The sequence below is a fragment of the Pelecanus crispus genome, chromosome 13 (assembly GCF_030463565.1).
Source record: "Pelecanus crispus isolate bPelCri1 chromosome 13, bPelCri1.pri, whole genome shotgun sequence".
In the NCBI taxonomy this organism is placed as follows: domain Eukaryota; kingdom Metazoa; phylum Chordata; class Aves; order Pelecaniformes; family Pelecanidae; genus Pelecanus; species Pelecanus crispus.
Window position 1 is genome coordinate 137846 of NC_134655.1, and position 134949 is coordinate 272794.

At 61.9% G+C, this 134949-nt stretch overlaps 8 protein-coding genes across 9 annotated transcripts; 3 read left to right on the forward strand and 5 right to left on the reverse strand.

Moving 5' to 3' along the window:
- Window positions 1–5499: 5499 nt before the first annotated feature.
- Window positions 5500–7120, reverse strand: BMP15 (bone morphogenetic protein 15). Its single transcript, XM_075720841.1, has 2 exons — window positions 6811–7120; window positions 5500–6275 (listed from the first exon to the last, which is right to left on the reverse strand). Exons 1-2 carry the CDS (start codon window positions 7118–7120, stop codon window positions 5500–5502), a joined length of 1086 nt encoding a protein of 361 aa, XP_075576956.1.
- Window positions 7121–11356: 4236 nt separating this feature from the next.
- On the forward strand, window positions 11357–22380 carry SHROOM4 (shroom family member 4). Its single transcript, XM_075720692.1, is given in 12 exon segments — window positions 11357–11482; window positions 14858–15009; window positions 15342–15402; window positions 15405–15520; window positions 16209–16340; window positions 16932–18879; window positions 19095–19156; window positions 19596–20195; window positions 20454–20876; window positions 20958–21138; window positions 21760–22032; window positions 22111–22380. Coding segments are annotated over 12 exon segments (4344 nt in total).
- Window positions 22381–28863: 6483 nt separating this feature from the next.
- Window positions 28864–50138, forward strand: DGKK (diacylglycerol kinase kappa). Its single transcript, XM_075720859.1, has 29 exons — window positions 28864–29061; window positions 38830–38940; window positions 39055–39135; window positions 39369–39473; window positions 39698–39830; window positions 40040–40146; window positions 40585–40710; window positions 40854–40956; window positions 42945–43107; window positions 43203–43311; window positions 43499–43638; window positions 43779–43860; window positions 44350–44441; window positions 44699–44798; window positions 45154–45394; window positions 45705–45806; window positions 45918–46017; window positions 46425–46532; window positions 47066–47162; window positions 47241–47348; window positions 47513–47626; window positions 47741–47875; window positions 47970–48136; window positions 48266–48383; window positions 48466–48552; window positions 48665–48781; window positions 48858–48969; window positions 49504–49634; window positions 50040–50138. Exons 1-29 carry the CDS (start codon window positions 28864–28866, stop codon window positions 50112–50114), a joined length of 3462 nt encoding a protein of 1153 aa, XP_075576974.1. The 3' UTR covers window positions 50115–50138.
- A 588-nt stretch (window positions 50139–50726) lies between these two features.
- CCNB3 (cyclin B3) lies at window positions 50727–61193 on the reverse strand. 2 transcript variants are annotated; one of them, XM_075720474.1, is made up of 12 exons: window positions 61077–61193; window positions 54750–54868; window positions 54585–54668; window positions 54273–54391; window positions 53660–53741; window positions 53210–53308; window positions 52939–53031; window positions 52548–52685; window positions 51819–51974; window positions 51386–51535; window positions 51064–51194; window positions 50727–50905 (listed from the first exon to the last, which is right to left on the reverse strand). In XM_075720474.1, exons 2-12 carry the CDS (start codon window positions 54840–54842, stop codon window positions 50833–50835), a joined length of 1218 nt encoding a protein of 405 aa, XP_075576589.1. In that variant the 5' UTR covers window positions 54843–54868; window positions 61077–61193; the 3' UTR covers window positions 50727–50832. The 2 variants fall into 2 exon arrangements, with proteins under 2 accessions (XP_075576589.1, XP_075576588.1); XM_075720473.1 differs by lacking the exon at window positions 61077–61193 and adding an exon at window positions 55520–55541.
- LOC104023764 (protein eva-1 homolog C) lies at window positions 61161–69638 on the reverse strand. The gene is made up of 8 exons (XM_075720472.1): window positions 69557–69638; window positions 66432–66631; window positions 63696–63819; window positions 63327–63479; window positions 63017–63160; window positions 62785–62856; window positions 62346–62435; window positions 61161–61645 (listed from the first exon to the last, which is right to left on the reverse strand). Exons 1-8 carry the CDS (start codon window positions 69636–69638, stop codon window positions 61260–61262), a joined length of 1251 nt encoding a protein of 416 aa, XP_075576587.1. The 3' UTR covers window positions 61161–61259.
- A 2308-nt stretch (window positions 69639–71946) lies between these two features.
- On the forward strand, window positions 71947–81385 carry LOC104029500 (chloride intracellular channel protein 2). The gene is made up of 6 exons (XM_075720860.1): window positions 71947–72166; window positions 77113–77222; window positions 77679–77804; window positions 78847–78953; window positions 79371–79552; window positions 79727–81385. Exons 1-6 carry the CDS (start codon window positions 72110–72112, stop codon window positions 79886–79888), a joined length of 744 nt encoding a protein of 247 aa, XP_075576975.1. The 5' UTR covers window positions 71947–72109; the 3' UTR covers window positions 79889–81385.
- Window positions 81386–91757: 10372 nt separating this feature from the next.
- LOC142594841 (uncharacterized) lies at window positions 91758–97961 on the reverse strand. The gene is made up of 8 exons (XM_075720770.1): window positions 97907–97961; window positions 97331–97451; window positions 96323–96498; window positions 95133–95311; window positions 94494–94647; window positions 94080–94204; window positions 92271–93060; window positions 91758–91774 (listed from the first exon to the last, which is right to left on the reverse strand). The coding sequence occupies exons 1-8, from the start codon at window positions 97959–97961 to the stop codon at window positions 91758–91760; spliced, it is 1617 nt and encodes a 538-aa protein (XP_075576885.1).
- A 3580-nt stretch (window positions 97962–101541) lies between these two features.
- Window positions 101542–108885, reverse strand: FAAH2 (fatty acid amide hydrolase 2). Its single transcript, XM_075720591.1, has 11 exons — window positions 108709–108885; window positions 108446–108528; window positions 107966–108099; window positions 107414–107623; window positions 106870–106989; window positions 106163–106298; window positions 105218–105335; window positions 104437–104556; window positions 103393–103504; window positions 102529–102723; window positions 101542–101861 (listed from the first exon to the last, which is right to left on the reverse strand). Exons 1-11 carry the CDS (start codon window positions 108883–108885, stop codon window positions 101686–101688), a joined length of 1581 nt encoding a protein of 526 aa, XP_075576706.1. The 3' UTR covers window positions 101542–101685.
- Window positions 108886–134949: the final 26064 nt, after the last annotated feature.

The following is a 134949-nucleotide window of genomic DNA, read 5'->3' on the forward strand; positions in this document are numbered from 1 at the left end:
GTGTGCAGGACTGGATGGACACATGGACACATACCGGTGTGCACATCTGGATTGACACACGTACCGGTGTGCAGGACTGGATGGACACATGGACACACGTACCAGTGAGCACCTCTGGACAGACACATGGACACATGTACCGGTGTGCAGGTCTGGACAGACACACAGACACACATACTGGTGTGCACGTCTGGACGGACACACGTACTGGTGTGCACCTCTGGACGGACACATGGACACATGTACCGGTGTGCAGGTCTGGACGGACACACAGACACACGTACTGGTGTGCACCTCTGGATGGACACAGTTACTGGTGTGCACGTCTGGATGGACACACGGAGACACGGACACACGTACTGGTGTGCACCTCTGGACAGACACATGTACCAGTGTGCAGGACTGGATGGACACATGGACACACGTACTGGTGTGCACCTCTGGACAGACACATGGACACATGGACACATATCGGTGTGCAGGTCTGGACGGACACACAGACACACGTACTGGTGTACATGTCTGGACGGACACACGGACACACGTACCGGTGTGCACCTCTGGACGGACACACGGACACATGGACACATGTACTGGTGTGCAGGTCTGGACGGACACACAGACACACGTACCGGTGTGCAAGTCTGGATGGATACACTTACCAGTGTGCATGTCTGGCTAGACACATGGACACACGTACCAGTGCAGGATTGTACAGACAGGCATGCCAGTGTGTGCATACAGATGGACATATCAGCACGTGTGCTTGTGTGGGTGCATGGACAGACACACAGACATGCACATGGACAGAAATGTGGACATGTGCATAGGTGTGGACGTGTACACACAGGCACACATACAGGTACACGTGCACGCACCTACCTGCATGGGCATGCGTGTACAGGCAGACCCCCTGTGTGCACACACACATCCACGCACACACGTGTGTACACACCTGTACATACCTACTCTTGCATTTCTGTGTGTACACAGCACACATACACACGTGGCACATACACGTACAGGCACACACACATATACGCATACAGAGACAGGAATACACATACATGCACACATATGTACATCCATATGTGTGCACACATGTACATACCCAGATATACGCACACACGCACAATTGTACATGCATAGACATACATACACACAAGCACACACACATATACTTCCCGTGCACATACATAATCATGTGTACACACACACGTAGGCACAGACATATATACAGACCTCCGTGTCTAGGCACAGGCAGACGTGTGCATATGCACACATGCTCACACACACACAGAGGTGCACTGGCAGCGTGCCAGTGCGGTGGGCTTCTGGGGACCCCAGGACCCCTCAGGTGCCTGCCCCAGGGACCCATTTGGGCAGGTGGGGGCCAAGCGGGTGCTGTGGTGGACTCAGCACGCGTTGGGTGAGAGGCAGGACCCCGCAGGTACCACCCTGGGGTGCACGCAGCCCTGGCACCCACGTACCCCGCCTTCGCGCGGGCGGGTAGGGGCAGGAAGCTGCGGGAGGCGGGCGGGTGGGCAGAGGGTTTATTGCCTGCATAGAGCACCCCGAGCGCTGAGCCGTGGCGGTGGTCCTCCCCCAGCCCAGCCCCGCAGGGCACGTGGCTGCCGAAGGGTCCTGTCCCGGCTGTGAGCGCGCGGCGCACCCCAGTCTCTGGTGGTCCCGCTGTAGGGTGGCCCTCGCGGGGCTGCTGGCGACTGTCAACACTCATATTGCGGTGGGGCACAGCGCCCAGCCCTGTGGGGCAGAGCAGCCGTGAGCGCTGTGCCAGGGTCCCTGGAGGGGGGGGGTGTCCCGGGCTGGGGGCACCTGGGGTGGGGGGCAAAGCTGGGCTCTGCTGGGGCTCGGCCGTGGGGGGTGCCTAGGCTGGGGGCACTGGGACAGGGGGACACCAGGACCGTGGTGCATGGGAGGTCTCTGGGCTGAGGGCAGCGGGGAGTGGCGTAGGGGTGGGGGCTCCCAGGGTGGGGAACTCCCAGAGTTGAGGGGGCTGGTGGGGCTGGGGTACTCGTGGGGCCCCACAGATGGGGACATCAGGGTACGTGGGGGGGTCCCAGGGCTGGAGACACTGTGGGGATGGGGATACACGTGGGGTCCCAGGGACGCAGGCGAGGCTGGGCAGGGGGTGATGCGGGGAACGGGCAGGGGTCCCCACTCACCTGCAGGCCCTGGTGACGCACTCGAGGCCATGCCGGCAGTGGGCACCCAGGGGTCTGCTGCCCACCATCCTCCAGAAGGGTGTCATGCGGGGCAGCCGGGGGGCCACGTGTCCCCCCGCCCCCCGGGGCTCCTGCAGCACCCAGAGGGGCAGACGGGGCAGGGAGGGAGGTGCCAAGCCCCCCAGCCCCCGGCGCCCCCCCGCCGTGCCCAGACCCACCTGGAGGGAGCTGGGGAGAAGCAAGAGGAGGGAGAGGAGCAGTGCCAGGCCGGTGGCGGTGCCCAGGGGGGCGGGGGGGACCCCGCTGGCCCTGCCACCTCGGCCGGTGCCCGGCATGACGGGGGCTGAGACTGCCATGGTGCCGCCGACTCCAGCCGTCAGGTGCCTCAGCTGGGCACTGCTCCTCCCCGGTCACAGCTCTGCACAAATATTTGAGTGGCCCCAGGCAGCGGGACAGCCCCTTGTCACCCCCCACCCCCACCCCGGCTGGGGGCTGCCAGTGCCTCTGCGGGGCACCCACGGGGCACCCAGTGCCTGGGCATCCCTGCCTGCCTTCCGGGGCAGGGTGCCCAGGGAGCAGCTGTGCTCCACAGCTGGGTGATCACACCTGGTGCCCCCGTGCCATGCCCAGCCCTGATTTGCCCCCATGCCGCTAGGGCATGTGGGGATGGTCATCCCCTCCCTGCCTGGTGTCACCCCAGAGGATGAAGCATGCGAGGTGGCAGTGCCCGCTTGGGATGGGCAGCAAGAGGGGCAGCAAATGGGGACCCGGCGGAGACAGAGCAGAGCCCCAGTGTGGGGTTTGGGGAAGGAGAAGGGGCTGGGAGTGGGGCAGGGGGGCAGAGACATGCTGGCTGGCCTGGGGCAGAGCGGGGGGCCAGTGCAACCCCCAGTGCAGGCAGCAGCCCCACAGGCAAGACCCTGCCAGAGCACAGGATGGGGGCATATCCCCAAAGCTGGGGCTCCTGGTGCTCCCCGCAGGGCTGGTGCAGATGGAAAGCCAGGCTGTGCCCGAGGGGTTTGCACAGCTGCGGGACCCGCAGGAAGAGCCACAGCCACCCCCAAGGGGCACCAGGGCACTGGGCTGGGGGCCCTGCACCCCCCACCTGGCTCTGCCCTGGCAGCCCCAGTGCTGACGCAGGCACAGTGCCGGGGTCAGCCGGGGACAGCATCTTTTTCCCTGAACTGCTGCTCCGCCGTCCCTTTGGCAGCACCTGCCCCACCACCAGCGCAGAGGAGATCATGCTGCTGGGGCAGCCCCTCGGTGCCTGGGGGTACCCTGCGAAGAGGTCCATCCCAAGGGGCACAAAAGCCCACTGGCATGGTATGTATGAGGACATGAGGCTGGGACAGGCAAACCCCAGTGCCCATCCATCTCTGGGTGCCCAGCAGGTCCGAGGGGTGCCTGCAGCAGCCCAGGGTGCAGGTCCCTGCCGGCAACAGCACCAGGCACTGGCATCCAGTGGTGCCCAGGGCTGGGAGCGTGCCCAGCTCCCATGCCTTTCATCATCGCTTGCCTGGATGAGTCAACACCACACGCTTAATGATTGACAAGGGAAAATCTTCCCCCTGGGGTCAGGTCTTTGAGCTTCCAAAAAAGCAGAAGATGTTCCCCTCCCCACAGCCTCCTGGCTGGAGGTGGCCAGGATGTGGCCAACTGGGGACAAGGGGCAGGAGGAGAGCCTGGGGCTCTGTGGCTTCTCACTCTGCCAGGATGGGGGAGGAACTTTGGGGCTGGTGGGCAGAGGAGGGATGAGGGCTGGCAGCACCCTGTCCCACAGCTGACACCCACAGAAGGGAAGAAGTGCTGAAACATCCCCATGGGGCTTGGAGCAGCAATTACAGATGGAGCTGGAGGCCAAGCAAGAGATGAGATCCTGGCAAGAGCCATGAGGTGAGGATGCAGAGGCAGTACCCAGCTGGCAGTGCCATGGAACACTGGGGACAAGGATTACGGCTGCCACCCATACCTCGCTGCTCAGAGAAGGGGAACTTTGCCCCAGCTTTGCAAACACAGGGCATCGCGCCCAGGAACAGGCAGGTTTGCCTCCAGACACCTTCCCAAAATAACCCTGGCAGTCAAATGCCTTGGCCACGGTGACAGACAGCCCAGGGAGACCCAGCTCATTGGCCCCCCACGGTCAGCCAGGAGATGCCCCATATAGAGGAATGTGGGGCATCTCTTGTCCCCAGCCCCACCAAGGCAGCTGCCTGCAGCCACATCTGGTCCCCCCTGCCCCAGGGCAGCCTCTGGTCCCTGCTCCTGCTCGAACCAGCTGGGATCTACCCCCTGCACACAGCAGGGAGCAGCACCCACCCCCTCCAGTGCAAGCACAGCCTATGCCAGCCTGTCCTGGGGGGCACCTGCTGCACCCCAGGGACAGAGCAAGAACAGGCCAAGATGGTCTTTAGCAAAATCCATCAATTTATTTACTTACACAGTCAGCAATAAATAGAGGAAAGCCAGGCAGCAGGGGTGCTGGGAGCAGGACCGACCCCTCCGGGAATGGGGACAGGCCAGGAGCCCAGCAGAACCCAAGCCCCGTGGGACAGCAAGGGTGCAAGAAGGCAGAGGGACACCGCAACAGGAGTCCAACCCCTGGGATAGGGCGAGACCCCAGCCCTGCTAGAGGGCAAGCCAAGGAAGTGAAGGACAGGGGTGGCAGAGGAAGCAGTGGGCAGAGCCCAACACAGGCAGCTGCCTGGCCCTAGCACTGGGAGCAGACCTGGCAGCTCAGGTCCCTCCAGTTCTCACAGCCCCCCAGAGCAGAACCACAGGGGAGGAGAGGGGCTTTCCCTCCCCCAGCCCAATTCCCAGCCCAGTGAGATGCCACCACAGCTGGGACTGGACAGGATTGGGTGCATGTGAGCTGGGAAGGAATCCCACAGGCAGGGTTGCACTGGATACTGACAGCACCAGCTTGGTGCCAAGCACGGGGACAGCTGGACCGCTCTCCCTCCCTACCCTGGCTCCGCCAGAAGACCCCCAGCAACCTCCTAAGAGCTTCATGCTCCAGTCCAGAGACCCAGCTCTTCTCCGGGAGCATTAGGCCAAGCCCTCCCGCCCCCCAAAAACAGGCAGCGGCCGTGGGGCTGCAGGAAGGACAGATGCCATGGGGCAACCGCCCCAGCATAGGCTCCTGCCTTTAAAAACCTACAATTTACATAAAAATGCCATTGTAAAACCTTCCCACAGAGCAGTGCCATGCAGGGAGGGGGGACGAACCCGCCCCAGGCAGAGCAAGACAAACCCTGAAGTCCAGATCCGGCAGGGACAGGCAGAGCCTGGGGGTGACATGCCAGGGCAGCGGGCATTACCGGCAGGTGCAGGACTCTGCGATCATGTTCTCATACTCCTTGTAGAGGATGCCGCCATCACGCTCAATCATGAGGACACTGATGGGGCTGTAGCGGTAGGGGACGCAGGAGGGCCGGGGCACGTTGGCATCCACCAGCTGATGGACAAAGCTCTGCACCACCGCATGGTTGGGCGCGTGGTAGTCATAGCGGAGCAGGCGGGGACAGGCACCCTTGCAGTAGCGTGGGTTGTAGCGGTGGGGAGCGATGATCCAGTGGTCCCAGCCCAGCTGGGCGAAGCTGACGGGGAAGGGGCGCAGGGAGCAGTCACTCTTCTCCCCTCCCTGCTCCCGCAGGTAGCTGGGCAGGTCGTGGGCCAGCGTCCCCGTGTCTCGACGGTGCCGGTGGGGCTCTGCCACCGGAGGTGCCAGCCCAGCCCGGGTATCATTGAGGTAGAGGAGGAGGAAGGGGTGGCTGGGGGCCACTGGAGCATCGTGGCCCCCCACCCGGCCGGCACGCACACAGACATGCTGCAGTGCCAGGCTTCCCGCGCTGCCGTTCCCCAGCACCAGGTAAGGGGTGACATCTGCTTCAGCCCAGCCATGGCGGGGGTGGGCAGCAGGGCTGAGCAGTGCCCCAGGTGCCTCGCCAGTGGCTGCCAGCTCCAGGGCGCAGAGGAGGCGACCACGGGCCAGTGGCAGGCTGGGCAGGTAGACCATGGTGGCTCGGAGGAGGTGCTCGGCCTCGGGCTGGCCCTCCAGGCGGTAGGTGAGGGGCTGCACATACCAGCGACCTGCGGGGAAGCAGCAGTCAGTGGCCGCCCGGTACAGCAGGCAGGGTGCCAGCGCAGCCTTCTCCCAGGGTGCTGCTGCAGCCCCGCATGGTGCAGCAGAGCCTGTGGCATCATGGCCCTCAAAGCCCGTAACAGCCAGGTGTCCCAGCACGAGGCAGGAGCCTCGGCAAACAGCAGCCATGTATTGTGGCTTGCTAGCAGCGTGAAGGGCAGAGCGCATCTGGGACAATTCCCATCCTCTGCAGCAACACCACTGGCCTGGCACAGCACTGGGCAGGATGGGAAGGGGAGAGGGGCACGTGGGGCTAGCGATGCCCTTGCCCATCTCACCCCTGGGGCTGGGAGAGCCTGGGCCCCCTGCCAAGGGGGACCCCACGACCAAGCACAGCCCCGCAGGGCACAGGATGTGCCAGCCCTGGCCAGGACACTGTAAAGAGGGGGAAGGAGGCAGGCAGAGACCCCCCCCAGTGCTCAAGCCCACCCCACCGGCTCCACTAAGCCCCCGTACCGCTCTTGGTGCCCGCCTGCTCCTCACCTGCCCAGGGCTGGCCACCGTGGGAACTGGCCCGGACCAGGCGGACGGTGTTGGTGCCCAGGCTGCGGCCGTGGCGCGGTCGCCCTTCGCGGTCAGCGGCACGCCGGTACAGGTTCAACATGTAGCGCAGGGGCTGCCCACTTACTGGCCCTGCTCGCCAGCCCCGGCCGCCTGGTGCCCGCACTTGCAGTGCCTGCAGGAGGGGCAGGGCGGGCAGGGAGCCGGGGGGCAGCGGGGACTGGTTTGCAGCCCGGGAAAGGGGCACAGCCAGGAGGAGGAGGAGGCTGGTGAAGGGGTGGAGCAAAGCCATGATAGGTGTGGGGGGGTGGATGAGTGGGGCAAGGTGGGGCTGGCCGGCTGCAGAATTAGGGGGAGCCTGCAGTCATGCTTCTCCCCCCTGGAGAGGCAGAGCTGGTCGCGGGCACCAGCAAAAGGAGACCCCAGGGTAGTGCCAGCTGCTATCAAGCCAGGACAACCATGCCAGCTGCTTCAGCTTGGCACAGGAACAGAAAGGTGGGGGGGGATCTGTACGCAAAAAAGGGGTGCAAATTCTAGACTAAAACCCAGACCCGGGGCAAAGCCAGCCGGACAGGAGCCTGGCTACAGGGGCTGTAAGGGTGCCGGGGCGGGGGAGTGGGGGTGAGGTGGGGTGGGTGGGGAGAACCAGCTCGCTCAGCCCACCTGCTCCTGGCCGGCCTCCTCCTGCGGGGTGAGAGATCCCGGCCCGCGGCGCTCATTTTAAAGGCATGGCCCTAATCAGGGTTTAAAGGGCCAGGAGCTGCCTGGATCCCAGGGGAGGGAGGCTGGAGCCCGGCGGGGTGCTCTGCTGCGGGGAGAGCCCCTCCAGCTCCTCCCCCGCCCCCAGCTTCCCGGCCGCAGGCTTGGCACCGTTGTGCCCATTGCCGCAAGCTGGTACGCACTGCCCAGCGCATGCACGGAGCCTGTGGGTCTGCTCCCAGACCGGCTCACGGCACAGCCAGGCTGCCCAGTGCCTCACTGTCCCCAGCTGAGATGAGCATCAAGCCCAGCGAGCGTGGCACTGAGGCGCACGGGTGGGCAGAGCCACGTGGAGCCAAGCGGCGCTGAGTGCAGCCGGGTCAGCCGGTGGTACCCACACCACGGGCATCACCATGCCCGCAGCTTCACCAGGCTTGGCTGTCCCAGCTCCGAGGTCTGTCTCCAGCACCTGCCCAAGGCTGAGGGGTTGCGAGGGCGATGCCCACCCTCTCGCTGGCACGGGTCATTTGAGGCATTGCCCTTACAGGGGACATTGCTCCCCAGCCCCGGTGCCACTCTGTGGCTACGTGGTGCTTGCCTGAGGCAGGCTCTGTGGGTGCACCACAGAGCGGGGCGCAGGCAGCCGTGGGCATGCCCCTGGCAGAGCACCTGTTGCAGTGCCCAGCCCCATGGGACACTGCTGCTCTGCTGGGATGGAAGGGGCCGGGGGGGATACTGTGTTTGGGAACCACCAGTGCAGGCATAGGGACATTGGGGGAGCTGGGGGGGTGTGTTGGTGCCTGCCTTGCCCTGGGTGCTGCCCACCCTTCCTGGTACCAGCTGGGCCCAGCAGTAAGGGCTGGGAGGGCCATGTGTGGGTGGTGCCGGGGTGGGGGGGGGATGCGGTGCTTAATGGCGCATGGGGCCACATGACGAGCCAGGGTGCAGAGACCTCACGCCTGGCTGGGCAGCCCTGGTTACTCATTTGGGAAAGGGCACGGGGGCAGTCGAGCCTGGCGAAGGCTGGGAAAAGTCCGGGCATGGCAGGAGCCAGCCATGGGGGGCGAGGGCACGGCAAGGGGCCAAGCAAGGCCACGGGGGAGAGGAGGGTCAGGCCAGGGGTGGACGTGTCGAGGCCATGAAAGGGGGGCTGTGCATTGCTGCTGGGTGGGGTCCAGCACCACAAACAGCCCGGGGACTACCCCATCCCTGTGCCCTGGGACACCCCGGCATGAAGACAGGGCACGTGTACCGGGCTGCCCGCAGCCAGGCTGGACAGGGCGCAGGCAGGGTTCAAGGCAGGCGCAGGTGGATGGGGGCTGCCAAGAAAAACTCAAGGGACCCTTCCTGCGCCGGGGCTGAGCAACCCTGGGGGCAGCTCGCCAGCCCGGCACAGCAAGCCCACCCTCCTGGGCCACGGCGCAGCACCCGCCCAGCCAGCAGGCAGCCGGGGGCCACGGGTGTTGCTGGCAGGGCAAAGTTTTCCGGGCCGGCTGTGTTGTCTGGGAAGGAGATGAGTAAGAGCCGGGCCCCGGGCGGGAAGGGGAGGAGCAGGACTCTGGGGCTCCCCCGGGAACCAGTGCTGATCCACTCCCACCGCCCCCAGCTGCCACCCACTGCCTCCTTCCCCTGCCTCAGTTTCCCCAAAGGGGCACAGCAGCCCCTCCTGGATCTGCTGGGGGAAAGGTGGAGGTGAAGCATGGTCGTGCTTCCACACGTGTCCCGGGGTGTCTGGCAGGACAGGGTGGGGGCCAGAACGGGCAGGCCGGATGGGAGCCGGCAGCGCGTGCTTGCCTGCAGGCAGCAGGGGTCATGGCGCCCGCGTGATTGCCGGGGCGGGGTGCCATGGGGAACCTTCTGCCCGGGGAGGGGCGGGTGGGTGCTGCATCACCCCACGGCCACCTGAGCAGGCACCCCCTCACACCCACATGAGCGCTGCCAAACTGCCGGCCACACCGCGCTGCTGCGCTGGGCTGAGCTGTGCCAAGCCGAGCCGTGCTGCGCCAGGCTGAGCTGTGCTGAGCTGGCCCTAATGATGCTGGTCCTTCACAGCACCATACTGTGCTGGGCCAAACCGGGTCACGCTGTGCTGAACCGTGCCAGGCCATACTGTGCCGGGCCAAACCAGGTCACGCTGTGCTGAACCGTGCCAGGCCAAGCCAAGCCAAGCCAGGCCAGGCCATGCTGTGCTGAGCCAAACCGTGCCAGCCCTGCTTGCCCACGTCAACCCAAGCTGAACTGCACTGAGCAAAACAGGGCCAGGCCACGTGGAGCCAAACCAGGACAGGCACCTGGCTGTACCATACTGTACCGAGCTGAACCATGCCAGCCCCATGCTGTGCCATGCTGCGCCGAGCCAAGCCAGAATGTGCCAACCCAGCTGAGCTGCACTGAACCGTGCTGGGCCAAGCCATGCTGGGTCAGCCAACCCGTGCTGGCCCCCTTGCCATCCCACGCTGAGCTGAGCCAAATTGTGCCAGGCTGAGCTGTGCTGTGCCACGCTGAACTGAACTGTGCCAGCCCTCCATGTCATGCCATTCTGGGCTGAGCTGGACTGAGTTGAACCGTGCTGGCTGGGCTGTGCCAAGCTGAGCCAAACAGCTCAGTGCAGGTCCCTGGGCCGAGCCATGCCATGCCAAGCCAAGCTGAGCTGAGCAGCACGGTGCTGTGCTGTGCCATTGTGTGCTGAGCCACGCCATGAGCTGAGCCGTGCCAAGCTGTGCCATGAGCTGTGCTGAGCCATGCCATGCCATGCTGAGCTGAGCTGAGTTGTGATGAGCCGAGCTGTGCCATGGCTGTGCTGAACTGGGCTGAGCCGAGCCGTGCCAAGCCAAGCTGTGCCATGCTGTGCTGAGCCATGCCAAGCTGAGCTGTGCTGTGCCTAGCTGAGCTGAGCCATGCCAAGCCAGCTGTGCCATGCTGTGCTATGCCATGCTGAGCCAAGCCGCGCTGTGCCTAGTTGAGCCAAGCTGAGCTGTGCCAAACTGAGCTGTGCCATGCTGTGCCTAGCTGCGCTGTGCTGTGCAGGGCCATGCAGTGCTGGGCCATGCAGTGCTGATCTGAGCCGTGCCGACCTGTGCCGTGCCATGCTGAGCCATGTCGTGCTGAGCCGTGCCGTGCCATGCCATGCTGTGCTGAGCCAAGCTGTGCTGTGCCTGAGCTGAGCCCTGCCAAGCCAAGCTGTGCCATGCTGAGCCGAACTGTGCTGTGACAAACTGAACTGTGCCATGCTGTGCCTCGCTGTGCAGTGCTGTGCAGGCCCATGCAGAGCTGTGCCATGCTGTGCCATGCTGTGCCGCGCTGTGCCGAGCCGTGCCGTGCCATGCCATGCCGCGCCATGCTGTGCCGCGCCGTGCCAAGCAGCGCCGCATCACGCCGAGCCGTGCCGAGCCGTGCCGTGCTGCACTGAGCCGAGCCGCGCCGAGCTGAGCCGTGCCGTGCCGACACGTGCCGATCGCCGCCGTCCCCCCGTGCCTCATTGGCGGCGGCGGAGCAGCCCCGGTGCCGGCCCCGCCCCGCCTCTCGGCTCCGCACCGCTCAGCCCGGGCGGGCAGGGGTGTCATTTCCTCCGCCGTCCCGGGCCGAGCCGTGCGGGGCCGGGCCGAGCCGTGCCGAGCCGAGCCGTGCCGTGCCGTGCCGTGCCGACCCGTGCCGAGCCGAGCCGTGCCGATCGCCGCCGTCCCCCCGCGCCTCACTGGCGGCGGCGGAGCAGCCCCGGTGCCGGCCCCGCCCCGCCGCTCGGCTCCGCGCCGCTCAGCCCGGGCGGGCAGGGGTGTCATTTCCTCCGCCGTGCGGGGCCGGGCCGGGCCGGGATGGGGCGGTAGCGGCCATGGAGCGGGCCGAGGGCCGGCCCGGCGCCCCCCAGTTCGTGCATGTGCAGCTGCAGGGGGGCGCGCCCTGGGGCTTCACGCTGCGCGGCGGGCTGGAGCACGGCGAGCCCCTCATCGTCTCCAAGGTAGGCGCCGCCGGACGCGGTCCCGCGTGGGCTGCGGGGCATCCCCCCGCGAGGGGCCTCCGGCCCGTGGCGGGGCGCGGGGGCGGCCGGACCCCGGTCCCGGTGCGCGGCGGCGCTGGGGGCGCGGGGAGCCCCGGCCGTGGGCTCGCGTGTCCCGGCGCGGGGCCGTGGCGGTCGCCCGCACCCGCATCCTCCCGCGACCCGACACCCCGCGCCGTGGGGGAGAGTGGGAGCGGGGACCGCGGGGGCTGAGGGGGCGGAGGGCCCGGCCCAGGCCCGGCGGCAGGAAGAAATTCCTCCGGCACATCCGTTGGGCTGGCGGCGGGGGCGGCCCCCACCTCTCCCCCCGTCCCGTCCCGTCCCACGGGGCGCAGCCCCCCCCCCCCCTTTCGTGTGCCCACCCGTGGGTGCCGCGCCCACGGGCACCCCCGGGACCCGCTCTGCGGGGACGCTGGGGGCCACGGGGGGGGGACCGCAGTCCGCCCCGTCCCGCCGCCCCGAAGCGCTTGGGCAGGGCCGTGCCCGGGCCGGGGGGGGCTGGTGCCGGGGTGCGGTGCGGCCGCCCGGGTCCCTGCTGCAGCCGGGAGCGGGGAGAGCGAGGGTGGGGCCCCACGGCCGCGCCGTCCCGGCGCGCAGGGGGTCACCGAGTCCCTCCTGGGAAACCCGCTGGGAGCCGGGCAGCAGCCGGGGGCGCCGCGTCCCCCCGTCCCCCCGCCCAGCCCCTGTCACCGGGCGGGTTCGGCCGCCTGCCCGCCCGGAGCGACCCTCCCGCCGGGCCCGGGGTGCTGGCGGGCCGGGCTGTGCCGCGGCTCCGGGGCTGCCGCCCTGCCCCGAGCCGGGCCGGCTGCCCCCCGGGGCCCTCCACGCCCCGCGCCGGGACGCGGGGAGCGCGGTCTGGCTGGGGGAGCTGGAAAAGTGGCTCCGGTCCCTGCCCTGCGCCCCGGGGTGCCGCCGCCGGCGGGCGGGAGCCGGGGCCCTGCCGGGGGCCGGGGGGGGGGGCCGCTGCCCGCCCCCCGACTCGCTGCCGGGCCGCGGGGCGGTGGGTGCCGTGGGCCCGCCGGCTGCTGGAGCAGGGGATAGTGGGGGACGTTCCCCACCGCTGCTGAGAATGGCGGGGGGGGGTCCTGGCGAGCCGGGGGGTGCCGGCCCTCGCACTCCCCCGGCCGGGCCGCCGCCGCCGCGTGTGCTCTGCAGACAAAGGGGGCTTGTTCCAGCGCTCTGTGCATTCAGGGGAGGGTCCCCCGGGGCGCCCGCTCCGAGGCCGCGGCCGGCCGAGGTGTGTGCGTGCCGGCCCGTGCGGGGAGAGGGCAGCCCCCGCCTGTGGCGCGGGGGGCCCCAGGCCCCGCGCCGGAAAGGAGAAGGGGCTCCCGGCATTCGGTGAGACAGTTTGGCCTCTGAGCCTGCTCTGGGTGGGATCCTTTCCTGCGGCAGAGTCCCACAGCAGGGCTGGCATGGGCTCCGTGGGGCTGCTGAGCACCCCCCGGCACAGGGCCCCCCCCGGGCACGTTGGAGGCAAGGAGGGAGGTCAGCTCGGGCACTGCCGTGGCTGTGACTCCTTCTCAGTCAAGTCTCTCCTGGGGCAGGCAGAGATTCCTGTGAGCCAGCTGTTGATCACCATTAGGGCCCAGAGTGAACACCAGGGGTGGCACTGGGGAGGTGCCCAGGGCTGGCCCAGCCAGGCAGGGCAGCAGGCAGCGGGTTTGGCTGCCAGCGCTGAGTTCGCTGGTGGTGAAGGCAGAACAAGGGGCTGTTTGTGCCAGATTTAGCTCCTGATGAGCGATGCCAGGACTGAGCCATGTCCGTCCTGGCACCCGTGGTGGCCCAGACGCGGGTGCAGCCCTGGCAGTGTCCTGCACTGGGCGGGGCGGGGGGGGGGGGGGGGCGTCACCACTGACTCAGCCCCGTGGCTGTGGGAGGCAGGACAGGGTGGGTTGCGTGGCTGGGCAGAGGACTGGGGTGAAGGTGCAGCCTGCCCTGCCTGCCTGCTCTGCTGGAGCTGCGTGTGGTGGGCAGCGGCATGGCAGGGGTTAAAGCCGGGTGCTCCAGTGAGCGCATGGTGGGACCGGGAGCCCTTGCAGGCAGCTGGCACCCTGTGCCAGGAAGGCAGCTGTGCTCAGCCTGAGCATGGCTTTGCAATCCCCAGGTCCCTGAAAAAATGGGAGAGCTGTGGGGCGCTGGGCACTGCTGTGCCAGGCAGAGCCGTGGGGCAGTGCCAGGCTGGGCAGGAGGCTTGGGTCCCCGAGTGCCATGCTGCCCACGGGCAGGGGGATGTCCCCTGAGCCCTGCCTGGCACCAGGGCTAGGAAGGGGTGCCTGGGGGCACGTGCGTGGTGGCTGGCCTGCTGGGAAGCTGCAGGTGCCCCCTGGCACTGGGGCCTGGCTGACGCCCAGGCTGGGCTGCAGAGACGATGCTTTAGGCACTGCGGGCAGATCTTGTTTCTCTGCCGGGCTCGGAGCGGCAGGGCAGGGTGAGGAGCCCGTGGGCAGGGTGGGCGCAGGAGCCCTGTCATGGGGCCAGGCAGCTCTGCCCGTCACCCTGCAGGCGGCTGTAGGGTCCGGCCAGGTCAGGCTCCGCAGCCATGCTGGGCATGGGGGGCACGGGGCACCCCAGGTCCTGCCCCACGCGCCTGCATGCTCCATGCCACTGCCACCACGCAGCCCAGCAGCCAGGCTCGCTTGCCAGCCCTGTGGTGTGAGGGGCTGGGCATGGTGATCCCCGGCTGTCAGGAGCGGCAGGGTGGGCAGAAATGAGTGCCAGCACTGGGTGCTCTGCCTGCCTCGGCTGGGCGCTGCCGAGGGCTGCCCGCGCTGCACCTACCTGCTGGGGCAGAGGGGACAAGCTGGGACCCCTCCGTGCCGGCAGCACCATGGCCCTGTGTCCTCCAAGCCGTGGTGGTACGGGGTGCCAGGCTCAGTTCAGCTGTGGGTGCCAGGATGGGGTAGCTGCGTGCCAGGGCCGGGCACAGCTCAGCAATTGCCCTGCTGTTGGCTCCCCTGGGTGCACATGGCGTGATGGAATCCTTCGGCCATTGAAACAACCGCGGGTGCCTGGGCAGGGCTGATGCGGGGCTGGGAGCAGCGGCGGGGGGCTGGCATCCATGCCGGACAAAGGGCCCTTGTGCTGCCCGCGCCTGCGGGGGAATCTGCTGGGACGGGACATTTTTCTTCCCCCCTCCCTGATGCCCTTTCCTTGCTCATAAATTCATGTGACCAGGGTAGGGGGGGAGCCTGGTGTCGCAGATCCCTCCGTGGTGCCTGGGGTGCAGGCACCCGCTTTCTGAAGCCTCTTTCTCCCCTAGCACCTGGCAGCAGTGGCACACTCCCCGGGGTGTTCTGGGGGGCCGTGCCCCCCCTGACGCCCCTCTTTGTCACCCAGGTGGAGGACGGGGGCAAGGCCGCGCTGTCGCGCCAGCTGCAGCCGGGTGACGAGCTGGTGAACATCAGCGGGACGCCGCTGTACGGGTCTCGCCAGGAGGCCCTGATCCTCATCAAAGGCTCCTACCGTACCCTGAAGATGATCGTCCGCAGGTTGGCATTGCTGCGGGTGGGGAGGGCAGGGGGGACAGTGGCACCAAGGCTGGGGGGCATCATCTGCCCGGGGGACTGGTGGGAGCCTGGCAGCGTCCGTGTCTCCAGCCTGGAGGTGCCCTGTGCTGGGATGGGATGGGATGGGACGGGATGGGGGGCAGCCCCACCATGGCTGCCGGCACCCCATGGTGGGTGGGGGTTCCCCAGCCCTGTGTGCTGCCAGCAGAGCCAGGGCAGTGCGGCGGGCTCGCCGCCCCCTTGCTGGGCGGTATCCTCGAGCGTGGCCGCTCCTCTCCCTTCCTGCCTGCCTGCCTGCTCTCTGCCTGGGAAAGGAAGGAGAGGCAGGGCCGGGCCCTGCAGCAGCCCCCCGCCCCCCGGCCCGCATCCACTCCCTGGCTGCATCGCGACCGGGCTCCAGCTCCGGCAGCGCTCAGGGTCTGGGGCAGCACGGGGCACTGCCCACGGGGCAGGGGGTGCCACGGGGCTGTGCCGGGGCTCAGCATCATCCATGGTGAGTTTGGGGGCTCTGGCGGGGTAGGGACTCCTGTGCTGACCCTGCAGCTCATCCCTGCCGCCCTCCCTGCCCACCTGCCAGGTGCTGGGGCAGCACCGGGCACTTGGGGGGTACAGGAGGTGGCATCTGCCCGTATGTCTGTGCGGGGGCACTGGACATCTCTGCCTGCATGCGCTGGGGGGACTGGAGACCCCCACAGCTACCTGGCACAGGGGGTGGGATGTGGCCTGGCACAGGACCCCTCCCTGGGGACGTGATGTGGCCGGCGCTTGCTGCAGATGCTGAGGGACCAAGGAACAAGGGGGGAAGGTCAGGCTTGCGGTGGGGACACAGATGTGGCCCCAGGGTCCCTTGGTGTGCCCGTGGAGCTGGTCCAGTCCCAGCAGGGACCATTGCCCTGCTGGGGCATTGCCCGTGGGCTGCACTGGGGCCACGTCCTCGGTCCCCTGTTGATGCTGGCAGCAGGGACGCCGCAGGCAGGGGAGCCCCGGCAGTGGGGGGAAACCGTGGGATCCCCCTGCCCGGCGCCGGGTGCTGGCAGGGCTGGACCCTCCTCGACGCCGTCCCCCTCGGGCGGGCGCTGGCCTGGGGGGGACAGGAAGCCCCGTAGGAAGTGACTTCAGCCCCGGTTCCTCAGCCCGGCTTCCTCCCCATTCTTGTCCTCTCCTGCTGTTGCTCTTGGCAGGAGGAGCGTGCCCGTCCTCCGGCCCCATTCCTGGCACGTGGCCAAGCTCTCCGAAAGCCGCCCCGACGCCCCCGCCATGCACTGCCCTGCTGACGCCTTCAGCCTCTCCTGGCCCTCGGGGTGTGATGTCAGGTGAGACCCCCGGCCCACCCCAAGGGGCACCCGTGCGACCGCACAAGGGGAGGGGGCGGACGAGGCACCCGCTTGGGTCGGGGCGGGGGGGGGGGTGCGGGGTGGGTGCTCGCTTGCTTGCCCCATGCCTCTGTCAGGCATCCCCCCGTGTCCTGCCGCCGCACTGCCCTTTCCCCTGCCTGTTTACTCATCGGCTCCCGGCAGGAAGGGGCGGTGGCTCCGCCGGAGCCGGCCAGGAGCTGCCGAGTCCCAGTGCCCTCCCTGCCAGAGCAGCCAGGTCCCGAGTGGCCGGAGCCACGCACGCCCTGTGTCCCTTTGCCCGCTCCCCCTGCCAGCACCGGGGCAGCCCTTGGTGCTGCCCCCAAACCCGGGGGTGAAGGGCGGGTTGGGTCTGCACCAGCCTGTGCCCCCCTATCCCGGGGAGGGGTGTGTGTGGTGGGGGGCGTTGGCCCCCTGGGATCTTGTGCCCATCGGAGGGGCTGGCAGGGAGCTGGGGGGGGGGGGGGGGGCGGCAGGCGCGCCTAACGCCGGTGTGGGGCCGGGCGGCAGCGAGCTGTCCCTGCAGTGGAACCCGCTGTCCCGGCACTGCAGCACCGACCGGAGCAGCTCCATCGGGAGCATGGAGAGCCTGGACCAGCCTGGCCAGGCCTACTATGAAGGGGACCCCTCACCTGTTGACCAGGGCATGTACCACAGCAAGCGGGACTCTGCCTACAGCTCCTTCTCCGCCAGCTCCATCGCCTCTGACTGCGCCCTCTCCTTCCGCCCCGAGGAGGCCGCCTCTGTTGACTCGGGCTCCCAAGGCCCCTGCAAGCCCCCCGACGGGCGCTACCTGACCACGGGGGCTGAGCCGTCTGCCAGCCGGCACCCCGAGGCCTGGCGGGCACCCGTGCCCCCCCAACCCCCCGTCAGGAGGGACAGCCTGCGGGCAGCCCCGTCCGGCGGAGGGGACAGGCGCCGGGTGTCTGTGTCAGCAGACATGCTGCACGCCAAGGGCCGGTGGATCTCTGACACCTTCCTCTGCCAGAGGGACGGGGAGGCAGAGGCAGCAGGCAGGAGGACGCCGGTGCCGTACCCCACGAAGGACCGTCTCTCCACCGACCAGTATTACATGCTGAGCTCCCATCCAGACCGGTGCCCGGCTGAGCCGCTCCTGGGGGAAAGCACGGAGCCTGGCGACCGGCTATACCTGGACGGCGGCATGCACCGAGTGCCCGATGACACGGCGGTGGGGGACAACCTGCTGCTGTCCCCCCTCAAGGGCCATGCACCGCACCGGCACAGTGCTCCCGAGCAGCTGCTGGCCTCACAGCTCCGCTCTATGCAGGTAGGCACCGGCAGTGAGCGAGCCTCGCCGGCCCCTGATGGGCACCACTGGACCCTTTCCCCGCTGCACCCCGAGGGCAGATGGCCGGGGGCCGCGGGGGCTGCCCAGGACCCCGCGCTCTGCCCGGAACCCTGCCGCCGCCTGCCACCCTGCCACTGCTGCCCCGAACCGCAGCGAGCCTGCGGGCAGGACGGGCGGGGGGCCAGCCCGGCGCGCAGCACTGAGGGGCCGGCGGAGGAGGAGAGCCGGGCCAGAGGCCGGCGGGCTGGGGGACCTCCACACCGCTCCGCTCAGATGCGCCGCCGCAGCGACCGCTTCGCCACCAGCCTGCGCAATGAGATCCAGCGGCGCAAGGCCCAGCTGCAGAAGAGTCGGGGTCCCGGTGCCCCGCCGCCCGGCGAGGAGCCGGTGGAGGAGGCGGACGAGCCCCCCGAGGGCAACACGCCGGCAGAAGGACCCTGCGCCCCGGCTGAGTGTCTCAGCCCCGCACAGAGCGAGGACAACAGGAACCCCAGCCACTCAGGGGACCGGGGCATCCCCACCCCTGACCCGCTGCCAGTCCCCAAAGGGCCCCCATCTCCCGAGAGGGCGGTGCCGACGGGCCGGGGCCGCTGGCGCTGGTCCCCAGAGCGCAAGCTGCAGCGGCAGCGCTCGCCCAGCCCTGGCGAGCTGGAGGGCTACGGCCAGGGGCCAGCGGCCCCCAGCTCCCCGCCACGGGGCGGTGATGAGGCTGTCCTCCTGCCCTTCGCCGACCGCCGCCGGTTCTTTGAGGAGAGCAGCCGGCCGGTGCCGCCCCGGCACGGCAAGCCCCCAGCAGGTGATCCTGCTGCCTTCCAGCCCCCCGGCCCCGAGCGACAGGATGCCCGCCGCCTCTCCGTGGACCAGCCCTATGGCTCCCCTTCACCTGGCCGCCCCAGCTCTGCGAGCCCCTACGCTGAGTGCTGCCGGGAGCAGCCCCCCTGCTACAAGCCGCTGGGGAGGCCGGTGGAGCTGGAGTACCTGCGAGGCTTCTCCTACCCCTATGGGGGTCCCCTGCGCCCCGAGCCCTGCCGCTACTGCGGGGGGGACTTGTGCCCCCCACCGCTGCCCCGCGGTCACACCTGCCGCTGCCACCCCCAGCCCTGGGCACGCTGCCCTGACTGCTGCTGCCCGGCCCCCCGCCCCGGGCGGGAGGAGAGCGACGCCTGGTCCCCCCGCAGAGCTTTCGTCCCGGTGAGTGAGTCCCCTGGGACTGTGCCGGGGAGCAGCGCGGGCACCACCCTGCACCCCCGGAGCATGACCCTGGGTTGGGGTGGGGAGTACTGTGCCCACGGGGGGCCCTGCAGGCTGCCTGCATGCCTACTGTGCCTGGACGAGGATGGGTTAGGGGGTGCTGGGGAGGAGGATGCTGACCCCGCTTTCACACTCCCTCTGCTTCCCCCATGCAGGAATTTCCTCTGGATGAGTGGGAACCACCAGCAATAACCAGGAAAGCCAGCCAGTCCATCAGGTGAGCCCACGCTGGGTGACCCATGGGCCCATGGTGGTGCCAATGGGGTGCTGGGATGTGCATGCCACTCGGCAGGGACCTCTGCCAGCGAGGCGTGGGGACTGCTGTGATTTTGGTTGGTGATGTACAAAGCATCTCCCTTAATGCCCTGGCCACAGCTGTGCTGTGCCCTGCGAAGCGGGGATGCGTGCTGCCTTGGGCAAGCAGGGCCCGGGTGTGCGAGGAGGTGCCCGTGGGGGGGTGGGTCCCTCCTTACCCATCCGTAGGGGGCTGGGGGCATCTCCAGGGGGCTGTACCCAGCGCGGGGGCACCGGGAGAGCCTGAGCTTTCTCCGCCAGCAGGACTGGGTGACTCCGGCTGGGGAAACTGAGGCAGGGGTGGGCATGAGCTGCCGGGGGGTGACTGTCTGGGTGGGATGGGTGCCTGCTTCTCTCCCCAGCGAGCTCTCCCGCTATCAACTGGGCTTCCTGAGGCTTGGCGCCTTCCGCCCCTGCTTTGAGAGCACTGAGCCGGAGTGGCCGCCCTGCTACCGGGCCACGTCCACGCACGACCTCTCATGGGATGGCGACCGCCTGGCCCGCTCCCCCGAGAGCCCCCCAGACCCTCTGCACCGCCCGCTGCGGGGCAGAGCCTTCTCCGAGAGCCACCTCAACCTGGAGCCTGCCAGCCCCCGGGGCCGCAACCAGAGGGACCTGCTTCGTGCCAAGCTGGACCCCCCCAGCATCCCCAAAAAGAAGGGGCCCCCACCTCCGCGCCCGCCTCCTCCCAACTGGGAGAAGTACAGGCAGCGCCGGATGTCCCAGCGCCTGCCAGATGGCTCTGGGCACAGCTCTGCCTTCACTGCCTCCGCGGTGCCAACCCGCAGCATCGCTGAGGCTGTGCGTGAGCGGTCACAGAGCCTCACCGGGGAGCAGGGGGGCCGGTCCCGGGGGCATGCTGCTCGGCCCCCAGCCCTGCCAGGCGCCTGGCCCCGACCTGAGCCCACCGGATCGCTCCGCAGGACACCCGAGCCTGATGCTGGCAGCGCCGAGATTTGCAGGCAAGTGCTGCTGCGGCACAGGGGTGGGAGTGGGGTTGCAGGCACAGCCTGGGCACGGGTTGGCTTTTGGGGCCATGTGGCCCTTTGAACCCTGTATTGGAGCATTTTAATCCACCCCTTGGGGTGGGCTGTGGGGTTTTCTTGGGGTGGGGGGGTGTCCCTGACCTCTTTCTCTGGGGTAGGCACGGCCTTGCGTGTCCCGTCCCCCACGGGCAAGCAGGGGAGCTGACATGGGTGGCCCTGGGTGGGTGTCGGCAGGGCGGCGGGGGCCGGGGTGGAGCGGCCGAAGGCGAAGCACCCCTGGGAGATGGAGGAGCAGTCCCAAAGGCTCGGCCGGAACCAGGAGCGGGGCTGGGCTGGCCCCCGTGGGGTGGGTGAGTGCTCCCTGCCCCTGCATGGTGGTCCCAGCCCCACCACCCCGGAGGCACCCAAGCCCAACCCTGGAGCAGCGGAGGAGGCGAGCTGCCAGGGGGGCCGGCCCCAGCCCCGCCGCGTGGACTCGGAGGAGCTGCTGTGGGAAGTGGCGGGCAGGGACCACTCCCTGGCTGGCATCCTGGCCCCCTCGGCCCCCCTCAGCACCGCCACTGAGGCGATGGGTGAGCTGCTGGTGGTGGGGGAACGGCAGGCCTGGCGGGAGCATTTCCAGCAGGACTGGCACTTGGAGGCCCTGGCGCAGGACAGGTAGGGCTGGCGCGGCAGCAGGCACCGTGCTGAGGACAGGCTGCGCTCCGCCACCCCAGTGCTGAGCCCCTGTCCCCGCAGGCAGGGCTTCGAGCCCATCTCGCCGCCCCCCGGGAGCACTGCCAGCTCCACCTCCTACCCGGCGTATTACGGTGTGGCAGCAGGCAAAGCTGAGCCGCTCGGCAAGGTGAAGGAGCTGCCGGAGGTGGTGGAGGGGAGCTCAGAGGAGGAGGAGGTGGACCACGAGCTGGTGGAGAAGAAGGTAAAGCAGGCACTGCTGGGGATTATGCCCTCGGGGTCCCCCGCTGTCATCACCAGGTGCTCCCCGGCACCTGCAGTGTTGCCGCGTGCTCACAGGAGCCGGGGCATCATCAGTTGCTCACGGGAACTAGGGGCATCGCCGGATGCTCATGGGGATGAGGGACACTGCTGGGTGCTCACAGGGACCAGGGGCATTGCTGGGTGCTCACAGGGGCTAGGACATTGCCAGATGCCTGCAAGGACCAAGGGGCATTGTCGGGTGCTTGCGGGGCCTGGGAGTGTCACCAGATGCTCCTGGGAACCGGGGGCATTGCCAGATGCTTGCGCGGACGAGGGGCATTGCTCAGTGCTTGCAGGGACCGGGACATTGACGGATGCTCACAGGGACCGGGGGCATCGGTGGTCGCTTGTGGGGACTGGGGGCATCACTGGGTTCTCACAGGAACTGGGGGCATTGCCATACGCTCACGAGGTCTGAGACATTGCCAGGTGCTTGCCGGGACTGGGGGCATTGCCAGATGCTCACGGTCTGGGGGGCCCAGTGCAGCATCTGCACTTGTGTGCAAGTCCCCCAGTCTCAAGGGGGTGGCCCCAGTCGCCCCTGACTCCTTCTCTGCGGCAGCTGCAGCTGATCGAGAGCCTGAGCCGCAAGCTGGCCGTGCTGCGGGAGGCGCAGCGGGGGCTGCAGGAGGACATCAGTGCCAATGGGGCGCTGGGTGAGGATGTGGCCGCCCGCCTGCAAGCCCTCTGCACTCCAGGGGAGTTTGACAAGTACCGCCTCTTCGTGGGTGACCTGGACAAGGTGGTCAACCTCCTGCTCTCCCTCTCGGGGCGCCTGGCCCGGGTGGAGACCGCCCTGGGCAGCCTGGGGCCGCACGCCCCCGCCGAGGACAAGGTGGGCATGGGACGGGGGGACACCCACGGGACATCGAGGCGTGGGACCCCCAGCCAATGCCGCCCGTCTCGCCTGCAGGTAGCCCTGCGGGAGAAGCAGCGGCTGCTGGCGGCGCAGCTGGAGGATGCCAAAGAGCTGAAGGAGCACATGGGGCGGCGGGAGGAGGCGGTGGGCGCCATGGTGGCGCGGTACCTGCCTGCCGAGCACCTCCAGGACTACCAGCACTTCGTCAAGATGAAGTCGGCCCTTATCGCCGAGCAGCGGGAGCTGGAGGAGAAGATCAAGCTGGGCCAGGAGCAGCTCCGCTGCCTGCGCGAGAGCCTTGGCCAGGCCCCCAAGGGCTGCTAGCCCCCTGCCCAGCCTTCCCCCAGGACCCCGGCCGTGGCCCCAGCTTGCTGCCAAAGCAGATCTGGCCCCTTGGGGCCTCTCCCTGCATCCGTCCCTCTGTCCAGCCCCTGCCTTTTATTTATTTTTCCGGTTACCGAGCAGGGGAGGGGGTGCCAGTCCAAGCACTGGCAGAGGGGCGTCATGCCACAGAGCTGCCTGGGCTCTACAGCCACCCAGCACCCTGTGGCCCAGCAGGACCAGATGGACAGATCCTGCCACCCCCCCCGGGTCTTCTGTGCCCGCAGGGGTCCCTCCACCTTGTCCTGGACACCGGTGTCTGTTCCACAGCTGGTGCTGCACCATGTGCCTTAAACACCCCTTGGCTGCCCCGGGGCATCCTCACACAGTGACTGGAAGGGTTAAACCATCCTCACCCTCCGTCGTGTCTGTTTGTCAAGCTCCTCCATCGTCCATCTGTCCGGTGGGAGCTGGAGGAATTTCGGCCCCCGGCATCCTCTTCCTCTCCATTGTGTCCGAAACAATGGCCCTGGCCAGCGGGTCCTTAACCCCTTCGCCGCCGCCCCGGGGCACCGCGGGGGGCCGAGGCGGGTGCTGGTAGGTGCTGTGCACCCCTCTCCCGGGGGACACTTGGGTGGGTGCCCCCGGGATGGTGCCCTGCCAGAGGATGCGGTGCTGGGAGCAGGAGACCGAGGGCTGCCGGTACCCGCTGCCACCAGTGCTGGGGGCGTGGGGACCACCCAGCCTCATCCAGCCCTCGCTCCGACCTCTGCCCCGGCACCGGGAGCCGTTAATAGAGGAAAACCCACGCTAAGGACGAAACGGGGCACCTGTATCCCTCCTCCGCGCCGCAGCAGCCCCAAATAGCACTTGGACCTCAGCCTGGGTCACCCGACCGCCCCGCCGTTGTCGGTCTGTCCCCACGGGACGGGCAGGCGCCTGGATGCTGATTTTGCACAGGGGTTTCGTGCAACCGGCAGCAGCTTGGGGTGGGGGGGGTGGGGGGATGCGTTTTGGGGAGGCAGGGCGGGCCCAGCCCCAGGGTGCAGGCAGCGCCCATGCCTACCTGCTCGGCACCGCAGGAGCCCCCCCCCTGCGTGGCTGATCCCCCCCGTGGGACACCCCCCCTCCCCAACCTGTTGAACACTACACCCCACACCTACGTGTCCCTCCCTACCTTGGGACGGTGCCTGGCAGGATTGGGGTCCCCTGCACGCCCCCCGTCTCAGCTGCCCCCCGTGCCTGCCCGGGAGCACTGCCAGGCCCAAAGGCTGCACCCCCTGGGTGCTGGGGGCCGTGCCGCTCTCGGGGGGGACCGGCGGCCCTCAGCAGGTCACGGCGCCAGCGGGGTGTGCCAGCGGGGTGTGCCAGCCGTGCCCCGCCGCCGTGCCTCTCACACTAAAGCAGCAGCAGCAGCTGCACAGCTGTCCCACTCGTGTCTCGTGTGGTTTGTCCCTGCGTCCCCAGCCAGTGGCACCGGGCTTGGCGGGTGCCCGCCGTGGGGGGGGGTGGGGGGATGCTCCAGCTGGGGTGAGCCAAGCCCTGGCAAGCTTGTGGCACCCAAATGTCCCGTGGCACTTGCAGGCACCTGGGTGCAGCTGTGGGCAGGGGGTTCCTCTGCACCCAGTGCCACCAGGCAGGGTCTGGGCAGGGGGCAGTGCCTGGACCCCTCCCCAGGGGCACAGGGAGGGGGCACAGCGCTTGGGTGACAGTTGTAGCGTTGCACCTGGCACTCACAGCCACAGCATCGCTGCCGGGACGTTTGGGGTGGCACCGGGGAGGGGGTGGCAGTGCCCGGGGGGGTGGCGCGGTGCTGCTGCTGCTGAGCCAGCTCTGGGGTACCCTGCTTCACCCCAGCACGGCAGGGTGGCACGGGTGGGCGCGGCCGCTGTCCCCTTGCTGGCCAAACGCCTTCCCCGGGGCCTCTGGGTGCCCGCCGCGGGTCCTGGCCCCCCCCTCCCCGTGCCGGGGCAGCGCCGGGCCCCTGCCTACGCCTGGCAGCCCCACGACCGCGGGCGGGGCGGGGGGAGCCGCCGCGCAAGGGCAGCGCCGGCCGCTGGGTGGCGCCAGCACACGCGTGTGAGCGCAGGCGAACGGGGCGCGTGCGCAGGCACACACGCGTGGGTGCACGAGTGCAGGTGTGTGTGTGTGAGCGCGGGCGCGCGTCGGTGGGTGCGTGCACGTGTGTTGGAGCGTATGCACACGCACGGTGGCACGGAAACACGGGAGGATGCTTGCGTGTGAGCCCATGCACGTGCAGGTGAGCACGTGTGCGCAGGGGTGAGCGTGTGTGTGAATGCATGCGCGTACACGCCGGGGTAACTGCACGCGTGCACACCTGTAGATGAATGGCTGAAAGCATGCTGAGTGTGAGCACATGGCTGCACGGGGGGATACAGGCACACACGTCAGTGCACACAGGTGAACACATGCACACTCATGTGAGTGCACGCAGCTGAACATGCACACACAGGTGAATGCACACACAGAGGTGAATGCATGCACACATGTGTGAGCATACATGCACACACAGGTGAGTACATGCCTTGTGTGTGAGCACACGTGCACAGGGAGGTGCACAGCCCCATGCCGGGGAGCACAAGCACCAGCAGTGAGTGACTGCACATGCAGATGAAAACACACATGGGTGAACGTGTCCATGTATCTGTGACTTAAGATGTGAATGCATGCACATGTGTGTGAGCACACACACGCAGGTGAATACACACATGGGTGAACGTGTCCATGTACTTGTGATGTGCACATGTGAATGCATGCACACATGAATGCATGCACATGTGTGTGCACATGCAGGTGAGCAAATGCGCAGGCAGCACATGTGGGTGAGTGTGTACGTGTGCGTGGGCAGGGGCGCTTGTGCAAGCTGATGCATATGGATAACCGCAGACACATGGGGGGGGGGGGGGGGATGCATGCATGCGTGTGTCTGTGCCCCATGGCCCGTTCAAGACCCGCTTGCCCCGCCATGCAGCTCCCACTGCTACCAGGTAGGACCATGGATGCAGGGCAGGGGACACGGCCAGGCTGCCAGGTACCAGAGCCCTCAGCGCCTATGCTGGATGTGGCCATGAGGTGGGAGGTCGGGGGGATCCCTGCGTAGGACCCCATGGGAGCTGCGAGCCAGCGGGGCCATGCATTGTAGCACGCAGGGCTCCTGGGTCTCCCACAGGTGCAGCCAGGACCCAGACACACTGGGGTAGCCCCCGGCCCTGCTGTCTGTCTCCCCATCGCTGTAACTGCTGCATTTTACAGATCCCCAGTCCCTCCCCCTGTATCCCGCACCCCTGGTCCTGACAGACCAGGAGCTGGGGGAGGGTGAAGACATAGCGGGTAACGATACTTCAGTGAGAACCAAGCCCCTGCCCAGCCCTCTGCCCCATGTGGGAACCAGGGAGTCCCAAAACATGGAGGTCCAAACCGCGCAGCAGCCCCCCCTGCTTATTACAGCCCAAAGGGCAAAGCCGCACACAAGGTGGGGGACAAGGGAGTCCCAGGCTCCCTGCCCCTGGGCATGGCCCACCAGGGGGTCGGCTGCAGTTTGGGGGGGGATGTGGGACTCTTGCTTGGGCCTGGCCAGCTGCCAGCATGGGGGTCCCAGAGCAGCAGTGGGTGAGGGCTGGGCACCAGGGGCCATGGCACCCCACGCTGCGGGGCTGGGGCCCTGTGCGCACCACAGGATGGAAAGCGGGGCCAGACCCTCTCTCCCTTCCAGTGGTGTGTTGGGGGGGGCACATGTCCATATGTGCACATGTGTGTGTGAGCGCCATATGCATGATCCGGAGCATGTTCCTATACAAATACACCTTTGTGGGGTGTTTGCATGCATGCGCACCATAGAATCACAGAAGGGTTTGGGTTGGGAGGGACCTCTGAAGACCATCTAGTCCAACCCTCCTGCTGTGGGCAGGGACATCTTTCACTAGATGAAGTTGCTCAAAGCTCCATCCAACCTGACCTTGGACACTTCCAGGGATGGGGCATCCACCGCTTCTCTGGGCAACCTGCTCCAGTGTCTCACCACCCTCATCAAAAAACATTTCTTCCTTATGTCCAACCTAAACCTACCCTCGTTCAGTTTAAAACCATTGCCTCTTGTCCTGTCACAACTGGCCTTGGTAAAAAAAATCTCTCTCCATCTTTCTTCGGAGCCCTCTTTATATATTGAAAGGCCACAATAAGGTCTCCCTGGAGCCTTCTCTTCTCCAGGCTGAACAAGCCCAACTCTCTCAGCCCTTCTTCCTAGGAAAGGGGTTCCAGCCCTCGGACCATTTCCTTGGCCTCCTCTGGACTCGCTCCAGCAGGTCCCCGTCCTCCCTGTGCTGGGGACCCCCGAGCTGGATGCCGGGCTCCAGGGGGGTCTCACCAGAGCGGAGCAGAGGGGCAGAACCCCCTCCCTCGACCTGCTGGCCACGCTGGGGGTGATGCACCCAGGATAAGATTGGCTTTCTGCGCTGCGAGCACACGTTGCCGGCTCATATAGTTTGCGTGCACGTGTGAGTCTGCGTACAAGTAAGTGTGTGGAGGCATCAGTGCGTGTGCTCACCCATGCTTGTGCATGCCCATGCATGTGTGGCCATATGCATGTATATTTGCATGGAGGTGCTGCATGTGCTCGCCTGTGCCTGAGCTGCGCGTGCCGATGCGCGAACGGGCATGTGCACACATATGTTCACGGCCACAGTGTGTGTGTGCTCGCCCGTCCCATCCATGTGCGTGCCCTTGCTCGTGTGGGTGGTGCACACGTACGCGCGCAGCGGCGGTGCACGTGCTCACCCACGCCCATGCACACATACGTGCACGCGTGTGCTTTCCCACGCCGGGGATGTGCACGCTTGTGCGCGTGCGCCTGTGTTCACACATACGGGCACGGCAGCCACGCACGTGCTCGCCCGTGCCTGTGCATGTGCCCGCGTGAGCGGCGCACCTGTACGTGCACGTTGGCGGCGCATGTGCTCGCCCGTGCCTGGGCTGCGCACGCCTGTGTGCCCGCGAAAGCGTGCACACGTATGTGCACGGCAGCAGCGCCCGTGCCGGGGCGGCGGGGGGGTGTGCCCGCGTGGACGCCGCACGCGTGTGCGCAGGGCAGCGCTGCGGGTGCTCTCCCGTGCCCGTGCATGTGCCCGCCCGTGCCCCGTGGGCGGTGCACGCGTGTGCGCACGGCAGCGGTGCGGGTGCTCGCCTCTGCCCGCGCGGGTGCCCGCCGTGCCCGCGTGCTCGGGGCCGTGCGTGGGCCGCCCGTGCCGCCGTGCGCGGTGCGCAGCAGCGCCCGCCGCGCCGGAGCAGGCCGGGGCTTGCGGCGCAGGGGCAGGGCCGGGGCTGCCTGCAGAGGCACATCCCGGCGGGGCCGGGGGGGCTGCGGGGCGGCGGGCGGGGGCCGGAGGAAGAAGCGACCGTGCACAAGCGGCGGCGGCGGCGGCTCGGGGCGTGCAAGGTGTGTGCGGGGCGGGGGGGGTCGCTCCGCCTCCCCGCTCCCAGGCGTGCTGCGGGATGCTCGGCGGGGACGCGGCACTCGGCAGCCCTGGGGTTGGAGGGGGGTGCGAGGCCCGCAGCGAGCGGGGGGCAGCGCCCGGGAAGGGGGGGGGGGGGCGGCAGCGCTGCGCTGCCCTCGCTCCCCCCCCTCCTCCGCCCCCCCCCCCCCCCCAAACGCTTGTTGCTGCGCGGGGGGACTGCACCGCGTTTGCCGGCAGCCGCGGGGGGGGCGGCGGAGCCGGCCCGCGGAAGCCGCGTGGGGCCGGGCACGGCGCCGTGGGGTGCACCCACGACCCCCGGCCCGGGCACGGCAGCCCTGCAGCCGGCCAGGCTCGCTCGCCCAGGTAGGTGCCCCCCCCCCGCCAGCCCTCCCGCAGCCCCCGGCGTGGGCAGGGGTGCCGTGGGGACATGGCTTCCCCTGTATGCGGGGAGCCCCGCGGCCCCCCCCATCCCACCCCACCCGCAGCCACCTGCTTGGGACTGGCAACGCACCCGGCGTGGGCGCCGGGAGATGCTCCCGGCCCTTCCCGGCTGCCGGAGCAAGGCGGATGGTGGGAGGCAGCTGCTGCTTTTCATGCAGACCCCCCCTCTCTGCGCCCCCCCCGGCCACCGAGGGCAGCCCAGCACCCCGGGGCTGGCGCAGGCTGCGGCAGGGGAGGTGCACCCCAAAGCCAGGGCACGGGGTGGCCGCAGCCTCCCACGGCAGAGTGAGGGGCGGTGTTGGGATGCCAGGCAGGGTGAGGAAAAGTTGGGACGCTGAAAAAAAGGCAAGGAAGGAAAACTTTGCCTGCAAGGAAGCCACCCTGAGTGGCATTCCTGGGTGAGGAAGCGCCGTCTCCCCTGATTTCCAGGATTGCACCTCCTGGCTGGCTGAGCCACAGAGGGTGAAGGGCCGTGCCCCCCGCTTTCAGGGCTCTTCTTCCACTCCTGTGTGTCCTTGTCCTCCCAGGGCTGTCACAGGAGGTGGTGGAGCCCTGAGCCAAGCTGGGTGGGAAGATGGCTGAGAAGCTGGTGCCTGGGGACCTGTTCCTGAGAAAGACCCGGGAATCGGTGTCATCCCTGGACTCGGACAAGCTGGCACCCATCTCACCGGAGGCGGGTGGCGAGGAGTCGTCCGACAGCGAGGGCGAGCAGGAGGACAGCTCCCACAAGCTCATCCGGAAGGTGTCCACCTCGGGGCAGATGAGGAGCAAGGTCAGGGGCGCGGTGGCCTGGGGCGAGGGGCTGGCTGGTGCATACGGTCCCTGCCGAGGACGAGGGCGGGAGGGTTTTGCCCACTGTGGGGTGCAAATCGGTGCCAGGCGCTTGCTGCTTGCAGACCCGACCCCGCCAGTGCCTGGGGCAGTGCCAGGAGGGGTCTGGCCCCCTGTGCCCTGTGGCAGGGCACATGCAAAGGGGCACACCCCACGGTGGCAGGGTCAGCATTGGTCCCATGGGGCTGTGGAGCATGGATTTTACCCCACCGTTCGGGAACAGGGGCTCTCCCATACCTGGACACCCTCCCCCATTGCCTTCATCCCATGTTTGTATCCCCTGAGCTCCCCCCACCCGCCCCTGGGGAAAGGGGCCTCTTTCGGGAAGGCTCTGCCCCACGGACACTCTGGGGGTGAGATTTAGGGTCGTTGTGGTGCTGTAGGCTCCTGGGATCCTGCACCCCGCTGCAGGCAGTGCGCATGTGGGGCCTGGTGGGCGGCAAAATGGAGCCGGCATCTTTCCCGGCGCCCCAGATTAATTCGGCTGTGCCAGCTCTCCTGCGGGCCCTGCTCCCGCAGCCTTCCCTACATCCAGTCCCCCGTGGTGGTTTGCTGGGTGGATGGGGACACCTTTGAGGTCGGACGTGACACTTTTTTGCCTCCTGGCTGTTGGCATGAGGGCAGCTTGTGTGTGTGTGTGCAGCTTGCTCAGAGGAAGCTATTTTGGTAGGACCTGCAAAAATATGGGGTGCAGCGCCTTCTGGCCAAACAGGAGCGGGTGGCCATAGGTGTCCTGGGTGGGGACGGTGAAATGGCCAGGCACCTCTTGCCTGAAGTACAGGGAGAAATAACCTGGGCTGAACGGCCAGGTGGGTAGCGGGGAGAGGAGGAAGTTGTGGGGAGGGGGGATCCCAGCACGATGCCGGGAGGGTGCTCTGGGCGACGCGCCGGGTGAGCGGTCCCTTTGCATCCACCTCCCGGCTGCGGGAAGGAGGCGGTGGCGTGAGTCAAGGCAGTGCCTGCAGTGCTGGCGGGCACGAGGGGGCTGCTGCGCTGCAGGGGAGACCCTTGCCCTGGGGCTGTGCCAGAAATCCCCCCACAGCCAGCTTCCAGCCTCAGCCGCCCCTCGGCGGGGATTTGGTGGCCGTGCCGCCCCCGGGTGGGGGGGGGACAGCTGAGAAAACACCGCAGGGGGATGCAGTTGTAGAGCAAGGGGGTGCCCCCCGGCTCTGGTGTTGGGTGCCGTGGGCACGGAGGGAGGCAGCGGGGATGCAGTGTTGTGCTGGGTCTGGTGGCAGCTCGGGCCTGCTCGGGGCCGGGGACAGCTCCCCTCCGGCTGGCCCAGGCCTGGCTGTTGTGCCAAGCCTGGCATGCTGGCAAGAGGCGGGCAAAGGGCGTTTGCCCAGGGGTGCGGAAGTTACATGCTCCCAACCTGGCACCGTGGGGTTTTCCCACTTGGCAGGAGACGTTTCCGGGGCAGGCGGCGCTTGGGGGGCTCTTGCCGAGTCCCTGTGGCTGCTCGAGGAACGTGCCTCAGTTTCCCCTTCTTCAGAGAAGGCTGGCACCTCCTCTGCCTGCTCTGACCTGGCTGCCAGGTGGGTGCCGTGGGCTGTGCTGGGGTGCAGGGTGCTGTGCGGGGGGCACGGTGGGAAGCCAGGCAGGTGGGCAGGGTCCTGGGAATGCTTAGGTGTGCGAGCCCTCAGCACCCTCCCAGGGAGGCGGCAGCAGCCACTGGGGTTTGCCACACAGCATTTGCTGTGCTGGAGGGATTTGCCATGCTGTGGAACACGGGGGGTATCGCAGGGAGTTGTCAATGTCAGGAAACCTGAGAGAAAAGGGCAGATGGCTGGGCTGTGCCCGTGTCCTGCAGCAGCAGCACAGGGACATGAGCGCACGCCAAGCCCCCAGCCCAGGCAGGCGTCAAAGTGCCTCCGTGCCATCAGCGGGTCCGGCCTCGCCAGCTGATAGGCTATGCATGGGGAAAGGCTGAGCTGCCGGCTCCCTGCCTGCCGCGGCCGCTGCCTGCATCCTGCCCGGCATCGGCAATTAGCCATGCAGGAGCTGATGCCGCGCAGCGTGCCGGGGGAGGCGGGTGGCATGATGGATGGGCAGGCAGAAAGGACACGGCTGGGTTAATGGCCCGCGGAGCTGGGAGAGAGGAGAGAGGGGTGAGAGCCGGGCAGGGCTGGTGCTGGAGGGGGCCGAGAGCAAGCCGTGGGTACATCCCCCCGCCCCAAATCTAAGTGTTTTCAGTGTTGGGGTTCAGTGTTTCCCCCAAGGATTCCATTGCCTTGGTCCAGAGGGGCAGGACCATGATTGCCACCCTGGCTTCTTGCTGGATGGGCTCCTTTCTTCTCTATGGAGATGGGGATTTTGGGATGCGATTGCTACTGCCACCCAGGTCGGGCTGTCCCTGGCTCATAGCTGTCGTGGCACGCGCGCCGTGTGTCCCTCTGGCCGTGGCCACAGCTGCAGCTGGAGGGACGGGCAGCACGTGTGCCGCAGCAGGCACCTTTCTGAGCCACTTCGACACCCCTGCGCACCCATGTGGGTTTGGGTTGGGGGGGAAACCATTGCCTGCACCCCAGAGACTGGGGCAGGTACCTAATTAGCACAGAGTTAATGAGGGAGGGAGACTCTAGTGCCAGGGCTGCAGCTCTGGAGAGATAACCGGGTTAGCGGGGGCGGGGGGCAGGCTGGCCTATTTTTTGGCTGTCGGTGGTGATTGGGGTGCTGGAGGGGGGTCTATGGGAGCTTGCCACACTGGGGAGCTGGGAAGGGCCGGGACCCCCACCCACACTGACTGGGGGGACCCTGATCCCTGATGATGGGAGCAAGCAGCTTCCCCCATGCCAGGGTGTTGCCCAGCCCCATGGGGACAGGAGTGGGTGAGGATCATTTTGGAATCTGCTGAATCCTTCCTGATTGCTGCTTGCCATTTCCAGTGGCCCCCCCCGCCCCAAATGCCTGTTCCCCCATCCCCTCCTCAAACCTCCCCATCAATCATGTCTCCCCACTCCACACCCCCAGCTCGGCTTTCTCCAGGCTGTAATTGCCGGGGCGCCCCACGGGGTGCTTTGTGCTGGCTTCTGCGTGGAGGCGGTGAGGCCATTGTGCTCGGTGACAATGACAGCTGCCAGGCGCAGGTGCCCCCGCCGGGCTGAATGGCCCCAGAACGGATGGGGTCTTGCTGCCGCCCCCTCCTCCTCCTCCTCCTTCTCACCGTGGCCTGCGGCTGCCGTTTGCCTGCACCAGATTTTGGGAGTGCAAGGGCAGAGCAGGAGGGGGATGCTGTGCTGCACCGTGGCACTGGTCCCCTTAAGGCTGGGCATGGAGGGAAGGGGCCATGGGGAAAGAGGGGGTGCTGGCTCCAGGGTGCATCAAGACATCTGAGGTGCTGGCAAATGGAGGGGGGGCACATCCTGCTTGCATGGGCCGGGTGCTCGGCTCCCAGCACTGTCTCGGCACGGGCTCTCCTGGCAGCTGAGCGGAGGCAGGGAGCAATCTGGCAGCTCTGCTTGGTTCGGCTCCAGCTGCAAGGAGCTGCAGGGAGCGGCTGGTCCTGGGGTGCTTGCTCCAGAGCCAGGGGGCTGCAGGCACCAAGGGGTCATGCTGGGGTGCGTGTCAGGGGTAGGAGCATTACCCATGGCGTGGGCACAATGTGCACAGCCATGGCAGGCAGGGGCATGTCTTGAGTGCCGTTTGGGGATCGTGTGCCCGGATTCCTGATGCTGGGGTCCATCACAGCCACTTGGTGGGGCTAGGGGACCCGCCAGCATCCTCCTGGGGGGCTGGGGGAGATCAGCGGGGTTACTGGTACCCCGAGAGACGCGTGCTCCTGGTCCTGGCTGGAGGCACTGGGCACCCGCAGGCTCAGGGTGCCCCAGGGATGGGGTGAGTGGTGCCTGTGGATGTAGGGGACGAGGCCTGGTAGGGCAGTGCTGCAGAGCCAGGCTGTGGGGAGGGCTGCCCGCTGAGGGACGGATCCTGGCCAAAAGGCAAGGAAAGCAAGGTAGGACCCCTGGGGCCAGGCCTGGGAACCTCCCTGCAGCGGGAGGGTGGCATGTGGCTCCCAGGCGTGCATCCTCCTGGCTTGACAATGGTGAGGGACTGGAGCATCTCTCATACGGGGAGAGGCTGGGAGAGCTGGGACTGTTCAGCCTGGAGCGGAGCCTGGGGCCGGGGTGTCCTCAGCAATGTGGATAGATATTTGGAGGGGAGGGTGCAGCAAAGAGGGAACCGGGCTCTTTTCAGTGGTTTCCACTGATGGGACAATAGGCACAAGTGAAAAAATAGGAAATTGCATCTCAACACAAGAAAACACTTTTTCTACTGTGAGATTGGTCAAATGCTGGGATGGGCTGCCCAGAGAGGCTGTGGAGTCTCCATCCATGGAGATATTCAGAACCCACGGGCTGAGTATCTCCATGATCCTGCGCAGTTCCAGGTGACCCGCCCTGGGCTCCATCCCAGAGCTCCCTGCCAGCCCCAGCCACGCTGCGGCCGGCTGACACCAAAGCCCGTCTCTGCCCCAGCTGTGCCCTGCATTGCTCCCAGCCCAGTGACATGTGGCCTGCCAGGGGCTGGCGAGGGGACTGGCTGGTCCCTGGGTCACCCTCCCACAGTGGGACCGTACCACGGGGCACAGTGATGCTGCCTGGGACTCTCCCTGCTGAGGAGGCTGCAGCAGGGCAGGCTGGGCTTGCTCTCGTTATCAGGGCTTGCTGAGCCAGTGCCTGGGGTGTAAAGATAGCCCCAGTGTCACTAGCCGGATGTTTGTGAGGTTTCTCAGATGCACTGTCCTCTCCCCACTCATATTTTCCATTATGCAAGCGCTGCTCTTGCACGTCAGCGGCTGGGCAGGGTGGGTGAGCTGCAGCGATGCCCGCTGGTACCCAGGCACAAGGGGCAGGGGGGGACCGGCACAGGGCAGGCTGGCATGGGATGCCTGCTGGCGGGATGCTCGGGGACCGATGTGGCTGTGGATAGGGAAGCACAAGCTCATTTCTGAAAAGCAGCTGAAGGTCGTGACTGCTGGAGGATGAGGTGTTGGAGGGATTGCCCTTCTTCTGGGGGCTCCTTTCCCTGTTCCTTTCCTCCCCGTGAATCCTCCGTCCCCTTTCGATGGCCTGAGTGGCCCTCGTGGCTCCACATAATGGCATGTCAGGGCCAGTGCCGGAATCTCCTTTCAAGGATCCCCCCAGCACTGGGAAGGGGGATTTGGGGTCTTGCAATGGCAGCAGGCTACATCCTCGCGGAGCGTGGATGCAGTTGAGCCTGGAGAGCTGTGGCACCCCCCCGGGCACCGAGCCCCCCAGCTACCCATTCCCGGAAGAGCTCTGCCATATCGCACAGCCTGATAAGGTTTCCAACCGACTCCAGCCCACGGGTTGCCCAGCAGATGCTGGTGGCACTGCGGCTGGGCTGTTGCAGGGCTGCGGGTTCTCCGCTGCTGTCCTGGCACCCTCCGGCTCAGGACGGGGATGATCTCTGACCTGGCCGGACACCGTCACGTGCCCGGCGGGCTGCTGCGTTTGGAGGAGGGCGGCTGCCCGGGATGATGCTGGTGCAATGCAGGTTGGTGCGTTGGCGGGTGTTCGGTCCCCTCTCCTCCTCCCAGGGCAAGGCATCGTGTCGCCACGGGACCACGCAGGTCCCATCAGGAGCGGTGTAGGGCTGCAAGCCAGGTGGGCAACCAGTGTGGTGCCCACAGCCGTATGTGTCAGCATTCCTGAGTAACTCAGCCTTCCTGGCTCTTCTCCAGCAGCTCCTTCGCTGTCCAAGCTGATCCCAGCAGGAAAACCCTCCCGTGCCAGCTGTGGTCAAACCTGGCTGCACTACAGGCTCTTCCCGGGGATGGCAGTGGCAGAGCTGGGAGAGCGGGGTGGGGGTTCAAAGCAGCATCCCAGGGCTCTGCCTTAGGGCTGAGGGAAGAGCTGGCATTTTGGGGTACACCCTGGCCTGGAAGAAGCCCTGCTGGGGTGCGGTCCTGGAGGGAGGTAAGCTCCCCCAGGCTGTGCTTCAAGCCCCCTTGCCTCTGCGGAGCACACAGCTAGCCCGCAGCACGATGGCCCCCGGGGACCAGCCCGGTCCTGGCCGGGCACAGTGCTGGTGGCCAGCCATCCTCCCAGGGCTATTTTTAGCTGTGTCCCCTCCAAGACCCCAGTGCCACTTGCCCTCCGCCAGCCGTGGCTGAGCTGGAGGTGGCAGTTTCTCCGCAGACCATGTGTGGTTTTGTTCTTGCCTTCGCCTCCCCACACTGCATCTCCGGGACCGCCTACCAGTGCCGGGCACTTCCCAGGTGGTCCTGAGTCCGTCAGGCTGGGGAGAGCAGGGAAGGTCCCCGAGATGGGGCAGGGGAGGGCCGGGGCAGAGCCCCGCAGAGCGGGGCTGACCTCGGGCTGGGAGCCGGGCAGGTTGCACATTGCTCTCGGCATCGGCATGCTGCGTCGCCGCCACTATTGCTGGGATGGAGCCAGTGTTGGCTCCACTGTGGCTCCCTGCGGCGCTGGCTGGGGCTTTCCGGACAGAAAAGCTGTGGTTGGGGTGAGCAGAGGGGCTAGGGCTTGGTTTGGGGTGCAGGTGGCACACCATGCTCAGGGCTGTGCAGTGGCCAGCACAGAGCTCCCACCACAGCAGCCGGGGGCTGTCAGTGTCCCCAAAAGCTCTCTGGGAGGAAGAGGCAGCCCCTACGCTGTGCTGCCGGGTGCGTGGTTCCTGCTCCTGGGACCTATATGGCTCCTGCTCCTGGGAGCTATAGGGTGCCTAATAGCCACTTGCTATAGGGGATTGTATTATTGGGGTGGAGCCCTGGCTGGGGCTGCGGGGGAGCCAGCATGGCAGGGGCAATACCACCCCGGCACATCCCGCCTGCTGCTTGCCCCGAGTGCCGGCCTTTGCCCTCCCCACCCCTTTCCTGTTTGTGAAGGGGAAACAACGGACTCGCTCGAGGCTGCCTGCTGCAGCATGGCTTCCCACCGCAGTCTGCTGGTGGCCTTGGCTGTCACGTGCCTCCCGGGTCTCCTCCTGTCCCTAGTGCCAAAAGCAGGGGTCCAAAACTGCTGAGCCTCTGGGGAGCTGCTCCCAGCACAGGGTGGCACTGGGTGCTCCTGGCTGAGACCCACAGGCAAAAAATCGGGTGTGGGTGGGTGGCTCACCCCAGTGAGACCCCAAAACAGCCCTCCGGCAGCCCAGGCAGAGTGACTCATGTGCCTGCCCAGGCATCATGGCACAGCCAGGCTCCATAGCTCGTTTCGGAGAGGGGACCTGCCTCATTTTCCCCAGGGAGAGGGCTGGCTGGCTGGCCCCTCACTGGCAACACCGGAACTGACTGAACCTGCACCCCGCCATGTCAGCACCTGGGGGTGACGGAGCTTGGATGGGCAGAGGCAGGCATAAGAGGTTGTGCAGCAAGATGCTGTGCATGGCGGGGCAGAGGGCTTGGGCTTTGCTGCCATGCCTGGGGCATCCCGGGCATGTTTCGGGAAGCACCCAAGGGTGGATGTGGGGAGAGGTGCCCCCCCAAGCTTCTCTGCACCAGCTTTGCTGCCCCACGCTGGGATGCTGGCCGTTAGTCTACACTGGGCAGAAACTGAGGCATGCCCCCGCCATAGCCACGGTACTGTGGGTGTCGTAAAACTCTTATGGATGTCGTGGTGGAGGTGGTGGGGGCTCTGCCCTAGCCTGGGCCTGGCACAGTGCTGGGAGCCGCGTTGCTGTCCCCGGAATGGCCAGGACTGTGACATCCTGGGGCTGGGTGATGCCTTGTTGCCACTGGCTGCCAGGAGAAATTGCTGCAGTGGCGCAGCTCGGGGCATTTCAGCTCTGGCTCCCTTGCAGGAGGGGATGCCGTCCCCCTGGGCAGCCTTCCCGGCTGTATCCTGCCACCTGTGTGGCCCCGGAGCCAGGCAAAGCTGAGTGCCCGTGCCCCGCTGCAGCGCTGGCTCCGGCCCCTGCTGTGACAGCCCTGAGCCACCATCACGGATCTGCCTCTTCTTCCTTCTCCTTGTCATCACATTCTCCTGCTCCTCACCATCACAGGCTCCCCTACGCTGCTCCTCGCCGTCACATGCTGCCTGTCCTTCGCAGCAAAAGTAATGATTGCAGCAAACCCAGAGCTCGTGCTTGCGTCCGCCGCATGCAAACAGGTGTGGTGGAAATGGTGTTTGTGGTTGGATCCCACCTGGCTGTGGCAGGACCCTGCCCTGTCCCCTCCTGACATGGGGCAGGGACTGCTAGGGTGCATGGTTTGTATGTGGATTTGGGGGTTGCAGCTGGACCCCCCTGAGAGGCCATGTTCCCCTGCTGGCTGTGCCGCAGCCTGGGCTCAGGGCAGCCCTGGACTCACCGTCTTTGTGTGCTTTCGCAGCTGGGAGGCCGGGGAGGGGACGCGGTGGGTCCCTGGGTGCTGGCACTGGGGACACCGGGGCTGTTTGAACCTGCACTGATGCTCGCAGGCAGCATGGGGACCAACCACCGCCAAACCCTGCGCCAGTCCGGATGGGGCAAACCGTTGGTAGGGAGCGATAAAGGCTTAAAACGTCCCTCTCCGAATGTGGGGCTGCAAGCTGGAAGAGAGCTGGGGACATCCTGGTGCATGCCCTGGGGGCCTTGGGGAGGGGCCAGGCATTTGGGGGAGTTGAGGCTTGGGGAGCACCCCAGGTGGGGTTTTGGCTTCTTTTTGACCTTGGAGGCTCCTGCTAGGCCTGGTGCTCTGGCCATTTTGTTGGGAGCCGTGGGGCAGTGGGTTAACGCCGAGGCCGGGGCCGGTGTGTTTGCAGGCTGGCGGGCGCCTGGTGCCACCTCTTGCAGCACTCGGGCTGGGCACGGGAGCGTGGAGCCCCGGGGCCGCGGTTCTCTCACAATGCCCTCGGTGCCCGCTGCTAATTCGCCGTTAAATGTGCCTTGTTGTCATGTGCCGGGGGATCTGATACAACCACTGTTGCGGCTAATTGCAGAGGAACAGCTGAATGGGGCTGCCGGCGGTGTTTAAAGAAGATACAATCAAAGATTAGGCAGTGCCAGAGCATCTCTGCCACCCCACTCAGCACAGGCTCGTAGCCCTGTTGCAAACACTAATTAATTGAGTCTTGTAAACACCACTGCGAGGAGGGTAAATATTGGCAGGTGCTGTGGATTAGGGAGGGCAGAGGACGGGCGGCCAGGCTGCAGGGATGCGCTGCGCTGCAAGGGATGCTCTGCCTGCTGCGGGCTGCCCTTGGCCCCAGGTTGTCCCGTCCGGGGGCTGCGGGTGCCAGGCAGGGCTGGCTGCGTCCTGGCTGTCTGCTCCCCAACCTAGCAAAGAGGCTGGGGCCGCAGTGCCCAGGTAATGTCACCTCCATGACGCGGTCCTGGTGGCTCTGGGGCATCAGTGTCCCCTCCAAGGGAGCTCCCCTGGCCCCAGCTCTGCCCTTGGCTTCCAGGGAGCCGCGGCAGCTCGTGGCTCTCCTGGGTGCTGCTCTGGGGTTGGGGAGGCAGCGAGCGGCAGTGGTGGCTCTGTGCTGCTGGAGACCTCTGACCGCTGGCACTGCCATGCCTGGCAGCATCCCTCCGAATCACATAAAATGCCCAATGAATGCCCGGGGTATGGCGGGCGATAGATGTCATTTACCCTGCTACATCCAGCACAGTGCGAACCCCAGAATGTCCCATCTGTGCTCTGGACGCTGCTTAGCTCCTGGGGACCCAGGGACCGGCATCACCGAAGGGGGTGGGATGGCTTTGGGGGTCCTGGGGGCTGCGGGAGCTCACAACCCTGTGATCTCTGCAGAAGAGCGTGAAGGAGGGGCTGTTGCTGAAGCAGACAAGCTCCTTCCAGAGATGGAAGAGGCGATACTTCAAGCTGCGGGGCAGGACACTCTATTATGCCAAGGATGCCAAGGTAGGCTCGGGGGGGCTTCCAGTGCGCTCAGCTGGGGGTGCTTGAGTCTGCAAACCCCAGGGGGAGCCCAAAATCCCTGCCTGGTGGACTGTGGCTCCGGTTTCTTCCTTGCAGTCCCTGATCTTCGATGAGGTAGACCTATCCGATGCCAGTGTGGCCGAGACCAGCACCAAGAACATCAACAACAGTTTCACGGTGAGGGAGGTGTGGGTCTACCCGCCATGCCCCTCCACCTCAGCACCTCGCGGGGAGGCACTGCAGACCCTTCCCCTCCCCACGGAACTGTGGGGCACCCTGCAGCGTGGCATCGTGCTGCGGGAGGTGGCACCGGCGACGGTGTACCAGGGTTTGCTGGGGGCTGCTCTCCTGGGGACTGGCTGGCCGTGGGGTGGCCTTGCAAGGGGGCACAGGGATGGTGGCTGTTGCAGGTGATCACACCATTCCGGAAGCTCATCCTATGTGCGGAGAACCGGAAGGAGATGGAGGACTGGATCAGTGCCCTGAAATCTGTCCAGAAGTGGGAGATCCATGAGGTGATGTGGGCGGGGGGGCTGCGCGGGTGCTCGTCGGCGAGCGGGTACCCCTCAGGAGCCGGGGGTGCCTTTGGCTGCTGGACAGGAGCTGCTGCCCTTGGTGCAGCCCTGTGGGGAGGACAGGAGCCGGGAGTGGGGCTGGGGAGACTCAGGGGGGCTAGGAGGGAGGGAGTGCCAGCTGGGGGTCCCGGGGGACTGACGGGCAGGGCTGTGCCCCCCAGCAGGCCACGCAGTTCAACATGGAGCACTTCTCGGGCATGCACAACTGGTATGCCTGCTCCCACGCCCGCCCCACCTTCTGCAATGTGTGCCGCGAAGCCCTCCCAGGGGTCACCTCCCATGGCCTCTCCTGCGAAGGTCAGTGCCAGGGTCCTGCTGGGGGGTGGGCTGCGGCTGGGACTGGGGCAGGGGACCCTCTCTGAGGTTGGCCTGGAGCAACGGGGATGCAGGGCAATTCCCACCGGCTGCCGGGACAGCACCATCGCCAGCTGCGGAGGGAGTTGGGGACCAGGGCTGCGCATCTCTTGGGGACCATCCCTGCTCCTTACCTGCTCCCCCCTGCACAGTCTGCAAGTTCAAGGCACACAAGCGCTGCGCCGTCAGAGCCACCAACAACTGCAAGTGGACGACCCTGGCCTCCATTGGCACCGAAATCATCGAGGACGAGGATGGGGTAAGCAGGGGAGACCCCGCGGGGGACCCTGGCAGAACAGAGCCACCAGCAGAGCTGGCCTTGCTGTGCCCAAATCAGGAGTAGGGGGGACCCTGGCACCCAGCTGTCCCCTGCACTGTGTGGCCTCTGGCGTTGGCTCTGTGGAGACATGGCCTGGGGACACCTCTGCCACCCAGCATCAGGACCCCGTATTGCTCTCCAAGAGGGGCCACCACCAAATGTTTGCTGGGGACACCCCTGCCCTGCCCCACGCGCTGGCGGCTGCAAGGCAGGCGGGGACGAGAGGGCACGGGAGGGGTCCCAGGGCTGCCTTGCCCTGCTGTGGGGCATCATCCCCTGCCCGCCCGTTCTGTGGTGCCTGGGGAAGGGGGTGGCCCGTGTCACCGTTCCTCAAGCATGCGGGGGCAATGTGCCGTTGGTGACTGCCCCTCTCCGCAGGTGGCCATGCCCCACCAGTGGCTGGAGGGGAACCTGCCCGTCAGTGCGCGCTGCGCTGTCTGCGACCGGACCTGCGGCAGCGTCCGGAGGCTGCAGGACTGGCGGTGTCTCTGGTGCAAGGCCATCGTAAGGATGTGTCCGTCCCTCTCCCCCCGCCACTGGCACAGATGGCACTGCCCCTCCTGGGTGCATTGCTGGGGAAGCTGAGGCTGGGGGCTTGGGTGCTGTGTCCCCTAGCTTTGCTGACGCACATGTCCCCGTGTGCCCAGGTTCACAGCGCCTGCAAGGAGCTCTTCGGCAAGAGGTGCCCCCTGGGCCAGTACAAAGTGTCCATCATCCCGCCGACCGCCTTGAACAGCATTGATTCAGATGGTGAGTCATGGAGGGGACAGGGCTGGGCTGTGGGTGGGGGGGACAGGCTTTTTGGGACAGGGCTTTGAGCTCTCTGAGCTCCTCCGCAGGCTTTGACTTGTGGCACTGTGCCCGATTCCCTTTGGGGCACCAGGAACACCACCATCAGTAGGCTCCAGGGTCAGCGCCGCTCCCTGCCGCAGCCTTGGTTGAAGGCTGCTTGTCGCCTTGCGCTCTGCCCCAGGGCTGCAGCGGTGCCATGCTTTGGGGTGGCACTTCTTCCCCGCGTGTGACTTCAGCTGCTACTGCCAGGCTGCTTCTCGTGGTCATGGTCCCTGGTCATGGTCCCTCTGTGCTAGGGTCAGTGAGCCCCTGATGTGGGGTACCCCCCGTTGCACCCTAATGGTTCAGCACCTTGCAGGGCAGGATGAGGCCCTTGCTTGGGTTATTTCTCAGTGTTTGAACCTCAGCTGTTTTTTTGGTGGTGCAGAATACAGCTTCCCCCGGCACGGCTGTGGGGCGCTGCGGGGGAGAGGCAATGTGCAGCCCGGGGGGACCCCCCTGCTGTCTCCCTCACCCTCTCCGGAGGGGCCCAGCTGGCCTCCGTGGAGCAAAATCTGTTCTTCTCCTCCGGATATTTCTTTCCTTGTTCTTTAATGATTTTCACTGCTCAGCTCAGCCGGTGGCTCATCTGCTTCTCGTTACTCATCGGGGATGCTGTCAGGGTAACCATCACGCAGCTTCTCCTCCAGCTTCAGAGCCGCGGCTGCTTGCGGCTGGTTCCCCAGTAGCGCCTCTGCCCTGTCCCTCCCGCAGCAGCCCAGTCAGCCGAGGCCGGCGCAGCTGTGGGGCCGGCCGCTGTGACTGCTGCTGAGCCCAGCTGGGCTCTGCTACCGCGGGAAGCAGCCCGGCGAGGCCTCAGCCCCCCTCCTCCTGCCACGCTGTCCCCCGCCGGCGTACGGGTGCTGCTGGCAGCGGGCTCTTCCGCAGCAGCCCACGCTCTGACTCAGCAGCCCCTGGTGTTTTGCTTTGCCGATCTGCTCTGCTCGGCCGGGTTGGGAGCGGAGATTGAGCGATGCCTGGGCCGGGCAGCAGTGGGCCGCGGGGATGCTGCTCCCTGTGCGGTGGAGGCACCGGGGCTCCCGGTCGCACCCCTCAGGGCTCTGGGTGCAATGTCTGTGGGGCCGGTGCCAGCGGCAGCGAGGGCTGATGTTTTCCCTGCTGCAGCATCGCTGGGTCTGCCAAGGGAAGGAGCCAGCGGGCACCGGCCCATGGCCTGGGATGGCCAAGATGTGCCTGAGGCAGCTGCGGGCTGCGGGCCAGCTATCGATCCTCCTCTGCCTCGGGCACATTTCATTCCCCATCTCATCTAATTTCTTTAAAAGCGTGGTGCTGGCTGCCAAGCCTCCCGAGGCTTCTGCGTCATTTGCACCCACCCTGCTAGAGCCCTGATAGGAGCCGGAGGCAGAGCTGGGGGTGACGGCAGAGCCCCCCAGGGCTGCGGCTGGTCCCTGTGGTCATGCCAGCTGCCATTGCCACCCCTGGGAGCACCCCGGGGTGGGAGTGGACCCTGTTCCCATGTGGTTTTGCTGGGTTGGTCCCAGCTGGGTTGTTGGCACAGCAAGGAACTGACCCCCTTGTGCGTCCAGCACCGCTGCCCCTTTTTGGAGTGGCAGGCTGGGGACACGAGTCAGCTTGGTGACACACTTTGTGCCTGCAGGGACGGTGATGGAGCAGGAGCATAACTGGGCTCTGCCCTAGTGCTAGCCTTGCCCATCCCTATCCCCATCCCACCCCATCCCCATTGCCATCTCTTACTCTTCCTCCCACCCCTCACCATCCCCTGGCACCCCAATCACTGTCCCTCCTGCCTGGTCCCGGCACCCTGCGGGTCGGGCACAGCACGGTCAGGGTGTCCACGTGGCCTCTGCTCTCCTAAGGTGTCTCCATCAGTGTCCTTGGGGGGTGGGAGCTGGGGCTGGGGGCTCACGTGCTTGGGCTCGCCACAGGTTTCTGGAAGGCCACCTGCCCCTCGACCTGCTCCAGCCCTCTCCTGGCCTTCGTCAACTCCAAGAGCGGGGACAACCAGGGCGTCAAGTTTCTGCGCAAGTTCAAGCAGTTCCTCAACCCAGCCCAAGTCTTCGACCTCATGAATGGGGGCCCGCACCTGGGGTAAGCGCTAGCCCGGGTGCCCCGGGGTGGTCCCGGCAAGGTCCTGGCGGGCGCCCGGCACAGCCCCCAGCCCCTCTCTCCTGTGTCCCCCCTAGGCTGCGCCTCTTCCAGAAGTTCTCCACATTCCGGATCCTGGTGTGCGGGGGGGATGGCAGCGTGGGTTGGGTCCTCTCCGAGATTGATGCCCTTGGTCTCCATAAGCAAGTGAGCGGGAGCGCCTGGCATTGCTGGTGCGGGCTGGCACCGTCCCCAGTGCCGGCACCTGCCGCAGCCAGGAGCCCCCTCCATGTGCCCTGGGATGCTGTGAGCAATGGGCACAGCGGGGTTGGGGGTGTTGTGAGCACCCTCGGGGGCTGCTCTGAGCCACCCCTGCCCCGTCCCTCTCCCGCAGTGCCAGCTGGGCGTCCTGCCCCTGGGGACGGGCAATGACCTGGCACGGGTGCTGGGCTGGGGCAGCCTGTGCGACGATGACACCCAACTGCTGCAGATCCTGGAGAAGCTGGAAAGGGCCACCACCAAGATGCTGGACCGGTGAGCGTGGCGTGGGGCACACACCTCTCTGCCCTGCCCCTGCCTCAGCACCTCTCGGGCAGCCTGTCCTCATCCCCCTGCCCATGCATCTGTGCCAGGGTGTGAGGAGGTAGCAGGCAGCCATGGTCTCTGCTTTGCAGGTGGAGCGTGCTGACCTACGAGGCCCCCAAGCAGTCCCCCCCAGCCCTGAAGGAAGAGGAGAATGGGGACTCCAACATCCAGGTGGGCACTGCTGGGGACCGAGGGCTTGAGATGGGGGAGGGCAGGTGGGGGGGCAGGTCCCCGTTCACCCCATCAGCTGATTCGGGGGCATGCAGGGTGGGGAGAGGTCGTGCTGGGGGTCCCTGGGGACTGGGGCTGTGAGGGGGCTGGCAGCCGGCTGTGTGCGATGAAATGAGTCTGGCAGGTCTCAGCCCGGCACGTGCACTTGGGAGCAGGCAGCAGGGTGAGGTGGAGCTGGCCTGCTCCCGGCAGGCTGTTTTGGACTCTTTCGTCTGCTCCCCCTCAACCCCTTGCCTCAGTTTCCCTCCTGCTGTGGCTGAGCATCCCCTCTGCTTGGCGGCATGGGCACGGCCGCCCTCGGGGCTGGGGGAGCAGGTCGAGGAGGGCTGTTCATTCCCGGTCCAGAGCCGGCTGGGCAAGGCTCCATCCTGGAGCAGGGCACCCAGCAGGGTGTCACGGCTCCAGCTGTCCTCCCCTGTCCCCCACCAGGCCCAGATCTCCCACTACGCCGACTCTGTTGCCTTCCACCTGGCCAAGATCCTGGAGTCGGACAAGCACTCGGTGGTGATCTCATCTGCAAAGTGAGGAGGGGGCTGGGCAAGGGGGGTGCTGGAGCCTTCCTGCTGGGCGGGGGGGCATCTCCCCAGGGGTGCTGAGCCCCCCCGGCCAGGCTGTCCCCTGTCTGGGCAGCAGCGGCTGCTGGCTGTGCGGGTGCCGGGCAGATAACCCTGGCACTGCCCCTCTGGTGCAGGGGGTCGTTATCCCGGCCAGCCCCCCCGGCTGGCATCTGTGCCGGCATCTGTGCCCCTCTCCACCCGTCTGATGCTTCCCTCGGCAGGTTCCTCTGCGGCACCGTCAATGACTTCGTGGCTGAAGTTGGCCGGGCATACAAGAGGGCAACGGAGAACAAGCAGGAGGCCGAGATGATGGCGCGGAAGGTGGGTTGCAGGGGAGCCGGTGGGCTGGGACGTGCTGGGTGGCACAGCCCCCGGGGAGCAGAGGTGCTGGCGGGGTCTGCTCCGACAGCCTGTGCCCTTGCTGTGTGCACACTTCGGGGCGTGCTGTGCTCGGGGTGCCCAGGCACTTGGGCTGTCCTGGCAATCATGGGGTACCCAGGCACTTGTGGTGCCCAGGCAAACATGGGGTGTCCAGTCAAAGCTGGGGTGCCCTTGTGCTCGGGATGCCCAGGCACTACAGGTGCCCAGGCAAGCACGGGGTGCCCGGGGAAGCAGCCGGCACTGGCGGTGGGCAGCGGCTTGTGCCAGGGTGCTGAGCGTGGTGGGTGTGCCGCAGTGTGCCATGCTGAACGAGAAGCTGGACTCACTGGTGCGGGAGCTGAACGAGGAGGCGCAGGCCATCGTGGTCCCCGAGGGGATGGCGCAGGCCACCCCTGCCGACATCAAGGACCAGGAGAAAGGTGGCAGCTTCAACCCCAGCCCCGTGCCTCGCATCTTCAAATCCAAGGAGCAGCTCATGCTGCGGGCGAACAGCCTGAAGAAAGCCCTGCGGCAAATCATTGAGCAGGCAGAGAAAGGTGAGGGGGTGGCAGGGGCTGGCAGCTCGCGTGGCGCTGCAGCAGCCTGGCACGGGCTGCGGAGCCACCACGGCTCGGTGCTGGGCCCATGCCTTCGTTTCCCCATCTGAACCCTTGGGTGGTAGTGCTGTGCAATCCGAGGGCATCAGCCCTTCTCTGATGCTTGGCGTGGCCGAGGGAGGTCCCCAGCGCGGGGCAGAGGTGCCACCCTGCGCCTGCCTGGCACGAGCCCACAGGGCTGACCTGGGGAGGGGTCACGGGGCCATGGGGCTGCCCGGGACTCGTGGTCATCCCCCCTCTTTGCATCCAGCTGTGGATGAGCAGAACAAGCAGACCCAAGCCTACCGGGGCAGTGCAGGCCCCAGCAAGAAGGACAACTCGGAGGAGCTCAACAAGGAGGAGGAAAGGCTCAGTAAGATGCCAGTGGGGCACGTGGCTTTTTGGGGAGGCATGGGGGTGAGCCATGGTATGGGCTCCAGGTAAAAGCCAGTTCAGCCAGCTGCCTCCTTTCTTCCCTGGCCAGGCTCCCGGCGGGAGACGGCGACCTCCGCATCTTCCTCCGTCATCCTGGACCGGCCGGACACCTTTGGCAGCTTGCAGTTCCCTGAAGACCCCAGCACCCTGTGAGTCTGGGGTCCTGCCTGCCCCAGGGCCCCGACCCACCCTTGCTGCCCGTCACGGAGCGGGAGCAGAGCTAGGACCATGCTGCCTCTTGGCGATGGCTGCTGGGGCATCCTCTGCCCACCAGCGTGGCATCCCTGGTGCCCGGCACAGTGCTCACGCTGGGTGCTCGGGCCCCGCCACACTGCCCAGTGCAGGCAGGTCCTGGGTGTGCCATGGGTGTCCCACCATGGGGGCCGAGGGGGGTCCAGCCATCCCCGCTGGCTTGGGTCAGGCTTCCCAGCGCCAGCCCCTCCGGGAGCTCACACCGCAGCTCTAGCAGGTTTTATACCCCATCCCCTGGTGCCAGCCCGGTGGTTGCCCGTGTGCAGCTGCCTCCCAACTCGCCCGCCCTGTCTGCTGCTTTCAGCCACTTCTCAGAGAAATGCGTCATGAATAACTACTTCGGCATCGGCCTGGATGCGAAGATCTCCCTGGAGTTCAACAACAAACGGGATGAGCACCCCAAGAAGTGCAGGTTGGCTGAGCCCCCCCCCAGATTCCCCTGGGAAAAACATGTACCCCCTGCCCCCGGCTCGCTGATGCCTGCACCAGAGGGACCATCAGGATGCCAGGAGCCATGGGGGTGGCTTGGGGCTGCCGTGCCTGGCTGGGGACCCCTTCCTGCAGCAGGTTTTCCACCTGCACCCAGTGCCACAGTGCTGGGGTGAGCACCCCTGGGTGGGCAGCAGATTGCAAATACCCCTGGGAAGGGGGAGGGCTGCTGCAAGGCTCTGGCTGTCCATGCCTCCCGCGTGTGTGAATGGGCACAGGAGAGCTTGGTGGGATTTACCCACTCTGCATCTGGACAGAGGAGACATTGCCATGCTGGTGTGGCAGGGTGCATGTCTGGGTGCCACATGCTGCAGCCTGCATCTCCCAGGAGGCAGTGGGCAGCCCCCCTGTTCTGGGAGTGGGGAAACTGAGGCAGTGCCCAGTGCCCCAGGGAGGGCGTGGAGCCGGCAGCAGGCAGCCCACAGCCCCTCTCACCCAGCCCGCTCCACCCTGCAGCAGCCGCACCAAGAACATGATGTGGTATGGGGTGCTGGGCACGAAGGAGCTGCTGCAGCGTACCTACAAGAACCTGGAGCAGCGGGTGCAGCTGGAGGTACGGGGCTGGGGGAACAGGGATGGGGCGGGGGGGGCAGCGGCACGGCAGCCCCCCAGGCTCAGCCCTCTCTTGCAGTGTGATGGGGTGCCCATCTCGCTGCCCAGCCTGCAGGGCATCGCTGTCCTCAACATCCCCAGCTATGCTGGGGGCATCAACTTCTGGGGAGGCACCAAGGAGGACAATGTGAGTGCCAGCGCCATGGGGTGGGGAGGGGGGGCACGATGGGAACCTGGGAGCCCTCGGGCAGGGGGCTGGGGTGTCCTTGCCTTGGGCACATGGGGGAAAAAGCTGGGTCCCAAAATGAGCCCGGTTTGGGGGGCGGTCTCACTTGTACTGGTCCTTTATAGAACTTTGGGGCTCCATCCTTTGATGACAAGAAGCTGGAGGTGGTGGCCGTCTTCGGCAGCATCCAGATGGCTGTGTCGCGGGTCATCAACCTCCAGCACCACCGCATCGCACAGGTAGGCGCAAGGGACCCTGTGGGACCCTGCATCGTGCCGGAAAGCTTTTGGGGCACCAGCGGAGCCTGGGGGCGGTGCGGCCGCAACGCCAACCCCAGGCTGTCCGCCCCGTAGTGCCGCATGGTGAAGATCACCATCCGGGGGGACGAGGGCGTCCCTGTGCAGGTGGATGGAGAAGCCTGGATCCAGCCGCCCGGCATCATCAAGATCCAGCACAAGAACCGAGCCCAGATGCTGACAAGGGACCGGGTGAGCTCGGGGTTGCACAGCCTGTGCAGAGGGGCCGTGCTAGGGTGTGGCGAGGTGTGACAGGCTGAGGGGGGGGCATCTCCATCCCCCGCAGGCATTTGAAAGCACCCTCAAGTCCTGGGAGGACAAGCAGAAGGGGGAGAGCTACCGATCGGCCGCCCGGCCGCGGCTCAGCTCCCAGCAGTCCATGGAGTACCTGACCGAGGAGGAGAGCAGCCTCTTGCAGCAGGTCTCGCGGGTCGCAGAGACCCTCATTGCCAGGTCAGGCTGTGGGACAGGGGATGTGGCAGGCAGGGGGAGGGAGGGGACTTCGCTGTGGCCACCCACAGCTACAGGGGTCTCCTAGTCCAGTCTGGGGGCCCCAGCAGCTCCAGCCCCTTGTGCCCACAGGATCCACGAGGCAGCCAAGGCTCACAAAGCCGTGGAGCAGGAGCTGGCACACGCTGTCAACACCAGCTCCCTGGCCCTGGGTGAAGCCCTCTCCAACAAAGCCGCTGGCACCTCAGAGGTGAGCTGGGGGTGCAAAGCAACCTTCGTCCAGCTGCCCTGTGGCCCTGCTGCTCAGGGGTCACCCCTCCATGCCCCCCCAGTTTCTCAGCAGGAATGCAGCTGTGGAGGTGGTGCTGAGCATCAAGGAGCTGTATGCCGAGACCAGGGCATTCCTGGAAGGGAAGGCGGTGAGTGGGGGGGCCGGAGAGCAGCCCAAGCCCACCAAAGGAGGGGTCCGTGCCCTTGGGCGGTGCCTCTGGGGGTGGCAGCAGGGCTGGGGATTGTCCCTGTCCCCCACAGCTGGACTCGCCGCAGGAGGAGGAGGCTCTGCACGGCCCCCTGAGCGTGCTGGGCCAGGAGCTGCAGCGGCTGCTGGACATCCACTGGCTGGGGCCCATTGCCCACCCAGCTGAGGAGGTGGGGGCACAGGGACCAGGGGTGGGACGTGACCCCAGGGGGGCTGTAGCACACCACTCAGCCTGGCTTCTCACAGGAAAGCGCCGGCAGTGCCAACAAGGGCAGCTTCAAGCTTCGCCTCAACATCCCCAAGCCCAGGAAGGAGAAGGACAAGGTGCAAAAGCAGAAGACCAACAGCGCGCTCCCAGGTAAAGCAGGCAGCATGCTGGGGAGGGAGACGGGCACAGCCCACACTGATAGGGACCCCCATGCGCTGACCTATCCGTCAGCCTCCTGTCTTGGGCATGCTGCGGAGGGACCCTCTGGGAGGGGGACAGGGCATGTCCTGCCTGCCTGGGGATGTCACCTTTGTCACCAACAGCCCCTCAGAGCTTACTTTTTCTGCTAACGGACATGCAGAGCCCCCCAGCCCTGTAACTCCACCACCACTGCAAGGGGGAGAAGGGGGCTATGGTACAGCTCAACCCTTCGGGTAAGTCCCTGCCCAGGGGCTGTGGGTCTTGTCAAGGGGGAGAAGCTTGGATGGTCTGTAAGTGAGCTAAGGAGAGGAGAAACCCCTCCAGCTTGAGCCTGCTGTAGCCTCTGACCCTGCCAGAGCTGGGGGCAGGAGGGGGGGATTCTGGCTGCAGCCTGCTGCCCCTGCCGCCCCCACTGCCTGCTCTGCTGCATCTGGCTGTCTCCACAGGGGCCCAGTCTACCTCTGTGGTTTTTTTCCCTGCTAGCTGACAAGTGGGGCTCCGAGGAAGTGGCAGCTTGGCTGGAAGCGCTCGGTTTAGGGGAGTACAGAGACATTTTTGTCCGGCATGACATCCAGGGCTCTGAGTTGATCCTGCTGGAGAGGAGAGACCTGAAGGTACAAACCCCCTCGTGCCCCTCTGAGGGACCCCCAGGGAGCTCAGTGTCCTCCATACCCCCTCTCCCCATCCCTTGTGGTTGGGGGGGGGGGGGGGGGAAGGCAGGTGCTGAGTTTGCACCGTGTGTTTAGCTTGCATGCAGGGGCTGGAAGCAGGGGAGGGACCCCCCAGCTTGCAAAGCTGTGTACACCTGCCCAAAGCAGGATCAACAGCACTATGCCCTCTGCTGCACCCAGGCATGGGGACATGCTTGCAAGAGGACAGGGGGCTCCTAGCAAGTACCATGATCTGGCAGGGAAGCTGGGCTTTGCAGCCTTGTCCTGCACCCCATGGCTTCGCCTCCCCACGAGAGTCAAGGGCTGGCTCCCTACAAGCACATCAGCTCCCCTCTTTCCTTCCTGCAGGACCTAGGGATCACCAAAGTGGGACACATGAAGAGAATCCTCCAGGCCATTAAGGAGCTCAGCAACCCACCCTAGGCCGGCAGCGGGGCAGCAGCCCCTCGGGACCAGGGGTCAGGCAGGGGGGCTCCTGCTCCCCGCCATGCCCCGTGTGTGTGGAGCACCCCTGCTTGCCTTGCTTTGTCTGTTTGTCCCCTGGTGTCGCTGGAGCCACTGCTTCTCCCCAAGCCTGTGGGGCTGGAAACACTAAAGCGGAGGTCTAGCCCCATAGGCAACGCGGCATGACCCCCTCCCCAGCCCACGGCAGGGTCACTACAGGAGCTTGGGCTGCTATATGTGCGCCCAAGCTGGGGCCAAAGCAAAGATCCCCTTTCCCCACGTGGGTATTTAAGCTGTGTAAATACTTGGAGAAAAGATACTCATTGCTGCTGCTTGTGTAGTGTCATTACTTAGGGGAAGGTGAGGGGTGTGGGGAGGGTGATAGGGACCTGGCCCCTTCACCCCTCATTTTCCTGCTCTCACCTTTTCCTGCTCCCCATCATGCAACTCCCCCCCCCACCCCAATACAGCAAAAGGAACCACAGCTCAAGGGCTCAGCATAATCTCCACCACCATCCCCTACCCCTGTCCCAGCAGCCACCACCAGCATGTAAGACAAACACAATATTTTATTGACAATTCCACATGACTTTTTTTCCCCACCCTCCCTTTCAGTTAAAATTGCTATTATTTATGTACATGGTGCTCCCCTGCCAGAGAACACCTGGCTATTTACAGGCTATTTACAGAGACAGGGCTAGCAACTCTTCAGTATCTCCTCCAGCTTGAGCATGTCCATGGGGGTGACTGTGGCAACCTCAAAGAAGACCCTGGAAGGAACCATGTTGGCTTAGAGCTCAGCCACAGCCCTGACACCCACCCACCCACCCAGGGGCCCCCTAGCTCTCTGCAGCACCCAAGAGTGCGTGCTGGCGGTGCCACCCTCTGTAGAGGGGGCAGGCATGAGGCAGAGCCCCATGATGCTCACCTGTGCGAGTACTTGGTGCGCACGGCCTTCAGCTTGTCGCGGGGCTGGTACGTGAGTAGGAAATTCAGCCTCTTCACCAGGGGATGCAGGTCCTGGGAGCGGTACCCACTGTAGTACTCCAGTGTGGGGGTCTGCAAAGGGACAACGGGACTGAACTGCATCCTCTCAGCAATGTCACAGCCATTATTTTCCCTCTCCAGCCCCCCAAATCTGAGCATAGCCCCAGAGCATCACCCCCACATACTGGTCCATTCACTCCTGCACCCCCATGGTGCCTCCCAGGATGCCTCGGGGGGGGACAGCAGGTTGGGCAGGCACTTACCCAGCCACCAAGGTTCTTCATGGTGAGTGCCAGCAGCAGGCAGCTGGCAGCCAGCTTGGAGGGGCTCTCCCGGGCATAGTCGTACTCCTGCAGGGTCATCTCACAGAGGAAGCGGGCCAGCGTCAGCGTCTCCATGGTGGCACGGGCACACTGCAGACAGGGCAAGGCTCAGCCTTTTGAGCAACACTGCTTTCCTGCTCCCCCCCCACCCTTTTTGGGATCTAGTGGTGCCCCTGGGGCACAGGACACAGATCCCACACCCCCAGCCTGCCACAGACCAAGCACCTTCACCCCTCAACCCTGTTGGGGGGCCTGGCCAAACCCTCCTTGCTGCCTGCTGGGGCCCCGGGGATGCACATCACTGCTCCAGGGAGCCAATGCAAGGGGTGCTTGGAGGCACCTTGACACCAGCCCACCCTCCTGCTGCACCCACCTTGGCAAACCGTCGCAGGAACCGGTAGGGGATGGGGATGTTGATGTCAAACTTGAGGGTGCTGAGGATGCTCATCTCCATAGCAATGAGCTCTTCCCGCTTGTAGGCATCATCGCAGATGTAGAGGAAGTCATCCACACACGGCGGGCACCGCTCCTGCCAGGGCACAACTGCTCAGCACCCTAACAGAGACTCAGCACCCTAACAGAGGCTCATCCTAGCAGTGCTTAGGAAATCATAGACTCATAGAATCGTTTAGGTTGGAAAAGACCTTTAAGATCATCCAGTCCAACCATTAACCTAACATTACCAAGTCCACCACTAAACCCTACCAGTCTGCAGGCCCTGCAAGGGCTCATGCTCTGCCAGACCCTGAAAGGACTGTTAAAACATCCAGGGGGGCTTATGTGTTGTCTATACTGCCCCAGCCCTTGGCTCTAACTCCAAACCTTGCTTGCATGAGGTGAACTCAGGTGTCCTGGTGGTCTCTGCAGAGCAGAGAGGAGCCAGGTCTCCCCTGACACCAGGAGGTGGGATCCAGCCCATGGGGGCTGCATTCACAACCCTTGGGATAGGAAGGGGTAACCTGAGGACAGACATGCCACCCCAGCAGCTCTCAGGGCAGTGGCCTGGCACCGCAGGGACCTGGCCTTCTCCAATAACCCATGGGGACCAGAGAGGCACAGCTCCCTCTGCCCCAGTGCCCCACGACAGTGCACGAGGAGTCACCTCAAATTTGGAGGCAATGAGGATGGCGGTGGAGCCGATGAGCTGCAGCTTGTCCCTCATGCTCACCACCTCCACCAGGTAGTGGTCCACCAGCTTCACAGCCAGGTACAGCGTCTCATGGTTCAGCTCAAAGTTCTCCTGCAAGGATGTGGGCAGGGGTCAAGAGGGGGTGCCAGGCAGAAGCTAGGCCTGCCTGGCCCCCCAGGTTCCCTCACAGGGGCTGGAGGTGCCCAGGCTCAGAGGGAGGGATGCAGGCTCATGCCCAGCCTGGGGAGGGGAAGATCAGCTCTGCAGGGACACTTGCAGGAGCCTCTGCTGCCATACAGAGGTCCCAAAGGCAGGGTGGGCACTGCTCTGCAGAAGACCATGACCCCTCCCCATGCCCACGTACCTGCACCTCCACCATCCAGTCCACCAGGATGGCACGCATGTCCCCGCTGATGTCTGGCTGCTTCTCCATGTAGTCAGGGAGTATGAATTTCTCCTGCCAAGGTACCAGCTGTCAGGGACTGTCTGGACACCACCACTCTCAAACAAGCCTCCTCCTGCCCCACGCAGACCCCCGCCAGGTGCTCAGAGCCTCCGGGCAGCGGGTGGCCCTGCCTGCACAGTCACCCCTTCCCCAGACAGTGTTGCCACCTCCTTGGCCAGGTATCACCCACCTCTCTTTCCCGCATGTATTCAAAGATCTCCTTGGCGTACTCCGCATTGGCGTAGGGGTCACCCAGCTGCTCCTTGTCTATGTCCTCTACTGCTGGTACCTGGTGGGAGGGAGGAGGCAGTGGTAAGGGGGAGGCCCTGAGCTCTGCGGGTGCCAGTCACCCTTTTAGGGCAAGGCTGCTGCATCTTTGCACCCCCTTCCCCATCTGCACCCACCCCCCCGCAGCCCCCACCCCACTCTTTCCCATGGGAGATCTCTTGAAGGAAGAAGGTGGGGGAGTTTGCCCCACTCCCCAGCTTCCCATTGCACTGGCCCGAGCATCTCTGAGCTCCAAAGCACTGCCTGCTGCCCCAGTATCACCAGCGGCAGCCATAGACCAGCACCATCAGGATGAGACTGGGGCCAGACTGCAGCCCAGGGTCCCCACCCTCTCCTCAGAGGGCTTTGGTACCTGCGTAGGCACCGGCTCCTCTGGCACAGGATCTTCCTTAGGCTCTGCAGGAGCCTCTATCGGGGGAGTTTTCTTCATTGACCTGGACAGGACAAAAGCATAAATCATTGCTGGGAGGAGGCCACATCTCATGGCTGAAAGGGGTTCTCCAGAACCCCTTGCTGCTTCAGGAAGGGGCTAAACCACCCCTAAAATATCCCCATAGAGACTCTTAGAATCATTTTGGTTGGAAAAGACCTTTAAGATCATCAAGTCCAACTGTAAATCCAACAGTGCTAAGTCCACCAATAAACCATATCCCTAACTGCCACATCTACATGTCTTTTAAATACCTCCAGGGATGGCAACTCAACCACTACCCCGGGCAGCCTGTTCCAATGCTTGATAACCCTTTTGGTGAAGAATTTTTTCCTAATATCCAATCTAAACCTCCCCTGGTGCAACTTGAGGCCTTTTACCTACTGTCTGCCCTCCTAGTCTGGCTCATGGTCTCTGTTGCCCAAAGGAAGCCCTCACCATTGCTTGTTCTTCCCCATGGGACAGGTTTGCAGGTGCTGGCCCTGCAGTGTCCCTCCTGCCCTAGTCCCTGTCCCCATCTCCCCGTGCTACTCACTTTTTCAGGTTGATCTCATTGTTCTTGGCCACCCCCAGGGCAGCATGGGCCCTCTGGGCCTTCTGCGGTGCCACTTTCACAGCCTCCTTCTTTCCTGCCACCACCTGGGTCTTGTGAGCCTGTTTGGGTGAGAATGGGGGTATACAGAGGTGCACAGAGGGAAACAAAATGTACCCCACAGGGAGACCTCTCCTCCTGCTGACAGGGCACAGGACACCCCCAACTCCACGTGCTGGAGGGGATACCCAGCCCCACTCCCACAGAGGGCTCACAGGAGGGTACCAAAGCCCCCATGCCCACAGAAGCACTCACATTGGTGATGTCCCCAAACGCCGACCTCTTCTTGGGCCCGCCCTGGGGTGAGGATGGAGATCTCTTGGCCTGACAGCTCTCCTCCTGCAACAGAGGCTGTTAGAAGTTGGGGGGGCAGCTGCCCCAAAGGAGCCCCCCACACCCTTTGCCCGGCTCGGGACTCACCTTCTCAGGGTTGGCATTCTCCGCAGCAGGGCCCACCTTGCCTGCTCGGGGCTGCTTGGTGCTCACCATCTTGGCGTTGCGTGGCAACGGCATCCTCTCCCTCGGCCTGTACCAGCAAGCTGCGAGCAGAGCAGGGCTCGATGCGGGCAGCTGCCTGCCCCCAGGGACCCCCTCAAGGGCTGGGGGCAGAGCCACGGGGACCTCACCCCTCCCGGGGGGGGAGTGCAGAAGGGACAGACCCCAACCCTCTCCCTGAGCGGGCAGATAGTGCCCTGAGGCAAGCCCGGGGAGGGTGCAGGCCTGGCCAGGGGTGCAGGGAAGGGCTGGTGTGCTCCTCCCAGGGGAGGGGGGGACATGGAGCTCCGCAACCCCCACCAAAATCGCCCTGCTAGGAGCAGGGGGGGAGGGGCAGCTCCCAGCATCCTGGAGAAGGATGCAAGGGCTCCCGCTCCCTTCCACACACCCCCAACACCATGCGGGGAAGCAGGCTCAGGGGCACCCCCACACCCCGGGGGAGCGGGAGCCCCCAGGACAGGGTTCTGCGCCCTGCCCTCCCCCGGGGCACTGGGGCACGGGCCTGGGGGGATAACCGAGCCCCGCGGGTGGGTGAGGGGAGCGGGGCATCGACACCCTGGGGAAAGGGAAGAACTAAGCCTTCAGAGGGCCCCCGCTCAGCAGCCACCCCCCAAACGCGGGCCGCGCTCCCCTGCACCCCCGCGGGGGGTCCCGGGGGGTCCCGGAGGGCCCGGGGTCCCCAGGGCCCCGCTCACCTGCGCCGCCGCCGCCCCGCGGCCGGACCCGGCTCTTTTGAATGTAGCAGCTCGGTAGCGGCCGGCCAGCACTGGCCGAGAGTCGCCCAATCGGAGCGCGGGGCGGTGCCAGGCGGCGGCCAATGGGCGAGCGGGCAGGGATGCCGTTGCTAAGGGGCAGGGCGGCAGGGTTTAAAATTCAGCAGCGGCCGCCAATGGAAAGGCGGGCTTGCGGCGGGGGCGGGGCGGGCCGGCCGAGGCGGGCGGTGATTGGTGGGACGGGTTGCCGTTTAAATCCGTCTCTCAGGGGCCGGTAGGGAGAGCATTATGGCGGCCCGGGGGCCGCGCTGGGTGCCGGTGGGGGAGCCGGCCCTTCGCCGCCGCCCATCGCGCCCTGGAGGGACCAGAGCTCCGGGGGAGCAGCCCCGGCTCTTCTGCCCGCCCCGGGGGGGATGGAGCGATCTCCACAGGCCTCTGGGCCCAGCGGCCCCGGCCCCGGCCCCGGGCTGCCGTCGGCTTCCCCCAGCCGCAGCAGGGGCTGAGGGTCGCAGTCACGGGCGGGCTGAGCTTGGAGGGGCCTCCGGAGGTCACCTTGTCCAGCCCCCCTGCTCAAGCAGGACCAGCTAGAGCTGGTTGCCCAGGTCTGTACCCGAACACGTGGGGTGCAGCAGGAGTGCTCTTCCCTCTGCTCATCTGTGCTAATTAGCAGTCTGGACTAATACGTGCCCTTAGTCCACCAGACCAGCTGCTTAAGACAACCTTCCCTCTTAACCGTGAGTTGTTAATTGTCTTCAAACACGCGGAGAAACAAACCTGTTCCTCCGCTGGTGGAAGCACAGCTTCATGCTTTAAGTACTAAAGACTGCATATCCTGCAGCCATTACTCAAAGTTAACTTCTTCACTTTCCAGTGCCTTATCCCTAATTGCAAAACCACTTCACTGTCAAAGCCTGTAGGGTCTTCTAGCTATTCAAATCAACAGTTAAATAAATGCTCTGGTTCACGGTGCACAAGAAAATTAACTTCCATTCCACCTGTTATAACCTACATGGGGTATGATTGTAAAAGATACGAGCAACCGTATCCTCACCATGGTAGGTTAAACACAGTGAGTAAAATCATACTCCAACCCTTTTGGCACTCCTTAAGAGTAGGTTCTCATTTTGTCCGATACTGCTGCTAGACAGCATGATTGCAGTCTGTAGAGGCTTAGTCTTGATTGTATATGTTGAGTTGCAAACTCAGCATGTGCCAAAGAAGCTTTAAGGTGGTGTCCATAAAGTGCTCCTTATGAGAAAGATTGTGCTAAACATCCTACACAAGAAGACCTTGCCTTAAGAAACAGGCAAAAATGAAATGCAGATAACGTTTTTGGGTTATGTTCTCTCAGTATGCCGTGCCCAGGTCACCCCCTTTGCCCCCAGCCCCGGACACCGGGCTGCCCTTTCTCACCAGGCTGGGGGTCTCTGGTTTGGGGGGCAGGGTGTACCCTGGGCTGGCCATGCAGCTCCTGTGACCTGCTGTTGCAAGCGGGTGATTTAGATCACTTAAAGAACACTGTGAAGAGGATCAGTAAAAGTGGTTTTAACATGATATTGTAAAAGTGTGGCTTAATGAAGTTCAATGGCAAGGGTAACTTACTGTACCGCACAATCATTTGAACAATGATTCAAAACTACGAAGGCAGAGTCAAAGTTACCAAGACAAAATCAAAGTTACCTAGGCACAGATTTGCATTACCATACTACACGTTACGTGCGGTATCAGTCGCTTACCAAAGATCTGTCGCTGGTAAAAGGTCTCTGCTTCGAGGAGCAACCTTGAAGGCATCCCAGCTCAAGGGCAGATCACCACCATGCAGCCAGGCTGCTTAGCCGGGAGTGCTCAAGGAAGGCTCAGTCAGGCTGTCATATTTATGGAATAAAATGGTTGGCTTGTAGTCAAATTACATGTGATGGGAAAAGTATGCATGAGACTCCTTGTACCCACAACTTTCTTTGTTCCTTGATAAATGAGTCTCGGAAAAGCCACCCACTTTTCATGTGTTAATCGCATGATCGGTGTTCCAAGCTCATATGCATGGATGCTCACTGTGTCACTCTGCTCCTTTGTGGCTTTTCAGAGAACAGATCGGAACTAGCGAAGTTCTTGGCCCATTTACGGCTAAGGCCTTTACCTCCTTTGGACCCTGAACCAAACAACTGTGAGTTTGGTTAAGGGGTTGAGTGCATCCATCACATCTGGCCAGGCAGGGATGGCACCAGCAGCCACCAGTTCATCCCTGTTGGTCGAGCTCTGAGGGCTACAACCCGCTGCTGCAGACACAGCATCAGATGGGGCATGAGCGGGTGCTGTTTAATATGCTGGCCAGGGAGAAAGCTCCTTGCACCAAAAAAGCCCTTGCAGCATGGCTGGGGGAAAGGGTCTGTCCCTCTTGCCTCCTCCCCTGCTCTCTGCTCCTGCCTGCTGGGCTCAGGGGACCCAGGAGGGTCCATCTTGGGCTCTTCCACCAGCTCAGTTGCTCTCAGAGGGTCTGTCCACTTTTCATCCCCCACTGAGATCACAAAGAGGGTGGGGTTGACCTCCCCAGTGAGGACCCCCCAGCTGGTTACCCCCCCCCCCGACCCCAGCATCTCATTTTCTGGAGAGAGGATGGATGCGTTGAGCACCATCCATGTCACAGCTAGCCATGCAAGTGCCTGGGGGAGTAGGGGTGGCAGCGGCTGCCGGGGGGGCAGCGATAACCCCTGCCTGCAACCCCAGGGTGGGAGGCACTCACCCCATGCCCGTTGCCTGAGCTCAACCGGGGGACACCGAGCTGGGCTCGTGGGAGCTAAAGGCGGCTCCGAGGGCAGGAGCTGCCCTGCTTGTGCGGGGTGGTTCTTGCTGGGCAGCCCCTGACCCAACCACGCACCGTCTGAGCTGTTCCTGTGGTCCCAGATAATTTGGGGATGCTCTGACCTGATCCCCATTCCCTTGGGGACTGGGATGACGAGTGGCACACATGCCACCCGTCGTGCAGAGGTCGCTTCCCCTCTCCAGCTCCTGGGGGCTTTTAGCACTGCACCAAGCTTCAGGGTTAAAGAACCCCCCCCTCCCAGTTGAGGTAAGCTTGGCAGAGCTCAGCACTGCAGCAGAGGAGAGCTTCCCCCAGCTGGCAGGTTCCCAGCAAAACCTTCCAGATTCCTAAGTTTAACCCAAGGAAATCCTTTGGGATAATCCCGCACCCACGTGCCACTTGCTGGTGGAGCTGATGAGCCCCTTGCTAGGGAAACAGCCCACTGCCAGCTTCTGAGGGGACTTAAACCTGCTGCCCAGGGGCCGTGCGGGCAGGATCAGTCCTTTCGCTTTGCTGACAGGCAGGGTGGCTCGGTCTGCATACAGGCAGCTCTGCCACGTCTCTGGCAGAAAGACCTGGGGCCACTGGCAGCCGGGAGCAGCAGAACGGCTTTGGTGTACGGCATGGCCGAGGGGTGCTCACAGGGCTGGCGGGGGTTTAAACCTGGGTCCCACAGATCTCGGGTACCTTCAGTCCCCAAAACTGGTCAGGGCTGCTGTGGCTCCAGCCCATCTTGTTTTCTCCTTGGCTGCTCGTCCTCTCCAGCCCCAGCTCTCCTGGTGCCGCTGCTGCTGTCCCTGGCCTGGGAGCTCCCTGAGGTTCGCTCGCCGTCAGCCTGGGATCCTCGTGGGATCCAGGTGTCTGCCTCTCCTTGCGCATGTTGGGGCAGCGCACGTTCCAGCCAAAAATATGAGTCGGGTACATACTCGCCAGGCAGAGCTGGGACACATCCCACTGCCAATGGAAACATGGTGCATCGGCCTGTGGGATAAGATCCCCAGCCAAAACCCCCCATCCAAGTCTGCCTGCGGCTCTGTGGGGGCTTGGGCAAGCTGCCTGCTTTGGGACAGGTCTACATCTGCCCGTCCTGCCCAGGCTTGGCAGGGGGAAGCCGGCTTTTCCAGTCCCCACGGTGTTGCCGTGCTTGCACTCCTCAGGAGTCTCTCGGGAAGCCTGGCTCCACTGCAGGGGCTGCAGCTCGCACCACACATGCCGAAATCCCACCCGGCCATTGGGGGTACTGGAGGAAAGATGCGGGGAGCAAGAAGCAGTCCCTGCAAGGTGAACACTGTCTGTCTGCAGCAGGAGCTGTACCAGCTGTCCAAGCATGGAGGCAAGTCTGTGGTCTCAGTCCTGCCCATCATCTAAGGATGCTGGGGGCCGGTTTGAGGTGAGAGTCCCCAAACTCTCCTTGGGCTCTGGAATCCCTCAGCAAATCCCCAAACCAGGCAGGATGCAAGTCCTTTCCCCACCTCATTGGAGCAGGAGCACAAGGCTGCTGCATTGCCATGGCACTCAGCTCCGCACCGGGAGAGCATCCACCTCCGAGCACAGCGTGGCTCTGGCTGCAGGGATGGGGCCAGTGCCTCCCTGGCCCCCAGCAGACCACCAATGCCAGCAGCTGGGTTAAGGGGTGCACTGACGTCCCCCACAGCCCTCTCTTGCTGCACCCAGCCCAGGCACTTCATGTGCGGTGGTGGATGGAAAAATAGACCCCGCTACATGCTAGGTCAAGAGCACTGGTGCCTGGAGTGTCCCTATCGTGAGAAGAGCTGGGTTGCTGCTTCCATCCAGCCCCTTCCAACAGCACTACAGAGCTCGCACTGACTTTTGGAGCTGGAGCAGCCCCGAGACCCAGCCCAGCTCCCTGGCACTGTGGGGCTGCTGAGAAGTCCCTCTGCATGGCAGCTGGGGACGTTCGCTCCAGGATTGCTTACGAGACAGAGAGCCCCAGGCTCAAGAGAAGGAGCAAGGGCAGGGAAGTGTTGCTCATGGGATCCACATGGACTGCTTTCCCCCCATTTCCCTTCCCCAGGCTAAAACCTTATCCTTTCCCATGCTAAAACAGGCCCAACCTGTTGCTCCCCATGGCCCAGTGCCAGAAACGGGTGGGAGGCAAGGAGCTGATCTGCACAGGGAGGGCTGAGCTTTGCCGCTTCCTTTTTCCTCCCCTTCCACTATTAATGGCAGAGGTCAGAGAGGGATGTTGTGTCTATGAGCTGTTGCATTTATTTACTGGAAAAAGCCCCAGCAACATGAAGGAAAGCATGAGCAACGCAGGGTAACAGACCTCCCAAATGCCCGCAGGGAGGTGAGAGCCAGCGCTGTGCCAAGCTGCCGGCTGCCCCAGCCCCAGGGTGCAGCTCCCCTGGGGATACCGGGGCTGCAAGGCACGCGGCGTGGTAGGGCTGTGCTGGCTGATGCTCGCAGCGCTCTCCCACCCACTCCGCCTGCATTCTCCCCGCATCCTGGCCATTTCTGCGTCTCTGCTGCCGGCATGCTGCCTGAACGCTGGGGTGTTTGCAGCACCAGGGGTGGAAGCCAGCACCCAAGAAAAAACCAGGAGCAAACAGCCTGGTGGGCTCGGCGTGGCTGAGCAGGGTTAAGTACTAGAGCCAGCCGATGCGAGCTGAGAATGGGGAGGTTAGCTTAGGGTTAGCGGCGTGTTTGCGGCAAAGGAGCCAGCGGCCCCACGAGGCATCCCGCAGCCCCTCATCACACCCAGGGACTGCATCTTACCCTCGGGTTGAAGGTTTCCAGGCTGGTGGAGCCGTGGGTTGATGGTCACACAGGGGCTGCCGTGGCCCTGCTGCCACTCGGGATGCCCACTCACCCCGAGGAGCCCAAATTCTTGTGTCTCTCTGATGTCGGATCCCACTTAGCCTCTGCCCCCGCTGCTCTCCAGCCATTTTCTTCCAGTTCTTATTTGGTGGCCGATTTGATCTTGTGGATGGCGTATGGGCTTGACTCCTTGGGCATCCAGATCTCCTCCCTGCCGTGGCCCTGGTGCTCCACTGCTCCCTCCATGGCCGCTGTCAGCTCCGGGCCAAAGATGCTGTCGGTGGCCCGGTAGGTGCGGGTGAGGCGGCGGAAGGAGGAGTCTGAGGAGCTGTCGTCGGGGAGGTCTTCGTCCTGCTCGTCCCGCAGCTTGGTCCTGCTCAGCTCCGAGCTGCTCCCCAGCTCTGGGTCTTTGAGAGCCTCCCCCACCTCCTGGAGGAAGGTCGTTTTGGGGCTGATGATGCACAGCAGGAGCATGAGGCCTCCTGAGACCCCACAAAGAAAGTAGAGGCCAACTTTCTCTGGGACACCTGGGGGGTGAAGAGCAAAGAAAGACCCCAGGATACAAACCACCTCTGCAGTCTGTGGGGTACCAGTGCCTGGAAAACCCTCTCTGCCGGGCACATGGGAGCAAGAGGAGGGGAGCAGGGATGCTCTTGGCACCCAGGCTGCAGGGGCAGGACAGACCCTGCCCCAGTGATCATGGGAGCATCACCCAGAGCTGCATCAGCACCCAGCAGTGTCCCGAAATGCCCCTTTCCCCGTAGGAAACCCCCACTGGGATGCGGGGTAGGCAGCATGGTGGGAGGAATCATCTCGCCAGGGATTTAAATGAGTAACTTCCCTGGCAATGAAATTTTTTGCCTGCAGAGAGGTGCTCTCCGTCAGTACCCCTGCAGACAGGGCAGGAAGGAAGGAGACCCAGCGGTATTTCAGCCCGTCAGAGAAGGAAGGTCTGCATGCAGGACTGCAGCAGCACCGCAACCGCCAGTGCTGCAGGAGCTCAGGGCTTGTTCATCCTCTGAGCTCCTGCCCTACGTGGCCCCCCCCAAACCCAGCATGGGGGCTTGATGCCCTCTTCCCTCGTGTGCCTGCTGACCCTGCCCGAGGGGTCTGGCTGGCTCTGAGCTGAGCCCTGGGCCGAGCAGGGGCAATCACGGGACCTGAGCCACCCTCCCAAGCCCGTCCTGCTCCCCCAGGTGCTGCGTGAGAGCCGGGGAGGGCACGTACCCCAAAGGTGGGCAAAAGCTGCCAGAGAGCTAGTAAAAATCATCCGGTCTTCCCGGAGCCTGGAGAACCTGGGCCCTTTGTACCAGCCACCTGCAGCAAACAAGGGGACGCGGGCTGAGACACGGGGTGCTCCCCAGCGCCCCGCTGCCCAGCTGCCTGCCCCTGCCTGCCTCCTTCCCCATGCCACACTCCTTCCTTCCTGCACAAGCACTCCTCTGCCCGTAGGGATGCTCCCCTGCAGGTCCCCCTCTCCCCTGCTCCCAGCAGACCACATCTCTCCAGCCCCTCAGACACAGGCATGGACCGATGGGTGGGATGAGCTGCAGGGCTCGTGCCAGCGGTGGGTACCATGGACGCACACAGCCCATGGAAGGGGTGCTTCACCTGGGCACAGACACGATGCTGCGCTGCTTTTGGCATAGCCCGCCCCCCACGTTACCGTGCATGTAGTCCGAGAGCAGGAAGGGGTCCGAGGTGTCAGGGCCCACCTCCTCCAGCAGCTGCTTGGGCACTGCAAGGAGATCACACACCGAGCATCACCACCCTGCTCGTCCCCAGCAGCCCCCTGCCTCCCCAGGGAGCCCCGCACCCCTGTCTGCACAGCACGGGGTGGGCACAGTGGGGGCTCAGCCAGTGGCCCCCCTGCCCTCAGCCCTGTGGGTGGCTCTCACCGCAGGTGTAGGAGACTCGCAGCTGTTTCTTTGTGCCGGGGAGGCACGGGTCCCCGAAGGTGGCCTGGTCAGCAGCCACGGTGCAGTTCCCTTTGCGGTGGCACTTCTTGGAGACCCTCCGCAGGGCGTCTGGAGCCAAGCACTCTGCAAAGACATGGGGCATGGACCCACAGGCAGACTTGCCTGCCCCTGCCCGCTGGGCACCAGCCAGCTGGGGCCAAGGGGCACAGGTACAGCCCCATGGCACACTTGTGCCATGCTCTCTGCATGGCTTCTGGCCTCTTTTCTGGCTTGAACTGTTCCAGCATACCTATCTGGGGTCCCCCAGTGTTCAGGGCATCGCACTCCGGTTTGCCCCGCGAGAATCGTCCATAATTTGCAGAATAAATGGCCAGGATAGATTTTGGTCGGCACTGCAGCCTCAGCTTGTCGTTCTCGCACACGGTCTTGACCCGATGGTTGCCTGGGGAGTGACACCGCAGGGCATCCCAACGCATCCTGAATCACCTGCAGCCCCCTGCTCCCTCAGCCCAGCCAAGGGTCTGAGAGCTGCCCAGGGCAGGGCTGGAGGAGAGCTGCGAGATACAGGAGCAGCTCAGCTGCCCTCTCTGCCCCTTTCCGAGCAGCTGAGGCTGGGGAGGAGCCCATGCAGCGTTGCCCAGACCCCGCTCCACCTCACCTGGCCGGCACTTGTAGGAAGCGATGAGGTACTTGTGTGTCCCGGGGCACGGGTCTGGCCCAAAAACTTGGCTGTGCACCGAGAACTGGCACCACTGCTGGTCCTGGCACTCAGCCAGCAGCTTCTGGAGAGCAAAGCGGGACAGGCGTGAAGATGGGTGAGGAGTCCTGAGGCCGTTCCTGTCTCCTCTCCCTCGGTGCCATCGCCAGGCTCAGGGAATCGGCCTCTCACCCTGCAGAGGTGCCCTATGGCTGCTCACGTCCCCCCTGCTGCAGTCACCCCGCTTCATGTGCCGGTTCCTCAATCGGTTCCTGCCCTGTGCCCACACAGAGCTGTGTGCCCACACAGCTCTGCCAGTCCCCGTGTCGCCACGCACGCCAGCCCCGCACCACGCCACGCATGTGCAACACCCGTGCAGGCGTGCGTGCTAATGCAGCCCCGTGCAACACCCACGCAGGCGTGGACACTGACACGGCTCTGTGCAACCGCCGTGCGCATTCACACGGCCCAGCGCAGCAGCCGTGCAGGCGCGCACAGCCACGCGGCCCCGTGCAACACGCCTGCACTCACACCCACGCCCAGCGGAGCTCCGTGCAATGCACACGCGTGGCCACGAGAGGGGGACGAGGGCTCGCAGCACCGGGCCGCTCCGGCAGCGTCCCCGCCGGCCACCGGGCTGGGCTGTGCCGCTGCCCGCTGTCCCCCCCTGCCCATGGGCCCTGGGGTCCCACCACCTGAGATGATGGAGCCCCTTTTCATCTCTCCTTTCCCTCCTCTGTCCCTGTCCCCCCCAGCCCAGCACAGGACTGAGCCTCCTCTCGGTCTTCACTGGCTGCCAGAAGTGAAACGTGAGGAGGAAATGCAATTAATCTCTCTCCCCAGGTCTTGCCTAAACAGAGCTGAGCCTCAGCAGCAGCCTTGCTCTCTGTTCTCCAGACGCCCCTTCTCGTCCAAGAGCAGCCTCCAGGCAGCGGGGAACCCAGCCCTGTGCAGTCACAGTCCCTCGAGCGGCGTGGTTCCATTTTGCTGCAAGCCTGAGCTGCACTCACAGACCTGCCCTTCGGTCTCCAAACATCTGTGCCGGACCGTATCCTCCACCCTGCACTTGACACACAAGCTCTGGGGACTGTGACCTGTCTTTGCAGGGGCATTTGTGGGGCTGGCTTGGTGCCATGCCAGCACGGTCAGGCTTGGCACTTGCAGAGCTCCTGGGACACGCAGGATGCCAGGAGGGCATCTGCAGCTGGAGCAGGACCGGGCAGCAAAGCCTTGTGAGCTCCCAGTTCCTCTTCTCTGGCTCTATGTTCCCCTTCCCCACAGGCAGCTGCACGCAGCTGGGTTTGCTGCGGTTTTGCCCCAGCCCTAGCAAGGAGCTGGAACAGGAATAGAAAAGTAGCACATGAAACCCTCTCCCTATCAAATGACGCTCCTGCCAGCCCCCACCATGCGTCCTGGCTGCCCTGGGTTTGTCAGAGCCTTGCGTACAGGAGGGAGAAGTGGGTATGGTTTAGGTGTGCTGCGTCTGGCACGGCACATTGCCCATCTCACCCGCTCTCCTGCAGCTGGTGGGTGCAGCGTCTCCCCAGCCATGGGTAGAGCTGAGTAGCTGGACCGGGGACTTGCAGCTGGGGCCCAGGAGCATTACCTGGCCGAGCAGGGCTCCAGAAAAGGCAGCGACCAGGCTCCTGTGACTACAAGGCCAGCTCTAGCCCCAGGTGCTCCGTGGGAGAAGGGGGTCATGGGTGAGCGCAGCCCTGGGAGATGGGGCTCCAGCGTTCGCCAAGGTTGAAGTAGTTGAGAACTGGAGGAGTTTGGCTGGCAAAGGACACGCGCTCGAGGCTTTGCAGAATGAGCATTATTGCTCTCCTTGCTCCCTCCCAGTCTGGTCCAAAGTATTCCAGGGCCATGGATGCTGAGGCCAGCCACACCGACGTGGAGAGGTAGAAGCTAGGGTAAAGCTGCAGGATGCCAAGGGACGACATCCCTCCCAGCTCCTCTCTGCCCCATTCCTCAAGCTGCTCATGATGTCTCATGTGTGGGGCTAGTGGAGGGCTGATGTCCTCACTGGGCACAGGGGTTTCCCCCGAACACAAAGTGGAATCGAGCACAGCTGCAGCACAGAGCAGGCTGTGGAGCTTTTGGAGCAGCCAGGCGAGCACTTCCTCCAGCCAGGCATCGGCTTTGGAGAGGTCCCTTCCTTCCTGGAGCCTCTGCCTTCCTCCCCTCTCCCTGCGCTGGCCACTGCAATCAACAGACTCTCCTTTGGGCTTGCTTCATTAATCTGCTGCTTGGGAGCTGCCAGCATTGATGGGTGCTTCTTTTGGCTGGGGAAGAACCGAGCTCTGTGCTAAGCCTGGGGGATGCACCCACAGGGCGCTCTATGTTCCACATCCCTTGTGGGCTCCTGTCCCACTCCCCGGGCCTTCCACCCTGGCTGCTGCACCACCCCTCTCCTGGGACCCAGCCCCAGTTGCCAGGGCTTTTTCCGAGCCTGCTGCGTCCTGTGGGATTACTCCAAAAGCCAGCTTAGGATGCAGCAGTGCCTCCTGCCAGCCTCCTCTGGCAGGGCTGCCCCACCCTGGGACCCACCGCAGAAGATCTCGTCCACCCTTAACTCCCCTCCCTCAGGGCACGGGAAGCTGCGCTGCCTGCAGCCACCCAGCCCAAGCAGGCAGCCCAGTGACCTGGGGAAGGAGGGGTGTGCAGCCCGGTCCCTTGGGACCCCCTTGCCCTTACCAGGTGCGCAGTGGCGGACATGCACTCGGTGCTCTCCTGGGAGGCGTTGCCAGGGCTGGGGCAGAGGTTGGGGCTAGGTACACGACGCCCGTAGAAGGCACCGAGGATGCTGATGGTGGTCTTGCGAGGGCAGACGATGAGGAGCTGCTCCCCATCACAGGTGTGGGTGGTGTGGTTCCTCAGCACCTTGCGCAGGTACCCTAGAAGGGGAGAGCGCAGGCAGTGTTGGCTGGAGGAGACACCAGGACTACGGCGGTGGTGGTGCTTTGGCTCCTGGCAGCGAGGACATCCTGGGCTGGGGCACTTATGGGGCAAACAGGACCAGAGTGGGGCTGTGGCAGAGAAGGCAGGCTTGCAGCAAATCTTATATCCAGCATTGCAGCCAAGAGGCTGGAAGGCAGCATGGAGTAGCTGAGCTGGTTAGCAAAGGGATGCAAAAGCTGGAGGCAGGATCACAGGCCAGAAAAAACACGTAAGGAAGAATCCCATGAGGAGCAGTCAGGGGTTTAGAGAAAATCAGGCTTGTTGTGGAGACATGGGGAGAAGAGCGCGAGGATGAGCCAGAGATGATTGCCCAGAGATGATCACCAGAGTCCGGGGAGAGAAGGAGAGCTTTCTGTCACACGATGCCGAGCCATGAGCTTGAAGAGAGAGGGGTCCAGGGGCTGCTCCGAGCTCCCGCAGTTGGCCGGGCTGGTGTGGGTGGGTGTGAGCCACCGAGTCGTCATCGGAGCCCAGCTGACCCCGGGTCTCTCTGCTGGAGAAGCCCAGTGCATCGGTGCAAGCCATTCCCAGCCCACGGACTTTCTGACAGGCACTGGCCCTTCTCTCCCTGAATTCCTGGCGTGGGGTATTTCTCTCTTTTAATCCTGCCTAGTTTGTCCCCCAAACCACTTACCCTGTTGTTTTCCCTACAAGGGACAGTAAGGTGCGGCTGTCCTGCCCAGCCTTTCTAGTGGGTTTGACATGCAGCTATCAGCTCTGCCTAGTATCAGCTGTGCTGGGTGCTGGGCGAGTGAGGAAGCTGTTTTAATAAAAGCTCTGCAAGCTGCCACCTCTGAGCAGACACCGGTTGCTGGAGGATGCTGAGGAAGCAGGAAAACCTGACAAAAAATGGTGTTTAGGGCCCTGGACAGAGCAGTTTGCATCAGGCCTTTGAATAAAACAGAAGCAAAGGGGAAGCATCATTTTGAGGCTGGGAGGTGGGGACAGAGCAACCTGGTATCTGCCAGGTACTGCTCTGTGCTGCTGGGTGGGTCACAGACCCCGGTCCCCAGCTGTGGGGTCCTTGGAGGGACTCGCATGCCAGCCCCAGCCCAGTGCTGGGGTGCAGGGCAGGACATGCACCCTGTCCCCCAGCCCGCAGCGTGTCAAACTCCCCCAAACCAATACAAGAAGGTGGGGGTGCCGGCTCCTAGCCCCGTGCTTCTCCCCCTGTCCCTCTGCAAACCGGTACCAGGCTCAGCTACACAAAGGGCCCCTTTCACCTTCCCTGCTGCCGCTAACCCTTTGGCACCCATGGCCAGCATCCCTCCCCGGGAGATGTCAGTGGACGTGGCTGTGTGCTGACCCTGCTCGCAGTTAATCTTTCCCTTGGACACGGGCAGCTGCTGGCATTTCTCCTTGCAAGTTTGCTGGAGGAGAGAGGAAAGGAGAGGCAGAGGAGGGTGGATGAGAGCAGACAAGATGTTTTAGCTGGCTCAAAGCTCCAGTGAGATGCAAAGATGCTCCTTGGAAGACACAGAGCTGGATCAGCCCCTTGTGCCCACAAAGAGGGGGACAGGACAAGTCCTGTCCTGCCCCTCTCCTCTGGTTGCCCCGTATCACGCTGGGGGCTGTGAGGGGCATGGGACCCTGCCCGGGCTGTCGGCCCCTGCCCGGGCTGCTGGCCCCCATTTCCCTCCTCTGTATCCCCTGCAGCAGCTCCACGCCTGCAGCAGCATCCAGGTTCTTGCGCAGGCTCCAGAGCTGCCCAGGGCTCAACTTCTGCCTGGCACCAACTCCAAACCCACCTGCCCATCCCTGAGACAGCTGCCCAAACCCCCCGCTGCGGGAACAGCCCTGGGCACAGAGGGCTGAGCCAAATCCTGGGGCTGGTGGGGGATATGGAGGAGGAATAGAGGGAGAAATGGGTTTCCACAAATCCCGCCTGCCTTGCAGCGGGCACCCTCCTCTGGCTGGCAGCACCAGCTGTTTGTATTTTAAAACCGAGGCTCAAACAGTGCCACTGGGACAGAGTTTTCTCCATCATACTATTTTGGGGCAGTGAGCAATTTCGAAGATTTTTTTTTTTTGTGGGGGTGGTGGTGGGTGAAACCATGGCAAGGAGGCTGCAGGCAGATTTTGTGAGTGATTCCGGTTGCCTGCCGGTGCCGCTGACTCAGTCCCTGATGGTGCGGTTGTGCAGTTAGCTCTGCCCAGATGAAATCACATCCTCTCCGCCGCAGCCCGCCCTGCTGCGCTTGGCAGCATCGTGCCGGGCTCTGACACCACCCGGGCCCGGCAGAGTGGAGTGGAAGGTGTACATGGCTGTTTCTAGAAGATCCCTCAGAGGAACGGCCGCCCCTGGGTGCCCAGACTGCCTGCACCCGTCCTGACTGTCCCAAGTGCTGGGGCACAAGGGATCCCAAATTTCTGCCTCGGCTACATCTATAAGGCTCACCAGCCCTGCCCCCAGGGAGAGGATCTGGCCCTTGCTGTGCTTGTGGCAGTGCATCTTGCAGCCCCCCTACTCACAGGGGGCTCTGGCTCCAGGAGCCTTCAGCTCCACACACTGCCCAGCACCGAGGGCATGAGCATCGTGGCCAGGGGGGTCTCAGGAAAGCTCAGGGACAGTCTTAAGATTTGTTTTTTTGCATTTCTGCCTCCAAACTGTCCAAGGGAGTGCAGCAGCAGTGGGGGGAGCTGCTCCCTTGCACACGCAGGGGCTGCAGGACGTGCACGGGGTGTTTTCAGATCCCAGCCCTGCTGTGAGGATAAAAAAACCACAATTTTTCTTTTGGCAAACTCCTTCTGGCCTGCACTGGTTTGTGCCTCACTTGTCCCTACCCTGCAAACCCGACTGTCACTTCGCCCTCCCCGCGGTCCCTGGCATCCCTTGTCGCCCTGCCCACGCCCCGACTCACCGGAGAGCTCCGGGCTGGCCTCCAGCCCCACGGCCAGGCAGAGGAGGACCAGGGCTGCTGCTGGCCACACCAGCCTGGCCATGGCACAGCCACTGCCGGCTCTGCTGCGTCCCACCAGGCAGCCTCCACCGGTCCGGTCCTCGGCAGCGGCTGGCGCCGGGGCTGGCAGCGCGCGGGGACAATGGCTCGCTTCTCTGCCCTGCCGAAGCACTGGGGCTGGGCGGGCGCCTGCGTACCCGCTCTTTGTCTGCTGCCCAGGGCAAGGGGCTGCTCTGGACAGCTGGGACACTCTCAGCACAGGGACACCTCCCACGGGGAGGGAGGGATGTGTTTTCAAAGGCGCTCGGTGGCGGGCGAACGGGTGCTGTGTCTTGGCATCGCCATCGCTGGTGGAGAAAACGGCAGCCCCTTCCCTCCTGCCTCCGTTCCCCCCGAGCAGAGGGATGGGGCTTGGCGAGGTTTCCAACGTGCCCCCTGCTTTCTCATGGACGTGGCGAGGCAGAAATCCGGATACACGTGTGCTGTAATCTTCATCTCAGCAAATGTCCGGCCATTCACCGTCTGAGGAGGAAGGGAAGGGCTGCCCGCACTGCCTCCCAAGGCAGCTGTTCCTGCAGAAAAGGCAAACACCCTCCCTGCATCAAGCACCGCTGGCAGAGACCTCTTTGCTGCCACCCTTCTGCCCCCACAGGGCCAGATACCAGGCGCCCCGACATCTTGCCAGGAGGGCACCGTGCCATCCCCGTGCCCTCCGCCCCGCAGGAGTTAAATCCCTGCCTGCTGCTTCAGCTGGCAGCTTGGAGGGAAGCGCAGCGGGCAGGAGCTGCCCGCTCTGTGCTGGGGCTGAGGTCAGCAGAGAAGGCAGCAGCCGGCAGTGCCAGGAGCCGGCGCGGCTCCCCACGGGCTCGGCATCGCTCGGGGAGGGGCAGCAAGAGGGGGGGCTGGGGCGGCAGCAGGGACCAGCACACATCACCCAGGGGTCCACAGCGGGAGCTGGGTGGGGGGAGCAAGACAGGCGCCGAGCTCGTGCTGAGGGTGCTGCCACGGCCCCGCTTGGCCCTCACGCCATTAATTCATCCCTCTCGCTTATGAGAACGTCAGGCAGAGTTTCCTGTCCCATCGGGTGGAGTTTCAAGTTCTCCCAAAGCTTTGATGGGGCAGACAGAAAAATGCCCCCCCCCAGCCCCTCCTGTGCAGCCACCAGTGTAAGCACCACTCTGGGCTGGGCGGCAGGATCCAGGAGAAACATCTCCCTTGGGGGGACTCCTCCAGCAGCCTGCAAAATCATTTCCCAGCCTAATTGCCCCAGGGTGGATGCTTTCTTATCAGGGTTTGATTATTTTTAGGAAGGTCTGAGCTTACCCGAGCTGGGGGGGTGCTGAGTCAAGCAATCAGGATCCCCATTTTGTGCAAAGCTCGGTACCAGCTATGGGGTCCCAAGGTGCGAGACGGGACTTGCCCAAGAGAGGAGTTAAACCCATGGGTGCTGGAAAGCTGTCTGCTGGGACGGCAGCCAGGACGATCTGACGGCGAATGTTTCCCTCCCATCCTGGGGAGGAAAGCAAGCCGGTCATCCTTCCTGCGAAACAGCCCAAATTCCAGGAATGGGGCCCTGCCGGGGGTCAGCCCTGGAGACATCCCTTCCCATCACCCTGCCATGCACCACCCCAGCTGAGCTGCTGCCAGTGGCACTCTGGGGTTCCCCGCTGCACCCTGACATGCTCCAGCCTCTCTGCTTTCCGTCCTTGGCTGTTTTGCAATCCTTCCTGCCTAAGGTCTGCGCCCTCGCAGCGCTCGGCCAGCTGCAAAGAGCTGGTGGCAGGCAGCCAGGCTGCCCCACTCGGCTTCCCTGAACGCTTGCCCTGCTCAGCCCCGAATCCTTGCAACAAGGGGTGCTCAGAGAAGCCCACCCAGGGGGACCCCGGGGGGTGGTGGGCAGGGAGAGGGGCTGCACCCTCCCTCCCCGCAGCTGCCCATCGTGGTGCAGCAGCAGGAGATGGGGAAGGCAGTGGGAAGGTCAGCCCGGTTCACCCCAAAGATATAAAGTGGCGAGCCCTGGGGCACCGGTGTCTGGGCGCAAGGGTGGGAGGGTGGGGAAGGGGCAAGACCAGACCGCAGCAGCATGAGGAGCGGCAGGCAAGACACTTCCTCCGCAAAACCCCGCGGTTCCCAGCCGGGAGGTGACAGCAGCAGTGCCGGGGCGCTTGGGCCGACAGCCCACTGCTCGGAGGCACTGAAGCAGCGCCTGGGCGGGTGCGATAGACTGGAAGGGGACCCGTGAATACATCCAGATAGACCCGTGCTGAGTCACAGCTGGGAGGCCCCGCAGCTTCCCCCTCCCCGCCGGCAGGTCCTGGCGCACACCCCATCGCTCCTCCCCGCTTCAAAAGGAAGGAAAGGGCGAGCCCCAGCCCTCCGCAGGGTGTGAGCACAGCCGAGGTGCTCGAGCCGAGCCGCTGGCCCTCCAAAAGCCTCCCCCGTCGGAGCTCCGCAAAGGACAGACCAACTCACCACAGCAGTGAGTGGCCAGTGGTTCCTCCCCACGCTGCCGGGATGGAGAGTCGGCAGCACAATGCCAGCAAGGAGCCCGAGATCGAGCTGTTTGTGAAGGTGGGTCTTGCGGGGGACGGAGGCTCTTTGGCGGTTTCCCACAGGCTCGTCCTCACCAGGCTCCAGCTGGGCGTAGGTGGAAGAAATTTGTGGGTGTCTTCACATTTTGGGAGGCTGGAGATGGGTACCAAGTTTGGGATCGCTCGCCATGAGCGGCTAAGCAGGTGCCCAGAGGAGGGGACCAGGCACGTGGTTGCGTGGGGACCGGTGGGGTGTCACACCCAGCATCCTAGAAGATGCCCTGGTCTTGCGGTGGTTGCGTACCCTGGGGGAATGGGCTGGCAGCTGGTGTAACGAAGGAGCGGGCACACACATGCCTCTCGAAACCCAGGTGAGACAAGCCCCAGCCTGGGAACAGCAAGCGGGAGGGTTGAGAGCAGACACTTCAGCTTCTCCTGCGAGCCAGGTTGCGAAACAGAGCGTGGACGGCTCGGGGAGCAGGCGCTGGTGCCCACGTGTGGGCGGGATAGGGCGGCTTCGCCGAGCAGCCTGGGGGGATTATTCGCTGGAAATGTTGGGGTTTTTTTCCCCCCCTGTTAAGCAATTTTCCAAACACTTCCCCTGGAACGTTTTAACACTTGAGTTCAAAATATCTGCAGCGGAGTTTTAACACTTGAGTTCAAAATATCTGCAGCGGACGTGCGGGATGTAGAAGGAGAGGAGCCGAAGCTGGTAGCTGGTAACTGTGTGTGCCGGCAGCGATGCCAGCGGGGCCCCGGGACACGCTGTCAAGTGACAGCGGCCATGGGGAGCAATGCCTCCCTGTGCCACCACATCGAAGTTTTAAGGGCGGTTTCCCTGCAGCCGCTCAGCCCCGTGGGCTTCGCTCCTCTCCTCCCAGGGCAGCTCGGTGCCCGACAGGACCGTGGTGCCTGGCCGGAGGCGCTGGCTTCCCTGGCACAGGCACCCGGCAGCACCGGGCACCGTGCGGCGCCTTGCTTGGGTCGTAGTTGGAAATACTGCTGGAAAGGATTATGTGAGCCTTCGAGGGAGGGAGCTCCCGCATCCCCTGCCAGAACTGTGGCCACGGTGGTGCGTGCCAGGCTTCGAGCTTGGCTGAACCGAATCTAGGCAAGTGTATTTTCTTGGTGAAAGTAATTCGGGTCTTGAATTCCCTTCTTAGCACCACTTTTTCCCCCCCGAGATGGCTGGGGAGAAGAGGAAAACGATACATGAGGTGACTGCAATGGCGGCAGCACCTTCAAGGGGGTTTTTCAGCAGGAAAGGAAACAGAAAACAAAACAGCAGCGTTGTCAGGACTTCCCCTACGCCTTAATTTAGCATGAAAAAAACCTGGCTTGTCTGTTAACAGACAAATCGATGCTGTGCCTCCTTCTCCTACCATTCAGGACCCAGTTTTATGAAAGTCACAGCAGCTCCCGGCTGCAGGCAGGCACCGTCCCGTGCCATCGGCCCCTCACACCTCTCCTGGGGTGGGGTCCGCCCTGAGCTGCCGGTGTAACCTGCGATAGCCTTAAATCATGGGGGGGGGGGGGGGGGAGCCAGCACTCCCGCAAGCACCTACTGGCATGCTGCCCCTGCCAGGCTTTTGCTTTGGCAAATGCTGAAGTTAACTTGGCGAGGATGGGGAGCGAAGCAGTGCCTGTGTCACCTTTGGGTTGGGGCAGGTGGTCCCCAAGGGGCTGGCAATTTCCCACCCTGCCGTAGTCCTGGTGAGAGCATCGTCCCACCGGCTGGGGGGCTCTCCCTGCCCAGGAGGAGGCTCTGCCCCTCAGCCCCACAAGGCATTTAGCTGCCCCCAAGGCTGCTTCCCGGCTTTCGGGGTGGCTGTAGGAGCCACGGGCAGGTCCTGGTGGATGTTGCGCGCTTAGCGGTGCCCCAAGCACGCAGAGCTGCTCCCTCCTCCCACCGGCTGTTTCACTGAGGGGAAACCACAGGAACTAAGTAACTTTTTGGTTTTATGCCTCATGCAGCCTCGTGGGGCCTCAGAGAGTTGGGGCTAAAAACCTGCACCTCCCTGGAGATGCTGTGCTAGCCCACGCCACGTTTATCCATCATCCAGAGGGGAAAAGAGTGAGGAAAGTCAGTCTTGGAGGGCCACAGGCTCTGTCCCCCGTGCCCTGGTCCCTGCTGCAGCCCAGGGAGAGCAGGGGAAGAGGCTCTCTCTGGAGAAGGAAGTGAAGAGCGATGACTTCCGCACCGCGCTTTTGCTGGGGAGGGAGGGCGTGTGGCTACGAGCCTCCCCAAACCCCTTTCCCCTGAGCTGCCCCGGCTCCTCGAGCGCTCTCCCCATGTCCACGCGGGTGCCAGCGGGGCCACTCCCGAGCCTGGTGCCCGCCGGGCAGCGCCTGAGCGCTGGTGGAGCTGCCCTCCGCTTCCTCCAGATGAAGATTTGGCTCTGAGCATCCTAGGATGGGCTTGGCTTAACTTTTTTTTCCCTTGCAGAGGCCATCCTGATTCTCCTTTCACTCTCGTCCAAAATTCCCCACCTCTCTATTTTTAGAAGACAAAGGGGAAAACCAGCCTGCGCGGCTCAGAGGCTGGAGCTACAAGGCAGGCACAGAGAAGCCTGAAGCAGGCGAGCACAGCCTGAGCCCAGCACAGCCGCAGTGAGGGACATCCCACCCACCTGCCCGTCCCCTCCAGCACTACCGTTGCCCCTCATGCGACTCCACCAGAGCCACTTGCTGCCTCGGCTCAGCACAGCAGCTCGTGTGGGGCCAACAAGATAAATTACAATTAAGCCCCCTTGCTCCCAGCCTTGTGCTGAGTGAGGAAAGCAAAGGGGAGCGCAGCCAGCTGCCACCAGCAAGGGCCACATCAGGAGAGCAGGGAGGAAAGCGTCAGTCCTTGTGCCAGGCAGCCACAAAAACACCAAGAGCTGTTGGTGTTGGAGATGCTCCAAAGGATGACATTAATTTTGGCTTATAGGTGCCAGCGACGATGGAGAAGGGAAGGGGAGCAGAGATGCCCTGCTCTCATGCCAATGGGTAGCCCTCGTGTCTGTTTTCTGACTCTCCCCTCCAGCTCCCTCGCAGGACATGCGATACACAATTTTATTTGCCACCAAAGAAGCCTTATTTGTTATAAGCTGACATGGGATGCTCCTGAGCAGCAGCTACCCAGGAGCATTTCTTATTAACAGCCAGCAAAAAGCCTCATGTGAATTCAGCTTCACTTCTGGGTATATCTGGGTAAAGCAATACATTTCTCAGTTCCTATTTCCTTTCTCAGGAACATCATTTCATGACAGGTGAGCATAGGAAATACTGCTTAAAAGTAATTTTCATCCCTCTGGAAGGACTAAAAGGTGTTGGCATAGGGGACAAGCAGACCATCACCTCCAGCTGACCACTCAGAGTGTCAGCGTTTTGTTTCGATCAGTTTGCTGTCTCCTTTAGGGGGAGCTTGAGGCTGGTGTATCAATCCTGGAGAAGCTGAGCACTCCAGAGTCCACAGGTTTCTGGGCACTAGATACAGACAGGTGACTCGCAGCACTTACCTCCAGCCCAGAAGAGGCAGGCGCAGGTCTCTGCATCTTCTGCTAATGAAGCATCCTCAGCCATCCTGTCTTTGGGCCCCCCGTGAGGTGTGAGCTCTGGAGCTGCCTCCAGCTGCCCACCCTGGATGTTATTGCTGCTACTTGACTTCTGCACCTCCAGGTCCTCCCAAATCTCATAACTCTCTTGCTTAGCCTCCGGACTTCAGCTTGCCAGCCGATATCAAGGCTTAGCACAGAGCTGCAGGGCATGAGCCATCCCACTGGGGCTCACGTGCCGACGACACAAGCTGCTCCGTGGGAGCAGCATCCCTCCGTGAAGGAGCTGGTGCAAGCCATGCTGCTCCTCCCTGGAGCGGCAGGACTGCCACACACGCCAGAGGACCATGGTTCATGTGCAGCTGAGGAATCAGTTAACTCTTTTAAAGAAGTCGAGTTTCCTGTGAGCCATTTTACCTCTCATACCACGGCACAACTTCCCTCTCTGAGCAGCATCTGTGCCAGTTTTCACGCACTGGGGGTAACCTGCCCTGTTCCTCTTGACCAAGCTGCTTATAAGGAGTTTCAGTCCTTTTTGCAAAGGTTATTTTCAGCTGCTACATAGCAAGGAAATGGGCTTCACTCCACCTGCTGCTGCTTTCCCTTGGGATTGCTGAATGGACACCATCTGGGTGGGACTCAGGCAGGTTGTCCAAGCTCCTCGCTTTCCTGTGTCCCCACTGCTGTTTGACCCCCATCCTGGTCACAGAGCAGCCCCCTAAATGCTGAGATGTCACAGCCGTGTCCATGCAGAAGGGTTGAAAGGGACTGTCTGCACACGATCGAAGCTTTAGGAGCTGACACACGGCTCCATTCCCCACTGATGCTGGGTGGGATGCCAGCGTGAATCCACCTCTGCACAGACCCACCACCCCCATCCCCTTCTCCTCCCCAGTGCTGAGGAGGCTGCTTGGGTGGTTCTTGGCCATTGTCAGCCTGGGGAAATCATGCCTGGGTTTGTTAAATGCACACAAAACCGGAGGCAGACACTAACAGCACACAAAAACAAACTGCTCTTTTTCCTGGCAAACATGAGCACATTTCCCTTCTCGCCGTACTCTCCAGCCTGGCCTCCCAGCCAAGCGGACCCTCCCTTCCGCCCCATCCACCAGCAATCACCCTCCACCTCCTTCCCCGGCCTCCTTCTCCTCTTCCTCCTGGCTTTATCTCACATTTCTGGGAATGATCCGACCCCGGGCATCTTGAGGATGCTCTCTGATGCTTTCCAGTGGCAGCAGGGCCACAGCTCAGGGAGGGGATCCTACAGCCGAGCCCCCAGTGCCGGGAGAGGCTCCCTGCAGCAGGCGATGCCAGCGTGCCAGGCTGAGCCCTCTGCGTGCCTTCCTCCCAAGACCGGCTGCGGTGGCTCTCCATCTCCAGGCATCCCGTCTGGGCTGGGTGAACCCAGCCGATGGGTTAAATCCTTGTTTCTCTGCTTTCCCGGCAGGCTGGTCTGGATGGAGAAAACATCGGAAACTGTCCCTTCTGCCAGCGCCTCTTCATGGTGCTGTGGCTCAAAGGGGTCAAGTTCAACGTCACCACGGTGGACATGACCAGGTGAGACGGCACTACAGCTCAGCCCTCTGCCAGCAGTGGGGCGAGACACCCCTGGCTCAGCTCCCCCCATCAGCACTTTCCTCCCTCCTGCCCGCACCGCGACCAGCATGCCACCGCGGGAGGGACGGGGGTGACAGTCCCTGCCTGCGCGCTGCCCATCACGCTGCGGGGTGCAGGGGGTGGGCCAGCGTGGAGCTCCATCTGCGTGCCCACACGTGCCGGGCACAGGGACCCCCTGTCCTGCTGGATGTGGGTACGAGTCTGGGGCACCACAGGGCAGACTGAGAGGCTGGGGGGCACTTTTCAGCCCCGCAAAAGCAGAGCGTGCAAGTGGGGATGCTCCCAGTCCTGTGCCCCCTCCTACACACCCACCTCAGCCTTGTCACTTTGCCCTGGGGAGGCTGGTGGGTGCAGACAGGCTGCAGGCTCTGAGCCCACTTATTTTCTCCATTCCAGGAAACCTGAAGAGTTGAAGGATTTAGCGCCGGGCACCAACCCACCCTTTTTGCTGTTCAACAAGGAGCTGAAAACAGACTTCATTAAGATTGAGGAGTTCCTGGAGCAGACCCTGGGCCCACCCACGTAATTGCAAGCTTGCTCCTTCCCCCTTTCGGGGCCTGGCAGGCATGCCGCAGCATTGCATAGTGCTCGGCAGATTGGGAAACCAAGGCAGGGTGCTAGGAGGTGCCTGAGAGCAGCTTGGGGAGGGGGCTGGCTCCCCACCCAGCACCCTGAGTTGTGCTCTGCAGGGCCAGGGCTTGCGATGCCGAGGGGCTGCGTCCCCTGGGGAAGGCGGCAGGCAGGGCTGCCAAGGGGACTGGGACGGGCTGGGATAGAAAACAAAGGGAGGAAATGCACTGGTCCCTTGGCGTAGGCAGGGCTGGGGGGGAGAGGGAGAGGTCCCTGCAGGCGCGGGGACCCCCTGGGAGCTGTGGTTTTGCAGCTGGCTGTGGCCGTTGGTGTCGAGGCAGAGGGGGAACATGAGACCCCCTTTGCCCGCTCGTATCCATTCAAGCAAATGCCCTCGCTTGAATGCAGCAGTGCAGCTGGCCCGAAGGGCTGCCAGGGGCGGGGAGCGATCCCCCCTGAGCTCATGCAGGGCACTGCCCGCAGCCCGCCAAGCCAGCCCGCCCCATGCACTGCGTGGCTGCAAGCCCTGCTGCCACGTGCAAAAGAGGAAGCTTCAAATGCATTTGTCATCTGCCTCCTCAGACGTGTCTGCCCTTGCAGCACACCCTGGGACACATCAGCAAACAAGAGACTGTTCCGTGGGGGCTTCTGGCTTCCCCAGGCCCCTCCTGTGCCAACATGCATCCTCCGGGCTGGGCCAGAGCTGCCTGCAGGCAGAGCTCTGCTCCAGGGCTCTGCTGTCACCCGCATCGCCTAACCACGGAGTTTCTGCTCTGTGATTTTCCCCTAGCAAACACCCAAGATAATACAGCTCCCAGGGTGGCAGCTGCAGTAATTTAAAGCACCGCTGTTCTCCCACAACCAGCTGAACATCACCTGCATCCTCCAGTACCAGCCCTGGGCACCATGGCCTGGGAGATAACGCAGCTGAGGACCATGCAGCTCAGTCTCTGCCTCCACCCTTGTCCGCACTGACACGAGTGTCTCTTTAAAGGTATCCACACCTGAGCCCCAAGTACAAGGAGTCCTTCGATGTGGGGAGCGACATCTTTGCCAAGTTCTCCGCATACATCAAGAACCCGCGCAAGGAAGCAAATATCAGTAAGAGACGCGGGTGGGGGCTGCGGGGTGGTGATTTGCCACGCTGTGGCGGGGAGAGCTGCTTTTGTCTGCGGACAAATCCTGCCATGGGGTTAGGGTTCCTGCTGCCTTCCCCACCAAAGCCTCCTTGGCAAGCCGGGGAGCGGGCAGGGAGGGCGAAGGCAGTCCTCCTTATGGCCCCGCGTGCAGGCACTGGGGAGAGCAGGTCCTGGAGGGCAGCGTGGGGTGATGCTGCTGGGAGCCCCTGGGAGCAGAGACTCTGGCCAGCGGCCAGCGCTGTGCACCACCGGTGTGGCCCTGAGGGTTTTGTCCCTGCGTGCAAAGCCTGAGCGAGGCTCAGCCACCCTGGCACAGCCCTGGGCTGCGCTGGGAGCCCAGGGCACCAGGCTCACTGCACTTGTTTCCCTGCCCACCCAGATTTCGAGAAGGCCCTGCTGCGGGAGTTTCAGCGGCTGGATGTCTACCTAAACACTCCTCTCCCTGAGGAGATTGACCAGGACAGCGTGGAGGACATCACCGTCTCCAAGAGGAAATTCCTGGACGGAGACCACCTGACTCTGGCTGATTGCAACCTCCTGCCCAAACTGCATATCATCAAGGTAATGGCACCAGCTCCCAGCGCCGAGCTGGGGGCACCCACTCCAAGAGGGGGTGACGGGGGGATGATGCAAACAGGGGGCTGGGGGGGTCCCATAATTGTCCCCCCACCAAGCCAGAGAGTGAATCTTCCCCAGGTCTGGGAAGTCTCAGCCTCCTCCTCCTCTCCTCTCTAGATCGCAGCAAAAAAGTACCGCGACTTCGAGATCCCAGCAGACATGACGGGCGTCTGGCGCTACCTCAACAACGCCTATGCCTGTGATGAGTTCAGCCACACGTGTCCCGCGGATGAGGAGATCGAGCACACTTACGCCAGCGTCGCCAGGAAGATGACCTAACCCCACTGCGGGGTGCGCTGGCAGCACTGCCCCTGGCCGAGCCCTCCACCTCCGCAGTCCTGACACAACCAAACCCCGGCTGAGGGAGGGACTGGAGAGGGTTTATGGCATCGCTACCTGCCGCCTTTCAGAAATACCGCCTTGCTTCACAGCACCCCGCCGCTCCCGTCTCCTCCTCCACGGCTGGCTGCAGCCCCCATGCGCTGTCAGTGCTGACTGCATGTAGGGACCAGTCCCTGCGTGGCTGCAGTGGCAACTGCATCCCTCCTCCCTGGCAACGGGCCTCAAGGCCTGTGACCATGCATCACAGGAAAAGCTGAGCGCTAGCCTTCCGCAGCAGCACTTTGGTGGAAGAGGTGAGACCCCCCCCCCCCAAAAAAAAATGGCTGGGCCAGCCCTGCCTCCCCATCCACTGCTGGAGCTGCTCTGCTCTGCCAGCCCTGTGTGGTCCCAGCCATCCCGTAGGCTCAGGAAGAGGTGTCCCAGCATCCCAGCGCATCATCTGGGCTGGAGCTCTTTGAATTCGTGCAGTTGCCCTTCTGCACAACACCCTGCAGCCTGCATTTGGGCAAGCCCTCTCTTCCACCAAGGCATCCAGGTTCCATCTGAAGACACCCCTGGTAGTTTATTGCGGTGACAAATTGTTCTGACTGCTAGAGAGCTGTAACGTGCATCGAACTCCCTGTTAGGACATGGGGGCAGGACGATGCTGGGGATGATGCCTGGCATGAAAGTGCCAGGACGTGCTGTGGAAGGGAAGGAGGGGTGCAGGGACTCGTGAAGGGCTGATTGAGGATCAGGGCATCCCTCCCTTGTGTGCCAGACCCAGGGCCATGTGCTGTTGGCTGCAAGGTCCTGTCTGGCCTCCTGTGAGCTAAGAAACCTCTCCCTGCCTCGCAGGACACTGCAGGAGATGCAGCCATGTGTAGCTCCAGCTCCATCACCCCTCTCCAGTCCCCACCAACGCTTCAGGTGCCTGACTGGGAGATGGAGGCATGGGGTAGGGCATCCGTCTGGTTTCCACACCCCAGTACTGGACAGTCTAAGAGAGCAGGCAGGCAAAAGCTGCTTTGCAAAGCGCTGTGTCTGTAGGAGATACGTGGGCAGGTTTGGTGCTCCCTGGCTCAGCATTGTGCCTTCCTGTCCAGTGTAGCTGATACAAACTCTGCACGGCCATGACATCCCATCCTCCCCTATCTGATACCTCCAGCTCCCCCAAGGGCTCCTGCCAGTGCCTGTGAATTCAGCCAGCCCTCCCCAGCCAGCCCTGTGGGCAAAAAAATACTGTACAGTGAGTGTGGTGGGTCCTGCAGGGGCACGGTGATGGCAGAGACCCCTCCAGCCCTCGCTGCCACTTCCCTCTTTGCACTAAAAGGTGTGTCCTTGCAAGCCTGCCTCTGATAGCACTGGGTTTGGGGACTGGTTTTGTTATTAATGGGTTTTGGTTTGTTTGGGTTTTTTAAACTAAGAACAGCAATAAACTATATTTTAATACGCCTTGCTTGTGTACTGTCCGCACACGGGTCAAGGCCACCAGGCGGTGGAGGGTGATGCAGTGGGTGGAGAGGGCTTCCCCCCCTTTTGAGATTTATCAAAAGTGAAGCTGTAGCCCCCAGTCTCTGCCACCCTGCACCACTGGGATGCACGTGGCAGCCCCTGCCCGCAGGAGAGACGTCCCCTCCTCAGAGCACATGCACTGTGATCTGCCCACACCATGCAGGTGGCAGTGGGAGGACACAGGACCCTGCGCAGCGTGAGGATGGAGTAACCACAGGATGCTGCTCCGGTGCGAGGTGTTTATTCAGCTCCTGCTGGTAGCCAGCATGTTCCTGCCAGGCCACGGTGGCAGGTCTGCCTTGCCATGGGTCCTGGAGGTCTGCTGGTATGGGAGAAACACTGTCCTGCACCCCACATCCTCATGGAACTCTCCCCCTACCCCACAACACCCCTCCTCTGCTGCAGACCCCCTCCCCTTCTCCCCACAAGGGACCAGAGACCTTTCAAAGCTCTGTGCAAACCAGCCCATAGCGAGATGTGGGGTCATGCTGTGGTGGGCTGGCCGGAAGGCACTGGGATGGTGGTGGCAGGGAGCAGGCTGGCAGGCAGGTGGCAAGCAGAGCTCCTCCTGTACCCCTCATTTGGTGACACAGTATTTCCAGAAGCAAGCTGGGAGAAAAAGGAAAAGACACCCATGCGAGGGGCTGCAGCAGCACTTGGCTACAGCCAAAAAGTTTAAAGATAGGGAGATGTACATCTCTTCTCACAGGCTCTCCTTCGGCTTTGAATTCAGTTCTAGGAGCACAGCCTGGGAGCTGAACGCCTTAGTCCACATCATGGGCACCCTCTACCTCATACCATGGGCACCCTTCACCCCAAGTCATGAGCATCCTCCACCCCAAGCCCAGCTCCTGCTTGCCATGGCCTCTTTGCAGGTCAGTGGTGGGTCGGGTCCCAGGACCCGTTGGGAGCTGGGCACTCACTGCTCTTGCTGGGTTGCTGAGGGGTCTGGTCTGTCTGGGTAAATCCCTGGCTCTGGAGCTCACCCACTGCCACCATCTTCCAGAGCACTGCATCAAGCTCTTCCACCTGCCGTGGCATAGCAGCCCTATCACGCGTGTGTGGTGCCCATCTGGCAAAACCAGCCCCCAAACCCCTTCCCCTCACTGCCGGACCAGGGAGGGAAGCAGCGTCAGCACCCGAGCAGGACTACCTCAGTCCCTATTTACTGCCCAACAGGGATGGGGTTTGCTGGGACCTCGTGGGGAGCTGGCCCATGGGAGTCCCCTGCCTGGCAGCATCTCCCTGGGCCACCCCACCCACCCCCCCCAGACCAGAGAGGCACCTCCACTCACCAATCGGTCAGGGACATCCTCCTGGAGAGTGCTTGTATTTCCTGGGAAAAAAAAAAAAAGGAATGCCATGAGCACGCAGGGTCTATGGGTCCAGCGTGGGGGGCAGGAGCCAAAGGAACATATGTCAGAAGGAGGGGACACAGCACCATCGCCTGCTTCTCCCCATGCTCCCCTCAGGCACCTAACCCGCAGCACTCCTTTGTCCCGGATGCAACCCTTCACCTCTTCAAGAGCATCCTAATGCCTGCCTCCCTCCACATGTGCCCCCACACCAAGCCCATCCTTGGGTCTAGTTCACCTTGAGCTCTGGGACTCACCCTTGCTACGAGCCGCTTTCTGGTCATGGCTCGCTACTTCCCCTGGTGCAGACAGAGCCTGGTTCAGGTTCCTGGATGGCTGGAGTCCTGCTAGAGGCTTGTTATCAGCCACAAAGCCAACTGCACCATCAGCCACGTTAAAATCTGTTGTCATAAGGTCTGGGTTGAATGGGGAGACAGTGACAAGGACAAAGCGGCTCATTCAAGGTGCGTTTGTTCCTCAGGCAGTGGGATGGAGAGCCTGAGCATGGTCTACAGATCCAGAGAATGACAGGCAGGTTGTTTGAGGGGGACTAGGGTTCATGTCCTTGTCTGGCCATGCATGCCAGCTCAGGCTAGGTGTCAAAACGTTGGCCATGGCACTGCAGGTGTGGCCTCAGTAGTGCTGAGCAGAGGGGAAGGATCCCCTCCCTTGACCTGCAGTGATGCTCCTCCTAATGCAACCCAGGACACTGTTGGTCGCCTTTGCCGCAAGGACATGTTGCCGGCTCATGGTCAACTTGGTGTTGACCAGGGCAGCCCTGGCGTGTCCTGGTGCCTGAGGTTGTTCCTCCTCAGGGGCAGGACTCAGCACTTCTGCTTGCTGAACTGCACAAGGTCCCCCTCAGCCCATGTCTCCAGCCTCTCCAGGTCCCTCAGGATGGCATCATGACCCTCTGGTGTTATCAGCCACTCCTCCCAGCTTTGCATCACCTGTAAACTTGCTGACGGTGCACTCTGTCCCATCATCCAGGTCATTAATGAAGATGTTAAACAGAACCATCCCCAGTACCGACGCTGAGGATGCACCACTAGTGACTGCCCTCCAGCTGGACTTTGTGCCACATTTCTCAGCCCATTTTCAACCCACCTCACTGTCCACTTATCTAACCTGGACTTTGTCATCTCGTCTATGAGGATGCTATGGGAGACAGCGCCAAAAGCTGAGGGAAACAACATCCGCTGCCTGGTGTTGCTTTCAGCATGACTGCAACAGGCAGGTGGAGAAGGTCCCCATTAGCTACTGGGGTTCCCCCTGCCACAGAAGACCCTTCTGAGGGCAGCTCCGCAGCACCCTTTCCTAGCCTCACTTAGCCAAGCTGCTGCACCGGTGGGAGCTGCGAAGGGTTAAGTCCAGACCCCCGTGACCCCAGGTAACACCTCAGGTAAGTGCAAGCAGAAATCTTGCCTGGGTGAGTCTGTCCCATGGCCTGTCTGCGTTGCTGTGAGGAAAGGGATAGTCTATGGTCACCACAAAAACAAACATTAGGCACATGGCTACGACTAAGGCAGTAAGTGCCTTGCTGTCTGACTGTGTTTAACTGGAAACCAGCTGGTGTGTTGGGGGCTTTCCAGCATCTCACCCTTCGACCCATCCCTCCTCCAGCGCCTGCCTGTGCGCAGCCCCCAGGAAGCTCCCACCAATCTGCGGGAGCTGAGCAATCCCAAACACTTGGCCTTGTATTTCCTTTGCCTCAGACATGTTGTCAAGCTACTAAAGCTCTGGAAGTCCCCATGAGTCAGCCAAGCGGCAAGAGGAGCCCCTGTGCCTGCTCGTTTCCCAGAAGCACCAGGCAGCGAGCCGTGCAGGGACTGCTTGCAGGGGTTGCGCAAGCGGATCATGGGGCTGGGGTCATGCTCTCCTTCGGGGCTCAAGCTCTGCCCAAGTGACTTTTCCTCCAGCATCAGAAAGCCCAGAGTGTCTAAACTGGTGCTTACCCCGCTGGCCGGCACTAGCACATACGGACCAGGACCACAGGGCGGATGTGAGCGGGTGTCATCAGCCCGGAGCCCAGCAGATACCGGCTCTGCCACCTGCGGTCCCCTGGGGCACCGGCCTGCATGCAGTGATGCACAGCAGGGCACCACACTGCAGTGATGCACAGCAGGGCACCACGCTGCAGCAAAGCCGCCGGCACAGGGTGCAGTCAGCCAGCGTTGCAGCGCCGGGTCTTGCAGCTGTCGGGGAGGCTCGTACCAGCCCTGTGACCATGAGCAGAGCTCACCCCGTCCCAGACCATACCAGGCTACCCAGCGTGCAGCACTTGCTCCACACATGAGCTGCAATTCCCTCATCTCCACATAGGGTGTCAGAAGAATATCGAGTCTAGAGGGATGCTTTGTTTGTATGCCCCAGGCTGGCTGATTCTTAGCGCAACATTGTCTGTCATCCCGGAGTACCTGGACACGTCACCCAAACTGCTGTCTGCAGATCACAACAGCCAAAGCTGTCCCTCGGGTACAGGATGGTCTTCTCGTCCAACCTGGTCACACTAGGAATGGGTTTAACCCTGCTGGGCACACACTACTCCTAACAATACTGGGGAAAGCACTCCCCAGGCCAGAAGCTCTTTCTGCCCAAAGAAAAACAGGGGGAAGCTGTGCTGCTGTGCATGTTTGCAGCAGCCAAGCCCCCGTGAAACACCAGATACGAGCCATGTGGTTTGACCCAGCACTCACTGCCAGCCATAAAGTGGTGCACAGGGACAAACCCAACCTGTTTCAGGCACAAACTCCCAAGTCAGTTGTCCTTACCTTGGGCACTGTTGCTTTCAGGGTAGACAGGATAAGCGCTGATGCAGCAAGCCCCCAGCAGTAGTGCCAAGGTGATGACCATCCTCTGGGAAGGCATCTTCTCTCCTTCTCCAAGCCTTGACCAATTTCCTAGGAGCCTGTGAGTGAGGGAGTGTGAGGCGGTTCTCTTATGTCCTCCAGCTCTCTGCGATCAATATGGTCTCATCAGGTGGGTTGTTTTTTCTGCTGGGTTGGCCATCCATCCTGATGACAAGAGACGACTAGCCCTGCTCTCCCCGCCCCAGTTCGATCTCTGTCACTCTTGAATGAGGATGCTTGATAAATGCTTGACCAGGTTTTCAGAAGCACCACTGTTTTCCATGGCTGTCCTGTGCTGGGGTAGGAAGTGCCACGGAAGGTTGACCATGCCTCTGGTGGGGTCTGGAGGAGGATCAGAAGAGAACATTGGGCCAACATTTGGACAAAACACGAGGATCCACACTTCCTTTTTGCATGATCTTCCTCCCCAAGGGTTACCACATGTCTTCCGCTCCTTTCACATCTCATGGCAACATGAGGGCAGTGGCAAAGCCTTCAGCCACCCGGGCATCCTGAGCTGATTCTCAGTGGGTGCCCTGGTCCCTAATGACAGGACTCAGCAAGTGACAAGGATCATCCTCTGCAGATGGCAGCAGCTGGAGCTTCCTTGCTGGAACAGTATTTGACCTTGCAGGTGTTCAGAGGAGCCTCTCTCCTTATCCCAGAAGCTGGCAGCGCAATTCCCCCTTCTAGGGGATGTGTCTGTGAGCTCCAGGCAGCCGATGTAGTCCCAGCTCCGCTCGGCTGTGGACATCCAGGCCAGTAAGGGAGACAGATGAGGCGAAATGTTCATCCATCCCAACTGGGCACGTCACTCAGCTGGGACCTTTTTCCTAACAAAAATCCATATCTAGCCTGTTTTCCGTCTGCTCCCATCCCCTGGATGCTAGGTTTCATGCCATATAATGAAAAATCCCGGAGGCAGGCTCATCACTTCTGCTGTCAGGACACAGGCAGGAAGCACAGCCCGGAGAGGGTCACCACAGGGAGAAACCATGGAAAACCCCTCCAAACTCATGGGTGCATCACATGAGATGATGTGCACCCAGCTCAGAGGGCAGCTCTGCCTGTGCTGTGCATCACTGGGAGCATGAGCGGTCTTTGTGGGCAGAGAGCTACAGATCAGTGTGCCCGGAGCAGTGCAAGGGGAGCAGGAAGGCATTGAGCTGAGCCACCTAGTCCATTCCTTGTCCACAGACCAGAAATCCCCTGACACGTGCATCAGGAGGATGGGGAGCACAAGGCCTGGCCATATCTCACAGACCCTGTTCGAGCCGGCTGCTGGGAAGAGCAGGGTGAGCTGTCAGGCTCCTCCACCCAACACAGAGGAGTTCAACCTGTGGAGCAAGGGGACCTGGTGACAGAGCTGGGTGACACATGGCTCCATCAGCTCTGCTTCATCAGGGCGCCCACGGCACCTCCCGAATGCAGACACTTGCCATGTGTCCCCAGACGAGGGCACTCCCAGACTAGCACATGAAGTGGGAACAGTTTCGCACTGCAGCCTCCCAGCCCCAGAGCTTGGCCCTGGGGTGGCCTGGGCATCCCCATCGCCCACCGGCACTCAGCACTTGGGTCCCAACCTGCCGAGCTACAGGACAGCTCCTGTCGGGAGAGAAATCACGCAGGTCTGAACCAACAAGTTCACATCTCTATAGTCTATCAGCCCTGCAGCCCTCTCCATGCACGTGCTCCAAACACATCATGCTTAGTCTCCAGCTTTTGGGGCTTCCATAGTCCCCACCCACACACATCCCAGGGGGCTTCCCAGCCAAGGCAAGCAGCTAAGAGCACCCATCTCCTGACCTGCTGGCCCAGCAACGCGGCGAGAGATGCAGCAGGAACCGGTGGCCTGGGTCACGTCGCAGCTCAGACCTGTCAAACCGCAGAGCCTTTTTGGGCTGAAGGATGGGGTCTGGCAGGACAGCTCTGAGGCTGCTGCTCAGTGCCACTCCGGGGACCCACCTGGAGCTGCAGAGCCATCGCAAAGGCACCTTGCATGGCGGGGCTGGATAACAGGGCCTCGCTCAGCGAGCCTGAGGCCCTGCGGTCCCAGGTCCCTTGCCAGATATGCAGCCACACACCGGATGGTGCTTGGGATGGCTGCAAGGATTTGGGGTGGCTCTGAGCTGTCCCAGAGCACTGGCAGGGCAGCTGCAGTGACAGGCAGGATGGAGAGCAGGCAGAGCAGGGTGGGCACAGGGCCATGGCAGGTCCAGCGGGTGGGCTGCAGCCCGAGACACTGCTCTGCATCTCTGCCTCCCATGGCTCTCAAAGGCCAATAGGGATCTTCCCTTCGTTCTGGCAGCCTGCAAAATATTAGAGCTTAATTTTTCCCTGTCATTTCAGGAGCTGCCGTCTCCCTCATGTTTGTTAGGTCCTGTGTCTATGTGGCGGCTGCAAAAGTCCCATTAGCCCCCGCATAGCAATTTTCCACTCTCCAATACTTTTATAGGCTAGCAGCTCAGCTCTCTGAAAATTAGTAATAAGAAATACCCTCTTGCATAGTCCTAAACCTGCTGTTTCTAGTAAAGAGTTGTTTTCAGCTGCATTCCTCTCATTGCTTTGATCTGGTACCGGCAGAAGCTGAAAACACCGCCAACAGCACGGAGAGCAGCCAGGAATGAGCCTATCGATCATGGTGAGTCAGAGCTTTCACAAACCTCCGCACCAAATACCTCCAGGCACAGCATTGTGGCCGTGGGCCTGAGGCCAGCATGAGAAACAGCAGCCGACCTCCGAGACGATGGGCGCTGCGGAACCCGGCTGGATGTCGGAGGACCCATCACTGGCTCACCCATCTCCAGGCTGCGGAGGGAGCGTGGGATGCCTGCAAGCACAAGGTGGGAGCCAGGAGCGTGCACACGCCTGAGCGCTGCGGCAGTGATGGAGGGACCCTGCTGGGCATCCTGCTGCACGGGCTTGGCTGGGGCTGGGGGCCTGCCCCTGGACCCAGCTCCATCCTCCAGCACAAGCCTGTCCTGCTCAACGCGTAACGCCTGGCCAGGCAGACCGGAGCAGGGTGTAATCCAGACACACTGTACCCAGACGCTGAGCTGTGCACGGTAGTGGCAGGTCTCTGGGGCATGCCGGGACCTCACCCCCGCAGTGAGCGTTGCACCTTCTTGCTGTGGCTCTGCAGAGCCCCACACGCCGCTCACACCTCTGAGGTGAAGCAAAAAACCCCCTCTCGCATCCACTCGGAAACTTCAGCTGCTAAAATGCCACCTTGAAATGTCACAAGCCCTTTGCCTTTTTCCAGTCTGCATGAACATCTCTGTTTCATACCGAACAGGGACACCTCAGCTGCTTCAACCACCCCCTGAGCTGGGGTGAGTCCCTGCTGCCGGTGAGTAACTCGCCTGAATCACCCATGGGGATCCCAGCAGGTCACCCTGCCAAAAACTCAGAGAAGAGCTGCTTTTCTTTTGATCTTTAACAGCCTGGCAGACATTGCTATAAAAGCACTGTCTGTGCCCTGGCGCGAGCCCAGCATCCAACAACAAATGGCCCAGGTCTCGGCTGGTGCGGCATGGACTGACGCAATGCACGCTCTTTGCTTGGCCTGGAGGACCTCAAGCTCAGGATGCGTCTCCTTCCCAGAGTCTAATGGCACAAACAACCAGGCAGCTTTGAGCAGTGCTCCTGTTGAATGGTCCCTTGCGAATGCCCTGCCACCACGCAGTGACCTTCAGGAGCGGTGGTGGGGCTGGAGGCCACGTTGGCCCTGCCAGGGATGAGGTGGTCAGTCAAAGAGGGCTCCACATGCCTAGGGTTTGACTGTGACCTTGAGACACACTGGAGACTATGAAGCACAAAGGGGATGGTGACCAGATGCCACAGTGAATGATGGGAAGAGAGCAAGCCCAGGCACATCATCTCTGTTCACACCTAAACAACAGCCCAAGGAGGTTGTCCTTGTCTTGCTGGCCAAACACTCCCCATCACCAAGGGCAGCCCAGGACTGCTGTGGGATGCTCAGGGTTGTGCAGTCTCCACCTTCAGAAGTTTTCAAGGCCAGACTGGAAAAGACCTGATCAACCTTGTCTGGCTTCAGGTTGCTGACCCCACTCTAAGCAGGAGGAGATTGCTCCCAAGGCTCCCTTCCGACCTTGACCTGCTGCGTGGGGACATGGCACTGCTTACTGAGCTCGCTGCCTGCAGCCAGCATCCTGGAAGTAAGAACATGCCTGCCTTTCTGCACAGCTGCAGCACCGCACTGCTCCAAACCTCAGCTCACAGCGCAAAGCCTGCATCTGAACACCACCCGTGAGGAGACAGCTTGGCATTACCCATCTCCAGGTGAACGATGCACAGATGTGTGCTCCCCGGTGCAGACGTAAAGTGGTTTTTAGTGCTCATCCCAGGCTGCACATGTGATACTGGCCAGCTGCAAATGCAGTACTAGCCAGCTGCAAACGCTCACGTTACTGAGACTGTCGCATGGGCACACATATGGCCAAAGGAAACGCTGTGGTCCAGCTCTGAAGGAGCTCAGCACTCTGACACAGGGCATAACAGACATAGCTTATGAGACCAGACCAGCAGGATCAAGAGGTCAGGCTAGAAGAGACTGAAGGAAGATGCAGAGAGCTGTGGGGAGAAAGGGAATAAACTGTTCCCTGGGGAACAGGACAGGAAACCACAACATGGAAAAGTGTGATGCATCCTTGGGGAAACCGCCAGTGGAGAAAATTGACCATTTGTGGGGAAAGAGCAGGGTCTCCACTCCCAGAGGTCTTGAAACAGAAGCAGGACACATCTCAGGCACTTGTCAGGGAGCTCAATCACCGTGAGGTTCCTGTTCACCCCGCTGAAAGGATGGTGTGGCCGTGGGGCCACAGAGGAGGAAAAGCAGGCACACGGTTTTGGGTCCATGAGCTTTGGCAGAGCAGTCACAACTATAGATCAAATGCCTCAAAAAGCTTCAAGTTAAAAACAATAAGAATTGGGATGGTGGGAGGGAAGGTCAGCGTGGAACATTTTGCTCGAGGATTTACAGATTGCAATGTTTTGGCTCCTGTGTTTGCCTCAAAACCTCAAATCCTCTGAAGTCTGCCTGATTTTAGCATGAGGGAATTCTTCTGGCTTGGCTTTTGGTTTGCTTTCTAAACACCTGAAAATTAAAAAGGCCATTTCATGTGACCCAAAATGATGGCAGAAACCCAAATTTTCATCTTATCAAAAAGAGAAAGTGAAACAAATTAAGGAAAATCAGACTCCTCTTTCAACTGAGCCTGCGAGGAACTTTGTCGGTAGCAAACAGCGTGTGGGTAACACGCGTGTTCCTTCGAGCAGCTCTTGGGACCATCTCTCTCCTTTTTTTAAAAAATTCAGCTCAATCTATTTAATAGACCACATGTCCTCACATCATCACCGAGGGAGATTTTTGCTAATGAGATGCACAAAGCACAGCTGCCTGCTGTGAAGCAGAGGCAAAGCTGTCCCAGCAGCATCGCTGCCCAGGGAGAGGACACCTCTTCGCCGCGGCTCAGGAACGCTCAAATGGGGCTGCCCCACAGCCCCGCTCAGCTGCCAGAAAACCACAGCCGGTGCTGCTGCAGGTCTCTGTCTGAGTCAGCCGCGGCGGCAGGGGAAGAGGAAGGCTGGCAACCTGGCAGAGGGAGGGCAGAGTCGCCCCGGGAGGTTGCGTGGCCGGTGCGTCAGGGATGACTGATGGGGTTGGAAAGCGCCCCGTGCAGCCCTGCTCTACCCAAAAGGCTCCCCAAGGCTGGCAGCGCTCTCCCCTCTGTCCCCCCACCAGGTGCCTGGATGCTGGACCCCAATTTCTCACCTGTTCCCAAATCTGGCTTAAATCTTGTGAGTCCAGCAGCCTGGATTTGACCCCCAGAGCTGGAATCCACCAATCCCAGCCTGCTGCAAAGCTCAGCGCTGCCTGACACTGGCGGAGAGGGTTTCCCCTCGTCTCTGTGGCCGCAGGCACAACCTCAAAACACATCCCGGAGAAACAACCGCAGGGCAGGGATCCTCAGAAGTAAATTGCCCCGGTGCTGGCAGAAGGAATAATATAACTATCCAGCAGTTGCTGAAGAACCTGCCTTTTCCCACACGACAGCGACATGCAGACCAGCTACAGGTGCAATTTTCTCAGGGCAGTGCTGGTTCTGTAACACAAAGAAGAATCACAGAAGCCAGTTTTCCATAATAATTTAGTGTTTTCTAAAAACAGCTCCAGCGCACAGTCAGTATTTCCAGACAAGTTAAAAAAAAAAAATCTCCTCTTTCATTAAAGAGGTTTATATATATATATATATATGAGTATATACATAAATTTGCATTAGTATATATACTGTACACACACATATATATGGATAAATAGATAAAAGTCTTGGGGCTTCAACTCTGGTACCTATTCCTTATGCTTTGGTTCAAGAGCACCAAAACCACAGAGGGAAGCTCTGAAGGTGCTGATCTCACCCATCCCTGGCAACCGTGCCTGCCCACGCAGGAGCCTGCCCAGGCCTGTCCCCAGCAAGGCACAGGCAGAGCTGAGCAGGTAGCCATGGTGGCTGGGGCAGCTCCGGGCAGCACCTCGAGCTCTGCTTGATGCCGTGATCCGGATGCCGGGAGCTCCCGGCACGCCTGCCTGCTATGGCTCACCGTCAGCTGGGGGACGCAGCTCATAGCCGGAGAAGGCAGCTGCCCGCAGGACGTCAGGGGGCAATTGGGGCGGCTTGCAGGGGCTGGGGAGGGGAACGCCCGGTGCTGCCTGCTCCAAGTCATCCTGCTGCACCATGCTGTCACCCGGCTGTGGCTCAGTCCCACCGACACGCGTGGGCTGGACAGCACGGACGAGCTGCCCTCCATCTTCTTCCTCGCTGGCTGGTAGCTTCACGGAGCTGAGCAGTACCCAGTGCCTTGCCATGCCAAGGCTCTCCCGCAGGTCCTCCTGGCTGCAGCTCCTGCCCAGTGTGGGCAGAGGAAGGCAGCTGCCTGCTTCCAGGGCTGGGAACTGGCATTTGGAATAAAGCTGGAGGTGCAGGGAGAGCCACGTCTTGGATATCTGGTAGGCCCCGTCACCTGCGTAGCTCTCTCTGGTCAGTCCCACTGGCACCGGCTGCTCCAGTATATCATCCCCATCACATGCCTCCCCATCCTCCTCCAGCTGCGATGAGACCTGGGAGCCTAAGGCATGCCCCAGCTGGCCATGGGTGCAGGATGGGTCTCTTCCCTTGTGGCAGGCTGGCCCAAACCCGTTGGCACAGTAGCCGCTCGTGTCCTGGGAAAGGCTTTCTCCAAGGAGCAGCGGGACTGCGGGCATTGTCTGCTCAGCTGCAGGTGGCCCGCAGGAGGGGATCATGGTCGGCAGGAGCAGGGCAAGCGAGTCCTCCTTGAGCTCAAGGGTGGGCACCCTGATGGTCACACTCAGCTCCCCGTTCAGGAGAGCCTGCTGGGAAACAAGCGGGGAAGCAGTCAGCCTCAGCTTGCTGGAACCTCCACCAGCCTGGGGGTGATGAACCCTGGGGAAGGGAACGGTCCGGGACAGCCCCTCCGCCGTGCTCACACCCGGGAGAAACGCAGGCAGGGCTCTGCTCACTGCAGCACGGGGGTCTGGTGCTGGGGGACGGTCACAGCAGCTGTCACGCTGCTGCTTTTCAAGCTACACCCCAGCTGTCAGAGGCTGATGGAGGAGCTCTCACCTGCTCAGAGATGCAAGCAATCCCCATGCAGAAGCCAAGAAGAACAGGAAAGCAAAGGGAGCTGGTACTGAGCTGGGCCAGGCAAGCGCAGCAGCCTGCCACCTCCTCTCCACACTGGCATAGGGGACTTCTTTAGCTTAGCAAGCTGGCTTTGTCCCCAGAGTGCTCGAGCGGCTGCTCAGCCCAGGCTGCTGCCACCCCCAGCACTGGGAAACTGGGACTCAGGGAGAAAGGCTGTCCTGGTGACTGGTTTCCACAGGGCTCAGTCCTGCCGACCCAGAACACGTTTTGGATCAGCTCAGCAGGGCTGCAGCCCTGGGAGCCTCTCCGAGCCTTGGGGCTGCAATTATCCCAAGGGCAGAGCAGTGAGGGGCTGCATCTCACCCAGGCTAGGCTGTCTGTTTGCTTCTCTTCCCCTCTTCCTCCCCTTCAAGCTGTTGTAGGTGGACATGCAGCCAAGCAAAAGCCAACCACCTCAAGCAGAAGGCTCCTAACACCGAGGGCCATACTCGCAGGCTACGTGCTGCCTGAGACCCCCTCCTCCAGTGTGACCCGTGGCTGACTGATGCATCCCACCAGTATCTTCTCCTGCACAGCAAGGCCTGGGGGTATGGTGGGTCGGACGGGGGGGAGGCACCTGGGCACCGAGAGGGGTTTGGTGGTGCAAGAGGCGGAGGGAAGGAGGTGCTGAGCCCCCTGCAAATGCAGGGGACCCTGGCTCAGCCGCGGCACACGTGGGGTGGAGGATGGAGGAGGATCATTCACTCACAAGTGTTTTCGGGAGGTGCATCTCCGAGGGGCTGGGGAAGACGTGCAGCTGGATGAAGCAGAGCCCAGCCATGCTCAGCAGCAGGAGGACGCCACTCAGCACGGCAAGGAGGACCCAGGGAAAGCCTACCAGGAGGTCACAACAGGCTGTCGTGTGGTGTGGAAGGACCCCAGCCCGCACCCCCCACAGCCCGCCCTACGCCAGCACTTCCCCAGAGCCCCCATGGCAGGCTGGGATGTTCAAGAAGGAGATGTGGGGCAAGCCCAAGGTGGATGGTGAAGGAAGGGTCCCCACAGGGCCACCAACCCTGACCAGAATGGCTGGGGGGTGTGACCCACACCTCCAAATGTGTCTGTGCCACAAGCAGGACCTAAGATGCAACTGCAGCGTCCGAGCTGGCAAGAGAGCTCCCACCTGCGGGGCCTGCTGGTGTCACCATGCACTGCTCAGCCTCCCGGCTTTGCTCCCGAGCCATGCTTGCGGCTGCCGTCCGGATGCAGTACTGTGTGCTGGGCTTCAGGTAACTGAAGGTGCATGGCTCTTCTTCCCCGCTCCGCTTGCAGGGCACCTGGAAGCAGAGGGGACGCGTGGCCAAGGAGGCTGGAGGTGGGGTCTGCGCACTGCTCCACTCCCCAGTGCAGCCTCAGCACCCCACTTGCCCCATGGTGTGGAGCACAGACTCTCCCTCCCTGCTCCCCAGCACCTTCAGCACTTGTTTCTTCACCCCAGGAAGCATTCAGGTCCCAGAGCATCTCCTTAAACACCTACTGCATGCTTTCATCTGAACAGATATTGTTACAGGTTTTTCTTATTCATGCAGTCTAGAAGAGGAAAGGGATCTCCTGCCAACCCCAGGTTGTGAGTCCCGAATTGGGAGTGCAAAGCATCTCATGCCCGCTTGCACTGCTGGGTGTGGGCAGGGCTGGGGCAACACAACGGGTGCAGGCACTACCACACCAATCACCAATGCAACTGGACGCGGGTATCTTTGCTGCACCAGGAAAGCTTTTCCAAGTCCTGTGCCCTCCGAGCCTTGCCCACCCCACCACGTACTTGCTGGACGAGCACGTCCCCTTCGTACAGATTCAGCCAGTACCACAGCTTCAGCAGCACTTGGTCGACCGGCTCATAAGAGCCAGTTTTGCTTCGGTAGGGAGTGAGCGGCATGATGATATTTACGCTGAGGTTGTAACCCTGGAGCAGCCAGGACAACTTGGGGGGGCCCACAATTGCTGTAGGGAGGGGGGGAAAAAAAAAATTGGAGGAGGAAAATGAAGCCCTTCAAAACAGAAGGCAGGCATCTAATTTCTCTAGAAATGATGTTCTTCTGTTGGACATCCCACTCCCAAGCACACAGAAACTTCCTCAGGTCTAGCCTGGTGGCACTTTGTGCTGTGAAACCAGCTCCAGAAACGGCAACCACCACATCTTTGTGCAGCCAGTGCTGCCTCTGCCTCCTCTGGTCATCCCAGCACAGACCTGCGAGCACCTCCGGCTCCCTGCTGCTGAGCGCTTCATCTCCGAGCATCAGGCAATGGTCTAGAGACTCATGGCAGAGTGCAGCAATTGCTGTTTTAGCTAAGTGCATCTATTTCCCAGCCAGTTGGATGCAGAGGGAATGAAAAAGGGAGCCCAAACAGCTGAGGTACATCTCATTTTAGCTGCTCACATGTTCAGTTCATTGCGACAACCCCCTATGAGGTGGGCTAGGGGAAGGTCCTGAAATTTTTCCTTCCTCCAAAAGACAGGCAGGCGTTTTGGACAGGACAGCCAGCCTGTGACAGAGAAGAGGTGCCCGTGCCCTGGCAAACACGACAGCCAGGGCAACGGCAGCTTTACCTTGCTGGAACAAAAATGCCCTCACCCAGCATCTCCCAGACCCATGGCGGGGACAAACAGGGGTGCTTTTAAAAGGCAAGCCTGGAGGAGTTTCCTCTTTCCTACCCCATCTCACCATGTTCTCCAGAGACCCAAATTCTCACAGCGCCTTGGTGGCCTGGGGCCTCCCATCCGTGGTCCTCACCTCACTGTGTCTCCTCCTCTGTCCCCTTGCTCTTCACCCAGCCCTTCTCCAGCAGCTCTGCTCCCATCCCTTTCCTCCGGTCGGGGCTCTTGGCACTTTTCCCACCAGTATCTTCATATCATTTCCCACCGTATCCCACCAGACCTTTCCGAGGACCCCTCTCCCCATTTGCCGCCCGGGAAGAGCAGGAGCTTGGCTGAAGGAGCTCCCTGGTCCTTACTGTCTCTGTAGAGCTGCAGCTCGCTGGAATAGGCCCACTTGGACAGCTCGCCTCTGGCCACTGCTCTCACTCTTGCCCAGTACATATCGTGGATCTTGTCGAAATACAGCTCGCACACCCAGGAGGAGCCGGTGCTGTTCCCCCAGCAGGCATCTGCCTTGGTCCAGTGAGAGGCTCTGCCCATGGAGGAAAATGTAGGGATTTCTCCTTTTTGGCACCTTCCTAGCCAAAAAAGAGGGCTGCCTAGCCATCACCATCCCGTCCAACTAGAAAGCGTGGGAGAACACAGATATTGGCCAACAGCATCCTGGGCTGCATTAGGAAGAGCAGGGCCAGCAAGTCAAGTCCCCTCTCAGCAGCACCGGTGGGACGGCACCTGGAGTGCTGTGCCCTGACCCGTGCTCTCCACTACAAGAAAAAATGCGTCCACACCAGAGAGAGCACACTGAAGGGCCAAAAAGATGACCAAGGGGTTGAGGCACCTGTGGTATGAGGGAGGCTGAGCGAGCGGGGACTGCTTAGCCTCAAAAGAAGGTGGCTTAGGAAGGAGGGGGTCTTATCAACGTGATGGAGCAAAGAAGATGGAGACTTCTTCTCAGCAGTGCCCGATGAAAGCACAAAAGGCAGCAGGTGCAGGTTGAAATACAGGAAATTATGTTTAAGCATAAGGGGGGAAAAAAAAAAAACAAATCCAAACCCAAAAGCAACCAACCCCCTCTTCTTTTTTTTCCTGGGAGGGTGACCAGGAAAGGGAACAGGTTGCCCAGGCAGGCTGTGGATGCTCCATCCCTGAAGGTGGTCAAAACCCAGCAGGACACAGTCCTGAGCTGACCCTGCCTGAGCAGGGGACGGACAAGCTGGTCTCCAGAGTTCCCTGCCAGCTCCGCTATTCTGTTACTCCATGATATTTACTGCCAGATAATAATCCTCTGGCTACCGGGGGTCCCTGACAGCCCTCTGCCAGGGTGCAGGGGGACAAGCCCCCTCTGTCCCCTCCGCCCCACCTACCGTGTCCTCCACTCCACCTGGTACGTGGCACCGCCGGGCGAGCCAGGGTCCGGCTCCCACTGCAGGCGGACGTGGAAGTTTTGTGCCTCCAACCTCACATTCCGCGGGGGCAACGGCGTGCCTAGGGAGGGGGAAGCAAAGGGGTATCAGGCAGCATCGCTCTGCTCTGCAGGGGCCCGCTCCTTGGGCATGCTGCATGGGTCTCCCTGCTTTGCATAGGCATCGTGGGTCTCCCTCCACCCTACAACCCGCAGCTTCAGTCCCGCATAGGCAAACACCGACTCCCTGCCAGGCTCAGGCAAGCGCTGGCTGCCAGCATGGTGCTCAGCATCCGCATCTCACTAATCTCTTGCACGCCCTGGAGCATCCTATCTGCTGTCCCTTGAAAGGCACCGAAACCCTGATATGATTGTTGGTGACCATGGGGTTTTTTTCCCCGTCACACCCTGAAGACCACCCAGCTCCCTCCTCCCTGCAGGTACCTTCTGTAGGTCTGAGAGTTGCCCCCGTGCTTCTCCCCCCGCCGCAGCCAGGGCCAACCCCAGCCCGCCGTGGCAGCTCTAGAACCGGACTTACCCCGGAGCAGGGTGCAGCTGGCCAGGGACAGCAGCAGGCTCAGAGCAGGGCTCATTCCGCCGCTCCCTGGCCATCTGCTCCCAGCTCTACGCTGCCGCGTTGGGTGCCATGGCGAGAGGACGAGTGTGCTGGAGCTGTTCTGCCACCTGCAAACACGTCAGGCAACTGGAATCTGGGATTAGAGAAAATATTTTTTTTTTCTGAAGCTGTGGCCAGCAACACCCGCTGCAGGCACACCTTACACGCAGAGGTTGCGTGACCGGCCGCAGGGAACCCCCTGCTGCCCCCCGAGATGGGGCGAAGCAGCGCCGGGGCAGGTGTACGTGCTGCTGGGAGCTTCTGCTGCACCCACCTCTAGCTGGTTCCCTGTGCGCTTGGTCCCTCCCTAAAGGCAGCGAGAAGTCACGCTGCCGGTGTCACCGGGACGTGGGGCTGAAAAAGATCCCAGCCCGGTGCTCGCACCGCTCGCGGTGACTCAGCCTTGTGCCGTGACTCACACTGGCACAACTGGTGATACGGCTGCGGCAGCACTCCCAGCCCTCACGCAGCCTCCGTGGAATGGGGAAGGCGTCATGTGTGCCAGCACCCGGCCAGGTGAAACGGGGCACCCCAAAGCACGTCTGGGGTGCTGTGCCCCGAGGAGAGACCTCGGTCCGTGCGCGCCATGGAGGCTGGTCCCGCCAGGCACCTGCGCTGCAGCCCTGCACAGCCCCGGGGGTACGCTGGGGCAGCGCCGCGGCACGTTACTACCCCACTTCCTCCTCCCTCTCTCCGAAACCTGGCCAGAAGCTCCTTACCTTACCCTTGCCCCAGCACTCAGCTCCTGGGGCATTTTTCCTCCCAGCTCTTGCTGGCTACAAAGGTAACCTTGCTCTCTAGGGAGGGACATGCGAAGGCTTTGAGGCCACCAATACTGACCTCCAGTCGTGGGGACACGTGCCCCAGCGAAGGCAGGGAGCCTGGGGCCAGCTCCAGAGGCAGACGGGTGGGAGCATCTTGTTGGCCAGGCTGGACGTGTGTAGGGCTGGCTTGCTCCCACCCGTCGCCTCTTGGCTCTTCTCATTTTGTACGGACTCTGCATTAACGTTATAAACGTGACCGCCTTGGCAGGTTCGTATGAAATGTTTTCCGCATGCTTTCCATCCCTTGCAAGCACTCAGAGTTGGAAACAAGGAGGAGCAGCCAGCAACCAGGGATGGGCAGCTGCAAACTGTAGGCAAAGGCTCCTAGCCCCGAGGTGAGACCTCCGAAATGCCAGAGCTGAAGCGTGGGCAGCAGGTTTACGTTTTCCCCCTGCTCTGACACTAGCACGAGCCCTCCCGGCTTTGCGGCAGCCCTCGGGGAAGGGGGCAGGGGCTTCTCCCCAGAGGGAGAAGGGGCCCCCGGGACTGTTCCCGGGACCGGTGGAGGAGCAGAGCAGGGGGTCAGCTCCCTGGGGAGACCCCGGCTGCCTGCACGGGCAGGGACAGGGCTGCTCCCGCTGCAGGAGGAGGCAGCACGCTGGGGGCCAGCACTTTTGCAGCAGCAAGGGCGGCTGCAGGATGGTCCCTGCTGACCCCAGCACACCTGGTCCCTGTCCGCCTTGGCCAGAGGGAGATACCCAGCACCCCTGCCCGTGTTGTGGCTTCTGTAAAAACGTGGTTTAGCGGCTACCCCATCGGCTGAGACTGCGGAGCTTAAAACCCCTCTCCTCAGCGCATCCCCTCCTTTGCCTGCATCCCCCATCGCCACGCCGCCCTGAAGCATCAGCGCTCCCCCCTACCTCGGGCTGCGCAGCTGCTGAGCCTTGCTGTGACTGGAACCCGCTGCAGCAAAGGCAGCGGCGCCGGCCGTGCCCACCACGGTCTGTTAAACACAACTGCCTTCAGCTCAACGCTCCCTCCTTAGGCTCCAAGAGCGTTGGCTGGGGGCATCATCAGGGTCTGCCCAACTCCCAGGCAGCTGGGGGACAGGCCCGCGTCCTCTGTGCCACCGCGCTGGGCGGCTGCAGCAGACTTACCACGGCACCGCACGTGACTTGGTTGGTGGTTCGTGCCCTTTTTCCTGGGTCTGGGTGGTTTTTTTTTTTTTTTTTCTCTCTTCCTTCCTTGTTGATGGTGTCTCATCTGGCTGCAGGTTCCCCAGCCTAGCAGCCCTCAGCCAGCTCAGCAGTGCCCTCTGCGAGCGAGCGGCGAGACGCAGCCTGTCCCCAGCACCCTTGCTGCACCCAACCTTAGCACCCAGTGCCCACGTGCCCCCTTGCAGGGACCATGGGCGGCTTGGGGACAGAAGGCAGCAGCACAGCAATCGGGCCAGGACCAAGGGTGACGCATGGCAGGACAGAGACAAGGCAGGAGGTCCCCGCAAAGCCAAGGCTGGGGGGAGGTTTTATGCTTGCCAACAAGCGCTGCGGACTGGGCTTGCAGACCTGGGACCCTGCGCCCTACTCTGCCCTAGAGACCCCAAGGGACCCGCGCATGGCTCAGCATCGCCGTAGGAGCCCCAAGCCTTTGGCAGCCCGTCAGGGAGAGAAACCATCAGGGCTTACGCTTTCCAAGAGCGTGACGCTGCGCAACCACTGCAAGACTAACGGAGCCATCGGCAGCGGCACCGACGGAGCTCGCCAGCTCCCTTCAGCTCTGCGAGGAGCCGAGCAGACGCCGCGAGTCCGGGCATGTTAAAGCAAGAGCCCACCAGTGGCCGAGTGCCACCCTCGGGGCAGACGCCAGCACCTTTGCTGCTGCCCCTGCGCTGCGCCCGCAGTGTTCAGCGGCCTCGGCGCGTCCCACAGCACGAGCTGAGACGGGGCCGGTGCCTGGGGGGACGGCAGGGCAACTGCTGTGGGGAACAAGGACACAGAGCCGGCAGCGAACCGGACAGACTCTTTTAATACCACCCTCGCTGAGAACATCTTACGCTTGCTGCCCATCCCGGAACAGCCAGCTGCCCGCGTTTCTGCCTGCACCCGCTTGTGGGGGCAGAGGCCGGGCAGCTTGGTAGGGCGGGTGGCAGGGACAGGGGACGCCGATCAGGCTGGGTGATACCCCGGGGTGGAAGGGGAGGATGACACAGGCAGGAGATGCTTTAAAAGCAGTCTCAGCACACAGAGAGGAGCATTTAAAGAGCTCTTCCAGCACCGTCAAAAGCTCACAAGAGCAAAAACTCCTTCTCCCTTGCCTGCCAGCTCTGCACTGGGCAGAGCCCAGCACCATCCTGCTTCCAGCACCTTCAGCCCTTCTCTTTTTGGTTAGAGGGTGGGGGAAACCCCTGTGGCAGCTGAGGGAGGCTGCAGGGGCTGGCAAGCCTGCGGTGCACCGGGTGCAGTCCCAGCCCCGCGGGCAGGGTATGGCCAAGGAAGACGGATGCATCGAGGGAGCCCCGAGGTGGTGCTGGTCGGTTGTCCCCGAGCAGTCTGGCAGCACCTCCTCTCCCCAGCCTTGGCCCAGCGTCCTCAAAGCAGCAGGCGTCACAGAGAGACGGCCATCTCCACGCCCAGGAGAAGACAGGTGGGTGCCCCGGGCAGGACGCGGGCACAGCCTGCGGCACCGGGGCTCCCACGGGTCCCCAGGGAGGGCAGCTCTCTCCCCTGGCAGAGGGTGCTGCAGGGAGCAGACGACTCCAGCAGCAACAGCCCGGCTTCCCCGGGGCTGGAGGCACCGCCAGCTGCTCCCAGGAGGGCACAAGGCAGGGTGCGGAGGGAGCAGGTAGTGCCATAAGGGGATCGGGCATCAGCACCCACTGCCGCCTTGCTAGGCACCACCGTGTCCATCCCTGCGTCCCTGCAGTGCCAGGAGCCCAGGCTAAAGTTTCCCAGGTAAAACCCATCCTCCAAAGGCCTTCTCCAGGTACCGGGCTACTGCCAGCGTCAGGTGGTCGTTGTAGGAAGCTGCCACCAGCTGGATGCCCAGCGGCAGGCCCTCGCTGCTCAGGCCCAGAGGGCACTGCGTCACCGGCAAGCCCAGGACATTGAAGATAGCTGGAAGAGAGAAGGTTGCATCAGAGCAAGCGCAGTAACCGGCATAAATCACCACCCAGCTCTCCCACCCCCGGCAGGTAGCTGCTGCCACACACGGCGCTGGGCTCCTGGGAGCTGGTCCTCGCTGGAGCAGTGCAGTCAAGGCAGTGCAGAGACACGATGACACGGGGACATCGCTTGCCAGAGGTTCCCGGCACCCGCATCACATACGCAAGTTGCACCCATGAGTGATGACACACTTACGTTGCACTTGCTGCAGCATGCCAAGATCTGCTTTGGACATACCTGCCCCAGGCACCATCCTTCCATTACTCCAAAGCCAGACAGCATTGCAACACAGCGCTGGCATCAAGGAGCTCAAACAGCGGGGAAAGCCATGTAGAGCACCCCTGACTGCACCCCAAGAGATGCCGCGTGCCCCCCCACCCCGAGATCAAACCTGCCCCGCTGTGGACAGCGGGCACAAATGCCACAGTTTTAAAGCACAACCATAATCCTTGCCCCATGTTCTGGAGCAGCAAGACACCCCTCTGTGCTGCAAAGCCTGCTGTCAGTGATGGAAATACTCTGGCTAAAATACCCCGGCTCCCAGCCTGCAGTGCTGCAGCAGTGAGGGCATGGCTGCCACCCCTGCCTCTACCCCAGCAGAGGAGTCGGGGCCGCTCACCTGTGTAGGCGAAGTTGAAGGGCATGCATATGGGGGAGTGGTGCCTGGGAGCTATGGTGGGGTGGGAAGGGTAGAGGAGCACCCCGTCCGGCCCCAGCAGGGCCTCCATCTCCTCCTGCAGGCTCTTCCCCATGCTCACCAGCTTGGCATTCCCACCAGGGTTGAGTTTCATCAGCTTCTCGGTCAGCCCCAGGGCTGCAGGGCAAGGGCACAAACAGGAACAGAGAGAGAGCAAGAGGACCGTGGGTCAGGCAGGCCAGAAAGCGCATTGCCCGGCCACACGCAGCATCCCCCAGCTCCTACTGGGGCCCCCAAGCCCCCCTTGCTGCCGGCGCGCTGGCTCCCACAGTGGATTGCCCCCTGCACGGCTCTGCAGGCAGCGTCTCCCCAGCTTTGCCAAGCAAAAGGCTTTCAGCCTGCCCGTCGCTTCAAGGAGTTTTTCCAGCCATTGGGATTGAGCAGAGCTGGCGGAGCGACCTCAGCACATTAGACAGCAGCATGACAGCACTAATTAGGGTTCTCTGGTATCTGCTGCTAAGAAACGAGATCAGTGCGGACCCCTGACTGGCTCCCTCTAAGCCCCAGCAGTTCTGGCAGGGCTCACAGAAGGAGCAAACCCTGCCTGCAGCTCCGTTATCCTCACTTCTTCTCCCAGGATATCCAATCCCAAAGATCCAGCCAGCTCCCCCTCAAGCATGCATTTGACTCGAAGACACCGAGCGTCATTACAAAAAACCAGTCTGAAGCTGCTCAGTGCAGACTCCGGAGTCCCTTCGTGGGGCACTGGAAGTGCACTATTTTCATTTAACGACTTGCCTGCCCCACCATCACTTCTGCATACTGCAGGGCTCCTCCCGGCCTTACCAATAGCTGGGAGAGTGTGGGAAGACATTCCCACGAGCCACTTTATCAGCTCCCACAGCGGCCACACCGGCTTCCCGTGATCCCCCAGCAGGTCCGTGAATAGCTGTGCCTCCTGTAACACACACACACACACACTCCCTCTATCAGCACCGTCAGCTAGCGCGCGATGGGCAAGAACAGCCTGACAAACGACAGCAAAAGCTCTGGCTGTCTGATTATCCCGACGCAAACCGTTCCCATTTTCAGACAAGAGATGCCTGTCGGGAGCGTTATGCAGTGCTAGCACTGATCCAGAGCGGCAGCAGGAGCATCTCTCCCTGCCAGAGACAGCAAGAAGGGGACCGCGCTCTGTGGAGGGAGAGCCCCCAAAACAGCACCTTTCAGTACCCTTCCCTGACACGATGCAAGGGATGATGCTCCGGATAATGTCTCCTAGAGGCGTTTACTGCTGTTACATGGCTGTGGGATCAGGAAAAAGGAGGCAGAGGGGGCCAGCTGCGCCCTCCTTAGCAAGGTGGGGTTGCTTTATTTTTCACAACCGCCTGTGTGGCAGAATGCACGAGGTATAATACTCCTGAGAGTTTATTTTTGCTACAAAGACTTCCACAGAACATGGGGCAGTGACTACCACACAGGCCTGCTGCTGAAAAGCTGCTAATCCACCGCCTCAGCCCTGGCACCCTAATGGGCATTAATCCCAACCCACGACACCAGGAGACACAGTACGGGGGTAAGAGTGAGGCAGGACATTGCCCGCTTGGCTGACTTACCACCTTGCACAGAAAACGTCAACATGCTAAAATGGCCTCTCCCTCCCTAAACCATGTTGCTCCTCTGCTGGGAGCCCCATCGTCATCTCATGCGAAAGCGAGAAGGGGCTGTGTGGCTTTGGAAAGAGATAAAGGAGGACTGTGGGGACAAATGGAGCAGAGAAAGCCCCCCAGCAGCTCCGAGAAGCCTACAGCTCTCCATGGCTGGCCCCACACAGCCCATTCTTCCCTGCTGCTGCCAAATTTGTGCCTTTGCCCGCTCGGTGTAAAGCACCTGCCCATCGTTGTCCTTGGATGACATCATGGCCGACCAGATCTGGAAAGAATACTTCATCTTGTGGATCACCACACGCTGAACTCGGATCCCCAGCTCGCCTTCGAGGTGCTCCACCACCTAAGGGGAAGAGTTTGTTTCTGCAAGGATGTGATGCGCTACAGTCAGTGCATGGAAACTGGGGACAGGAGAGAGCCCAGGAATAGCTTTGCTTTGCTGCCATGCAGGGGGTCCTGCAGCTCCTGCCCACTCCTCTCCGCCCTGAGCAGCGGGACCGCCTCCATCTGATAAACAACCTTGGAGCTCCCCAAACAGCCCTCCACACCGCCCCCAGCTGCGCTCCAGAAGAGCACCAAGAGCAGCACGGAAGATTTCACTGAAAACCAAAAAAAGCTCCTTTGCATGGCTAAATGCCAGGCAGCAGCCCTGGGAAGACCGCAAACACACAGCCATCCCTTTGCCGTGCGACATGCCACCAGGAGGTCTCCGTAACACGGACAAGATATGTTAGGAAAGCAAAATACAGCTATTGCAATGGAAATTGGGCCAAAAACTTTTGACACACTGGTGCACTCCACCACATGGGTGCCGCTGGCAAGGGCATCTGCAGCCACTCGCAATATTTTCCCCTTTTTTCTTCTTTAACACAGAAGGAAAAAAAAAAAAAAAAAAAAAAGATCTTTCCACTTTTTTTGCACTGGAAGCGCAGGACCGGGCCTGCTCTCCCCAGGTTTTATCTCCAGGCTCACCCCAGTGAGAGCCAACCTCTGTTCCTTCCTACCTTCTTTTGGGCCTGCAAGATCTCCTTGTCCACAGGCGACACAAAAATGGACCCGCCGTCATGATCCATGCAGTAAAATTTTATTTTCTCCAGCGACACCTTTTCATTCAGCTTCAGCCTGGGAAAGGAACGGCGCTTTTCTGTCCCCGGCTCCTCCCCGGCTGCCAGAGCTGCCCACACGCTTGTTCATGTGTCCTCAGGGCACCCGGTATGTCCTCAGGGCACCCTGCTCCACCCGTCAGGGACAGGAGGAGAGTCCCTGAAGACACACAGACACGTGCTGCCCGCAACCCATCCGGCTGCTCGCCCGCCCCATCAGTCCCAGCTAGTTCTGCATATTTGCTGCTGTTAGAAAAATCCTCATCTCTCAAGATGCACCTTGTAATTACAGACCCTGGCCATGGCCGAGGTTGGGATTGCACAAGAGCCATGGAGAAACAAAAGTGGTAATAGAGAAAGCAACCGTGTGCAGGCTGCGGCAAGAAGCAGGGCCTGCCCAGTCCGCATCTCCACTCTGCTCCTTACTGGTACATGCACGTAAAAGACTGCTTGGTTGCATGGACCTACAAAAAGACTAAAGGGGGCCATGGTGTGGGATGGAAAACTCATTATTCAACAACAGGAAAAAGCACACATAAAACCCAAAAGAACGGCCAGCCCCAGGAGGGGAGGGCCGTGCTGGGCGGTGCTGGCTGGAGCAGCTCACAGGCAAAGTCCTCCTGCAAGGAGGACCCGGCCGACCACAGCTGCCGGTTCCCCAGAGCACGGAGGTGCTGGGAAGGACAGTCCCCGCTGCAAGGGCCCTGCTGAAGCCAAGGACAGAGGAAGGAAACGAGTAACAAGCAATCTGCGTAGTGCAGACCTGTCTTGTACACCAAACAGAACTGTCCCACTGTGCTGGCCAGAAAGTAGCTGAAGCAGCTTGAAGCAGCACGAGCAACTTACTTATTGATGCCAGGACCGGCCATGACCCTCAGCATAGGCTCCAGGTCCTCCGCGTAGCGGCACATGGGCCCCGTGCACAGGAAGCTGGTCCGCACCCCTTGAGCGTTTGGGAACTGGCCGTCGTTGGGCACCACCCCTGCGAGCAGAGGGGGAGATGTTGGGTACCGCCCCGCGAGCATCCGTGAGCATTGCCTCCAGCCGGGGCAAGCCGTGCAGGAGGGCAGCCTCTGGGTGCAGGGGGAAGCTGTCGCCCAGAGACTGCACGCATCGGCGGTGCTTGCAAGCTGATGGCAAGGCGCAGAGGGTGGGGAAAGGAGGAAAAGCCCTCGGCCAGGACACCAGCTGCCTGGGAAACACCCCAGCAGCAGATCCTGACCTTGGGAAAACATCCCATGCTGAGGATGCAATACCAAGGGTGAAACACCTCCCACGTGCTTGGCATTCTGCCACCCAAACAGCTTCCCGTTCGGTTGGGCCGGATGATCTTAAAGGTCTTTTCCAACCTAAACGATTCTGTGATTCCCACTGCTGAGACCAGGTTGCACCCATGCAGCAGGCTTGTCTGGTGCAAGAAGTTACCCGTCCCTTTACAGCAATCCCACCGGAGGCAAGCACAGGAGCGTCCCGAACAAGTTCCTCCCACATCCCGCATCCCACCTCCTGGCATTTCTGCTGGGGAGGAGAGGAGACGCCCATGCCCGCTCTACCTGTTGTGGGTTTATGGCCGAAGACTCCGTTGAAGAAGGCAGGCATCCGGATGCTGCCGCCAATGTCGGAGCCCACACCTATGACTGAGCAGGCAGCGGCCAGGACACCACCCTCCCCACCTGCATGGGAGAAAATACAGAAAAAAACCCCACAGGCTTATAGTGCAAGTCACCCAGCAAAGCAGGAGCGTCTCACGGTGGCTGCTTCCCTTTGCATACAGATGAGGTGGGAGCCACCCTGGCTTTAGCGATGCCTGGGGGACAGCTGGGAAGTGCGGGCCAAAGGGATTTTCCTGACGAAGTGCCACATCAGCACTGCTGTTTGCATGTAGAGTAAGACAGAGTGAGCCAAAGCGATGCTGGGTGTAACGACCAGGAGGTGCAAAGCAGCTGGACCTCCAAATGGCCTACTGCACTGCCCAGGAGAGGCCCACAAGCTCTGCAGGAACCCAGCAACAAATTAAAGCAGCGCGCAGAGGACTTGGGAACTCTCTTCTTGCTGCATTCTAACCCGCTGCTCATGTGGGACTGTGCTGAGGCTCACCTGAGCTGCCGCCCACGATCCTCTGCAGATCATAGGGGTTGTTGGTCCGGCCGTAGACCCTGTTGCTGGACTCGTACCACATGCACAGCTCGCTGCAGTTGGTCACGCCCAGCGGGATGGCACCGGCCTGCTTTAGCCGCGACACCACCGTGGCATCCGAGGTGGCAATCACGTTGCGGCGGTTCACCAAGCCAGATGTGTTGGGCATCCCTGTAGTGCCAGGGTCAACAGATGGAGAGGGGTGTCAGGGCCAGCTGCCCCGAGATCGCCCGTGGGGCAGCAGGCTGCAAGGCTGGTCACAGGGACCATGTCTGTGAGAAGCAGGTCCCTGGCCAGGGCTGCTCCTCCGAGGCACCACAACCCCCGCAGCGTTTGGGTGCTAAAAGCGAACACAGACACACCAGCCCAGGTGGAGGGGGGTGCAGAGTGGGGAAAGGGAAGCTCCATCCCTCCAAGCGCCCTGCCACAGCCACCCACCACCCTGGGGAGCATGCGGCCAAGAGGGAGCGCATCATGACCCATGAAGCTGGAGAGAAGCAAAGGCAAACACACCGTGCAGAGAAAAGGCCTCCTTGACGGTGATGGGAACCCCTAACAAGGGGAACTTCTCCTCCAGGTAGTCATCGCCAGGGTTCTCCGAAAGCAGCTTATCTACCTGCCGGGCTTCCTGCAGGGCCTCCTCAAACCTGCAAAGCAGCAGCGGGCGTGGATGCTCTGGCGCTCCTCTCCAGCCTCGGGGACTGGCAAGCAGCAGGTATCTCTGCAGCGCGGGCAGGCGCCAAGCGCACGGCAGGAGCCGTAACGGAAGACGAGACTTCCCCAGCTCCTCGCCGCAGCCTTTGCGAGAACCGCTCGCCTCCGCACCCGGCCAAACCAGCGCCCGCAGAGGCAGCGGGAGCAGCCCGGTGCTGCAGCAGGGGCAGCGGGGCTCGGCTGTGCCCCGGGTGCGATGCAGCACCGGGTGCGGGAAGGCGGGGGGGCCCGGAGGAAGGCGGCGGCCTTGAGCCACCTCCCCCTCTCCCCCCGGCTCACCTGTCCTTCACGACGGCGTTGATGAGGGGATTGACCTCCTTGATCCTCTCCACGTAGGCCTCAACCACCTCGACGCACGTCACCTGCATCAGCGAACGAAAGGGAAACCGCGGTCAGGTGCAGGCGGGGCCGGGAGGAAGGGGCGCGGGGCCCCGCCGCTCCCCCCCCACCCCCCGCCCGCCCTCCGCCGCCGGGACGTCCCCGGGGGGCGCAGCGGCCCCCGCCCCGCACGGCGGGCTGCGCGCCCCCCCGGCCCCGGTCACCTCCCGCGCGCGGAGCCGCGCCGCCAGCCGCCGGGCGGGCAGCAGCAGGAGCGGGCGGCGCGGGGGCGGGACGGCGCGCGGCGGCGCGGGGGCCACGAGCCCCAGCAGCGCCAGGCAGGCGCGCGACAGCAGCCGCAGCAGCAGCGCCAGGCAGCGCTCGGCGCGCGACAGCGCCATGGCTGCCCCCCCCCGGCACGCCCACCCCGGCCACGCCCCCCGGGGGGCGGAGCGCTGCGGACGCGGAAGTGACGCCACCGCGCCGCGCCGGGGCCTGCGTTGCCGCGGCAACCGCCCTGCCGCGCTCCGCGGGCCTTGCCCGGCGCCGGGCCCCCCCGCCCCGACTGCCGCACCCGGCCCCGGCCCCGGCTCGCTGTGGGGCCTCCCCCCGCCCCCGTCCCTCCTTCCCCGCGGGCTGGGAGCGCAGCGCTGCCCGCGGCGGCGGCGGGGGGACGGGCGGCCTCGCTAGGCCTGGCGAGGCCTACCCCCGGCCTCGCTACGCGGAAGCAAGGCCGGCGCTCTGCCCGCCGCAGGCGCGAAGGGCGGCTGCGCTGCGGTGTTGCAGCCCGTGGGGAATCGCCTCGTCCCGCGGTGGGGGCAAAAGCAGTGGGTTGGGGTAGGTAGGGCAGCTGAGCCACCGGTTGCAAACAGCCCGGTGAGGAATGGCGGCGGCGCTTCTAGCGCCTGTCTGCGGCACCGTAAGGCGGCTCTGGGGAAAGGTCTTCACCAACGAGCTGCCTTGGGCGAGGCATGGAAGGAGCCCCAGGGGCTGGGGCTGAACGGTGACATGGCTGGGTGCGTGCGCAATGCTGCTGGGTTGCTGGCGGGAGCTTCCCGTGCTGGGGGTAAGGAGCAGATGCTTCTGTTCCCTGTGGAGGTTGTCCGTCCACGTACAAAATCCTGTCCTCAAGGCCTAGCTCTGCACACAAACAGAGCCGGTGCTGTCCACCCACAGGACCTTAACGCTTAATCAGCTTAAATTTGCCATCTCATTATATTGTTACTTTTCATTTTCAACACTGAGCTTCCTTCTCAGGCTTTCCCCCTCATAAAAGACAACCATTAACATACTTACTTGCAAACGCGCACTGAGATTTTTCAGTCATTTGATTACGGGAACTGGGAGAGCACTGGATAATCCTCAACCCTCAAGACAAAAGTTACAAGAATCAGTAATGCTGGGGAAAGAAAAAAAAGAAATCGTGTTTTAAAGCAAGTATTTAAGCAGCATCTGAGCTGGCGTTATTACATCTCTGTCCACATAGTTGGCAATTAAATTATCAGTGAAAAGCAAGGGAAATGAGGGGATACATTTCTTCTGAAAATCTTTTATGACTGCAAAGTCAACAAGTCAGAGTTTATAAAAATAATCTGCAGCGTACACACCCTGGGAGGATATTGGGTTGACCTCTGTCCCGTAAAAGCCTAAGCTGAACATAAAAGGAAAGTCATCTTGATAACGGTTCTTATTTTTACAAACTCTTATCAAAGAGACCTTTTTTTCCCTGCCTAATGCAAATGGAGGAGAGAAGGAAAGGGAAAGCTGCTTTCCCTGCTTGGAGTTAGTCTCCTTTGCCCTAGGAAAGCGCAGAAAGCTTCTCCACCCGCCAGCAGGTTTAGTCTCCAGATACCTCTGAGGGGCTCAGAAAGGCCCCTCCGGCTGTAAAAGGCGGGGGAGTCCCGCACTCCCACAAGGACGAGGGACACATTTGTCCCCTGCTGATCTTAATCACCGGTTTTCTCCTTTTCCCTTGGCAGGTCTGCCCTGACTGCACACACTGGCCGATGCGGGGACAGGTTACAAGCGGCGCTGGGCTTGGTGCTTCCTCGGGCAGGCCAGTGTGTGCGTGGCTGACAGCGCAAAGGCAGGCTAAAAGCTGCTTTTTGCATTGCCCTGGCATTGCTGAAACACCTGTGGCCTTATCTGGATCCTTATGTAGCCTTTGCCTTTTCCCCCACAATATCTAAGCACCTGCACACCCTCAGATTACAACAGCTACAGGTTGGAAAGGTTTGTGCGTGTGCCCCAACCTTTCCTCACACCCTCGGCTTTGTGCAATAGCGGCTTAACAGAGCCCCGAAGTCACCTGCTTAGAAGAAACTTAAGTCAGGACTTGTTAAAACCTGGCTTGTGAAATCTTCTGGCAGCACTGGCAGTTGTGTCTTCAGTTTGCCAGATCTGGAACTAGGGATGACGAGGCTTCCTCAGAGCTTAGGAGTGGCCTGGGTAACTCAGCTGTCCCACAGGTTTCTTCCAGAACTAGAACAGTAAAATGCATCCTCTGAAAGGAGGCAGGGAGAGAATGTCCCTCCTAAATGTAATCCCAGCGCTGCTTTTGTCATTTTTTACCTCGCTCTCTTGGTGGATTTGCCATTTTTTTCCCCCTCAAGTCCTGCCCAAATGTTGGCAGAGAGGGGTATGAGCAAAACCACTTCTGTCCTGGGTCTCTGCTTACTTTGCTGCTCAGGAGCTTTAGCAGAGATCTTCCCTAAGCAGCCCAGCTTTGGCGTCTTGTTTGCCGTGGAAAGTGTCTCCCTTAATCTTTGTTTTTCAGCTTTCGAGAGCAGAGCTTTGAAATGCATACCAGATCAGCTGCCGTGTACTTGGCATGAGCTCCCTGCATCCCCGCTAATCACGCTGTATACCAGCGCTGCCCCAGATAGCAGCTCGTGCTGTTTCTCATTAGGTCAAGCTGGTGAGCTTTCTGGGAGTTGAGCCAAAAGAACGGCTACCGTAGCTCATGGTAGCCCAGCGGAGCTTCCTTGCCTTGAAAAATGGAAAAAATGGGATAGAAGGTGCTCTAGAAATAAAGCACTAAGATCTGGAAGCCTAAGGAAAAATAGGATAGAAGGTGCTGTAAGCACTAAGATCTGGAAGCCTAAGTTCAAAATAATTAAGACCATTTTTCAATTACCAGAACCAAGCAAACAAGCAAACACCACCCCATATGCACACTAAGAAACCAGTTAATTCCAATCTGATTAAAAAACAAGCAGCCAAGAGCAAGGAGGTTGGAAACATGCAACGAAGCTCACACATCCAAACCTGTCCCACTGCTTTATCCTAAGGTATGCAGCTGGTTAGAAGAAAAACACGATTCAGGGTCTTGTGCTCCTGGAATTTATGCCAGTCATTATCCGCAGTCGTTTCATTATTACCAAAGGCTTAAAAAACCACGAGAGATTATTAGCAAGAACGTACGGAAAGTTGGAGCAATTCTGCTTGCTGTATGTTTGCTTGTTGTAACCACTAATTGGCCAGGAAACCATGCAACGGGCTCAGCAGCAGAGCTCGAGGCTGGTGGGAAGCAGAGAGGCGTACGCCGATCGACCTTCACCGAGCTCACCAAAGCTGTTCTGGATTTTTTCCCCCAATGCAGAAAAAATACCTTTTGGGAAATTAAAAAAAGAAAAAGAGCCCGACAGCACCATCCTTTCCTTTGCAAAATGAGTCCTTTAAAACTTACCCTTAAAATAAAGCTTCAGAAGAAAACGGGGTTTTGTGTAGAGCAATGCTGGGGTCGGGGAAGAGGGGCAGGGACATTGAAAGGTTCAGATTTAAACGCAACAACTCAGATGCGTAATTCCCAGCTGATCCCAGAAAAAAAACCCCAAGTTTAAAGGCCGTTCCTCCGAGCCTGCTCTTAACCAGATCCACCACTGAGGGATGCTGCGCTCTGCATTTCCATTAGCTGTTTCCTTGCCAGTTCGCCAGCAGCCAGGCCAGTGTTGGGCGGCTGTTGAGTACCTGCCTTGTAACAGCCAGGGCTGGGAGAGAAAGTCCCTGGCATTGCCTTGCTCTCAGGCAGCAATCACAGGCCCTGACATAGAATCGTAGAATCGTTTAGGCTGGAAAAGATCTTTTGCACAGGAAGGCGCTCGGAGGCCCCCGCGGCACACGGAAAGGCACCCGCAGACCCCCGGGCTGCGCAGAACGGCGCTCGGGGGCTCCCTGGGTGCATGCGGGGGCACTCGGAGGCCCTGGGGCACTTCACCAGTTTCTGCAGCCTCCAGTGGAAGCAGGATTGGTCCGGCCGCTCCCGCCGCTGCTGCGCATCCTCCTCCAGCGGGGCTGGGATGTCCGGGGCTGCGCCGGGCAGCACGGGGGGTCTGAGGAAGGGGTTGAATTTTCCTCCTTCTTGCAAAACCACGGCTAAAGTGAAGCAGCAGAGTCTGACAGGCGCCCGTGCGGCACTTACTGCTCCGTGTGATGGGAGCAGCCACTTCCTTCAAACGGCCCTGACTTTCCTTGGGAAATGGGGGTGAAGGCGTTCTGCTCCTTTTGGGAATCTCAGGGCCTCGGTGCCTGGGGGCAAGACCTTGCTGTGCCCAGGGTGGGGAAGGAGTCTCTTGAGGGAGCAGGCGAGGGTTGGGATGGTGCTGGGAGACCCTTCCTGCTTGCTAGGTTGGATTTGTAACCGCCCTGAGATGCAGGACAGGCGCACCTTGCACCTTCAGAGGGGTGAAATAACCTTCCTGGAGCTGTGGCCACGTTTGGGGAAAACAACTAAAAAAGCCTCTTTAGAAGCCCTGCAGGCAGAAATGTCACCTGGAGCCTCCCTGGGCAGATCCCCCTGGCCAGGGCAGGTAGCGAGGGCAGGAGATATGGGCAGAGGAGAGAGGCAGCTGCCTGCCCTCTCTGGGGAGCATGAAGAAAAGTTTGTGAAGTTTATTCAGGTGCTTTGAAAGCAAATGTGTTCGATTCGTACATTTGACACTGAGCTGAGTAAGTGCGGAGGGAAGCTGAGTTGTTTTTTCCACTTGCATTGCAGCCTGTGGGGACGGAGTTGCTTGCAGCATTTGGAGAAAGCCTCCCTGCATTTTGGGTGTTCTGCACCCTTGCTGGGGGCTTCCCAGCCACGCTCTCCCATGATTAGCAACTTGTGCATGTGGAGCAGCAGCCGCCGTGCCCCCAGAGGGGTTACTGGGGATGAAGCCTCTGGAATGGTCGGTCCAGACCTGTTTCTTGTGCCTGAGCTCAAATTCCTCTGTTGAGCAGCTGCTGGGGGAGACTGGGACTCCCAGTTGGAGCAGTGGAGAGCACGGGTACTTGAAGAAGTACATCAGGCAACCAACTTTCACATGAAAATTAGAAATCTCTTTGCACATTGGGTGGTGTGTGTGCCTACACATATATGTCTCTGCTGCCTGAGAAGGGCCAAGGATCACCCAGATGGGATGCATAGCTCGCCAAATCCGGTGCTGGGAGCACTGCGCTTGTGGTGGGTCAAAGCCGCGGTCAGCAGTGTGGCTGCAGCAAGGGCTTTGCTACAGGGTGCCGGGGGACCCATGTCCCAGCCTGGAGCATGTGCTATGGTCAGGGTTTGTTGCCTGGTGGTGCAAGGTTGCTGGTGTCAGTCCAGCCTTGCTAGAGAAATGCCAGCTCTCTTCCAAATGGGTTTTCTGTGCTGGCTCCCTTCCTTGAGCTGCTCCCTGAAGCGCTGGCTGGCTTGAGAATTAAGGAAGAGGCAGATGTTTGCTTTGCAATCAGCCGTTTTGTTCATGCTCTTTCATGCCATCATCTCAGCTGTGCTGGGGAGGGTATCGCTAGATCTGGGACTGCGCTTCCTTGCAAACTGGCCAATATTGGTGAATGAAACGCTGGCTCAGTCTCTTCAACCACACCAGGGGAGCCTGGCTGGGCTCAGCGGGACGAAAATCCCTGGGGAGAGGGACTGAACTGGATACGTTGCCTGTCCAGTGGGGACAGAGGGGACAGACACCAAGCTGGGTGAGCTCTGCAGCCTGGCTTGTCCCTCCATCCTGGCCACCCCAGGCTGCAGAGGAGGTCCATTTGCTCCCTGAGATGGTTTGTTCCCCTTCGCTAAAGGTGCAGGTGTGAGTGGGTGCCTGTGCTTGCCCTGCAGTCCCCATGAGGTGGAGAAGTTTTGCCACCAACACCCTGCACTTTATGACAACATTGGGAGCGCTTTTGGCAGGCCTGGCTGTCACTGAACCGCTGTCAGGTCCCGGTGGGGACAGTGCAGTGCCCGGTTAGCGGCGGCCCCGCTGTCGGTGCGGGGAGGGAAGCCCCGGGCTTGGCTGGCACTGGGCTCGGGGATTGCTGGAGCACAGGGGCACGGCTTCCAATTCCAGCAAAGAGTGGCTTTTTTTCCCCCAAGACCCTGTCTGAAGGAGCAGGGGCTGGGTTTCAGTTTCGTCTCCCTCCAGGGGCTGCTGCAGAAGTGGGGGGCTGCGTCTGCCGGCTCGCTTGGCTCCCCGCAGCCCTCACTGGGAGCTGCGCCCAGGAGGAGCCGAGCAGCAGCCGGGCATGGCGGCATGCACCGGGCTGCTTTTCTTCTTGGAAATAAAAACTGGAGCAAGCCACAACTGAGACAAGGCGATATTTGATTTATTCACTGCATTGTTTATTTAACTGCTGCTAACAGCTCTCAGAAAGAGGCATCCTCCCCTTAGCTCCCAAGTCCTTGTCTTCTCCTGCAGTGAGCTCTTGCTAGCTGCCAGGCTGTCACGTTATCCAGCTTGCCAGTCCAATGGGCCACGGCAGGTCCCCCGGACATGTGTGGACGATGTGGTTGCTGCGGGAAAACCCCAAAATGACCCACCAGGCCAGAGCCGTGGGGTCCCAGCTGCCAGGCATGGCTGGCACCTCCTCCTCATGGTTTGGCTGAAGCTCGGGATGGGCGCAGCTCTGCCTGGTTATGGGGCGGGCTGTTGCAATGGGGCAAGCTGGTGGCGACTGGCATTCCCCGCCTGTTGTGGGAGTCCTCTTTGCGGAGATGCTCCCCTGGGACTATGCTGGCGCTGCAGAGGTCTGGGTAAAACGCCACTATGGGGCCACCACCCGCAGACCCACTGGCAGAGCAGCCGTGGGGTTTGCAGCCAAAGCTCTCCCAGCCCGACCTCCACCCCAGCCCCACTGCAGAAGGGCTGGGCCAAACCAAGTCTTGCACCACACGGCTGCTGGCAGGATTGCCCTCCTGCATGCGGCCGGAGCCGCTGGCAGCAGGTGGACGGCTTCTCTCCAGAGCAGAGCTGTGGGCCGGGGGAAGACCGGTGTTTTCAGGCTCCCTTTGCCCACTGCCATCGCAGCCACGGTGCTGAGCACCCCGGGGCCGGGGCAGTGCCATGGGAGGTCGCTCTGCCACCGCTGTTCGTCATCCCCGGCCCCAGGGCTGCAGCTGTTCCCGCTGCATGGAGCCAGAGTACACTGTGTTCGCCCAGAGTCCTTGATTAAACAAAATGTTTATGCATGCCTCTGCTCCGACGAACATCTTGGCCGGCTTGCATGAAGCCTGTTCTCCGCCACGGCTCCAGCTGCGCCGGGGTGCAAGCCCCAGCTGCCGGGAGGTTTGGGGAAGGGTCTGTGTGATGCTAACTTTAGGGGCCTGCTGGCCTTCTCTGGATGGTCCCCACTCCAGGAACCCCCACCCTCAGTCCCTGTGCCCCCACCTCTGCTATGAGGGGCTTTGGCTGCTGGGGGAGGTGGTTGCCCTGCAACCCCTGGTGCCAAGGGGAGCTGCTGGCCTCCTTGAGGGGCTGCAGGGCAGGGGCATGCTTTGCTTCTTTACCCTGGAGAGGTTGACACCCACCCCATGAACCCGCTACTTCTTTCCCACTTGAGCGTGGCTTTGGGGTAGATCTCGAGATTTCAGGAACAGCCTAAGACATTTCCTGGGCTCCAGGGTGTCTCCAGCAGTGCAAAACGCCATTCCTGACACTCTGCCTTCTCAACACCCTCATGGTCACCATCACCATGCACAACACCATGGGGTAGGGTGGGCCATTTCCAGCACCAGCCTGGGCAATGGTGGGGCTAACAACAGTTCCCAGGGCTGGCCTGCTTGCAGCTCCATGTCCCCTGCGTCGTCTGGGATGTGCCTCCTTCCTTCCCTGCCCAAGGGGACTGATTGTGCCAGTTCTGCACATCTGGAGTTAACTGGGGACAGGCTGGCCCCACTGGCCTGTGTCATCTCTCAAGCAGTGTGTGGCTGCCTGGTCCATGCCTGCATGACAGCCCTCAGCCAGATTTGCCATCATCGTATTCATGGTGTTGCTCCTGCTGATACCTCCAAACCCCTCCAAGGGAGTGGGGTAACTCTCCCCCACGCCGTTTCCCCTCTGGGGAAGGAGCAGCATGCCTTGGGCAAGGGGGAACCAGCGTATTGAGGTAATTTACAACCCTGCCAGGTGACACCAAAGCTAAAAAGAGGTGTTTGGAGGTTTACGGGGAGCTCTGGGTGCAGATGTGACTCAGGAATGGGTACTGGAGCTGGGATCTGCTCCGTGGACCCAAGAGTTGAACAGTGCCTTGGAGACTGGCACTGTCCCGTGTTTGTGTACGTGCTAAGGGTGTGCTGGCAGAGCCGCATGAGACAGAGCATCCCAGGGTGCAGAGTTTAACAGCCTGATAACACAGCTAGGGACGGGCAGGCTGGAGTCTGGAAGAAACTGGTGGGATTGGTGCTAAACTCTCAATCTTTTGGCTGGTAGTTGGGTGACGGGTACCTAGCATGAGAGACCAGCCCCGTGTGTTAGCCAGCCTCGCGAGGAGTGGGGAGAGGGGGTCTGCAGGACAGAGATAGGGCCAGCACCGAAGCTCAGAGCTCAGTGCCTTGAATTCAGGAGGCCAGAAAGGAGAAGAAAATGCTGATGGCCGTCAGGTGCTGACAGCCACTTTGATGATGATGGCACGGCACCAGACTCCCAGCTGTGCCTCACTGCGCCGGGCAGGCTGCAGGATTGTTTCCCAAGAGCACCGGCTTTCAGCAGAGCCGGTTGCCCAAGTGGCTTGCGTGCCCCTGACAAGCCGTGTGCCCGTGGCCCTTGCAAAACAGTGTTGATAAACACTCCAGGGCATGCCAAGTCCTGCGAGATGACAGCTGATGTGCTCGGGCTGCAGGGAGTGCCCGCACGGTGAGAGGAATTTTCCACTCCTCTCCGGCAAGCGTGTCTGACCCCGCTGGGGGACTGTCCCCAGCAAGGCAGAGACTTATTTGCTTGCGTCCCAGCTGCCCTTGTCTGGCCCTGTAAACCCCGCCGTGCAAGGGCTGTCCTAGGCATGAGTCAAGGCAAGGGGTGGTTGGGTCGCCTGGGGCATGGTGGCACCTCACAGGGCTCTGGGCTGGGGTGCCACCATCCCCAAGGCGACCCAACCACCCCCATCTCACCACGGGGCCATTCTTGAGTCCTGGCCATGAACTACCCATTAGCTTTCCCTTCCCAAGCATATGGGCCAAGTTGGAGCGAGCCCTGTGCTGGTGCGGTCCCTGTCCCAGGGACTTGCTTTTTAGCGATGCTGGTCCTGTTTGCATGCATCCTGGGGGGCACTGGGTGACCCTTGCCAGGGTCCTCCAGGCTGCCTGGGTCAGCTCTGCCCTGCTGTGTCTTCTGGCATATTGGAAACGTCTCTAAGACCAGCAGGTTTGTAGCGTGAACAGGGCGTGCTCCATCACGTGCTGGCTGACGTGTGGTAATTAGCACGCTAAAACCCAATTTAATTTGACCAGCTAATGTCCTGGAGCTGCAGCTCATTTTGTCTGCCTTGCGATCCCACTGTGCTCTCAAGAAATGCATATAAAGCTCTCAGTAAATGAAGGCTGAGCTTTCTCCGGGGGCTGGTGCGGTACTGGGGAGGTGCACGGTGCCACGCGTGTCGATGGGCGATCCTCTGCCCCATCACAGCCTGGCGTGTGCTGCTCCCCACAGCTCTGGCACCTGCAGGGGATGGGTATTTCAAACCCTGACATCACACATGGCTTTCCACGACGTGTCCCCAAGGGGCCAGGACTGTGCTGATGAAGGAGCGTAAAGTGCATTTGGAAAGCCTGCGTGTCCCTGCCGATAGCCACGAGCAAGCGTGGCATCGACAGCTGCCCGGGCAGCAGGAAAACCCAATTGTTTGGGGCAACATTTGTACATCATCATCAGCTGATCTCTGGCACAACAGGAGCCTTTCCAAAGGCCTTCTTCCCCACACCCTCCTGTGGAAAGCCACCAGCATGAGGATGCACGTGAACCTGGGACAGCTGGGGTGCCCCATGCTCCCGATAGCAGCAAGCCCTGGAGCAGCGCGGGGCTCTCCTCCCCGTGTCCCCAGGCCGCTTGTGGGACGCCGCTGCAATATATTTTCCAGTGCTTTGGCCATCTTGCTTTAAAGTGACCTAAATGACAGAGATCCTGGTCATTCTCTTGGGAAAGTATTTCAGAGCCTGATGTGAAGCTCTTGTGTTTGCTGCTGGGCTCTGTCGGCACCGTTTGGTTTGCTGCAGATGCGGTGCAGGGAGTTAACCCTTGGGCGATTGATGTGTGTGGGTGGTTGGTATTTGTTGCTACATGAAACTGTCCCATGGAGGCATTTCTACTTTCTCTCAGGTCCCGGGGTGGGGGGAATGCGCTCCCATTCAGCAGGCTGCGGGATGACCTCGCGCTTCTGGGGTGCAGCGACGGCCCCACAGGAGATGTAGATTGGCTTGGCTGGGGCCGGAGGTTTCCTCAGAGGCTCGTTGCTCCAGCAGGAACCTGCCTGGGAAAGGCACGGCTTGAGTTCCTCCTCCATCAACGGGCAAAGGAGCCAAACATCAGCCAACGCCTGGAGAGAGAAGACATGGGGGGATCACAGCTCTCCTGTTGTGGACAGGGGCGAGGGTTCTGGGAGGACTCTGCTTCCCCCCTTTTTTCCTTCTGTTCCTCCTTCCTTGTCTCCCTCCTTCCTTCTGCTCTCCCTCTTGGTTTCACTCTCTCCCCCTCTTTCGCTTCCTCTTTCTGTTTCTCTTTCTGTTTCGTTTTTTTCCCTTCCCTCCCTTCCTCTCTTTTGCTGCCTCCTGGACATGCCCCTGCTGCTGCCCTGGTGCCCCTGAGCCCATCCCTCTGGCATCTGGGCTGGCAGCGGCAGGGCTGCAGAGACGGCATGACACCCCTGCCTGTGGGGAGTCCTCCAGCAAAGCCCCGGTGCCTGAAAGGGACCCGTGCCCAGGGCAAAGAGCATCACCCCCTCGGCTGGGGGGGCTGTTCTCCCTGTGTCCCCTGCCATCGGGGCTGAGGTCCCCGCGTGGGGTGGACGAGGTGGGCAGGGAGCAGGCGTGCGTGGCTGGGAAGGCACCGCTGATCCGTCAGCTATATATAGCTGCACTTGCCACGCGTTGTGGCTGTGCTGACCTAAGGGCGCAGGCAGATCATGGTTTTAATGTCGAGTAATTGCTATTATTACCGAGCTGGTATTATGGGGGGACAAGTCAAGCTTTGGGCACAGCACCTCCTGTCCTGTGCTGTGCCCACGGGGTGTCCTGTGGCCCACGTGTAGTGGAGGTGGGACAGCACGGCAAGTCCCTGCCAGCAAAGGGCAGACCTGGCTTCCATCAAGGGTGTCTGGCGGGGCAGGAGAAGCCCTTTGTGCTCCCCTTCTCCCTGCCTTGGCTCGGACCATCCGTTCCCCCTGCAAGCAAGAGCCACCCTGGGGCTGCTCCCCTCTGCGTTACCCATGGCAGTGGTGGCAGAGCCAGGACGGCATCTTCACTGTGGCCTCAGAGAGAAGGTGATGGAGGAGGAAGGAAGGTTTCTTTCACTTCTGTGCAAAAAAGACTGGCAATCCCCCAGAGCCACATTCTCCCACCAGGTAGAAACAATTCCCAATTCGGAGGTTTCCCGCAGGGCTCCCTTGTGCTCAAGTGCCATCGCATAGAACTGCCTTGGCAGGGCACCTGCCTATTGCCTGCTCTGTTTCTCACCCACAGGATGAATAAAAATGATTAATTGGGTTTTTCTGCACGGTCAAGTGACTGCTGTAGTTACAGGATCCAGCCAGTGTCACAGCTGCTCACAGCCCGCGGTTGCTCGTACCGTTTTGCACCTGGCTGCTCCCCCTGCACCACGCGCGATGGCTGCGCCAGCCCAGCTGGGTGCTGCTGTGATGCAGCAGGGCCGATGCTTGCTCTGGCACTGCTGGCAGATCCGGCTCCCCCATCCCTTCCCAAGTCCCTGCAGGCTCAAGGCTGGTGGGTGCTGGCTCAGGGCACGGTGGGAGTCAGACCCTTGCCAAAACAGCGGTGGGGTGACGGGATGCACCCACTGAGGGTCCTGCTGGGAGCAGTGCCTGGGGAAAGGGCACATGCTGGGGTCTGACGCAGTGTGGGGAACCTGGTCTTTGGATGGAGACAGGGCGAGAGAAAGGGGGAATGTGTGGTTTGCTCATGGCAGCAGATGGCTGGGAACAGAGGAGAGGCTACTTGCTCCTCTCGCCCCCAGGTCCCGGCACTGTGGCTTGCGCATGCAGGCGGAGGCAAGGGCAGGCAGCGGGGCACTCAGTGCCTGCATATTCTCCGCTGGAGGGAGAGACGGAGCTTGGGCAAAAGGCATTGGAAGAGGCAGCAGGTCCTGTCCCGCCCCCGGATACTTGGGACACGGTGTTCTCTCTGAGCAATGATAAGGACAATCAATAATAAAAACAGGCAGCTGGGACGCAAGCCCAGCCTCCAGCCAGGGACCTTCAGGAGCTGGGTTACTGGAGCAAGCACAGGCATTCTTGGCAGTGGCGAGAGCAGCGCCTTGTCGAGAGCAAGCGGAGGGTAAACACTGCTGCTGGACACGCGCGGCGGAGCGTGCGGCAAGCGCTGCCCAAGCGCGCGGCTGGCAGCCCCATGGCACACCCCACGGCTGCGCAGCCCTTCACACCTTCGGGTATCTGCCCCCGCGCAGAGGCGGTGCAGCGAGCGGCTCACACACAGGCGTGCACTTGCTGTGCGCCTGGATACAGAGCTAGGGCAGCAATGACGCTCCCACGGACGCAAAGGGATGCCTGCGCTCGTTACCCTGCTAACAGCGCTGGCGAGCGGGCAGGCAGCGAGGCGTGCACATCTGCACGGGGGAGGCACGGCCAGCCAAGCCTCTGCAGTAACCCTCAGCACTTACATAAGAATTTGCATTTACGAACCGCTGCGCAAACATGACCCACTCGCTGAGAACACAGACGATCTCAGCAAGATCCTGATAAAGCGGAAAAAAAAAAAAAAACAACTCAGCTCCTGGACCCAGCTGGTCGGGACTGTTTGGGTCTTGTGACGTGGGGAGGTTCGCAATGCCCTCGTCAAGCAGTGGTGGTGGAGCTCCAGCTCTGCGTAACAGCCTGGAAGGTTCGAGCTGGCTGAGGGCCGATGTGGGCGTCTGTCCTGCAGCAGGTTCTGTCTCTTTCTGAGCTTCTCGGAGCTCAGGGGTTTGCAGTTTTCCACGGGGAAAAAGGGCTGTGGGGCCACACGTGGTACCACCGGCTCTTCCTGCCCTGGGAGGAGAGAGTCCTGACCCAGTCCCACCAGGATGAAATTACCTTTTTTGGGGGGGTTGCAGTCAGAGGACCCCAGACTCAGTCCGGACTCTCACTGCCTGATGAAGAAACAGGCTGTTTCTTTCTTTGCTGCCCAAAGAGCGCTTTCTTCTCCCGAACATGGCCACAGCAGGGGGTTTGGTATGTGCTATTTCGTATCACGTCCTCTGTTTTGGGGACAGGGCAGCATCACACCCATCAGTACTCTCAGTAGGGAGGCTCTGACCATGGCAGTGGTACACCACAGCGCAGGTGGGCACCATGTCCCTCATACTTTCCTCTCTGATTTAGGGTCTCATGGGGGCTGGTCCTTATCCCAAGCCTGGACGTGACACTGGCTGACTCCAGCTCTGCCGGCCCCATCTGGCGGTTCCTGCACTGCCACAGCAGTGTTTTACCCTCTCTGGGCATCCCAAGCCCTGCACATCTCCCCAGGTCCTGTTCACATCAGCTTTCCTGCAGCAGACGTCCCTCCCTATGCCTCTGCACCCCCTCCTTGCCTGGGGCTGCAGCAGGACCAGCACAGGACCCCCAGCCCTGCTGGCACCACATGGAAGATCTCCCTTGGTTGGGCTTTGGAGCAGTGAAGGCTGTTGCTGGCACGGTCGGGAAGACGTGGGCATCACAGTTCCCTTGGGGGAAGGCTGCCTCTTGCACGTGATGGCTGTGTGTGAGGAGTTTGCTTTTGCGTGCAGCACGGGGCAGCTGGTGCTCCAAGGCACGTGCTTTCCCCGTCCGGTTCAGGAAGCCCTCCCTGCTCCTTCCCGGCACCTCCCACCCTGCGCATCTCTCCTCTTCCTCTGGGCACGCGAAGCAAGCCACCTGCTCCAGCCCTTTGAAAGTGTCTGTGGAAAAGACCCACTGAGAAAAGCCTAAAAATAGCCTAGAAATAGTGGAGGGGAAAAAAGGGGCTCTTTTATGCTCAGCAAACAGCAGAGACAGTTGCTGCCCAGCAAAAACGAGAGAGGAACTGGGAGTTAAAAATAACATCTGCTCGCAGGGAGCCAGCCCGGGCCACCGAGTTCCCAGCTCTTATGCAGGCAGCCTGCCTACGTGGGCAGACTGTGCTCGTGAGAACCGCGCTCCTGCACCGTGTCTGAACGCTGCGCCCCACTGAGCTCCCATCTGGGGGAGCGCAGGGGTGCAGGGACCCATCCCAGCGTCAGCTGGACGCTCTCCATCACTGCGAGGACCGCTGCCCGTGCCCCCGGGGAGCTGTTCCCCTGGGGAGAGCAGCGGGACGGGGTTAGTCCCCATACGCCAGGTACAGCCGCTACCACCGAACGCAAGCTTGGGCTGCTGGGTTTCCAGCAGCTGCTGGCATGGCGAGCAGGGATGTGGCCGGGAAAGCCTGGGAGAAGCCACAAGAGTGAGGGGAGCCAGGCTGTGCACGTCCCCTTCCTGGGCCTCTCCCAGCTGCGGGATGGCTTGTGGGCTCCTTGTGTAGCAATAATGGCAACAGCCTGTTCACCGCTACTGCAGCCTGGACCTAATCTAGAGGAGTGGGTGCTGCCTCGCACGGTTTCCTTGTGGGAATGGGCAGCTTTTCACAGCAACTGGGGGAACCAGCCCCTTGCAGCCCATTCATAGCCAGCAGGCGTGCAGGCTTTTGGATGCCTGCGGCTTTTCCTTGGAAGGCGCTGGAGGCAATCAGAAAGAAAAGTTATATAAAAGCTCATTTACAACGTCCGGTCAAGTGGCTCTGGCAAATGTCCCGCACATCCTGACCCTCCTGCAGCGTGCAAAGGCCAGTTCCCTGGGGTAGGGAGCAGCCTGCTTAAGGTGGCCAAGAGCTTTTCCGGGCCCTCCCCGGCATGGAGAGCAGTGAAGCCAAGTGCTCCTGATGTCAGGAATCTCTCCTCTGTTTGACCTCAAACGCACCTGCAGACCCGGCGTGGCAGAGGAGGCTCCCAGTGAGCCCAGCTGCAGCAGTGATGCCTTATCTCGCCCTCCGTGCCATTGCTTTGCTCCTCCCAGGGAGCAATGCAGTGTGCAAAGCGGTGAATAAATACCCTGGGCTCTGCTCCTCATCGCCTGGCAAAGCGGCAACTGCAGCCCTCAGGAGGACTGCTGTTTCTGATGTCCGCACTGGGGATGTCCTGCCTATGGGAGCTCTTCCCAAGCCTGCGGGCAGCGGTCTGGGCAGCTCTGGCTTCCCGCAGCCAGGACAGCCCAGGGCACTGTGCATCTCGGCTTTCTCTTCAGAGGAGCCTCATAACTGGGAGTGAGGGGACTTGAGCCTGAAGAGATGGACTCCACAGGACACTAACCTCACCGCTTTTAAATCCTGCAGGCTGGGTTTTTATTCCTGCCTTACGCTAGTTCAGCATCTGGCCCGTTCCTCTTGTCTCTGTGCCAGGGGCTCCTGAGGAGCTGGTGGAAGTCACGAGTGAGCAGATAGCATCATGCGGTTTCTGCCGCGCTGAGCCGGGAGCACGCAAGAATGGATGGAGGGTGCGCTGCTGGCACGGAGGAGTGCAAAGCAGTGCTGGAGCCTGAGTGTGTCCCCAGAGCTGAAGCCTGAACCTGGCCTCTTCTCAGGCAGGTTGAAAACAAGTCTGCCTGAGACCACATGAAAGCGCACGAGCCTGTAGCTTTCTTGCTGTCTCTGATCTTGCCTGCTCCCCAGCGTTCTTGGTGCGGGGCTGTTGAGGTTGCGCAGTTCCCCGGGACACCCTGTTCTAGGTGAAGGCAAACCACACCACTTGCTGCAGAGCCTGCCCTCACCTTTAAAACTCTGCCAAGACACGTCCCACCCCATTCCCTCCACTGCCTGAGCAAGCCATGGGGCTCCCCTGGTCAGCCCGTGGGGAGGCTGGTGGGTAGGCAGGAGAGCTGCGTTGCTGGAACATGGTGGCTCCTGAGCTGGATGTGGAGAGGGGGTGTTGTGCCAGCCCTGGGGAGGTTTTTAGGGCCACGGTTTCACAGGTCGCTGGGCACCAGAGGGAGGAAGAGGACTTGCAAAACCAAATAATTTTCCCAGTGCTCCCAGGGCTGCCTCTGGCCAGGCCACAAGCTCTCCATGCGGCTGGCCGAGCGTTGTGGGGCAAGCGCGCTGCCTGCCCTTGTGTGCCCGTCCCCTCCCCGCTCTGCCTTGTGCACGGTGACCGCGGCCTGAGTCAAGGCGTGATGCCCGGTCACGCTGCGGCACCCCCGGCTTCCCGCGGCACTCTGGCCACCGCGGCGCACAGTCCTCAGCTGGGCGAGCCCCGGCCTGAACAAGTCTGCAGCATCCCCATCTCTGCATCCACTTGGCTTCTGCTCCACCCCTGCTTGTCCTCTCTCCTGCTCGGCTTTGCTGGCCTCCTGCTCCTTCCAGAGCAGCCGTGTCACTGCTTTCCTTCCCCACCCCACCCGCTCCAGCTCCCCGATGGGGCTGCAGCACACCCTGCTCCTCGCCTGCTGCTTGGTCCCAGCCCGGGGGTATTTCATCCCCGGTGGCCTGGCACTGGGAGAGGGGTCTTGGCAGTCTCCAGGGCGATCTGCCTGGCTCCTGGTCATCAGACACAGGCAAAGCCTGTGCTAGCAGTTCAGCCTCAGCCCAACTGCCTTTGTCCCTATAGCTGTTTGGAAGCTCCCGGTTGCTGCTGGGAACCTGTGTCACTGGTTGAGATGCTCCGACAGCTGGAAGGACATGCAGTGCAGCCCCAGTAAGGGATGTTGGTACCCAGCTGTGGCAAAATGACCTTCCCTTTGGTCAAGTAGGGCTGTCCCCCTTTGTGAGGTGGGTTTTGTGCCACCCGAGGGGATGCCATAGCTGTGGATCCCGGCCCCAGTTCAGAGCTGGGCGCCCAGCCTGCACGGCCGGGCAGCTCTGCTCCCAGTGCTACCATTGCCATCACTTCAGCCAGGTGCAGAGGAGCAGAGCAGCCTTGGAGGGTGTCTCAGCGTTGCTTATTCTCCCTTTGCGGCAGAGTGCTCTACGTGCCTCATGTCCTCACCTCTTAGTGGCTGGGAAACTGAGGCACAGCACCATGCCGTGCCAGGGAGAACCCTCTTCAGGCTCAGGTGCTGTGTGGACCCTCCTGGTCCCCGAGTGGGTGACACCGGAGCGCTGCAGCCCCAGCAGTCCCTCCTTGCCTGGGGAAATGAGGCTGCGTCTCCCTGGGAGAGGCACGGGTCACCCAAAGGTAACCCAAACCCACTTCCCATTGCTGCCCTTTGGCAAAGCTGTGCTGGAACGCTCCCTGGTACATGGCTTGCCGTGGCCTTGCTGTCCTCCGTTGTTCTCTGCCCCAGTTCACAGCAGCTACCTGTGGGGCGGGTAAGGGCTGCGCAGGGGCAGGACACGCTGCCGGGTTGCACAGCGGTGTTTAACCCTTGCTCCTTCCCCTGCGCAGCCGTCGATGGCTGGGTGCAGCGTGTAACCCATGGGCAGCCCTTCGGCCCTGCCCGTAGGGGTGCCCGGGCAGCACCCCTGAGCCAGCTGCGGGGCCAGGAGCATGGCCGGGAGGTGGCAGCAGCCCCTCACCGTGGTGCCAGGGCTGGGCTGCAGGGCTGAGACCCCCGCAGAGAAGCATCCCCACTGCTCTGGTGCCTTCTCTGGTGGCAAGGAGGGCACAGGGAGAGGAAGGCAGAGCTCCGCGCAGGGCTGGGAGGGCAGATGTGCCGGAGGGGGCTTCGGTAGCACTTTGCAGGACGAGGACCGGGGGACGCAGCAGCGCTCTGCATGGCGCTTCTCTGAGCAGGCACAGCTGGGCTGTGGTTTAAGCATCTCGCCGCCAGGCCCTGCGAGGCATTGTGGTTTGAGGCAACAGCGTGTGGAAGTCAGAAAGAACAAACTGTTCAGCCGCCAGCCCTTCCAGCTTCTGCTTTCGAAGTTATCTAACAGCCCAAACAAACACAGAAAGCACTGGCTCAGCCGCAGCTGGCCGGCCCAGCCCAGCCGCGCAGGGCAAGCGCAGCCCATCCTGTTCCCATTCCCGCAGCCGAGCAAGCCCTGCCGGGTCATGGCCTGCTGCTGCGAGAGCTGGGTGGGCAAGGGGCTCCGCTCCCCACCGCGGCTGTGCACCCCTGCCAGCAGCACTGCAAATGCCACCTGGCACAGGGCAGCTTCCCGGGCTTCCCTCTCCAGCGATGGCTGGCGGTCGCTTGTCCCTGCAGAGATGGACAACCTCGGGGGCTTGGGAGGGGTTCCTTTGCACTCTGCTCAGTCCTGCTTGGCCACCAGCAAATGGCATGGGATTGCCATGCCGATGCCATGTGTTGGGATGCAAGGGCAGGGTGGAAGGGCTGGCACGGAGATGCTGTGGCCAACCTGCATGAGGAAGGAGAGCGCTGACCCACCACCCCTGGGTGCTTCAGTGCAACCCATGGCTCTGGAGATGGGTGTGGGCTGCTGGAGCCTGCAGCCTGGGGAGGATCTGTGTGGTTCAGCCATGCATGGGGACAGGGACAAGCCTCTGTGTCCCCAGACAAGCTGTGGGACCAAGAAGCTGCCAGCTTGAGGGATGCAGGAGGTGATTGCAAACGGTGCAGAGAGGGGGAAGCCGTGCCTGGAGCTGGGCAGCAGTGGAGACCCTGGAGCAGGGTCCCATGGGTGGCCCTTCCAGCCCTGGCCCATGGCAGAAAGGGGAAACTGTGGGCTGTAACCAGCTCTGAAAAACAAGGCTGTGTTGTGGTGTCTTGTCACAAGTGCCGAATTCACACGCGGGGGTGCAGGTGGGAGGGGGAAGTGGGAAAGGGGTGGGGAGCCCTGTTACGTAGAGCGAGTCCTCCAGCCTTCCTTCCTGTGGCTGCGGGCTGAGGGTATATAAACAGCTGAGCTATAATTATCTGGGGCTGGTGAGCAGCGAGCCTGAGCTCCCGGCTGCCACGGGCATGGCTGCAGGGCCGGCGGGCTCAGAGCTCCCCAGGGCTGGCACCCATGGCCCGGGCGGGCTGTGCTGCGCTGCTGGGGAGGGAGGTATGGACCCCAGCTTGCTGCCTCTGCAACGTGAGTGACGGGGCTGTGGAGACCCTGAAGAGCACACAGAGGCTGCGTGGAAGGAAAAGTCCCCATGGAGGGGCCTGGAGGCTGCTGGATGATTCTCCACGGGGCAGAAGGGCCCATCAGTTTACACCAGGCTGGTCTGGGACTGGTCCTCACCATTGTGTTTCCCATGCAAAATTGCCACCACTTGTGAAAGGCCGGTGCAGGGAGAAGGCACCTGCCTCTGCAGTCCTTTTTGTTTGCATTGTGACCATTTTGATCTGTCTTCTGAATCCTGCTCTGCTTCCCAGGGAAGCCCCTTGCTCCTGATGCTCCCAGCAGATACCTGCTGGGGAAATGGGGGATGCACCAAAGATCCCGTCCCCCTCCCCAGTGAGGAAAGGAGTGTCCTTCTCCAGACCTTGGGTGCCACATCAAGAGGTCCCTCAGGCAGCTTGAGTGAAAGTAGGAAATGATGGCTGGTTGGTTAAAAAGAGCCTGGTGAGGGGAACACCCCGGGGGGACAGGAGGAAGACGCCAGGGGAAGAGGGCGCACCCTGCACCCTGGCCTGCTCAGGTGCCACAAATGAACCTCTGGTTCAGACCGCCAAGCCAGGCAGCTCCACCAGCTGCCATCTGCACACGTTCCAGCTCCTCCAGGAGTTTTTCGCTGTAGGGTAGTTGCTCTCTCCATTGCACTAAGGGGATCCAGGATGCTCGGTGTTTCAATGGACAAAATTGACACCTGAGAGTTTTATTGGACCCTGATCTTTACAAAATTTGGGCCAGAGGCACTCCAGGATGCATTCTGAGGGCACCAATGCCCATGAAGCTGCCGGCATCTCTGGGTGCAGGCAGATGTTTCTCCTGACCACACCAGCACATGTTCACCAAGGATGGGAGGGGAGGAGAAGCAGCAAAGGGTCAGGGCAAGGCTAGGAACTGTTGGGGGGATTGGGAAGGATGAGGGGGTGTTTTGGCTGGTCCTTGTGTTGGAGAAGTGCTAGTATGGTGGTAAGAAAGGGCAGAGAGGGAAGGACCGGAATGAGTTTGGAGACTGTCCCCTGGAGCAGGGAGAGGTGCGTGGTCTGGGGTGGATGGTGGCTGCGTCCCTCCGGGGACACACCTCGGCTTTCTGCTCCCACGTGTGGGTCACATTGGGCCAGGCCAGGCTGCCATAGCTCTGAGATTTCTGCAGCTAATGGGAAACAGTGAGCTGGGAATGAAGTAAGACACGGCATGAAGACACCCAGTCATTGCAAAAGGCTCAGCCAAGGGCTGGCTGTAAGATGTGGAAAGTGCTTGGGGTTAGTTTGTGCTTAAAATTTCCAGCTCCTCCAGCCTCCCCACTCTCAGCTGAGCACAGTGTTTGCTTTCACTTCCCCACGTGGTCTCCAAGACAGACAAATGCTGGGAACTTTCCACATCCAAAACAACAAAACCAAAAGACATGCAAGAGAAAACAATGTTCAGATTTGGAAGTGAAGAAGGAATCCATGGTTTCCTACCCAAAAACAATCCACACTTGGTGGGGAGCTGGGTAGGGAATGGAAGCAGCTACCTGAAAAAGCGGAATTGGTCACAAAACAGGACCTGGTGGCCCTGCTGGGTTGCCCAGCTTAGGGCAGGTTGTCTCCCTGGTCACCCCATGAATCCCAAAGCCTGGGCTGCCAACCCCAGGGAGATGTTTTGGGGTATTGTAGGGCACTTTGGAGCAGGCTGGTAGCTCTTGAAGAGCTCAGCATTTGTGAGCGCAGGGCTGGAGGTTGTGGGATGAGGAGGAGTCAGGCTGTGGCTCTGGTGCTGGCGGTTGCTTGTCACAAGGAGGCAAGCTGGGTCAGGCATGGGCACACCTCCGCACGTGGGTACGAGGATGTGCTTCATGCCGTAGCCTGGGGTGGTTTGAGCTGGCTCTGGCCACCCTTGAGTTGGATCCTCTGCCCTCTAGCTACAGATTCCTGGCCCCCAGTGCTGGCTTGAGCCATTCGCATCTCACGGTGGTTTTTCAGCCCGAGCCCAGTGCTGCTGCACAGGAGCTCCTTGCTGTCTTCCAGGAGCTCAGGAGGGTTGGCAGGTCTCAGCTGCCCCTGTCCCCATGCCACTTCCCACCCTGCTGAGCACCAGCTGAGAACAGCCTTCAGCCAGGGACAGCAAGCTGGGGGTCCTGAGTGCTTTATCAGAGATATCAAATGGCGATGGCAAGGAGATGTTTGATGACAGGACTCCAGCGGTTTGGCAGACACCCCCTCCCCTTGCAAGAGAGAAGGGGACAAACCACCATGCGCAGACTCCAGTCTGGATGGATGCAGGCACAGGCGTGGTCTTTGCAGACAATTTGCAGCAGGGTCAGAGCGAGGAGGAGCTCCTGCTCCTGCACAATGGCCAAGTGCTGCCGCCTGGGATGGCAGTGCAAGCTCCTGCTGAGCAGTTTGGGAAGCCAGCCAGCGCCTGCAGCCCCATCTCACCTGCCCTGCTCCTCCTCCTCTGCGGGGAAGGGCAAACCCAGGATTAGCTGTTCCCGGCACATTCCAGGTATTTACCTTGTGGGACTCCTGCTCCGAAGACCTTCACTGATGAAAGACACAGACCTGGAACAGACGTTTGGCTGATGAAAGACGCAGTGGAAGTTGCCAGCAGAGCAAGTTCCCTGTGTACTTGCATCAGGCTCCCAGGTTTCACTGGGGTGAGAGGCACGGCCAGCGCCCCATGCCTTGCAAAGCTCTTGTTTGTCTCATGGACCTCCTGTCCCAAAAAGAGTTGAGGGAGCTGCCACCGTGGTCTGGTACTGCTGGCGAGACTGGCAGGGGAGCTGGAGAGTATGGCTACACCTGCATGGGTACCCTAGAAACAGGTTTATTTCCTTTGGTCCTCTTCCCCACTCGGCTGCCCTGGGGACAGCCGGAGCAGGGACGGGTTTTTGCCCAGCTCTGATGCAGGACCTGTGGCTGGAGGGTGAAGGGTGAGCAAGACGGGAGGCTGCTGAAGCCATTACGGGAGCTGGTGTGGCTCCACGGGTCTGAGGGGTACCATGCTGCAGGCAGAGGCAGCAGCCTGCAGCACCCGCACCAGTTCATGTGTCCACATGGACACTTAACCATGCAGGTTGAGCAAGGATTTCTCTTCCATGGGCACAAGCAGAGGGTGAAACTCTCCCACGGCTGTGGTGTAATCCTGAAATCACCCCTGAAGACGCTCGTCCAGACTCCACTTTGCAAGCTGACTCACGGTTTGGGGGATAAAATCGCCTTAATTTTGGAACACACCATGCCCACAGGGTGCTGTTCTCAAGCAGCTCTGGTGGTGAGTGTTCCCTGTCAACAAGCCCTGCAGTTATAAAACATCCCTGAAAGACCAGCAGAGCCTGCTGGGTGTTTGCCGAGCAGCCGGGAGCGCACTGGGCATGCAGGTGGTCGCACTGGGCTCTTCGCATGCCTGCGACCCTGCGGCCCTGCTGTGCCCCCCCACCAGCCTGCTCCCAGCACAACATGCTGACCTCAGCCTTGCATAAATCTCCTTGTGGGGCAACAGGAAAAAAAGAGAAACAGTGAAAACTGTGGACAGTGGGCAAATTTTTTTACAGCGGCTCCATCCAGCTTGGACGATGCAAGGAGGCTGGAGGGATCGTTGCTTTGCCAGCACCAGGCTGAGCGGCAAAGCTGATCCTGCACCAGGACCATGCGTGGTGGGGTATTTAACGTAATCCAGAGCTGCAATGGAGCATTTGTCCTCTCCCCTGTCCTGTGGAGAGGACAGGTTCGCAGGGCAGAGGTGATCTCCTGTTTGCGTGGGCAGCGCTGGCTCTGGAGCACGGCATGGGGCTGGGGGCAGAGTGGGGACCCGTAGGTGGTCTTGGCAGAGGGGGTCCCAGCGGGTGTTTTGCGGTCATCATGCGACTGCCTTGGCCTTGGCTTAAGGGCAGGATGTCTCCAGCCTGGTAAGAAGAGCTTCACTAGTGAGAGAGCATCTCCTCCTCAAGAGCCTCCCTGTCCTGGTGCAGCAGGACCTGCCCGTTTCACCCTCAACCAAAGCCCATCACAGAGGGGCTGGGTGTGGGGTGAGCTGCCCCCAAAACCCAGCCCACTTTGGGGTGAATCCCAGCTCTGTGCCTTTGCTTCACTCACGGGTTATTTTCTCCCGGCACAAATACATCTGGACTGGCTCATAGGCTCTGTTTTCTTCTTTGGACAGACAGTTGTGCCAACAAAGCAAAGCTTCTTCCTTATCCCTCCCCGTTCTAATTGTTTCCGTATGGATCTAATTTCATCACATCCCGGAGCAGGGTTAGGTTCCCTGCTGACATAAAGTTGAAAACAAGGGGTGAGGCGCTGGCTTTTGGCAGGAGAGCATGTCCACCCTGCAATGCCCTCGGAGCACAGATCAGCTTCCAGGCTTGGGTTTTCCAGGTGCCTGAGATCTGTGGTCCTTCCTCAGGGAATGAAAGACTGGGGAAAGCTCCCGTGGGTGCAGCAGGGACCCAAGCAGGGCTAGAAAGCCATGGTTGGGCTACGCGCCTTGCCAGCTTCTGGCTCAGGCTGAGCCCTGGGCTGGCCGGCTGCGGACACCACGCCGCTGACACTTCTCCTACTCCCTTCCCTTGGGCTCTGGGTCACTTCTCCTGCGGCAGCCCCTTGCTTGGAGGTCTCTGGTGCCACAAGTGCCCACATCCCTCCTGCTCCAGTCAGACCGTGCAGCTGATTGCTGGGTGAGGGCCAGCTAATGGGGGTCAGGTAAAGGGTGGCATTGAGGTGCACTTTCTAATGGGGTTCCTGCAGTGCCACATTTCCCCACCGCAAGCCCTGGGTCTCCCCTCTACCCGTTTGGCTCTGCAGTGCCTCTCCTCTGTGCACTGCAGCTGTATGGGATGATGGGAGGAGACACGGTGGAGCTAGGATGGCCTGGCCATGCCAATGGCCCTGGCAGCTAGCCAGGTCCTGAAGGAGAAACAGCAAGCCTGTTTGGAAGAGGCTGGAGGCTTTTTGCATCTAGTTCCTCTTCTGTCTCGGCCATCTCCTGGCACATGCTGGGCCGTAGTGTGAGCCCTCTCAGAGGAGCAGTGTCGCCTGCCTGGTGGGAATCGAGAGACAGCAGCGGGGCTGTGGCACGCATGGCAGATCAAGGAGTAGGGGATGCAGCAACCCCCGCTACATGGGGGGACCTTGGAGGGAGACACGCTTCCCCAGCACCCAGCAGCCACCGGAGTTCATGTGCTGGCTGTGCTGGAGGAGACGTCAGCCTGCCCATCTCTCCAGCAATGCCGTGGGCAAAGGCAGGTACTTTCCTGTCCTTCCCGCTCCTCTGTCCCCAGCAACTACATCTTTGGGGGTAGCTCCCCCCAGCCCTCCGAGAGGCCAGGGCTGAGGCTGCAGTAGTGGGTGAGAACCCGAGGCTCGGGAGGACTGTGTAGGCAGGATCTGCCCTAGAATTGGGGGAGTTTATGCCCAGGGCAAGAGGGTAGCCCTAGGAAATGCACCAGGGGTGTGCCCCAAAGGTAGAGTGCCTTAAACCCTAACAAGCGCCTTTAGCTAGAGGCTGCCACTGAGATGCCCCAGCCAAACTCGCTTGTGTCCTGGGGGGTTGTATGGAGGGTGGTGGGTGAATCGCCACCCACTCCCACCTGCTCAGGGACCTGCACGGGGACCTAACCAGTCTGGATGGAGCTGGTGTTATGCAGCTCAGGTCAAACAGAGCTGGTTCAAGCCCAGTTCCATGCACTGCAGGCTGGGGGCTGGACTCTGCAGTTTTCTCCAGAAGCTGCAGTGCTGGCTCTTTCCCAAGCCAGTCTGGCAGTGTCAGTGGGCAAAGGTTGTCCTCCCCAGCCATGGCAATACCCTGATGCTCACCCTCTTGTTGGAAGGATCCAGGTGAGACTCATGGTGGTGGTGAGGATGCTCTGCTAGCTCTGTGCTGGCAGGCAGCGCCAGCATCCCTGGAGACGGCCAATACTGTACTGGGGACCTGGCAGCCCAATCCCTCAACCTCTTTCCTTGCAATGCAACTCCTGCACCGTGCTTTGCGCATGAGCCACCCTGCTTGGCTGGGCGTCAGCCTGCCCAGAGGGACGGGGCCCTGGCTTCGCACGCAGACAGGGCTGGCTCAGCTAAGTACAGCTGTAGTGTTGTGCGTGGCCCCAGGCGTACGCTGTACTGTTTGCAAACAGGAGCTTTGCTTGACGCACTGACTGCTGCTTCCTCCTGCTGCACCGTCCTGGCCTGGGGAAGAGCGAGGCTGCCTGAGGGCAGCCTCTGCCATAGAGGGCTTGGACTTGGGGAAAGGCTGGCTCTGGGAGCGGGCATGGTGTACGCCAGTTATTTGGTTCACCGGTGTCCGGCATTGGAGCCAGACAAACTCGACCCATGTGTCCTTGCCAAGAGGAGGTGGTGGGTGGCAGTTGTTTGCAACTCTGGGGATGGAGACAGCAACCTGCTGTCTTGGGTGGTTTGCTGCATCTCCCAGATCCAGGATGTTGTGATGCTTAGGAGGAGGAAAAAAGCCGCTTTTTAGCAGGACTAGCTCTTCTCTAGGACTCTTCTGTGGAATGTGCAAGGTCTCTGCACATGTGCATGTGCATCTGGGCTCTCTGCAATGTGTAACATCCTTGCAATCCATCCTAAAATCATGGAAGCGTATGTGACCACCAGGAGGTACAAGAAGGGGTGTGAACTCAGCCCTTCATTTTTACAGAAAGTGTGACGTGGCTGGTGCTTTTGGTGAAGAATACTTGCCCATGCTGTCGTCTCCCACAGCGGCTCTTTTCTGCCCCCATCTGAAAAGCTGACTGTCTTTTGCACCTGCCTTCCCTGGGGAAGCAGCCCTGGGTCAAATGCCTCCAGTTTCACCGTGCTGCTCTTCATGCCTGACACTCCTCAAGGGGCCAGGGAGTCAGCAGAAACCTCCTCTCGCAGCCATAAGTGCTTGGGGTGCTTGAGGAACCAGGGCTGGAAACTAAGCTGGCCGCAGAGCCCCCTCTCAGATAGCGGGAAGGGAGCGGTAAGAGGGCAGTGTGATAGAGCAGGACCCCCGTACAGGGCTCCCACCCCAGAGCCTGCACAGGTCTACG

Coding starts and splice junctions, on each gene's coding strand:
- BMP15 (XM_075720841.1), bottom strand. CDS start 7,120: ATGGCTTTGCTCCACCCCTTCACCAGCCTCCTCCTCCTCCTGGCTGTG. Junction 6,276..6,810: donor CGGTGGCCAGCCCTGGGCAG/GTGAGGAGCAGG, acceptor GCTTCCCCGCAG/GTCGCTGGTATGTGCAGCCC.
- DGKK (XM_075720859.1), top strand. CDS start 28,864: ATGGCTGAGAAGCTGGTGCCTGGGGACCTGTTCCTGAGAAAGACCCGG. Junction 44,799..45,153: donor CCGAGATGATGGCGCGGAAG/GTGGGTTGCAGG, acceptor GGTGTGCCGCAG/TGTGCCATGCTGAACGAGAA. Junction 48,782..48,857: donor TTGCCCACCCAGCTGAGGAG/GTGGGGGCACAG, acceptor GGCTTCTCACAG/GAAAGCGCCGGCAGTGCCAA.
- CCNB3 (XM_075720474.1), bottom strand. CDS start 54,842: ATGCCGTTGCCACGCAACGCCAAGATGGTGAGCACCAAGCAGCCCCGA. Junction 54,392..54,584: donor CGTTTGGGGACATCACCAAT/GTGAGTGCTTCT, acceptor TCACCCAAACAG/GCTCACAAGACCCAGGTGGT. Junction 52,686..52,938: donor ACTGGATGGTGGAGGTGCAG/GTACGTGGGCAT, acceptor ACATCCTTGCAG/GAGAACTTTGAGCTGAACCA.
- LOC104023764 (XM_075720472.1), bottom strand. CDS start 69,638: ATGGCCAGGCTGGTGTGGCCAGCAGCAGCCCTGGTCCTCCTCTGCCTG. Junction 63,161..63,326: donor CACTGGGGGACCCCAGATAG/GTATGCTGGAAC, acceptor ATGTCTTTGCAG/AGTGCTTGGCTCCAGACGCC. Junction 62,436..62,784: donor GCTCTCGGACTACATGCACG/GTAACGTGGGGG, acceptor TGTTTGCTGCAG/GTGGCTGGTACAAAGGGCCC.
- LOC104029500 (XM_075720860.1), top strand. CDS start 72,110: ATGGAGAGTCGGCAGCACAATGCCAGCAAGGAGCCCGAGATCGAGCTG. Junction 72,167..77,112: donor AGATCGAGCTGTTTGTGAAG/GTGGGTCTTGCG, acceptor CTTTCCCGGCAG/GCTGGTCTGGATGGAGAAAA. Junction 77,805..78,846: donor CAGACCCTGGGCCCACCCAC/GTAATTGCAAGC, acceptor GTCTCTTTAAAG/GTATCCACACCTGAGCCCCA.
- LOC142594841 (XM_075720770.1), bottom strand. CDS start 97,961: ATGAGCCCTGCTCTGAGCCTGCTGCTGTCCCTGGCCAGCTGCACCCTG. Junction 96,499..97,330: donor CAGGTGGAGTGGAGGACACG/GTAGGTGGGGCG, acceptor CTCCATGGGCAG/AGCCTCTCACTGGACCAAGG. Junction 93,061..94,079: donor TGCACCTCCCGAAAACACTT/GTGAGTGAATGA, acceptor CTTGTTTCCCAG/CAGGCTCTCCTGAACGGGGA.
- FAAH2 (XM_075720591.1), bottom strand. CDS start 108,885: ATGGCGCTGTCGCGCGCCGAGCGCTGCCTGGCGCTGCTGCTGCGGCTG. Junction 108,529..108,708: donor CGCGGCTCCGCGCGCGGGAG/GTGACCGGGGCC, acceptor TCGCTGATGCAG/GTGACGTGCGTCGAGGTGGT. Junction 107,624..107,965: donor GGAGGCCTTTTCTCTGCACG/GTGTGTTTGCCT, acceptor CTGGCACTACAG/GGATGCCCAACACATCTGGC.